Source organism: Ranitomeya variabilis, chromosome 4 (genome assembly GCF_051348905.1).
Source record: "Ranitomeya variabilis isolate aRanVar5 chromosome 4, aRanVar5.hap1, whole genome shotgun sequence".
Taxonomy (NCBI): Eukaryota; Metazoa; Chordata; class Amphibia; order Anura; family Dendrobatidae; genus Ranitomeya; species Ranitomeya variabilis.
This window is the reverse complement of record NC_135235.1, coordinates 262,868,292-263,012,470: the sequence shown is the minus strand read 5'-3', so window position 1 is coordinate 263,012,470 and position 144,179 is coordinate 262,868,292. Positions and strand designations below refer to the sequence as shown.

The following is a 144,179-nucleotide window of genomic DNA, read 5'->3' as shown; positions in this document are numbered from 1 at the left end:
ACTTTAAGACTCCTGTGTCAACTCATGACACAGGAGTGGCAATTTCAGCCCGCAAGAGCTTCCAGCTACAGAGAATTACAAAAACTGCAAACTGGACAAAAGGTACAAAACAAAGGGACAAAGTCCACTTAGCTGATCAGCAGACTAGTAGCAGGAACATGCAACCGAAGGCTCTGGTTACAATGATGACCGGCAAGGAAATGACTGGAGAGCAAGGCTAAATAGGAAACTCCCAAACACTGATGGAAGCAGGTGAACAGAAGAAGCAAAGTGCAAACAAGTCACCAGTACCACCAGCAACCACCAGGGGAGCCCAAAAAGCGGATACACAACACTGCCCCTTGTGTTGGATTGTCAATGCAACCCACTTCTCCCACTCTTGACACACTGGTAGGAACACTGCAGAAGAAATGCCAGCACAGACTTCCAGTATCCGTTGTTTCAGATGCTGCACATCTCGTATCTTCACAGCTTAGCCAATTGCTGACAGATGACCCCAAATAAAAAAGTCTAAAGGTGGTCAGTAGAGTTGAGCGACTTTTAATTTTTTAGGATCGAGTCGGGTTTTAGGATCGAGTCGGGTGAAATCGGCCGATTATTGCGAAAAGTCGGGGGCCGACCGAAACCCAATGCAAGTCAATGGGGAATCAAAGTCGGCAGTGAGTGGAGGACAGGAAAACACCTACAGTGCCCAATTTAATGCCAAAAACATCAATTCTTGTTACTTAAGCTTGTCAATCTTAATTTACCTTATAATAATAGTTAGGCATTGAAAATTGGGGGTAATTTGACTAAAGTTGTGGGGGGGTAGGACTGGCTCAAGTTTTTCGTGGGCCCAGGAAACACGGACTACGTCACAGTGTTGGAGCAGGGAGAGGTAACTATTTAAACTTTGCAAGTGCTGTGATCCTGAGCAAGCAGGGGGGGCCCACTCGTTCGCATTGGCACTGGCACAGGGCCCCTCAAAGTTCGGCGGTGTGTTTGACGGCGGGGGCACCTCCCACCGGCAGAGACACTTTTGCGTACTATGAGGCGCCCTGTGCCAGTGACGTCGCCAATGAGTATGCCCCCCCACCTGATGAACGAACCTGCACTTTCATTTGCACCTTCCTCTTTGTCCCCGTGTAAGGTGGTATAGTATGCGGGAAGGGGAACCTGACTTTCAGCAGGGTCAGATTCTGGTTGTGTAGTGCAAAGGGAATGTAGTGGTCTGGGTCAATGTACCAGCAGACTCATCTAGCAGTGGCTGGGCAATGGGCAGGATGACGAGGAAACACATATATATGCCCAAATAATAAAGTAGGCTAAATGCAGTTCAAAACTGGTAACAGGACTAAACAGGCGGCATAGCTTTGTTCAGCGGAGGACAACTGTAAGGAGTGGCGCAGACAGACACAGGTAGTAGGCCTAAAATAAAAAAGTAGGCTCAAAGCAGTTCACAATTGGTTACAGGAGTACACAGGCGGCATAGCTTTGTTCGGCGGAGGACAATTGTAAGGAGTGGCACAGACAGACACAGGTAGTAGGCCTAAAATAAAAAAGGCTCAATGCAGTTCACAATTGGTTACAGGAGTACACAGGCGGCATAGCTTTGTTCAGCGGAGGACAATTGTAAGGAGAGGCGCAGACAGACACAGGTAGTAGGCCTAAAATAAAAAAGTAGGCTCAATGCAGTTCACAATTGGTTACAGGAGTACACAGGCGGCATAGCTTTGTTCAGCGGAGGACAATTGTAAGGAGTGGCGCAGACAGACACAGGTAATAGGCCTAAAATAAAAAAGTAGGCTCAATGCAGTTCACAATTGGTTACAGGAGTAGACAGGCGGCATAGCTTTGTTCAGCGGAGGAAAATTGTAAGGAGTTGTGCAGACAGACACAGGTAGTAGGCCTAAAATAAAAAAGTAGGCTCAATGCAGTTCACAATTGGTTACAGAAGTACACAGGCGGCATAGCTTTGTTCAGCAGAGGACAATTGTAAGGAGTGGCGCAGACAGACACAGGTAGTAGGCCTAAAATAAAAAAGTAGGTTCAATGCAGTTCACAATTGGTTACAGGAGTACACAGGCGGCATAGCTTTGTTCAGTGGAGGACAATTGTAAGGAGTGGCGCAGACAAACACAGGTAGTAGGCCTAAAATAAAAAAAGTAGGTTCAATGCAGTTCAAAATTGGTTACAGGAGTACACAGGCGGCATTGCTTTGTTCAGTGGAGGTCAAGTGTAAGGAGTGGCGCAAACAAAATTAGTAGGCCTAAAATAAAAAAAAGTAGGCTAAATGCACTTCAAAACTGGTAACAGGAGTAAACTGGCGGCATTGGAGGAAAACTGTAATGAGTGGCAGACACAGTTAGTAGGCCCAACCAAACAAGTAGGCCAAATGCAGTTTAATATTCGAAGCAGGAGTAAAGTGGCGGCTCAGCTTTGTTCAGTGGAGAACAGCAAGGAGCGGCAGACACCGTTAGTAGGCCCAACCTAACAAGTAAGACAAATGCAGTTTAATATTCAAAACAGGAGTTAAGTGGCAGCTCAGCTTTGTTCAGTGGAGAACAGCAAGCAGCGGCAGACACCGTTAGTAGGCCCAACCAAACAAGTAGGCCAAATGCAGTTAAATGTTTGAAACAGGAGTAAAGTGGCAGCTCAGCTTTGTTCAGTGGAGGAGAAAAGCAAGGAGTGGCAGACACCGTTAGTAGGCCCAACCTAACAAGTAGGCCAAATGTAGTTTAATATTTGAAACACGAGTAAAGTGGCGGCTCAGCTTTGTTCAGTGGAGGAGAACAACAAGCAGCAGCAGACACCGTTAGTAGGCCCAAATAATAAACACAATGGTAGTAGGCGCAAAGTATTAAATGGAGGACAGGGCCCCTGTGTATTTTAACTTTCATCTATCATTTCAACAAGTTTGTATTGGCAGTGCCATTGAAGGATTTAACAGCACAAACTAGACAGTTGTGGAGCAGTGAGAGGTAAGTATTGCAAGTGGTAGATCACTGTTCGAGCTGGGGGAAAACTCTCGTGGGCTGCGGTACTGGCACAGGGCCACTCATATTACGACGGTGTGTCTGACGTTGGTTGTGCACCACCACCGTCAGAGACACTTCTTTGTACAATGAGGGACCCTGTGCCAGTGCCGTCGCCCAAGAGTGGGCACACCCACCTGTCCAGGCAAACGGCACTCACACGGCTGCTTGCGCCAAGTGGTGACCTTGGCCCTGTGGGGGGAGTCAGCCCATTTAGGGAGGTATAAAAATGGCCTATGGTGGACATTCAGCAGCTGCAAATGGAGGAATTGGAGCAGTCAGTAAGAGGAGGCTAAAAGCAAGACATTTTTCAGGCAAGCTATGTGCCAGCAGGGGAAGGTGGGGCAAAAGAATTTGAAATCCATGATTGGTTCATTTTAATGAAGGTTAGATCATCAACATTTTGGGTAGCCCGACGAGTCCTTTTTTGGGTCAGTATTGAACCAGCAGCACTGAAGACTCTTTCTGATAGCACACTAGCAGCAGGGCAAGCAAGCTCCTGTAATGCATGTTCAGCCAATTCAGGCCAGGTGTCTATTTTAGATACCCAGTAATCAAAGGGGAATGACCTATGAGGGAGAACATCGATAAGGGAGGAAAAATAGTTTGCAACCATACTGGACAAATGCAGTCTCCTGTCACTTTGAATTGATGCAGCAGTACCTCTCGTGTCTGCGGTCATTGCGAAATCACTCCACAACCTGGTCATAAAATCCATCTGTCCAATGCCACTTCTGATTTGTGCACCTCTAACACCTCTGCCATGTTGCCCCCTACAACTCGTGTGAGAACCATCACCGCCGCTGTGTGCTGGGAATGCCTGAACCAAACGGTCTACAAGAATTGCTTGTTTGGTTGCCAATATTTGCTCAAGGTTCTCATGTGGCATGATATTTTGTAATTTTCCTTTATATCGTGGATCCAGGAGGCAGGCCAACCAGTAATCGTCATCGGTCATCATTTTGATAATGTGGAGGTCCCTTTTCAGGATACGCAAGGCATACTCAGCCATGTGGGCCAATGTTCCAGGTGTCAATTCACTGCTTGTGCTGGGTTAAGGAGCACTGTCTTGCAAATCAACATCACTTGTCTCGCGCAAAAACCCTGTACCTGACCTTGAAACGCCACCAATTTCTATTGCCTCCTGAGAACCATCCTCCTCCCATAAATATTCATCCCCATCATCATCCTCCTCCTCCTCCTCTTCATCCACCACCTCGTCCAGGAGAGTTCCCTGAGCAGACAATGGCTGACTGTCATCAAGGCTTCCCTCGTCCTCGGCTGCAGACGCCTGCTCCTTAATGTGCGTCAAACTTTGCATCAGCAGACGCATTAGTGGGATGCTCAGGCTTATGATGGTGTCGTCTGCACTTACCAGCCGTGTGCATTCCTCAAAACACTGAAGGACTTGACAGAGGTCTTGTAGCTTTGACTTCTGCACATCTGACAACTCCATGTCTGCCATCCAACTGCCTGCCCGTGTATGTGTATCCTCCCACAAATACATTACAGCACACCTCTGTTCGCAAAGCCTCTGAAGCATGTGCAGTGTGGAGTTCCACCTTGTTGCAACGTCGATTATTAGGCGGTGCTGAGAAGATTCAGGGATCGCTGATGGTTCAGCATACGGCTGGATTGTACGGGTGACCGGCGGATGTGCGAGCAAAGTCTTCGCACCTTCAGGAGCAGGGCAGGTAACCCAGGATAATTTTTCAGGAAGCACGGCACCACCAGGTTCAAGGTGTGAGCCAGGCAAGGTATGTGTTTCAGTTGTGAAAGGGCTATGGCAGCCATAAAATTCCTTCCGTTATCACTGACTACCTTGCCTGCCTCAAGATGTACACTGACCAGCCATGACTGAGTTTCTTTCTGCAAGAACTCGGACAGCACTTCCGCGTTGTGTCTGTTGTCGCCCAAACACTTCATTTCCAACACAGCCTGCTGACGCTTACCAGTAGCTGTTCCATAATGGGACACCTCGTGTGCAGCACTGGCAGCTGCGGATGGAGTGGTCATGCGACTGCGCTCTGTGGATGAGTTTTTGCTTCTGGTGGAGGAGGAGGAGGAGGGGTGGCGAACGCCTACAGCCAACTGTTTCCTAGACCGTGGACTAGTCAGAACTGTCCCACTATGGCTGTCCCCTGTGGACCCTGCATCCACCACATTAACCCAGTGTGCCGTGATGGACACGTAACGTCCCTGGCCATGCCTACTGGTCCATGCATCTGTTGTGAGGTGCACCTTTCTACTGACTGATTTCCTCAGTGCATGGACAGTGCGGTCTTTGACATGCTGGTGGAGGGCTGGGATGGCTTTTCTCGCAAAGAAGTGTCGACTGGGTAGGTCATAGCGTGGTACTGCATAGGCCATCAGGGCTTTGAAAGCTTCGCTTTCAACCAACCGGTAGGGCACCATCTCTAACGGGATTAGTCTAGCAATGTGGGCGTTCAAACCATATGTACGCGGATGAGAGGATGAGTAGTTTCTTTTCCTAATAAGAGTCTCTTGTAGGGTTTGCTGGACTGGAGAGTTGCATATGGTGGAACTAGCGGTGGTGTTGGTGGTAGTGGACATGGCGTATTGAGAGAGGGTCGGTGATGCTATTCTTGATGTTGACCTACATACAGTGTTTCCTACCAAAAACCTTGTGATTCCCTGACTGCTTTGGCCTTGCGATGATACCTCCACATTTGCTGCTGGTGGTGTCCTAACTGGTGGGCTTACAGTGAGGAAAGCAATGTAGCGTTGCTGACTACCTTCATTCTGAGCAGGTGCACTAATGGTACGGGACATTTGGTAGTTATTCCAGGCTTGCAAGTGCATGCTGGTTAAATGTCTACGCATGCACGTTGTATTTAAATTTAGGGGATTCTTCCCTCTGCTAAAGGTCTTTGAGCATTTCTTACAGATAACTTTGCACTGATCATTCGGATCTTGGTTAAAAAATTGCCACACTCCACTCTTCCTACTATGCAATACCTTTTCAGGCATGGCACGCTGTGCTACTTTCACCGGATGGCCACGCTGTCCTAAAACATTTTTTTTGGTTGACAAACGTTTTTGGCCTGAGACGGGCCTGCCAGATGAAAGCTGTTGCGATGTAGATGGCTGCTGCAGATCATCCTCTTCCGCTTCTGAGCTACTGTCAGCGACACCCTCTTCCCCCAATGGCTGCCAATCTGGGTCAACAACTGGGTCATCTATCACCTAATCTTCAATGTCATGTGCACCTTTCTCTGTTTCACCGTGTAAGGTGCTATAGCGTTTGGGACGGGGCACCATAGTCTCATCAGGGTCAGTTTCTGGCTCAGTACACTGCGAGGGCAATGTAGTGATCTGAGTCAATGGAACAGCATAATAATCTAGCTGTGGCTGTGCATCAGTGCACTCCATGTCCGATTCATCTTGTAATGGGCTGTTAACAATTTCCCTTTCTAACCCAGACACAGTATTTGTAAAAAGCACCATGGAATAACCTCTTCTGTCGCCTGACGCATCCTTCACTGTTGGTTTGGGTGAAGGACACAAGGAAGCGACTTGTTCCTGACCGGGAGCATCCGCTGACTACTCACTGCTTTTAAATTTGGAACTTTCTGAAGAGGAGGCGAAAGAGCTAGAGACTGAGTCAGCAAGGAAAGCCAAAACTTTTTTCTGCTGCTCCAGCTTTAAAAGCTGTTTTCCTACTCCCAGATAAGGGAGCCTTCGAGGCCTTGTGTAGCCAGATGATGACGCTGGCTCAATACCTCCAACCTAAAGGTACCTTCACACTGAACAACTTAACAACGATAACGATAGTGATCCGTGACGTTGCAGCGTCCTGGATAGCGATATCGTTGTGTTTGACACGCAGCAGCGATCAGGATCCTGCTGTGACATCGTTGGTCAGAGCTAGAAGGCCAGCACCTTATTTCGTCGCTGGATCACCCGCTGACATTGCTGGATCGGTGTGTGTGATGTCTTCACTGGTAACCGCGCTTAGTAACCCGATGTTTACCCTGGTTACTATTGTTAAGTAAAAAAAAAACACTACATACTTACATTCCTGTCGCGTCCCTCAGCGTCAGCTTCCCTGCATCCCCCAGTGTCAGCGCCGGCCGGCCGTAAAGCAGAGCACAGCGGTGACGTCACCGCTCTGCTTTCTGGCCAGCGCTTACACAGTGCAGGGAAGCTGAAGGCGAGGGACGCGACAGGAATGTAAGTATGTAGTGGTTTTATTTTTACTTTTACAATGGTAACCAGGGTAAACATCGAGTTACTAAGCGTGGCCCTGCGCTTAGTAACCCGATGTTTACCCTGGTTACCCGGGGACTTCGGGATCGTTGGTCGCTGGAGAGCTGCCTGTGTGACAGCTCTCCAGCGACCAAACAGCGACGCTGCAGCGATCGGCATCGTTGTCTAGATCGCTGCAGCGTCGCTTAATGTGACGGTACCTTTAGCTGCTATTTTGCTTTTCCCACTACCACCAGATGCTCCACCACCACCACCACCATCAGTACCAGCTGGCAACGACCGCCCACGGCCTCTTCCACCAGACTTCCTCATTTTTGGGAAAATCTAACCAAAATAACAACCCTTATATGGTACTGTAAAACAAGGTAGAAGGTGTATATAAACTTGTTGAGAATTTATTTCTCCCTTTTTTTGGGGGGAGACTGCTCCACAACTCAGGCCCAGTGTATAACACAACACAATGTAAGTGGCAGCAAGTGGCTGGCTGATACACACAAACTAAGAGGACTGAGGTATATCCACTTTGTGAGAATTTCAATCTCACTTTTTTTTTTGGTACACAGAACCCAAACTCAGGCCCAGTGTATTTTACAACACAATGTGAGTGGCAGCAAGTGGCTGGCTGATACACCACAAACGAAGAAGACTGAGGTATATCCACTTTGTGAGAATTTCAATCTCACTTTTTTTTGGGACACAGAACCCAAACTCAGGCCCAGTGTATTTTACAACGTAATGTGAGTGGCAGCAAGTGGCTGGCTGATACACCACAAACTAAGAGGACTGAAGTATATCCACTTTGTGAGAATTTCAATCTCACTTTTTTTTTGGACACAGAACCCAAACTCAGGCCCAGTGTATTTTACAACGCAATGTGAGTGGCAGCAAGTGGCTGGCTGATACACCACAAACTAAGAGGACTGAGGTATATCCACTTTGTGAGAATTTCAATCTCACTTTTTTTTTGGACACAGAACCCAAACTCAGGCCCAGTGTATTTTACAACGCAATGTGAGTGGCAGCAAGTGGCTGGCTGATAAACCACAAACTAAGAGGACTGAGGTATATCCACTTTGTGAGAATTTCATTCTCACTTTTTTGGGGGGACACAAAACCCAAACTCAGGCCTGTTGTATCTTACAACGCAATGTGAGTGGCAGCAAGTGGCTGGCTGATACACCACAAACTAAGAGGACTGAGGTATATCCACTTTGTGAGAATTTAAATCTCACTTTTTTTTGGACACAGAACCCAAACTCAGGCGCAGTGTATTTTACAACGCAATGTGAGTGGCAGCAAGTGGCTGGCTGATACACCACAAACTAAGAGGACTGAGGTATATCCACTATGTGAGAATTTCAATCTCACTTTTTTGGGGGGGAGACAGCACCACAACTCAGGCCCAGTGTGTAACACAACGCAATGTAAGTGGCAGCAAGTGGCTGGAAGATATCTGAAAAATCCAAGGACTGTAGTACAATTTTAATCTCCCTACAATGATCTCAGGACAAGTATGGCAGCAATAAAAAGGACTGCTGCACACAATTTGTGGACAAATAAACAAGAAACAAGTGCAGAAATGAGCAACAGGATTTTTGCTTTTAAAAAAGCAGTTGGTTTGCACAGCAGCGGTGCAAACAGCAATGCAGCTATCAGGGAGCCTTATTAGGCAGCCTAATAAGCTACAGAGCTGATGCACAAAGATATAGCCTCCACTGTCCCTGCAAAACAAAGGTGGTGTTAGACAGAGGAAATGGCTACAGCACAAGCAGTTTGGGGGTTAATCTTCCCTCCCTAACTATAGCCCTTCTTCTGACGAAGCTGCAGCAATCTCTCCCTATGCTACGATCTGCAGAAGTAAGATGTAGGTCGGCGTGCACGCCCCTTTATAGCCCCTGTGACGCCACAGAAAGCAAGCCAATCACTGTCATGCCCTTCTCTAAGATGGTGGGAACTGAGACCTATGTCATCACGCTGCTCACACTCTGCGTCCTCCTTCATTGGCTGAGAAATGGCGCTGAACGCGTCATACGAAATGCGACTTTGGCGCGAAGATCGACGACCGCATGGCTGATCCCACACTGGGATCAGGTCGGGTTTCATGAAACCAGACTTTGCCGAAAGTCGGCGATTTTTGAATTTGTCCGATCCGTTTTTCTCAACCCCAGTGGTCAGATCAGGAGATCTTGGTGGCCATTCAACTGGCCCATGATCACCAATCCACTTTCCAGAAACTGTTCATGTAGGAATGCTCAGACCTGACACCCATAATGTGGTGGTGCTCCATCTTGCTGGAAAAACTTAGGGGACGTGCCATCTTCAGTGAATAAAGAGGGCAACACATCATCATGTAGCAATATCAGATATCCAGTGGCATTGAGGTTTCCATTGATGAAGAATGGCCCCACTATCTTTATACCCCATATACCACAACATACCATGTGCAACATCTGAAACACTGGATACTGGAAGCCTGTTCTAGCATTTCTTCTAATAAAGAACATTACTTCACATAATTAACTATTGGTAACAACTGAGGGGAATGAGGGGAAACACATAGAGGCAGGAGTGTATACTCTACCAACACTTGAGATAAGTGACATCATTGAGGTAGGTGTTACGGAGTTACCACAACAGAGCAGTGCCAGAAGACCGCAATGTCTGATGGCTCCTGCTTCACCGCTGAGAAGAAGCACTTCTCAGGTACATTAAATGTGTTTGTTTTCTTTCAGCAGGACAAGGGTTAATCCACCATGTGGAAATCCCTGCATTCAGCTGTGCTCGGTTAGCCACTCCTCTCTCCTATAAAAGCTGGACCTTCTGGCCAGATCCTTGTCTGAGTTAGCACTTGCTAGATAGACCTGGAGAGTGAAGTGCTGATGTCTGGAGAGCTGGAGGAGTTTATTGTGCAACTGTTGCTTGGTTTGTACGCTTGGAAATTCCTCATCCTTGCATGCCTTATTTTCTTCACCCATCTTTCACACCCTGGTGAATACCTCTGTTATTTGTGAGAGTATATTTTTGTGAGTGGAATTTTCTTTTACCCTTGTCTTTGATCCCTTGTCTGTCGGGTTGGTGCACTGCGGTACATGGTCCTCTCTTCCCCGGGTGGAGGAAGGGGACTGATGCCGGGCTGCAGCTAGGAGACAGGGCAAGGGTGGAGGCCCCGGCATTCTCACCATCTGAAGTATCCCAGGGAACAGGGTGAGGTAGGGCGCCCCCTAGTCCTAGGGCCAGGAAAGGTTCCCCTGGTCCCTGTTTACTCGCCAGTCCTATCGTGACAGTAGGAGTGTATACATTTCAAATAAGTGATATCATTACAATATGGTAGTACTCAGCAAAACCTTTTTCATATAAAATTATCTAAAATAGAAACTATATTGTTGATTATCTGTGACAAAAATGTACATAATTACCTTGGCAATCTGTTGGTTTCCATATATGAACTAATAACTATTGGTCATCACACATAAACTTTTAGGTTGGGATATATACATCTTTCCTTTCACAAACATACCCCTTCCCTACCCATCGCTTCTACTTCTATGAAGGCGAATTAGAGAAAATTAGGGGAAGCTGCTATGGAGCGAGGGGGCCATAACGTGTCCCTCTAGGGTGCCAACCTCTGCTGGCAGGTATGGAAATAATTTGTTAGATGTTTGTAGGGAAACTATCCCCTTAAATCTACATATTCTGGATGACTAGGAGGGATGAGATTAAATATTAAATATAATTTTTGCTGACATGACTGTCTCACCGGTCTTTCTATGTTCCTCTTGGCAGAGATTGGTCTGGCAGGGTGGACAACCTTGTGACCTAAAACTTGGCACTATCTTACTCTTCCCCAAAAAGGACAAAGATAGTATTTCAGTATTGATAAGTAGCCCCTGTTATAGAGCAAACTGAGGGCAGAGAGGGTAAGCTGCCATGGAGCAGGGGTGCCAATTCCTAAATCCCTAGGGTGCCAACATCCGTTGTTAGGTAGGGACGGATTTACAGTCTAGAGCAGGGAGAACATCCCTCTATCTGTTTGTATATTTATAGGTATATATATATATATATTCGTATATGGAAAATTTAGTTAGCTCCCGTGTGAACTTGAACTGTCTTGAAAATTAGATTTTAATTGATTTCAATAAAAATGTACAGTTTTTAAAGGGTATTTTTGTTTGTAAGTTTAGTGTAATATATCCCTAATGAAACAATTTCATAAGTTATAAGTAACAACTAGAGAAGGAGGAATTTTTTCGAGTGGAAATGAATTGTCAAATTCAGCAAAAAAAACGCATTCTGGCGAATTCAGATTTATTGTACTCTTCTGCACACGAATTCAGCAAAATGGCATCTAGTTGCGATGATTATCCTGCTAAAAAGTAGAGGGTTGGAAAAGTAAAAAAAAAAGGAACATCAGGATCTCTGGAGATGAACTTGTGACTTTGAGATTGTTGATATTGTTTAACAATTTTGGTTCTCAACGTCTCCCCTTTTTATCTGATTTTAGGTGTGATTTTCATATTGCCTATACCTGTTCCTTGCCACAGGTGAGTTTGAGCATAAATGACTACATTGCCCTTTGAAAAGTAAGATTTTAAATAATATCTTACTGAATAAAATAACATTTTCTAAAATTTTGATGAGACTGAATTTCATAGAACTTTTTTTAGCCCATAACATGACAGAAAAAGGTTATTAATATATCTTTCATTACACAATCTTCCGTTTTACTCAACTTAGTTAATGCAAAAATCAAAACATCAAAATCTACTACATCTAGTATTTATATGACCTCCATTATTTGTAAGGAAAGCATCAAGTCTTTAAGGCCAGGAATGAGCAAGTTAGCGACATATTGCAACATCGATCTTATTCCATTCTTCGACAACGAGATCTTTTAGAGCCCGGGTGCTGAATGGAGAGTGATGACAACTTGCCCCTTCAGAATTCCCCATGGGTGTTTGATTGGGGTCAGATCAGGACACACTTGACCACTGAATCACTGTCACCTGCTCTCCTTCTGAAATACATCAGATGTAAGTTTTGGATCAATGCCATATTGGAAAAGTGCTCGTCTACAAAGGGCACCGAGCAAAGGCAGCATCTTCTCTTTCAATATAGAGCAGTCGTCCATATATGAATTTTCAATACCATCAACGAACTGTAGCTCCCCAACTCCAGCAGAGCCACATAAAGACACCACCACCATATTGCACTGTAGGCCTCATAAGTAAATAGTGAACATTCTTTATCAGATAATAAACAGCACACTCTAGTCAGCTATTGTGGTGAGGAATCCGGTCTCATGTTTCGCCACAGGATATATGTAAGGGGCAACATATTACTTTTTCCATGGCGAAAAGCAAATTAAAAAATTTAGTGTATTCCTGAAATTAGGGTCATTAAAGGGTAATACATTATTATTTTTTTTTGCTTTTGTTATATTTTAATTGAATGACTGTATAAATAAAGAGAAAAACTTGTGATATAAGTTAACATATTCCTTTCTAGCATGCTTTGTAAATAGATTTCTGGTGATGATGTAAAGGCCTTGAGCAGCGGAGTAGAAGAAGTCACCCTACCTGTGATAGTAGATTAGACGATGGATTCCAGCACCCATAAGCGCTACCATGAAGATAACTTTGATTCCAGACAACATTTGGAGAGTTATTTGTCAGATAAAGCTGATATGATCCCTGCAGAGGATTCTTTGATATTTCCCATTGAAAATCTTACAAAAAAGTTTTACAGAGGGTAAGCATTTTAATTGTTCTGTTTAGATGGTTTTAACTAAATACAAATAAGGTAAATTTGATTTTTAGTGGTTTGGGGGATCAAAGGTGGAAAGTACAGTGCCCGACTCATCTCAAGCAAGGGAAGTAGAGCAAAGCTGTGTTTGATTATTCCGTATGATGAATACTATACAATTTCAAGGGTTAGTGTCACTGGTTTCCTCTGTAATTTTCAGAACACTGGAAATAAGTTGAGGATAATAAATGGTTTAACAAACATTTCAGTTGTTGGTACAATTACTTTGAAATCTGCTGTAATAATACGTTCACATTTACAAATGCAGATTTTGTGGCCGATCAATAGTAAATCCGCATTCAATTTGGATTTTGATACTAATTTGCCGTGCGTTGCACAAGATAAAATCCAATGTCAAAGTCTCTAAACTTCAGGTCAATTTCTGAAGATTTTTTTGCATTGTGCAAATGAGTTTCCTTAAGAGCTCAGATTATAACTTATTATATGAATGTAAAGAAGCACACCAGCATCATACTGTGGCAGCCCCTAATCACATCCTTATTCAGATCCATTTACCATTTCTTTCTACCCTTATAGGAAAAAATACCAGGGGGGTATGGTGGCTGCAAAAGAAATTCAACAGACCACCTTGGATAGCAAGAAGTAGACCAAAATCTGGGACTGTTACTCTGCATCTGGCGTATTTTGGAGCTATTGATTCATTCTTTGTGAATTTGTTCTTAAAGCAGCATGTAAAAATATGGACACCCCTGGCCAAAATTACTGTTATTGTGAACAGCTACGCAAGATGAAGATGAAATGATCTCTAAACAGATATATATACATATATATATATATACTAGATGTTTCCAGCCAGCTAACGCTCGGCACGCTCATTGCTATCTAATTAAAGCTGCTTGTGATTAAACTAAAGTAAATAATGACAACATTCAATAGCGCTTACGCAGGTGGTAAATTAACTTAAAATGTAGTTAATAACAATAGGGTGGTGATGTGGTGGGGGGGCAGGATTATGTGTGGTAATGTGGTGGGTGGTGGGATTATATGTAGAAATGTGGTGGGGGGCGGGGTTATGTGTGGTAATGTGGTGGGGGCAGGATTATGTGTGGTAATGTGGTGGGGGGTGGGATTATATGTAGAAATGTGGTGGGGGGCGGGATTATGTGTGGTAATGTGGTGGGGGCAGGATTATGTGTGGTGATGTGGTGGGGGGCGGGATTATGTGTGGTAATGTAGTGGGGGGCAGGATTATGTGTGGTGATGTGGTGGGGCGGGATTATGTGTGGTGATGTGGTGGGGGGCGGGATTATGTGTGGTAATGTGGTGGGGGGCGGGATTATGTGTGGTAATGTGATGGGGGGCAAGATTATCTGTAGTAATGTGGTGGGGGTGGGATTATGTGTGGTGATGTGGTGGGGGGTGGGATTATGTGTGGTAATGTGATGGGGGGCGGGATTATGTGTGGTAATGTGGTGGGGGGGGCGGGATTATCTGTAGTAATGTGGTGGGGGCAGGATTATGTGTGGTGGTTGGGGCGGGATTATGTGTGGTAATGTGTTGGGGGGCGGGATTATATGTGGTAAAGTGGTGGGGGGTGGGATTATATGTAGAAATGTGGTGGGAGGTAGGATTATGTGTGGTAACGTGGTGGGGGGCAGGATTATGTGTGGTGATGTGGTGGGGGGTGGGATTATGTGTGGTAATGTGGTGGGGGGCAGGATTATGTGTGGTGATGTGGTGGGGCGGGATTATGTGTGGTGATTAGTGTTGAGCGATACTGTCCTGTCATGTTCTCAATGGCAAGAGAACATAGCATCAGCATATATAGGAACTAGCTCTTGGAAGATGGAAACTGAGCTGACCATGAACTAAACCTAACGCACAACTAGCAGTGGCCGGGTAGCATGCCTACGTTGATTCTAGATGCCCAGCACCAGCCGGAGGACTAAATAATGCTAGCAGAGGAAAATATTAGTCCTAGCTCACCTCTAGAGAAATACCCCGAAAGGAGACAGAGGCCCCCCACATGTATTGGCGGTGAATTAAGATGAAATTACAAACGTAGTATGAAAATAGGTTTAGCAAATTTGAGGTCCACTTACTACATAGCAGAAGACAGAAAGGACACTTTCATGGTCAGCTGAAAACCCTATCAAAACACCATCCAGGAATTACTTTAAAACTCTGGCATTAACTCATAACACCAGAGTGGCAATTCCTGTTCACAAGAGCTTTCCAGACACAGTAACGAAACTTCAGCTGTGAACTGGAACAAAAATGCAAAAACAAACATGGACAAGAGTCCAACTTATCTAGTAGTTGTCTAGGAGCAGGAACAAGCACAGAGAGGCTTCTGATAACATTGTTGACTGGCAAGCAACTAACAGAGCAGCAAGGTTATATAGCGACTCCCACATCTTGATGGGAACAGGTGAACAGAGAAGATGACAACACCAGTTCAATTCCACCAGTAGCCACCGGGGGAGCCCAGAATCCAAATTCACAACAGTACCCCCCCCTCAAGGAGGGGGCACCGAACCCTCACCAGAACCACCAGGGCGATCAGGATGGGCCCTATGAAAGGCACGAACCAGATCAGAGGCATGAACATCAGATGCATTCACCCAAGAATTATCCTCCTGGCCGTATCCCTTCCACTTGACCAGATACTGGAGTCTCCGTCTGGAAACACGAGAGTCTAAAATTTTCTCCACAACGTACTCCAACTCACCCTCAACCAACACCGGAGCAGGAGGCTCAACGGAAGGCACAACCGGTACCTCATACCTGCGCAATAATGACCGATGAAAAACGTTATGAATAGAAAAGGATGCAGGGAGGTCCAAACGGAAGGAAACAGGGTTAAGAATCTCCAATATCTTATACGGGCCGATGAACCGAGGCTTAAACTTAGGAGAAGAGACCCTCATAGGGACAAAACGAGAAGACAACCACACCAAATCCCCAACGCAAAGCCGAGGACCAACACGACGGTGGCGGTTGGCAAAAAGCTGAGTCTTCTCCTGGGACAACCTCAAATTGTCCACCACCTGTCCCCAGATCTGATGCAATCTCTCCACCACAGCATCCACTCCAGGACAATGCGAAGTTTCCACCTGACCAGAGGAAAATCGAGGATGAAACCCCGAATTACAGAAAAACGGGGACACCAAAGTGGCAGAGCTGGCCCGATTATTGAGAGCGAACTACGCCAATGGCAAAAAAGCAACCCAATCATCCTGGTCAGCAGACACAAAACACCTCAGATATGTCTCCAGGGTTTGATTAGTCCGCTCGGTCTGGCCATTCGTCTGAGGATGGAAAGCGGACGAAAAAGACAAATCTATGCCCATCCTAGCACAGAATGCCCGCCAAAATCTAGACACGAATTGGGTCCCTCTGTCAGAAATGATATTCTCAGGAATACCATGTAAACGAACAACATTTTGAAAAAACAGAGGAACCAACTCGGAAGAAGAAGGCAACTTGGGCAGAGGAACCAAATGGACCATCTTAGAGAAACGGTCACACACCACCCAGATGACAGACATCTTCTGAGAAACAGGCAGATCTGAAATAAAATCCATCGAGATGTGCGTCCAAGGCCTCTTAGGAATAGGCAAGGGCAACAATAATCCACTAGCCCGAGAGCAACAAGGCTTGGCCCGAGCACAAACGTCACAAGACTGCACAAAGCCTCGCACATCTCGTGACAGGGAAGGCCACCAGAAGGACCTTGCCACCAAATCCCTGGTTCCAAAAATGCCAGGATGACCTGCCAACGCAGAAGAATGAACCTCAGAGATGACTCTACTGGTCCAATCATCAGGAACAAACAGTTTATCAGGTGGACAACGATCCGGTCTATCCGCCTGAAACTCCTGCAAGGCCCGCCGCAGGTCTGGAGAAACGGCTGACAATGCCACTCCATCCTTAAGGATACCTGTGGGCTCAGAGTTACCAGGCGAGTCAGGCTCAAAACTCCTAGAAAGGGCATCCGCCTTAACATTCTTAGAACCCGGTAGGTATGACACCACAAAATTAAACCGAGAGAAAAATAATGACCAGCGCGCCTGTCTAGGATTCAGGCGCCTGGCGGTCTCAAGATAAATCAAGTTTTTGTGGTCAGTCAATACCACCACCTGATGTCTGGCCCCCTCAAGCCAATGACGCCACTCCTCAAAAGCCCACTTCATGGCCAAAAGCTCCCGATTCCCAACATCATAATTCCGCTCAGCGGGCGAAAATTTACGGGAAAAGAAGGCACAAGGCCTCATCACGGAGCAGTCAGAACTTTTCTGCGACAACACTGCCCCAGCTCCGATCTCAGAAGCGTCGACCTCAACCTGAAAAGGTAGAGCAACATCAGGCTGACGCAACACAGGGGCAGAGGAAAAACGGCGCTTAAGCTCCCGAAAGGCCTCCACAGCGTCAGGGGACCAATCAGCAACATCAGCACCCTTCTTAGTCAAATCGGTCAATGGTTTAGCAATATCCGAAAAACCAGCAATAAATCGACGATAAAAGTTAGCAAAGCCCAAAAATTTCTGAAGACTCTTAAGAGAAGAGGGCTGCGTCCAATCACAAATAGCTTGAACCTTGACAGGATCCATTTCAATGGAAGAGGGAGAAAAAATATATCCCAAGAAGGAAATCCTCTGTACCCCAAAAACACACTTAGAACCCTTCACACACAAAGAATTAGACCGCAAAACCTGGAAAACCCTCCTGACTTGCTGGACATGAGAGTCCCAGTCATCCGAAAAAATCAGAATATCATCCAGATACACAATCATAAATTTATCCAAATAATCGCGAAAAATATCATGCATAAAGGACTGGAAAACTGACGGAGCATTTGAAAGACCAAAAGGCATCACTAAATACTCAAAGTGGCCCTCGGGCGTATTAAATGCGGTTTTCCACTCATCCCCCTGCCTGATACGCACCAAATTATACGCCCCACGAAGGTCAATCTTAGAGAACCACTTGGCCCCCTTTATGCGAGCAAACAAATCAGTCAGCAACGGCAATGGGTATTGATATTTTACAGTGATTTTATTCAAAAGCCGATAATCGATACATGGTCTCAAAGAGCCGTCTTTTTTTGACACAAAGAAAAAACCGGCTCCTAAGGGAGATGACGATGGACGAATATGTCCCTTTTCCAAGGACTCCTTTATATATTCTCGCATAGCAGCATGTTCAGGCACAGACAGATTAAATAAACGACCCTTTGGGTATTTACTACCCGGGATTAAATCTATGGCACAATCGCACTCTCGGTGCGGAGGTAATGAACCAAGCTTGGATTCTTCAAAGACGTCACGATAGTCAGACAGGAACTCAGGAATTTCAGAGGGAATAGATGATGAAATGGAAACCACAGGTACATCCCCATGAGCCCCCTTACATCCCCAGCTCAACACAGACATAGCTTTCCAGTCGAGGACTGGGTTGTGAGATTGCAGCCAAGGCAATCCTAGCACCAAATCATCATGTAGATTATGCAGCACCAGAAAGCGAATAATCTCCTGGTGATTCGGATTAATACGCATAGTTACTTGGGTCCAGTATTGTGGTTTATTATTAGCCAATGGGGTGGAGTCAATCCCCTTCAGAGGAATAAGAGTCTCCAAAGGCTCTAAATCATACCCACAGCGTTTAGCAAAGGACCAATCCATAAGACTCAAAGCGGCGCCAGAGTCGACATAGGCGTCCGTAGTAATAGATGACAAAGAGCAAATCAGGGTCACAGATAGAATAAACTTAGACGGTAAGGTGCAAATGGAAACAGATTTATCAAGCTTTTTAGTGCGCTTAGAGCATGCTGATATAACATGAGCAGAATCACCACAATAGAAACACAACCCATTTTTCCGTCTAAAATTCTGCCGCTCGCTTCGGGACAGAATTCTATCACACTGCATACTCTCTGGCGACTTCTCAGTGGACACCGCCAGATGGTGCACTGGTTTGCGCTCCCGCAAACGCCTATCGATCTGAATAGCCATTGTCATGGACTCATTCAGACCCGCAGGCACAGGGAACCCCACCATAACATCCTTAATGGCATCAGAGAGACCCTCTCTGAAAGTCGCCGCCAGGGCGCACTCATTCCACTGAGTAAGCACAGACCATTTACGGAATCTTTGACAGTAAATTTCCGCTTCATCTTGCCCCTGAGATAGGGACATCAAAGTTTTTTCTGCCTGAAGCTCCAAATGAGGTTCGTCATAAAGCAACCCCAAGGCCAGAAAAAACGCATCCACATTGAGCAACGCAGGATCCCCTGGTGTCAATGAAAAAGCCCAGTCTTGAGGGTCGCCCCGGAGCAAGGAAATCACAATCCTGACCTGCTGTGCAGGGTCTCCGGCAGAGCGAAATTTCAGGGACAAAAATAATTTGCAATTATTTCGAAAATTCTGAAACCCAGATCTATTCCCCGAGAAAAATTCCGGCAAAGGAATTCTCGGCTCAGATACAGGTGCATGACAAACAAAGTCTTGCAAATTTTGTACCTTCGTGGCGAGTTTATTCAAACCTGCAGTCACACTCTGAAGATCCATTACAAACAGGTGGACACAGAGCCATTCAAAGATTAGAAGGAGAAAAAAAAAAAAAAAAAAAAAAATTCTCAGCAGACTTCTTATTTCTCTCCTTTCTCAGCCAAGGATTTTAACCCTTTAGTGGGCCGGTCAAACTGTCATGTTCTCAATGGCAAGAGAACATAGCATCAGCATATATAGGAACTAGCTCTTGGAAGATGGAAACTGAGCTGACCATGAACTAAACCTAACGCACAACTAGCAGTGGCCGGGTAGCATGCCTACGTTGATTCTAGATGCCCAGCACCAGCCGGAGGACTAAATAATGCTAGCAGAGGAAAATATTAGTCCTAGCTCACCTCTAGAGAAATACCCCGAAAGGAGACAGAGGCCCCCCACATGTATTGGCGGTGAATTAAGATGAAATTACAAACGTAGTATGAAAATAGGTTTAGCAAATTTGAGATCCACTTACTACATAGCAGAAGACAGAAAGGACACTTTCATGGTCAGCTGAAAACCCTATCAAAACACCATCCAGGAATTACTTTAAAACTCTGGCATTAACTCATAACACCAGAGTGGCAATTCCTGTTCACAAGAGCTTTCCAGACACAGTAACGAAACTTCAGCTGTGAACTGGAACAAAAATGCAAAAACAAACATGGACAAGAGTCCAACTTATCTAGTAGTTGTCTAGGAGCAGGAACAAGCACAGAGAGGCTTCTGATAACATTGTTGACCGGCAAGCAACTAACAGAGCAGCAAGGTTATATAGCGACTCCCACATCTTGATGGGAACAGGTGAACAGAGAAGATGACAACACCAGTTCAATTCCACCAGTAGCCACCGGGGGAGCCCAGAATCCAAATTCACAACACCGTCCGATACTTGAAAGTATCGGTATCGGAAAGTATCGGCCGATACCGGCAAAGTATCGGATCCAATCCGATACCGATACCCGATACCAATACAAGTCAATGGGACTCAGGTATCGGACGGTATTCCTGATGGTTCCCAGGGTCTGAAGGAGAGGAAACTCTCCTTCAGGCCCTGGGAACCATATTAATGTGTAAAAGAAAGAATTAAAATAAAAAATATTGCTATACTCACCTGTCCGACGCAGCCGGGACCTCAGCGAGGGAACCGGCAGCGTTGTTTGTTTAAAATTCGCGCTTTTACTTGGTTACGTGAGGTCCCGGCTTGTGATTGGTCAGGGCGGCCATGTTGCCGGGACGCGGACCAATCACAGCAAGCCGTGATGAAATTACGTCACGGCTTGCTGTGATTGGTCCGCGTCCCGGCAACATGGCCGCCATTAACCAATCACAAGCCGTGACGTCACGGGAGGCTGGACATGCGCGTATTTTGAAAAGCGCGCGTGTCCAGCCTCCAGTGACGTCCCGGCTTATGATTGGTCACGGCACCATGTTGCCGGGACGCGGACCAATCACAGCAAGCCGTGACGAAATTTCGTCACGGCTTGCTGTGATTGGTCCGCGTCCCGGCAACATGGCCGCCCTGACCAATCACAAGCCGGGACCTCACGTAACCAAGTAAAAGCGCGAATTTTAAACAAACAACGCTGCCGGTTCCCTCGCTGAGGTCCCGGCTGCGTCGGACAGGTGAGTATAGCAATATTTTTTATTTTAATTCTCTTTTTTACACATTATTACATTAATGTTGTTGCGATACCCGATACCCGATATCACAAAAATATCGGATCTCGGTATCGGAAATTCCGATACAGCAAGTATCGGCCGATACCCGATACTTGCAGTATCGGAATGCTCAACACTAGTGGTGATGTGGTGGGGGGGTGGGATTATGTGTGGTAATGTGGTGGGGGGCGGGATTATGTGTGGTAATGTGATGGGGGGCAAGATTATCTGTAGTAATGTGGTGGGGGCAGGATTATGTGTGGTGATGTGGTGGGGGGTGGGATTATGTGTGGTAATGTGATGGGGGTGGGATTATGTGTGGTAATGTGGTGGGGGCGGGATTATCTGTGGTAATGTGGTGGGGGCAGGATTATGTGTGGTGGTTGGGGCGGGATTATGTGTGGTAATGTGTTGGGGGGCGGGATTATGTGTGGTAATATGGTGGGGGGCGAGATTATGTGTGGTAATGTGGTGGGGGGCGGGATTATGTGTGGTAATGTGGTGGGGGGCGGGATTTTGTGTGGTAATGTGGGGGGCGGGATTTTGTGTGGTAATGTGGTGGGGGTGAGATTATGTGTGGTAATGTGGTGGGGGGCAGTATTATGTGTGGTAATGTGGTGGGGGAGGCGGAATTATGTGTAGTAATGTGGTGGGGGGCGGGATTATGTGTGATGATGTGGTGGGGGCGGGATTATGTGTGTTGATGTGGTGGGGTCGGGATTATGTGTGGTGATGGGGTGGGGGGCGGGATTATCTGTGGTGATGGGGTGGGGGCGGGATTATGTGTGATAATGTGGTGGGGCGGGATTATGTGTGGTAATGTGGTGGGTGTGCGGGATTATGTGTGGTAATGTGGTGGGTGGGCGGGATTATGTGTGGTAATGTGGTGGGTGGGCGGGATTATGTGTGGTAATGTGGTTGGGGCGGGATCATGTGTGGTAATGTGTTGGGGGCAGTATTATGTGTGGTAATGTGGTGGGGGCAGGATTATGTGTGGTAATGTGGTGGGGGCGGGATTATGTGTAGTAATGTGGTGGGGGGCAGGATTATGTGTGTTGATGTGGTGGAGGGTGGGATTATGTGTGGTGATGGGGTGGGGGGTGGGATTATCTGTGGTGATGGGATGGGGGGCGGGATTACATGTGGTAATGTGGTGGGGGGTGGGATTATGTGTGGTAATGTGATGGGGTGGGATTATGTGTGGTAATGTGGGGGGGCGGGATTATGTGTGGTAATGTGGTGGGGGACGGGATTATGTGTGGTAATGGTGGGCGGGTGGAATTTTGTGTGGTAATGTGGTGGGGGCAGGATTATGTGTGGTAATGTGGTGGGGGGCGGGATTATCTGTAATAGTGTGGTGGGGGGCGGGATTATGTGTGGAAATGTGGTGGGGGCGGGATTATCTGTAGTAATGTGGTGGTGGCGGGATTATGTGTGGTAATGTGGTGGGGGGTGGGATTATGTGTGTTAATGTAGTGGGAGGCAGGATTATGTGTGATAATGTGGTGGGGGGGCAGGATTATGTGTGGTAATGTGGTGGGGGCAGGATTATGTGTGGTAATGTGGTGGGGGCGGGATTATGTGTAGTAATGTGGTGGGGGGCAGGATTATGTGTGTTGATGTGGTGGAGGGTGGGATTATGTGTGGTGATGGGGTGGGGTGTGGGATTATCTGTGGTGATGGGATGGGGGGCGGGATTACATGTGGTAATGTGGTGGGGGGTGGGATTATGTGTGGTAATGTGATGGGGTGGGATTATGTGTGGTAATGTGGGGGGGCGGGATTATGTGTGGTAATGTGGTGGGGGACGGGATTATGTGTGGTAATGGTGGGCGGGTGGAATTTTGTGTGGTAATGTGGTGGGGGCAGGATTATGTGTGGTAATGTGGTGGGGGGCGGGATTATCTGTAATAGTGTGGTGGGGGGCGGGATTATGTGTGGAAATGTGGTGGGGGCGGGATTATCTGTAGTAATGTGGTGGTGGCGGGATTATGTGTGGTAATGTGGTGGGGGGTGGGATTATGTGTGTTAATGTAGTGGGAGGCAGGATTATGTGTGATAATGTGGTGGGGGGGCAGGATTATGTGTGGTAATGTGGTGGGGGGTGGGATTATGTCTAGTAATGTGGAGGGGTGGTGGGATTATGTGTGGTGATGTGTTGGGGGGCAGGATTATATGTGGTAATGTGGTGGGGGGTGGGATTATGTGTAGTGATGTGTTGGGGGGGCGGGATTGTGTGGTGATGTGTTGGGGCAGGATTATGTGTGGTGATGTGTTGAAGGGGCGGGATTATGTGTGGTGATGTGGTGGGGGGCGGGATTATGTGTGGTAATGTGGTGGGGGCAGGATTATGCGTGAATATGTGGTGGGGAGCCGGATTTGTGGGGGGCGGGATTGTGTGTGGTGATGTGGTGCAGATTGTGTGTGGTAATGTGGTGGGGGCAGGATTATGTGTGGTAATGGGGTGGAAGGCATGATTATGTGTGGTGATGTGGCGGGGCAGAGCTGCTGTACAGGGGGCGGGATTAGCGAGTAATCACGATGCCTCTTATATATATATATATATATATATATATATATATATATATATATATATATATATATATATATATATAGAAAAAAGAAAAAGGAACAGCACAGAGATACTTATCTTCGGGTGCAGGGCCCCCAGATAACCAGTCCACAGATCATCCAAGTTTCATATATTTCAAAAAAAGAGGCAGCACTCCATTGTTTCAGTGAAAAAATGTGTAGGGTTTAATCTACCCACATATTTAGGCAACGTTTCAGCTCACAATGAGCTTTTCTCAAGCCTTGAGAAAAGCTCATTGTGAGCTGAAACGTTGCCTGAATATGTGGGTAGATTAAACCCTACACATTTTTTCACTGAGACAATGGAGTGCTGCCTCTTTTTTTGAAATATATATATATATATATATATATATATATATATATATATATACAGTACAGACCAAAAGTTTGGACGCACCTTCTCATTTAAACAATGTTTCTGTATTGTCTTGACTATGAAAATTGTAAATTCACACTGAAGGTATCAAAACTATGAATTAACACATGTGGAATTATATACTTAACAAAAAAGTGTGAAACATGTCAGTTAAAAATTTCACCGTTTTTGTAGCTGTGGAATAATGAGTACTGTTGGAAGGGAACAGTAAGGCTCAGTTTCTGTCACATGTTGGTTAGAGGAATAAAATGGCAGTATACAAAGATCAGCTCTGATGTATGAATCCAATATATTCCTCTGATTAGCTACAAAGTGGGAATTGATCATCATTGACCAAAGAGAAAAAAAAGAGCATTTAATGATATAAGTTTTAGCAGTGGCTCTCTGTATAGGAAAGCGCAATTTGCTGCATTTTTCTATTTTGTAAAAAATGTTGCCAGTGTATACTACATTAACAGAGAACGATAAGATATTATATATGGCCTCATATAGGTGAATGGAGTCCTACAGATTTATGCATTTAAAGGGAACAAAACAATTATATCCAAACAATATTTTGTAAGCTTGCGAGCAGGGCCCTCATTCCTCCTGGTATCTGTTTTGAACTGTGATTTCTGTTATGCTGTAATGTCTATTGTCTGTACAAGTCCCCTCTATAAGTTGTAAAGCGCTGCGGAATATGTTGGCGCTATATAAATAAAAATTATTATTATATTATTATTATAATAGTCTTGGGGGATTCAACTATTTCCGCAACTGGAAGTCAATGAACCACTGATAACCACTGAGCTCTAAAGCCGTCCTATTTAGTATTGACTAGGGGAAAATCGCTTTCATAATTTTTCTCATTTCTTTCAGTGACCAGTTACAGGACAAAGAAGGAAAAGTGCGATCAGCCCTACAACATATTGTGAAGTGTAACCTCGAGAAAGAATATATCATAGATCCAATTGTCTTACCACCAGCAGATTGTATCATCAGTGCTTGGCTTCAGGAAATTATCAGCAAAGATAAAGATGATTACATCAGATATCTGAGGAAGTTCTTAAAGTTACTGAAACCTGGAGGACACATCATAATAATTAGTAGCTTAGAGATGACATATTACACAATTGGGAATCATAAGTTCCATGGTTTTAATCATGATGAGGATTTTGTCAGGAAAGCTCTAGTTGGAGAAGGTTTGATCGTTGACCGCTGTAAAGTTAAAAAGAGAACAGATGCGAATGACTACATTGATTATAAGGCCCAGATATTCATTGCAGCTCACAAAGAGATATAGGCTTATGACACAACATGAGTTGCCAAGTCAAATGTTATATTTAAAGCTTAAATCCTATACATATCCTTAATTTGTGTCTAGTGCATGATTCAAGTGTATAAAAATATAATTGTTCTTTCTTTATTATTAAAAGCATTGTGCACAATGTATCCCTGGGTAAAATACTGAAGAGCATCCATTCACACTCATGTCTTCCACAAAGGAGTTGGATCTTTAATATTATAAATGCACACAATAAAGTCATTATAAGAAGACAGATGTCTGATTTTCCTACTTGTGTCCTTTAGTAAGACACAACATTTCACACTTCCTCTAAAGATAACGATTTATGAGCAAGCAGTAACAAAAATCAAATGAGATAAAATAGATTTTTGACAGATATCTGCTTTTAATCAGCATCTTGCGCCAATGAACTCTTACTTAAATATTTCCTCATTACCCGGAACACCTACTGGATCATGAATTTGGAAATTAGAGACCCCCAAGGTATAAATTCTAACAGAGATATGATGATCATCAATAATAACCATTTCTAACCAGCTTAATCTCGAGCCATGGAGACTTGAAGAATGAACACTCTATGGGAATATGGATTTTGTACAAGCCTAGATAGGTCCACCAGGGTCTTCTCCACGGTTATCTTGAAAGTATTAAGCCATCAGGATGCTGGTCTTTCTCTTTGCCTTGTTCCTTCTATTCTTCCACCCATACTGTTCTTCTCCAGTGATCGCTCTCTTCGTATGATGTGTTCACAGGAGGCAAATCGTAGTTTGGTGATCCTTGCTTCCAGTGATATGTTTGGCTTGATTTTTTTTCCAAAATTGATTAGTTTGTTCTTCTTGCAATCCATGGTATTGATAACATCCGTCTCAAGCACCACATTTCGTAGTTGTCAATTCTTCTTCTGTCTTGATTCTTTATCGTCCATATTTCGCATGCGTATGTTTAACCATTCTACATAAACTCAATAGCTTCTTCTTTTATCTATTTTCTATGGTGCTTAGAGATGAGCGAATCAAGCAAATGTAAAATTTAGCTGTTTGCGTTGTGGAAATTCTATTCATAGAAAATTATTTCTTTGCAAATTGAATATCCCTTATTATGGTCTAAGGGCTCTTAAGACCTTAGAGCAGAGGTGGGGAACCTTTTCTCTGCAAAGGGCCATTTGGATATTTAAACCATCCTTCGGGGGTCGTACATATTGTTCACAAACTCCACCCACAAAATAAGTGTTGATGCTGGCATTGGTGTCAGGATGTAATCTTTCATTGCACGTGCCTCAGCGTTCAGTAGTGAATGCTGTGTGCGTGTGCCCACAGAGAAAGAAGTTATTAAAATACCGTTGACCATCAAAACACAGCTGCCAACACAAGTACTGTGGTCCCCAGGAATTTGCCCGATGACTGGAGAAAAGGTAAATTACAACCTATGAGCCTGATATTTCCCACCCCTGCCCTACAGCATAATAAAAGTAATATGAGGAGGTAACCCAAAACATGAGAATTACTTTTAAAAATGTTTTATTCAAGATAGCATCTTGAAAACATTAATCCCATTCAAAATACTGTTCAGTTGATGATATGCACTTGTCCCAATGTTTTTTCCACTGTTCAAAACATTTATATTCTTCTAAACTAATGCTGTTAAGTGACTCCAGATTTGTTTTTCTTAACCTCTTCTACGTTCTGAAAACACTTCCCTATAGGTTATTCTATATTCTTGGGAATAAGAAGAAGTTTCAGGGGGCTAGTTTGGGCAAGTAAGGGGTGGGTAAGATTCCATTATGATGACATTTACCAAAAACTGGTTGACTTTCAATGCTGTGTGGGCAGGCACGCTGTCATGATGAAGCAGCCCGTCTGACAGTCGCCACAATTCATGTTGTTTTTACCCACTGCCTCATGCAATGACTTCAGCACTTGCAGTTAGTAACGTTGGTTGGCTGAGGTGCCCTGAGGAATAAATTCAACATGAACGACTTCTTTGATGTTGAAGAAAAAAAAAATCTTGGACTTCAAATTTGATTTTACTTGCCGTGATTTTTTTTGGCCTGAGCGATGAATCTGTTTTCCACTGGCTGGACTGTTGTTTAGTTTCAGGATCATAGGCGTAACACCAAGATTCATCCCCCCCCCTTATTCTTATAAATTAGCCCTCTGTGACTTCTTCTTATTCCCAAGAATGAAGAAAATCCTAAAGGGAAAGTATTTTCAGGATATAGAAAAGGTAAAGAAAACATTGCTGGGGACAATTAACATCATTAGTTAGAAGAATATAAATGGAATGCAAAAACTGTTAGGACAAGTGCGTGTCATCTAATGGAGAGTATTTTGAAGGAGAGTATTTTGCTTCTGTGCCATTATAAAAGGTTCTACTGTGGGTCAATTGATCAGTTAACTACCTATGTTACTTCCCTTTCTTTTTTCTACCACTATTACTGAATGAAACTGATGCTTGTGCCAATTGAGTGTGGCTGGAATAAAAAAAACTTGGAGATGTTGCATGAGGTATCAGGTTTCCCAGCTAACATGGCTTTCACATCTCCATTAACCACCAGGTCCTCATTGCAACTTCAATTCCAAGCTGTAAATGCTGGGCCAGACCCTGATACCTCATGCATTGCCCATGGCTGGCTGTTCCTGTGCCATTTGCAAATTTCTGCTTTGGGTCAATTGATGCCACTTTTCATAATGTTTGCCCCTAAGGCTGGTTTCACACTTGCGTTTTGATCTGCAGCGTTTTAAAAAAAACGCATGTGGTGAAAAAATGCATGTAAACGCATGCAAACGCTGCATTTTTTAGACGCATGCGTTTTTGCAAAAAAAAAAACGTGGTGTTTTACCGCGTTTACATGCGTTTTTTCCTGCGTTTGTGTTTTTGAAACGCATGCTGAGAAGTGTGTAACAGCTGCCAATCATCAAAATCAACTAGAAAACCCACTATTAATAGAAATAGCTAGGGTTAGGGTTAGGGTTAGGGTTAGGATCCCTAGGGTTAGGGTTAGGGGTAGCTTTTTATTAGAAGAATGTCCTGGTCACCAGGTCACTGATAAGCCAACCCCACCATCAAGGTGATATAGGGATCCAAACCCTAACCCTAACCCTAACCCTAGGGATCCAAACCCTACCCCTAACCCTACCCCTAACCCTACCCCTAACCCTAACCCTAACTCTACCCCTAACCCTAACCATAACCATAACCCTTGGGATCCTAACCCTAACCCTAACCATAACCCTACTCCTAACCCTAACCCTAACCCTAGGGATCCAAACCCTAACCCTAACCCTACCCCTAACCCTAACCCTAACCATAACCCTAGGGATCCTAACCCTAACCCTAAGGGTTAGGATCCTAACCCTAACCCTAAGGGTTAGGGATAGGATCCCTAGGGTTAGGGTTAGGGTTAGGATTCCTAGGGTTACTAGGGATCCTAACCCTAACCCTAACCGTTACCCTAGGGATCCTAACCCTAACCCTAACCCTAACCCTAAGGGTTAGGATCGTAACCCTAACTCTAAGGGTTAGGGTTAGGGTTAGGATCCCAAGGGTTAGGGTTAGGGTTAGGAGCCCTAGGGTTACTAGGGATCCTAACGTTAGGGTTAGGGTTAGGATCCCTAGTAACACAAGGGTTAGGGTTACGGTTAGGGTTTTCTTGTTTTTTTTTGTGTTTTCTTGTGTTTTTCTATAGAAACGCATGCGTTTAAAAACGCATGCAAACGCATGTGCTTAAAAATGCATGCGTTTACATAGACAGCAATAAAAAATTTTGCCGCGAATAACTGCATGTGTTTTTTTGCGGCAAAAAAACGCCGCTAGAAATTACTACATGTTGCATTTCTGCAACTAAATGCACGCGTCAAAAAACGCATGCGTTGCCGAAAACGCGTCAAAACGCATGCTAAAAAACGCATGCGTTTTTAATGTTAAGTATAGAAAACAAAAAGCATGCGTTTTTTAGCGCTAATACGCTGCAGATAAAAACGCAAGTGTGAAACCAGCCTCATTTTAGCTGTTTGGGAAGATTTTTGTCACCTCTGAAGTTGTTGTCTATGCATTTGGTTTTGCCTCCCATTGAATCTAATGGGGTTCGGATACATTCAACTAACCATTCGGCAATCTGAACCTTGAAAGATTCACTCATCTTTACATCTTCACCTTTACGGTCATCGGTACATCTTCAGATCGTCGCCACTCATGCTGAAATACCCGGGCTTCTCATTCTGCTCTGGTACTTCTAACTCTAATCATGACCCTCTAGGACTCTGTGCAAGCACATGAAGGTTCATAGCATCATGGCATGGGCTGTGATATTGTGCGTGCATGCACTGAACCCATCAGGGCCCCATCAAAGCTGAAAGTATCGGTCCAATGATTTAACCACTTAGTGACCACCCATATGTCTTTTTAGTGACCTGCGATAAAAGAGACTAGTATCTCCCAATGGGTCACAATTCTATAGCCGTCAGCTGTGCAATATAGCTGACAACTTGCTGCATCAGCCATGATTACTGTTGGTGCTGACTATAGTAGTTTAACCCCTTAAATGCTGTTGTCAATAAAGACTACAGCATCTAGATGGATAACACAGTGTGGGGGGCTTCCTCTTTAAGCCCATCGGCACCCTGAGATCATGATTGTGTGTTCCTGATGTTTTACATGGCAATTCATGGCCAAATAATGGCCTCTGCCAGCTACAGTAGCCTGCTGAGAAGTTATCAACATTTTGATGGTAAAAATACATTTCTTCATTCCTGTTATGCCACTTTGCATTAATTCCAGAAAAGCACCTGAAGAGTAATAAACTACCTGAATGCAATTTTGAATACGTTGAGGAGTGCTGTTTTTAAAATGGTATCACTTTTGAGGGTTTCCCAATATATAGGACCGCCAAAGTCACTTCAAACATGGACAACGGCAATAATTTGTTTGATGTTTGTAGGGAAACTATCCCCTGAAATCTACATATTCTGGATGACTAGGAGGGATGACATTAAATGTTAAATATAATTTTTGCTGACAAGACTGTCCCACTGATCTTTCTATGTTCCTCTTGGCAGAGATTGGTCTGACAAGGGTGGACAACCTTGTGCCCTAAAACTGGACACTATCTTACTCTGCCCCAAATAGAACAAAGATAGTATTTCAGTATTGATAAGTAGCCCCTGTTATAGGGCAAACCGAGGGCAGCGAGGGTAAGCCGCTGTTGAGCAGGGGTGCCAATTCATAAATCCCTAGGGTTCCAACCTTTGCTGTTAGGTAGGGATGGCTTAACAGTCTAGAGCAGAGAGAACATCCCTCTATCTGTTTTTATATCTATTTATAGGTATATATCAATGTATTGTAAATTTATTTAGTTCCTGTGTGAACACGAATGGTGTTGAAAATGAGATTTTAATTGATATCAGTAAAAATTTACAGTCTTTAAAGAGTATTTTTGTTTGCACGTTTAGTGTAATATACCCCTAATTAAGTAATTTTGTAAGCAATAAGTAATAATGAATTCTTCTCAAATTCTGCAAAAAGCTGCATAATGGCGAATTCAGATTTTTTGTAATCTGCTGCACACGAATTCAGCAAAAAGGCGTCTAGCTGCGACAGGACTTGTGACTTTGAGATTGTTGATATTCTTTAACAATTTTGGTTCTCAAGTCCTCAAACTATTTTTTTCTCCTCTTTCTGTTCTCCATGCAAAGTGTGACACACACAGATGCACAATGCAAAGACTGAGTCAACGTCTCCCCTTTTTATCTGGTTTTAGGTGTGATTTTCATATTGCCCATACCTGTTGCTTGCCACAGGTGAGTTTGAACATAAATGACTACATTGCCTTTTGAAAACTAAGATTTTAGTCAATATCTCACTGAATAAAATAACATTTTCCAAAATTTTGATTAGACTGGATTTCATAGAACTTTTTTTAACCCATAGCATGACACCAAAAGGTTAACAATATATCTTTCATTACACAATGTTCCGTTTTACTCAGCTTAGTTGATGCAAAAATGAGTACACCCCACATCAAAATCTGCTACATCTAGTATTTATATGACCTTCTTTATTTATAAGGAAATCACCAAGTCTTCTAGGCCAGGAATGAGCACGTTGGCAACATATTGCAACATTGAATGTATTCAATTTTTCGAGAATGAGCTCTTTTGGAGCCCGGATGCTGAATGGAGAGTGATGACAACTTTCTCTTCAGAATTCCCAATAAGTGTCTTGTTGGAGTCAGATCAGGAGACTGTCACTGTCTCCTGTTCTCCATCTGAAATACAACAGGCATGAGTTTTGATTAAGGCCATATTGGAGAAGTATTCGCACACCAAGGGCACTGAGCAATGACAGCATCTTCTCTTTCAATGTAAAGCAGTCGTCCTTCTATGAATTTATAATACCATCAATGAACTGTAGCTCCCCAACTCCAGTAGACCCACATAAGGACACCGCCACCATATTTCACTGTAGGCCCCATAAGTAAGTAGTGAGCATGCTTTATCAGATACAGTTGTGCTCAAAGTTTACATACCCCAGCAGAATTTTTGCTTTCTTGGCCTTTTTTCAGAGAGTATGAATGATAACAGCAAAACTTTTTTTCCACTCATGGTTAGTGGTTGGGTGAAGCCACTTATTGTCAAACTACTGTGTTTTCTCTTTTTAAATTATAATGACAACCCAAAATTTCCAAATAACCCTGATCAAAAGTTTACATACCCTGGTGATTTTGACCTGATAACATGCACAGAAGTTGGCACAAATGGGTTTGAATGGCTACTAAAAGTAACAACCTCACCTGTGACCTGTTTGCTTGTAATCAGTGTGTGCATAAAAGCTGAGCGAGTTTCTGGGATCCAGACAGACTTTTGCCCACAAAAATATTGCCCACAACTGCCATGAAAATTGTTCGCGATGCAAAGAAAAACCCACAAATAACACCAGCTGAAATACAGAACTCTCTGAAAACTAGAGGTGTGGCTGTTTCAAGATGCACAATAAGGAGGCACTTGAAGAAAATGGGCTGCATGGTCGAGTCGCCAGAAGAAAGCCATTATTGCGCAAATGCCACAAAGTATTTTGCCTACAATATGCAAAACAGCACAGAGACAAGCCTCAAAATTTCTGGGACATGGCAATATAGAATGGTGAGACCAAAATTTACATTTTTGGCCACAACCATAAACATTACATTTGGAGAGAGGCCAACAAGGCCTATGATCAAAGGAATACCATTCCTACTGTAAAGCACAGAGGTGATTTGCTGATGTTTTGGGGATGTGTGAGCTACAAAAGACACAGGAACCTTGGTCAAAGTTGAAGGAAAGATGAATGTGGCACATTATCAGCAAATTCTGGAGGCAAATTTTCACTCATCAGCCCGGAAGCTGCGCATGGGACATACTTGGACGTTTCAACATGACAGCGATCCAAAACATAAGGCCAAGTTGACCTGTCATTGGCTACTGCAGAACAAAGTGAAGGTTCTGGAGTGGCCATCTCAGTCTTCTGACCTCAATATAATTGAGCCACTCTGGGGAGATCTCAAGAGCGCAGCTCATGCTAGACATCCCATGATTTTACAAGAGATGGAGGATTTTTGTCAAGAAGAGTGAGAAGCTTTGCCATCTGACAAAATAAAGAACCTCATCCACAACTACCACAAAAGACTTCAAGCTGTCATTGATGTTAGAGGGGGCAATACACAGTATTAAGCAATGGGGTATGTGAACTTTTGATCAGGGTCATTTTGATGTTTTGGGTTGTCATTATGATTTAGAAAGAGAAAACACTGTAATTTGACAATAAATGGCTTCACTCAACCACTAGACATGAGTGGAGAAAACGTTTTGGTGTTATCATTCATATTCTCCGAAAAAAGGCCAAGAAAGCAAAAATTCTGCCTTAGTATGTAAACTTTTGAGAACAACTGTAATAAACAGCATACCCAAGTCAACTATTGTGGTGAGACATCCCATCTCATGTTTCATCATTCTTTGTCACTGGATGCGTACAATCATGGACAAAATATTAGTATTTCAATGGCAAAAAGCAAACTTAAACATTTTGTGTACTCCTGAAAGTTAGGTCATTAATGGGTTAAACATTATTTGTTTTGCTTATTTTATATTTTAATTAAATGAATGTGTAAATGAAGAGAATAACTTGTGATATGATAAGTAAACATATTCTTTGCTAACATGCTTCGTAAATACATTTCTGGTGATGATATAAAGGCCTTGAGCAGCGGAGTAGTAAGAGTCACCCTGCCTGTGATAGAAGATTAGACGATGGATTCCAGCACCCATAAGCGCTACCATGAAGATGGCTTTGATTCCAGACAACATTTGGACAGTTATTTGTCAGATAACCCTGATATGATCTCTATAGAGGATTCCTTGATATTTCCCATTGAAAATCTTATGAAAAGCTTTACAGAGGGTAAGTATCCTAATTGTTCTGTTTAGATGGTTTTAACTAAATGCAAATAAGGCAAATTTGATTTTTAATGGTTCGTGGGAGCTAAGGTGGAAAGTACAGTGCCCGGCTCATCTCAAGCAAGGGAAGAAGAGCAACGCTGTGTTTGATTATTCCATATGATGAATACTATAAGATTTTTGGGGTTAGTATTGTAACTGTTTCCCTCTGTAATTTTCAGAACCCTGGAATAGAAATTGAGCATAATAAACAGTTAAACAAAGATTTCATTTGTTGGTGCAATTACTTTTAAATCTGCTGTAAGGATACTCTCACATTTACAAATTTTCTAATGCATATTTTACTACAGATCAATAGAAAATCCACATTCAATGTGGATTTTGATACTAATTTACCATGCATTGCAAAAGGTAAAATACAATGTTAAAGTCTCCAAACTTCAGGTCAATTTCTGAAGATTTTTTTGCATTGTGCTCATTTATAACTTATTGGTATGAATGAGCACACCAGCATCATACCTCCCAACTTTCACGGAAGAGAAAGAGGGACAAAATATGTACGCTGTCTGTTGTGAAATTGGATTTTGGGCTCCCCCGGTGGCTACTGGTGGAATTGAACTGGTGTGCATCATCCCCTCTGTTCACCTGTTTCCATCAGGATGTGGGAGTCGCTATTTAGCCTTGCTCCTCTGTCACTTCCATGCCGGTCAACATTGTAATCAGAAGCCTTTCTGTGCATGTTCCTGCTGCTAGACAACTTCCAGCTAAGTTGGACTTTAGTCCTCGTTTGTTTTTGCATTTTGTTCCAGTTCACAGCTGTAGTTTCGTTTCTGTGTCTGGAAAGCTCTTGTGATCTGAAATTGCCACTCTGATGTTATGAGTTAATACTAGAGTCTTAAAGTAATTTCAGGATGGTGTTTTGATAGGGTTTTCAGCTGACCATGAAAGTGCCCTTTCTGTCTTCCTGCTATCTAGTAAGCGGACCTCAATTTTGCTAAACCTATTTTCATACTACGTTTGTCAATTCATCTAAAATCACCGCCAATATATGTGGGGGCCTCTGTCTGCCTTTCGGGGAAATTTCTCTAGAGGTGAGCCAGGACTATATTTTCCTCTGCCAGGATTAGTTAGTCCTCCGGCCGGCGCTGGGCGTCTAGGGATAAAACGCAGGCAACGCTACCCGGCTACTGTTAGTTGTGCGGCAGGTTTAGTTCATGGTCAGTTTAGTTTCCATCCTTCCAAGAGCTAGTTCTTATGTTTGCTGGGCTATGTTCTCTTGCCATTGAGAACCATAACAGTTTGACCGGCCACAAAGGGTTAAAATTAATTGACAGAGAAAGGAGAGAAAAGAGAAGTCTGCTGAAGATTTTTTTTTTTTTTTTTCCCTTCAGTTCTGAGTGTGCTTGTAATTGAAGCTCTTGCAAGTCTGCCTATATTGCAGCCTTTCTCTCTCTCTCTCCTTCTAATCCTGGAATGGCTCTGTGTTCACCTGTTTAAAATGGATTTTCAGAGTTTAGCTGCAGGTTTGAATAATCTCACCACGAAAGTTCAAAATTTACAAGATTTTGTTGTTCAGGTTCCTATATCTGAACCTAGAATTCCTTTGCCTGAATTTTTCGCGGGGAATAGATCTTGCTTTCAAAATTTCAAAAATAATTGCAAGTTGTTTTTGTCCCTGAAATCTCGCTCTGCTGGAGATCCTGCTCAGCAGGTCAGGATTGTGATTTCCCTGCTCCGGGGCGACCCTCAGGATTGGGCTTTTGCATTGGCTCCAGGGGATCCTGCGTTGCTTAATGTGGATGCGTTTTTTCTGGCCTTGGGGTTGCTTTATGAGGAACCTCAGTTAGAACTTCAGGCGGAAAAGGCCTTGATGTCCCTATCTCAGGGGCAAGACGAAGCTGAAATATACTGCCAGAAATTCCGTAAATGGGCTGTGCTTACTCAGTGGAATGAGTGCGCCCTGGCGGCGAATTTCAGAGAGGGTCTCTCTGATGCCATTAAGGATGTTATGGTGGGGTTCCCTGTGCCTGCGGGTCTGAATGAGTCCATGACAATGGCTATCCAGATCGATAGGCGTCTGCGGGAGCGCAAACCTGTGCACCATTTGGCGGTGTCTACTGAGAAGACGCCAGAGAATATGCAATGTGATAGAATTCTGTCCAGAAGTGAACGGCAGAATTTTAGACGAAAAAATGGGTTGTGCTTCTATTGCGGTGATTCAACTCATGTTATATCAGCATGCTCTAAGCGTACTAAGAAGCTTGATAAGTCTGTTTCAATTGGCACTTTACAGTCTAAGTTTATTCTATCTGTGACCCTGATTTGTTCTTTATCATCTATTACCGCGGATGCCTATGTCGACTCTGGCGCCGCTTTGAGTCTTATGGATTGGTCCTTTGCCAAACGCTGTGGGTATGATTTGGAGCCTCTTGAAACTCCTATACCCCTGAAGGGGATTGACTCCACCCCATTGGCTAGCAATAAACCACAATACTGGACACAAGTAACTATGCGGATTAATCCGGATCACCAGGAGATTATTCGCTTTCTTGTGCTGTATAACCTACATGATGTGTTGGTGCTTGGATTGCCATGGCTGCAATCTCATAACCCAGTCCTTGACTGGAAAGCTATGTCTGTGTTAAGCTGGGGATGTAAGGGGACGCATGGGGACGTACCTGTGGTTTCCATTTCATCATCTATTCCCTCTGAGATTCCTGAATTCTTGACTGAATATCGTGACGTTTTTGAAGAACCTAAGCTTGGTTCATTACCTCCGCACCGGGAGTGCGATTGTGCCATAGATTTGATTCCGGGTAGTAAATACCCTAAGGGTCGTTTATTTAATCTGTCTGTGCCTGAACATGCTGCTATGCGAGAATATATAAAGGAGTCCTTGGAAAAGGGACATATTCGTCCTTCGTCATCTCCCTTAGGAGCCGGTTTTTTCTTTGTGGCTAAGAAAGATGGCTCTTTGAGGCCGTGTATTGATTATCGGCTTTTGAATAAAATCACGGTTAAATATCAATATCCGTTGCCACTGCTGACTGATTTGTTTGCTCGCATAAAGGGGGCCAAGTGGTTCTCTAAGATAGATCTCCGTGGGGCGTATAATTTGGTGCGAATTAAGCAGGGGGATGAGTGGAAAACCGCATTTAATACGCCCGAGGGCCACTTTGAGTATTTGGTGATGCCTTTTGGTCTTTCAAATGCCCCTTCAGTCTTTCAGTCCTTTATGCATGACATTTTCCGTGATTATTTGGATAAATTTATGATTGTGTATCTGGATGATATTTTGATTTTTTCGGATGACTGGGACTCTCATGTCCAGCAGGTCAGGAGGGTTTTTCAGGTTTTGCGGTCTAATTCCTTGTGTGTGAAGGGTTTTAAGTGCGTTTTTGGGGTTCAAAAGATTTCCTTTTTGGGATATATTTTTTCCCCCTCTTCCATCGAGATGGATCCTGTCAAGGTTCAGGCTATTTGTGATTGGACGCAACCCTCTTCTCTTAAGAGTCTTCAGAAATTTTTGGGCTTTGCTAACTTTTATCGTCGATTTATTGCTGGTCTTTCTGATGTTGTTAAACCATTGACTGATTTGACTAAGAAGGGTGCTGATGTTGCTGATTGGTCCCCTGCTGCTGTGGAGGCCTTTCGGGAGCTTAAGCGCCGCTTTTCTTCCGCCCCTGTGTTGCGTCAGCCTGATGTTGCTCTTCCTTTTCAGGTTGAGGTCGACGCTTCTGAAATCGGAGCTGGGGCGGTTTTGTCGCAGAGAAGTTCCGATTGCTCCGTGATGAGACCTTGTGCTTTTTTCTCGCGTAAATTTTCGCCCGCCGAGCGGAATTATGATGTTGGGAATCGGGAGCTTTTGGCCATGAAGTGGGCTTTTGAGGAGTGGCGTCATTGGCTTGAGGGGGCTAGACATCAGGTGGTGGTATTGACTGACCACAAAAATCTAATTTATCTTGAGTCCGCCAGACGCCTGAATCCTAGACAGGCGCGCTGGTCGTTGTTTTTCTCTCGGTTTAATTTTGTGGTGTCCTACCTGCCGGGTTCTAAGAATGTTAAGGCGGATGCCCTTTCTAGGAGTTTTGAGCCTGACTCCCCTGGTAATTCTGAACCTACTGGTATCCTTAAGGATGGAGTGATATTGTCTGCCGTTTCTCCAGACCTGCGGCGGGCCTTGCAGGAGTTTCAGGCGGATAGACCTGATCGTTGCCCACCTGGTAGACTGTTTGTTCCTGATGATTGGACCAGTAAAGTCATTTCTGAGGTTCATTCTTCTGCGTTGGCAGGTCATCCTGGAATCTTTGGTACCAGGGATTTGGTGGCAAGGTCCTTCTGGTGGCCTTCCCTGTCTCGAGATGTGCGAGGCTTTGTGCAGTCTTGTGACATTTGTGCTCGGGCCAAGCCTTGTTGTTCTCGGGCTAGTGGATTGTTGTTGCCCTTGCCTATCCCGAAGAGGCCCTGGACGCACATCTCGATGGATTTTATTTCGGATCTTCCTGTTTCTCAGAAGATGTCTGTCATCTGGGTGGTGTGTGATCATTTCTCTAAGATGGTCCATTTGGTTCCCCTGCCTAAGTTGCCTTCTTCTTCCGAGTTGGTTCCGCTGTTTTTTCAGAATGTGGTCCGTTTGCATGGTATTCCGGAGAATATCGTTTCTGACAGAGGTACCCAATTCGTGTCTAGATTTTGGCGAGCATTCTGTGCTAGGATGGGCATAGATTTGTCTTTCTCGTCTGCTTTCCATCCTCAGACTAATGGCCAGACCGAGCGGACGAATCAGACCTTGGAGACATATTTGAGGTGCTTTGTGTCTGCAGATCAGGATGATTGGGTTGCTTTTTTGCCTTTAGCGGAGTTTGCCCTCAATAATCGGGCCAGCTCTGCCACCTTGGTGTCTCCCTTTTTCTGTAATTCGGGGTTTCAACCTCGATTTTCTTCTGGTCAGGTGGAATCTTCGGATTGTCCTGGAGTGGATGCTGTGGTGGAGAGGTTGCATCAGATTTGGGGGCAGGTAGTGGACAATTTGAAGTTGTCCCAGGAGAAGACTCAGCTTTTTGCCAACCGCCGGCGTCGGGTTGGTCCTCGGCTTTGTGTTGGGGACTTGGTGTGGTTGTCTTCTCGTTTTGTCCCTATGAGGGTTTCTTCTCCCAAGTTTAAGCCTCGGTTCATCGGCCCATACAAGATATTGGAGATTCTTAACCCTGTGTCCTTCCGTTTGGACCTCCCTGCATCTTTTTCTATTCATAATGTTTTTCATCGGTCATTATTGCGCAGGTATGAGGTACCGGTTGTGCCTTCCGTTGAGCCTCCTGCTCCGGTGTTGGTTGAGGGCGAGTTGGAGTACGTTGTGGAAAAAATCTTGGACTCCCGTGTTTCCAGACGGAAACTCCAGTATCTGGTCAAATGGAAGGGATACGGTCAGGAGGATAATTCTTGGGTGACTGCCTCTGATGTTCATGCCTCCGATCTGGTCCGTGCCTTTCATAGGGCTCATCCTGATCGCCCTGGTGGTTCTGGTGAGGGTTCGGTGCCCCCTCCTTGAGGGGGGGGTACTGTTGTGAAATTGGATTTTGGGCTCCCCCGGTGGCTACTGGTGGAATTGAACTGGTGTGCATCATCCCCTCTGTTCACCTGTTTCCATCAGGATGTGGGAGTCGCTATTTAGCCTTGCTCCTCTGTCACTTCCATGCCGGTCAACATTGTAATCAGAAGCCTTTCTGTGCATGTTCCTGCTGCTAGACAACTTCCAGCTAAGTTGGACTTTAGTCCTCGTTTGTTTTTGCATTTTGTTCCAGTTCACAGCTGTAGTTTCGTTTCTGTGTCTGGAAAGCTCTTGTGATCTGAAATTGCCACTCTGATGTTATGAGTTAATACTAGAGTCTTAAAGTAATTTCAGGATGGTGTTTTGATAGGGTTTTCAGCTGACCATGAAAGTGCCCTTTCTGTCTTCCTGCTATCTAGTAAGCGGACCTCAATTTTGCTAAACCTATTTTCATACTACGTTTGTCAATTCATCTAAAATCACCGCCAATATATGTGGGGGCCTCTGTCTGCCTTTCGGGGAAATTTCTCTAGAGGTGAGCCAGGACTATATTTTCCTCTGCCAGGATTAGTTAGTCCTCCGGCCGGCGCTGGGCGTCTAGGGATAAAACGCAGGCAACGCTACCCGGCTACTGTTAGTTGTGCGGCAGGTTTAGTTCATGGTCAGTTTAGTTTCCATCCTTCCAAGAGCTAGTTCTTATGTTTGCTGGGCTATGTTCTCTTGCCATTGAGAACCATAACAGCTGTCGCAAATTTTTGGCGCACCCCTAACCAAACCCCTATACAGACCCATATACCATTTCTTTCTACCATTATAGGAAAATATATCAGGGGGGTATGGTGGCTGCAAAAGACATTCAACAGACCACCTGGGAGAGCAAGAAGTAGACCAAAATTTGGGACTGGACTGTTACTCTGCATCTGGGGCATTTGGGAGCTTTTGATTTATTCTTTGACAATTTGTTCATACAGCGGCATGTAAAAGTCTGGGCACCCCTGGTTAAAATTACTGCTATTGTGAGCAGTTAAGCAAGTTGAAGATGAAATGATTTCTTAAAAGCCTAAAGTTAAAAATTGACACATTTCTTTTGTATTTTACGCAATCTATCTATATAATTGTATAAGGGGTACTTCCGTCTGTTTGTCTGTCATGGAAATCCCACATCGATGATTGGTTGCGGCCGGCCGGCCATGACCAATCAGCGACAGGCACTGTCTGGCTGCGAATTTGCCCTTCCCTACTCCCCTCCAGTCAGTGCCAGTGTGTCGCCCCATCCCGGACCAACTTTTTACTTCCGATAACAGTGATGCATTGTGAAATTACCCAGATGCTTTTGTGGTCTCACAAGACCGCTAAGCCATCTGGGTAATTTCGCAATGCATCACTGGGAACGGAAGCTGCCGGCCGCATTGCGAAGAGCAGGACAGCTTCGGTGGATGCTGGAAGGTGAGTATATAACTATTTTTTATTTTCTTTTTTTTAACAGGGATATGGTGCCCACACTGCTATATACTATGTGGGCTGTGTTATATACTTCGTGGGCTGTGCTATATACTATGAGGGCTGTGTTATATACTACATGGGCTGTGTTATTTACTGCGTGGCTGTTACATACTATGTGGCTGTGCTATATACTACGTGGATGTCTGTGTTATATACTACGTGGCTGTGCTACATACTACATGAGCTGTGTTATATAATGCGTGGCTGCTATATAATATATGGCTGTGATATACTACGTGGCTGTGCTACATGCTATGTGGCTGTCTGTGTTATATACTATGTGGCTGTGCTATATACTATGTGACTGTGCTATATATTACGTGGCTGTGCTATATACTACATAGCTGTCTGTATTATATACTACGTGGCTGTGCTATTTACTGTGTGGGCTGTGTTATATACTATGTGGCTGCTATATACAGGTCCTTCTCAAAAAATTAGCATATAGTGTTAAATTTCATTATTTACCATAATGTAATGATTACAATTAAACTTTCATATATTATAGATTCATTATCCACCAACTGAAATTTGTCAGGTCTTTTATTGTTTTAATACTGATGATTTTGGCATACAACTCCTGATAACCCAAAAAACCTGTCTCAATAAATTAGCATATCAAGAAAAGGTTCTCTAAACGACCTATTACCCTAATCTTATGAATCAACTAATTAACTCTAAACACATGCAAAAGATACCTGAGGCTTTTAAAAACTCCCTGCCTGGTTCATTACTCAAAACCCCCATCATGGGTAAGACTAGCGACCTGACAGATGTCAAGAAGGCCATCATTGACACCCTCAAGCAAGAGGGTAAGACCCAGAAAGAAATTTCTCAACAAATAGGCTGTTCCCAGAGTGCTGTATCAACGCACCTCAATGGTAAGTCTGTTGGAAGGAAACAATGTGGCAGAAAACGCTGTACAACGAGAAGAGGTGACCGGACCCTGAGGAAGATTGTGGAGACGGACCGATTCCAGACCTTGGGGAACCTGAGGAAGCAGTGGACTGAGTCTGGTGTGGAAACATCCAGAGCCACCGTGCACAGGCGTGTGCAGGAAATGGGCTACAGGTGCCGCATTCCCCAGGTAAAGCCACTTTTGAACCATAAACAGCGGCAGAAGCGCCTGACCTGGGCTACAGAGAAGCAGCACTGGACTGTTGCTAAGAGGTCCCAAGTACTTTTTTCTGATGAAAGCAAATTTTGCATGTCATTCGGAAATCAAGGTGCCAGAGTCTGGAGGAAGACTGGGGAGAAGGAAATGCCAAAATGCCTGAAGTCCAGTGTCAAGTACCCACAGTCAGTGATGGTGTGGGGTGCCATGTCAGCTGCTGGTGTTGGTCCACTGTGTTTCATCAAGGGCAGGGTCAATGCAGCTAGCTATCAGGAGATTTTGGAGCACTTCATGCTTCCATCGGCTGAAATGCTTTATGGAGATGAAGATTTCATTTTTCAGCACGACTTGGCACCTGCTCACAGTGCCAAAACCACTGGTAAATGGTTTACTGACCATGGTATTACTGTGCTCAATTGGCCTGCCAACTCTCCTGACCTGAACCCCATAGAGAATCTGTGGGATATTGTGAAGAGAAAGTTGAGAGACGCAAGACCCAACACTCTGGATGAGCTTAAGGCCGCTATTGAAACATCCTGGGCCTCCATAACATCTCAGCAGTGTCACAGGCTGATTGCCTCCATGCCATGCCGCATTGAAGCAGTCATTTCTGCCAAAGGATTTCCGACCAAGTATTGAGTGCATAACTGAACATTATTATTTTATGTTTTTTTTGTTTGTTATTAAAAAACACTTTTATTTGATTGGACGGGTGAAATATGCTAATTTATTGAGACAGGTTTTTTGGGTTATCAGGAGTTGTATGCCAAAATCATCAGTATTAAAACAATAAAAGACCTGACAAATTTCAGTTGGTGGATAATGAATCTATAATATATGAAAGTTTAATTGTAATCATTACATTATGGTAAATAATGAAATTTAACACTATATGCTAATTTTTTGAGAAGGACCTGTATTATGTGGCTGTGCTATATACTCTGTGGGCTGTGTTATATACTATGTAGCTGTGCTATATACTACGTGGGCTGTATAATATACTATGTGGACTGTGCTATATACTATGTGGCTGGGTTATATACTACGTGGGCTGTGCTATATACTACGTGAGCTATGTTATATACTACATGGCTGCTATATACTATATGGCTGTGCTATATTCTACGTGGCTGCTATATACTATGTGGCTGCTATATACTATGTGGGCTGTGTTATATATTATGTAGCTGTGCTATATACTACATAGGCTGTGTTATATACTATGTTGGCTGTGTTATACACTACGTGGCTGCTATACACTACATGGCTGTGATATACTATGTGGTTGTGCTATATACTATGTGGCGGTCTGTGTTATATACTATGTGGCTGTGCTTTATACTATGTGGCTGTGCTATATACTATGTGGCTGAGCTATATACTACATGGCTGTGCTATACACTACATAGCTGTCTGTGTTATATACTACATGGCTGTGCTATATACTATGTGGGCTGTGTTATATACTACGTGGGCTGTACTATATACTATGTGGGCTGTGTTATATACTACATGGGCTGTGCTATGTACTACGTGGCTGTGTTATATACTACGTGGCTGTGCTATATACTACGTGGCTGTGCTATATACTACTTTGCTGTGTTATATACTACGTGGATGTGCTATATACTACGTGGCTGCTATATACTACGTGGCTGTGCTATATACTACATGGCTGTTATATACTATGTGGCTGTGTTATCAATCAGCGATATTGGCGTGGGATTTAAACACCGCTTCGTTGATTGGTCGTGCCCTGCCGGCCGTGACCAATCAGCGACTGGCGCAGTCCGGCCGTGAATTGGTGCGGGTTTGAACCATGCTTTGCTGATCGGCCAGCCGGGCGCGACCAATCAGCGATATTGGCATGGAATTTAATCCCCACTCGCAGCGCGACGTACTGTACATTCATGCATACATATTCTAGAATACCCGATGCGTTAGAATCGGGCCACCATCTAGTATATATATATATATATATATATATATATATATATATATATATATATATGTATTTTTGTTTTTTTCATTTTAAAAATTACAAAAAAGGAAAATTGGCTGATGCAACAGTTTGGGCACCCTGTGACATTTGTGTGCTCATATAACTCTGACCAAAGTTTCAGACCATTATTCCATTAGGGTTATAGCAGTGGGTTCTTCTAAGTAGTTGCCTAGCACTCTGAAAATGAAAATGGTGGAGACCCACAAAGCAGGAGAAGGCTATAAGAAGATAGCAAAGCGTTTTCAAGTTGCCCTTTCCTCAATTCGAAATGTAATTAAGAAATGGCAGTTAACAGAAACAATGGAGGTCAAGATAAGGACTGGAAGACCAACCAAAATTTTAGGTGCAGCTGCTCCTTGGATTGCAAGAGAGGCAAATCAGAATCCCTGTTTGACTGAAAAAGACCTTCAGAAAGATTTAGCAGTTTCTGGAGTTGTGGTACATTGTTCTATGGTTCAGAGACATCTGCATGAATATGGTCTTTATGGAAGAGTTATCAGAAGAAAACCTCTCCTGCACACTCATCATAAAATTCATCATCAGAAGTGTGCAAAAGAACAGCTAAACAAGCCTGATGAATTTTAGAAACAAGTTCTGTGGGCCAAAGAGGTTAAAATAGAACTTTTTGGCCACAATAATCAAAAGTATGTGTGGAGAAAAAAGGGCACAAAATTTCAGGAAAGAGCATCTCATCAACCATTAAGCATGGGTGTTGGATCTCATGCTTTGGGGTTGTGTTGCAGACAATGGCATGGGTAAAGGGAAGAATGGATTCAATGAAATCTCTGCAAATTCTTAATGCAAACATAATGTTTGTGGGTTTACTGCGACAGGGAGGTAGACCCTGTGTTTGATTTCTCCTGCGCTGATTATAATTACTTCACATCATATGAAATGGTCTTAGCTGTTAAGTGTTGGCCACTGCCCTCTCCTATACACATATAATATATATAGAGATATATATCTATATATATGTTTATGCGCAGCACGGTGGCGCAGTGGTTAGCACAGCAGCGCTGGAGTCCTGGGTTCAAATCCCACCAAGGACAATCTGCAAAGAGTTTGTATGTTCTCTCCGTGTTTGCGTGGGTTTCCTCCGAATTCTCCGGTTTCCTCCCACATTCCGAAGACATACTGATAGGGAATTTAGATTGTGAGCATCAACGGGGACAGCGATGATAATGTGTGCAACCTGTAAAGCGCTGCAGAATATGTTAGCACTCTATAAAAATAAAGATTATTATTATATATATTTTTTTATGCTGCCTGGTTCTGGAGTTGGGGGAGTTGGTTGTTTGTAAAGCCATTTGGAGAGTTTTTCTAAAGACTGTTGTTTGGTGATTATTCTGTGTGCATATCCTCATCTTCTCCTATTTGTTTTTTCCTTGCTATTCTTCCTGTAGTTCCACTCTGTTGTTTTATGATTGGTATTTAAGTTTATCCCTGAAAGTCTTCCCTTGGTAGTCTGGTTTGTATATTCTTATACACTATAACTTCCCACTTCCATGGGTGGGAGAGGGGATGGATAAGAGCTGATTTAGGAGCTCTGCAAGGTATGTCACGCTGGCATCTTCACTATTAGAAGTAATCTGTGGAACAGGGATTGCTAGGGCGACCCTAGCTTTTGGGATAAAAAGGGAACTCCTAGCCACGAGATATCTGACAACATAGCTATGAAACATAATACATACAGCACGCTCAGGTAATCTCCGAGTATTTATGACTGCTCGGAGATTTAGTTTTCCTTGCCTCAGCTGGATGATTTGTGGCTTCTAGACAGCTCGATTACATATGGGGTGTTGAGAATTCCGCTTTTGGGCTCTGTTGTGAATTCTGCTCTTGGGCTCCCTCCGGTGGTTGTTAGTGGTAGCGCAGTTGTCTCTGGATTGTAATCCAGGGCAGGTGTTTCTGCTGATTGCAGCTCTATTAGGTATTTAGGTGTGTAGGATCCAGCATTCCATGCCAGTTGCCCATTGTTCATGGAGGGATTGCATCTCTGTCTGGCTCCTCATGCCCTGCTGTCAATTCAGCTAAGATAAGTCTCTGTTTTTTTGTCTCTGTAGCACGCATGCAGTGTGCTTTTCTGTTCAGTGCAATTTATTGTGTTTTTGTCCAGCTTAGACTTTGGATTTTTCTGTCTTGCTGGATACTCTGGAGATGCAGATATACATTCTATGTCTTTAGTTAGGTATAGAATATTAGTATTACCTGCTGTGGATACTTTTAGGGTTTTAATACTGACCGCTTAGAATTCTGTCCTATCCTTTTCTATTTAGCTAGAAGTGCCTCTTTTGCTAAATACTGTTTCTCCGCCTGTACGTATTTTCCTCTTAAACTCACAGTCAATATTTGTGAGGGGCTGCCTATCCTTTGGGGTTCTGCTCTGAGGCAAGATAGAATTCCCATTTCCAACTTTAGGGGTATTTAGTCCTCCAGCTGTGTTGAGGTGTCTAGGCCGTGTTAGGAACACACCACGGCTACTTCTAGTTGCGGTGTCAGTTTAGGGTTGCGGTCAGTACAGGTACCACCTACTCCAGAGATAGTCTCATGCGGCTCCAGGGTCACCAGATCATAACAGGGCTCCCTCCGGTGGTTGTAGGTGGTAATGCAGTTGTCCCTGAGTTGCAGTCCTGGTCAGGTGTTTCTGCTAATTGCAGTTTTGACTGGGGTATTTAGGCTTGCAGGATTCATTAGTCCTTGCCAGTTGTCCATTGTTTTTGGAGGTTTTGTCCTTGCCTGGTTCCTTCTGCCTTCCTGCCAAATCTGCAAAGATAAGTGTCTGGTTTTTGTGGCACACATGCTGTGTGCTTAACAATTTAGTGCTATTCAGTGTTTTTTTGTCCAGCTTAGATTGTATCAGTATTTTCTCAGTCTTGTTGGATTCTCAGGAGTTGCAATATACATTCTATGTCTTTAGTTAGATTGTGGAACTTTTTGTATTTTCTGCTGTGGATATTTTTAGAGTTTTAATACTGACCGCTTAGTATTCTGTCCTATCTTTCCCTGTTTAGCTAGAGTGGCCTCTTTTGATGAAATCTGGTGTGTGTGTTTTTCCTCTCCTATTCACAGTCAATATTTGTGGGGGGCTGCCTATCCTTTGGGGTTCTGCTCTGAGGCAAGTTAGTATTCCTATTTCTATCTATAGGGGTATTTAGTCCTCCGGCTGTGTCGAGGTGTCTAGGGTTTTGTTAGGCACACCCCACGGCTACTTCTAGTTGCGGTGTTAGTTCAGGGCTTGCGGTCAGTATAGATTCCACTTCTCCTGAGAAAGTCTCATGCGGCTCCTAAGTCACCAGATCATAACAATGGGGATTCCCTAGCAACCAGGCAACCCTCACATGTACTAAGCCTGGCTAGCAGCCGTAAATCATCCAGCTGGGGCAAGGAAAATACTCAGAGACCACTCGAGCGTGCTCAGGAAAACCCGAGCAACGAGTATATTCGCTCATCACTAATAATGATCCTAAACACACATCAAAATTCACAATAGAATACCTCAAAAGGCGCAAGCTTAAGGTTTTAAAATGGCCCCCATCTGTCCCCTGATCTGAACATCATTGAAAATATGTGTCTAGACCGCAAAATAGCAGAGGATGCAAAATTACCTGGGAATCTCACAGAACCAAAAGAATTTTCCAAGGAAGAATGGATGAAAATCCCTCAATCAAGAATTAAAAGAATCTTATCTGTCTACCAAAAAATTTACAAGCTCTGATACTTTCAAAACGGGGCACTACTAGGTACTTTTGCATTGGCTCAGTTTCCTTTTTGTAATTTTTAAAATATGAAAGTTGAAAATATGTATTATTTTTGCGTAAAATACAGTTCCTTGCGAAAGTATTTGGCTCCCTGGAACTTTTCAACCTATTCCCACATATCATGCTTCAAACATACAGATACCAAATTGTGAAGTTGAACGTAAATTTATTGGTTATTTAAAATTTTTGTGGAAATTCAAAAACTGAAAAGTGGGGCGTGCAATATTATTCGGCCCCGATAACTTAATACTTTGTTGCACCACTTTTTGCTGTGATTACAACTCCAAGTCGCTTGGGGTATGTCTCTGTCAGTTTTGTACATCGAGAGACTGAAATTCTTGCCCATTCTTCCTTGGCAAACAGCTCGAGCACAGTGAGGTTTGATGGAAATCGTTTGTGAACAGCAGTTTTCAGCTCTTTCCACAGATTCTCAGTTGGATTGAGGTCTGGACTTTGACTTGGCCATTCTAACACCTGGATATGTTTATTTGTGAACAATTCCATTGTGGATTTTGCTTTATGTTTGGGATCATTGTCTTGTTGGAAGACAAATCTTCATCCCAGTCTTAGGTCTTTTGCAGACTCCAACAGGTTTTCTTCAAGAATGGTCCTGTATTTGGCTCCATCCATCTTCTCATCAATTTTAACCATCTTCCTAGTGCCTGCTGAAGAAAAGCAGGCCCAAACCATGATGCTGCCACCATAATGTTTGACAGTGGGGATGGTGTGTTCAGGGTGAAGAGCTGTGTTGCCTTTACACCAAACATATCGTTTGGCATTGTTGCCAAAAAGTTCGATTTTGGTTTTATCTGACCAGAGCACCTTCTTTCACATGTTTGGTGTGTCTCCCAGGTGGCTTATTGCAAGCAACACTTTAAACAACACTTTTTGTGGATATCTTTGAGAAATGGCTTTCTTCTTGCCACTCTTACATAAAGGCCAGATTTGCGCAGTGTACGACTGATTGTTGTCCTATGGACAGACTGTCCCACCTCAGCTGTAGATATCTGCAGTTATTATTATTATTATTGTAGCGTCATTTATTCCATGGCACTTTACATGTGAGGAGGGGTATATATAAGAAAAACAAGTACAATAATCTTACACAATACAAGTCACAACTGGTACAGGATTAGAAAGGACCCTGCCTGCGAGGGCTCACAATCTACAAAGTTCATCCAGAGTGATCATGGGCCTCTTGGCTGCATCTCTGATCAGTAGTGTTGAGCGATACCGTCCGATACTTGAAAGTATCGGTATCGGATAGTATCGGCCAATACCGGCAAAGTATCGGATCTCGCAGATTCCGATACCAGATACCCATGCAAGTCAATGGGAAACCAAGTATCGGACGGTATCCTGATGGTTCCCAGGGTCTGAAGGAGAGGAAACTCTCCTTCAGGCCCTGGGATCCATATTACTGTGTAAAATAAAGAATTAAAATAAAAAATATTGATATACTCACCTCTCCGGAGGCCCCTGGACATCACCGCTGGTAACCGGCAGCCTTCTTTGCTTAAAATGAGCGCGTTTATGGCCTTCCATGACATCATGGCTTCTGATTGGTCGCGTGCCGCTCATGTGACCGCCACGCGACCAATCACAAGCCGTGACGTCATTCTCAGGTCCTAAATTCCTAGAATTCGGAACTTACTTACACACATGTGGATTATATTTATCATCATTAGGCATTTAGGACAACATTGGATCATTTAGAGATCCACAATGAACTTCTGGAGTGAGTTTACTGCACTGAAAGTAAAGAGGCCGAATAATATTGCACGCCCCACTTTTCAGTTTTTGAATTTCCACAAAAATTTTAAATAACCAATAAATTTTGTTCAACTTCACAATTGTGTTCCACTTGTTGTTGATTCTTCACCAAACATTTACATTGCATGTATTTATGCTTGAAGCATGATATGTGGGAAAAGGATGAAAAGTTCCAGGGAGCCGGATACTTTCGCAAGGCACTGTACACATGCACATATCGTTGTAACATAACCTGAGCCACCCACACATGCAGTAATAATGTCAATTGTGGCCCTCGATGTATACTATTAATGAGACGTTGAGACTCTCACAAAAAAGTAATAGTGCCTAGAAAACTGCAAAATAAAACAATAAAAAATACATATAAATCTAAATATGAGTGAACTTGTTAGGAAAAGATTCGTCAATCTCAAATTTGGCATGAACTTAGCTCATTTGAATTCGTGTTCAGATTCCCAAGCATTTTATCTCAAAGTCAGCAAAATTCAGGCACAATTGGATAAATGCTTTTGTTGGGACTTTGGATAGGATAGTGGTGCTGTATGATGTGCAGGAGGGACATGTTTTATGAGGGAGGGTGTGTGTATAGGTTACAGAGGCGGAAGAGTGTTTTCTTTCTTTTTTTTAATTAACTTAATGTGTTTACATTCCTGCAGCCAATCAGGAAGCAGAAACCATCCACAATATCTGTCCAGAAGGGCTTCTGTCATTGGCTGCAGAAGTCACAAGTTCCTCTCCATATAAAAAGCAGGCATGTTACTTTGCTGGCTCCATTTTGTCAGTGTAACAGCACAGAGAGGATTCTTCTGCTCCTGCTGCTGCAAGTTGTCATATAGTTAGCAAGGATCATGTCCTGTGTAAAATAGAACTTCCAGTATCAGACTAGTTTGTGCTATTAGTATTGTGCAGGCAGGAGTCCACATTACTTAATCCAAATCATTTGGGCTAATACCGCGTTGCAGTCAGGACTCAAGAGGCCTCATTTTCTAATCCAAATCATTTTGGCTAATATTGTGTTGCAGTCAGGAGTCTGGAGGTTACATTTCCTAATCCAAATCATTTGGGCTAATATTGGGGTGCAGGCACTAGGCCCCATTTCCTAATCCAAATAGTTTGGGCTAATACTGTGTTGCAGTCAGGTATCAAGAGTAGAAATGGTTGAACCCGAACAGTAAAGTCCGGCATCCGTACCGAACACCTACTGTTCAGGCACGGACACCGAACACGGACTTTAACAGGGAGTCTGTGTTACTGTTCGGGCTTGGTCCCCTGAACACAAGGTGTTTGTCACGCTGTCATGTGCATGACAGCATGGCAAACACTGCTTCTGATCGGCAGTAAAATCATTATCACTGGTCAGACAGTCGCAGTTCCCATGCTGTCAAAAGACAGCGGGAGCCCGCAGCTGTGATTGGAGGTATAAAATTTACCTCTGGTCAATGGAGTCGGCTGATGAAACTACTGCTGTATGCCTGCTGCAAAAGCAGAAGCCGCTGATGGGAGTATCCATCAGCCTGGCGCCTGCGCTCTAAATAAATAATTTGGAAAAAAACGGCATGGGTTCCCCTATATTTATGACAACCAGCCAGCAAAACTGACAGCTGAGGGCTGCAACCCTCTGCTGTCAGCGTTAGCAAGATTGGTTATCAAGAATAGAAGGGTCGCCACGCTCTTTTTTTAATTATTTAAATAATTTTAAAAAACAATGTGAATCCCCTCATTTATGACAAACTAGCCCTGCTGCAGCAGAACACTGGGGGTTCGTATTCTCAGGCTGGTAAGGGACCATTGATATAGGCACCCCCCAGCCTAACAACAACAGCCCACTGTTAGAAGTCGAGTTCCCGCTGCTGCACAGTGGGAATCTTGAACCATGTCTACTGCAGTCTCTCATTCTGCATTAACCGCAGTGGAGCCTGCTCAGCGGAGACGTCGGTCCCAGCGTCTTGCTCAGTCTGATTCGGTGCAAAAGGTTACTGCTGCCTTTCCAGGCTCTGCCATTGTAGCCAGTACTGATCAGCGGTGAGCAGACGTCTCTGGGACTAAGTCCTGCTTTTTCCCTTCTGAGCATGCCCAAAGGAAGACCTCTCAGTGGAGGTCTGGGGTCACATGCTCAGGTACTGCAGCAGCTCCTATTGGTCCTCTAGGAAGGTCCTGAAGTTGCTCAGTTACTGTAGCAGTCCTCATTGGTCCTCTAGGAAGGTCCTGAATTTGCTGCAGCTATAAAAGGTTTGCATGGCCACATGGCCATGCGCTAGTATACTCTTGTTTACGTGTGTGTTGTGAGTGAAAGTCGCTCTTTAAACATCCCCTCCCTTGTGTTTGAATGCTCGCGTAAGGAGGATGATTGTAATCTAGCGCCCGACTTGTTACCAACACTAGTACACAAACAGCGTCTATTACTGTGACCACCAGTATGGTGCCGCGTGCTATCTCCGCGCTTTCCTAACCCAAGTCTGGGTGGTTAGTGGCATCCGCCAGAGCGGCACTGCATGCACTCTCATGCTACTTTATTATTATTTCTGTTACGTGCGGTACTGCGGCTCTGTGACACAACAGAGTTCACTTCCTTCACACAGGGTGAAGCTAACTGGTGTGTGTATTCTCATTGTACCACCAAATAGTTCATCATTGCTTAGCAGCAGGTTCCATCTCTGCACGGTGGACCCCGGGCTGCGAACGCACCATATTCACTTTCTCTAATTATTTGGTGTGTTCCGCTAGCCCTAACATTATACTAGTGCCAGTGTCTGGCTAAGTAATGACAGACGAACAGCGATTGCAGGGGTACATCCAGCTGCTGGAGGGCAGGTTGGCGGCTCTTGAGCGCACAACCTCAGCGGTGGATGTTACCGCAATCGCTTTTCAGGCTGCTAGCATGGCTGCAGTTGCTTTACCCACTGCCATCTCTGTTCCGACCTTATCTCACCTCCCGCTGCCAGAGAAATACTCTGGTGACAGTAAATCCTGTAGGGGTTTGGTGAGCCAGTGCAGTATACACCTCGAGCTCCTGGCTGCATGTTTTCCCACAGAGCGGGCAAAGGTGGGATTTATAATTTCTGTGCTGTCGGACAGGGCATTAGAGTGGGCTACGCCGCTGTGGGAGCGTGACGATCATGTGGTGCAAAGTGCTCCTCGGTTTTTGAGCACTCTGAAACAGGTCTTTTTAGGACCCCAAGTCACCCATGATACCGTGCTCCAACTGTTGGCATTGACTCAGTGTTCGTTCATGGTCAGCCATTTTGCCATTCACTTCCGGACATTAGCGTCTGAGCTGGAATGGTCGGATAAAGCCCTTATCCCGGTATTTTGGAGAGGGCTGGCTGACCATGTGAAGGACACTTTGGCCACTAGGGAGTTTCCGCCACACTGGAGGAGCTCATAGCTATGTCAACCTGCATCGACCTTCGTTTTCACGAGCGAAGGTTGAAGTGAGCCCAGTGTAGGCAGAGGTTTCGGCTGGCTCCCACCTTCGCCAAACCTCAGGAATCTCCGGTCCAGGTGTCCGAGTCACATGAGGCCGTAGAGGTGTTGCGATTGGGATCTAAGTCCCGGCCCGCTCATGCACTTAAGGTCTGTCATGTTTGCCGGCAATCAGGACATCTTGCCTCCAAGTGTTCTCAGCGGTCGGGGAAACATCGGCGTCTAGTGGTACTTAGAGGAGGTACACTAGACACAGAGACGTTTTCCTCTAAATTGTCCTTCAAGGGGACAATTACTATAGGCCCATCCACTCTTATGGTAGAGCTTTGCCTGGACATCGGGGTGGAAGGCAATTTCACGTCATCTGCTTTCGCCCAGCATCACGCAATTCCCCTGGTGATGCTCGCTAAACCTGTGACCGTTCGAGTGGTAAATGGGTCAACACTACCCTCACAGATTACACATCAAACCATTCCATTCACTCTTTCTATGTCTCCATCACATCAGGAGATTATCTCCCTATTAGTCTTTCCTGAGGGAATTGATGAGGTCCTGTTGAGAATACCATGGCTTCGCTATCATTCTCCTCATATAGAGTGGTCCTCAGTGAAAATTTTGGGATAGAGTAAATCCTGTGAGGGTAGATGTCAGAGGGAGTGCGTACAGGTTGCTATTACAGAAATACCGCAGATCTTTCCTCTCTCCCCAAGCACTATTGGTCCTATGCGGACGTGTTCTCCAAAAGGGCTGCGGAGACTCTTCCGCCTCATATGATTGTCCTATTGCCTGGTGCAGAGCCTCCCCAGGGTTGAGTCTATCCGTTATCTCTTCCGGAGATGGAGGCAATGTCCCAGTGCATTCAAGAGAATTTGGCAAGAGGATTCATTAGGAAGACAGTGTCACCTGCAGGGGCTGGGTTCTTCTTCGTGCAGAAGAAGAATGGAGAACAACGTCCATGCATAGACTACAGGGGTCTTAACGCCATCACCGTTAAGAATAAATACCCACTACCCCGATGTCTGAACTTTTTGATAGGCTACGGGGAGCAAGGGTATTTACTAAGTTAGATCTGCGGGGTGCTTACAACCTGATTTGCATCAGTGAGGGGGACGGATGGAAGATGGATTTTAACACCAGGGATGGGCACTATGAATATCTGGTGATGCCCTTAGGGCTCTGTAATGCCCCAGCCATTTTCCAAGACTTTGTGAACGATATCTTCCGGAAGATGCTCACCACCTCAGTCATAGTCTATCTGGATGATATTCTCATCTATTCTCCAGATATTGACTCCCATCGGAGAGATGTTCGCAAAGTCTTCGACCTCTTACGGGAAAACTCCCTCTACGCCAAGTTGGAGAAGTATGTGTTTGAGCAGGAGTCCTTGCCTTTCCTTAGCTATACCATCTCTGCCCAGTGATTGTCTATGGATCCTGACAAGCTACAGGCTGTGAAGGACTGGCAAGAACCCCATTCTCTTAAAGCGGTGCAGCACTTTATGGGTTTCATTAATTACTATCGCCATTTCATCCCACACTTCTCAACTTTGGTAGCTCCCTTGATTGCCCTCACCAAGAAGGGAGCAAATCCCAAGTTGTGGTCGGAGGAGGTCTCCAAGACCTTTCTCTCGATTAAGTCACACTTCACTAGTGCTCCCATCCTACATCGTACCCGATGTAGATAAGCCATTTATTATGGAGGTGGATGCCTCATCCTTTGGTGCTGGAGCAGTCCTCTTCCAAAAGGATGCTCAAGGTTGGAAGTATCCTTGCTTCTTCTTCTCCAAGACCGTTTCACCAGCGGAGAGGAATTATTCCTTCAGGGACAGGGAGTTGCTAGCCATTAAGTTGGCTTTCTCAGAGTGGAGATACCTCTTGGAGGGAGCTCGGTTTCCCTTCCAAGTGTTCACAGACCACAAGAACTTGGTGTACTTACAGACGGCCCAGCGGCTGAATTCTCGCCAGGCTAGATGGTCCCTGTTCTTCTCCCGGTTCCATTTAACTCTCCATTTTCTCTCTGGGGAGAAGAACATTCATGCCGATGCTCTCTCTCGCTCCGTAGTGTCATCTGAGGAGGAGGAGGAGCCTCGGCTTATTGTCCCTTCTGAGAGCCTGAGAACTGTGGCTCCGGTTTCGCTAGTCTGTGCCCTCATGCAAGACTTTTGTTCCTTCTAATTTGTGACCGGAGGTTCTCTCTTGGGCTCACTCGACCAGGGTGGATGGACATTTTGGGACCAAGAGGACACCTGAGCTCTTGGTGAGGACGTACTGGTGGCTGCATATGGCCTATGACGTCGGGGACTATATTCGGGCGTGTGTCTCCAGGGCCAAGAATCAGTCTCCTCGGCAATGACCTGCTGGGCAACTTTACCCCCTGCCGGTGGCAGACAGGCCCTGGTAGATGGTTGGGATGGACTTCGTGGTGGGCTTACCCAAGTCTCGTTACTGCACCGTTATCTGGGTTGTCACCGATCATTTCTCTAAGATGGGGCACTTGGTGCCGCTTCCACGGTTACCTTCTGCTCGGGCCTTGGCGGCAATGTTCATTAAACACATTTTCCGTCTACATGGCATGCCTGATAAAATTGTCAGTGACCGGGGTCCCCAGTTCGCATCTTGGTTTTGGAGAGAGCTCTGTCATCTACTCACCATAGAACTAAATCTCTCCTCTGCATATCATCCCGAGACAAATGGGTTGGTAGAGAGGGCGAACCAGACTCTGGTGACATATTTGCGACATTTTGTCTCTGCTAGGCAGGATGACTGGGCATCTTTGCTACCTTGGGCAGAATTTGCTCTGAACAACGCCGTAGCCTATTCCACTGGGCAGACTCCTTTTCTCCTTAATTACGGCCAGCATCCGCCTGTCCCTGTGCCCATTCCCGTGTCATCCACTGATTCCAGGGTGGCAGACTGGGCAGTGGAGGCATGTGACATTTGGGAATGCACACAGGATGTCATTTGGGCTTCCAAGGAGAGAATGAGGGTTTCTGCCAATGCTCACCGGCGCCCCTCTTCGACCTTCGCTCCTGGCGACTTATTGTGGCTCTCTGCCTTTAACATCAGGCTGCAAGTTGAGTCCACAAAGTTTGCGCCTCACTACATTGGTCCTTTCAAGGTTCTGGAACAGGTTAACCCTGTGGTCCAACGTTTGGCTATTCCTCAGTGGCTTGGTATCACCGACACCTTCCACGTTTCCCTCTTAAAGCTCGTCTGCTGTATATGTTCCGGTTTTCTGAGTCATCTGCTGGGACATTGGGTTCATCCACGGATGAGTACGAGGTGAATGCTATCGTGAGGTGCAAAGTGGTACGTGGCAAAAAATACTATCTGATGGACTGGAAGGGCCACAGTCCTGAGGACAGAACCTGGGAACCTGTAGAGCACATTCAGGCTCTGCTGCTCATTGCAGCCTTTGAGCGTAGCGAGACCCAACGAGGGGGGTAATGTTAGGAATTGAGTTCCCGCCACTGCACAAGGGGGAATCTCGAACCATGTCTGCTGCAGTCTCTCATTCTGCATCAGCCACAGTGGAGCCTGCTCAGCGGAGATGTCGGTCCCAGCGTCTCGCTCAGTCTGATTCTGTGCAAAGGGTTACTCCTGCCTTTCCAGGCTCTGCCATTGTAGCCTGTACTGATCAGCGGCGAGCAGACATCTCTGGGACTAAGTCCTGCTTTTTCCCTTCTGAGCATGCCCAAAGGAAGACCTCTCAGTGGAGGTCTGGGGTCACATGCTCAGGTACTGCAGCAGCTCCTATTGGTCCTCTAGGAAGGTCCTGAAGTTGCTCAGTTACTGTAGCAGTTCTCATTGGTCCTCTAGGAAGGTCTTGAACTTGCTGCAGCTATAAAAGATTCACATGGCCACGCGGCCATGCGCTAGTATACTCTTGTTTACGTGTGTGTGTTGTGAGTGAAAGTCGCTCGTTAAACATCCCCTCCCTTGTGTTTGAATGCTCGCGTAAGGAGGATGATTGTAATCTAGCACCCGACTTGTGACCAATACTAGTACACAAACAGCGTATATTACCGTGACCGCCAGTGCGGCGCCATGCGCTATCTCCACGCTTTCCTAACCCAAGTCTGTTTAGTCAGTGGCTTCTGCCAGAGCGGCACTGCATGCACTCTTCTGCTACTTTATTATTATTTCTGTTACGTGCGGTACTGCGGCTCTGTGACACAACAGGGTTTGCTTCTTTCACACAGGGTGAAGCTAACCCGTGTGGGTATCCTCATTGTACCGCCATATAGTTCATCATTGCTTAGCAGCAGGTTCCATCTCTGCACGGTGGACCCCTGGCTGCGAACGCACCTTATTCCTTTTCTCTAATTATTTGGTGCGTTCCGCTAGCCCTAACACCCGCAGCTGCCCAGAAAAGGTGCATCGATTAGATATGCCAATTCTGGCGCTTTGCCCTGTTGCAGTGGCAAGTGTGGTTCATATTTGTGAGGTTGATGTTTACGGTGAAATCAAGCCTACAGCTTCGTAATGGAGAGGCATCTATGAGACACTTATCCATTACTAATCCTATTGTTATATTGTAAATAAAAACACACAGCCAGAATAACATCCTTTAATTGAAAGGATGACACAGACTCCTTTAATGATTATAAATTAAATCATACTCATGCCATCGCCCATTCCATTGAAGCCCTTATCTCCTGTAATAAAACAAAAGTATAAAACAACCATGTCCCTCCCCTGTCTGTAGTTTTCTCCCATGCTGTAATCCATGTCTGGTGATAAACAGTTTTCAACCTGGTGCCAAGATGCGATCATCCAGGCTGAGAACAACCAATGAATGAGATGCTGTGAGATTCACGCTAGCACAGTGAGAAAAAGTCTCACAGTGGAGCGCTGAGTTCAGAGAGTTCACCACAGATCACTGGGAGAAATTTCTCACAGCCTCAGTGATCAGTGGTAACTTTGATGACATCACAACTAGTCACTGATGCTGCGCTCGCAGCAACTCATTCTCACAGTGGTTCTCATCCTGGACATGTTGGCACCATCCAGTTTGAAAACTGTTTATCCCCAGACATGGATTACAGAGTGGGACAGAACAACGAAGGGGTGAGGTATATGGTTGTTTTTTGTTTTTGTTTTTATTACAGGAGACTATGGCATCAATGGAATGGTCAATGATGTGAGTATGGTTTAATTTAGAACCATTAAAGGAGTCTGTGCCATTCTTTCAATTAAATGACTTTATTCTGGCTGTATATTAATTTACAATATAACTATCGGATTAGTAATGGATAGGTGTCTTATAGAAGTTCATCCATTTCTAAGCCGTAGACTTGATGTCACCAGACAATACAAAGGTGACATGAATTACATGAAACCTGCAAATATGAACTCCACTTACCACCGCTACAGCGGTGCTAACCCCAGATGTCTACTTTAACAAGGCTGGTTGTTAAATATGCTGGACCCCATGCCGTTGTTTTTAAATTATTTATTTAAATAATGTAAAAAACAGTGTGGGGACCCCTCTATTCTTGATAACCAACCTTGCTAAAGCTGACAGCTAATGGTTGCAGCCCCCAAATGTCAGTTTTGCCTGGCTGGTTATCAAAAATACAGGGGAACCCATGTTGTTTTTTTTAAATTATTTATATAGAGGCACATTATACTATTTCTACTCTGAGGAAATTAATGCCATTTTACTGGTGTGTGACAATAATTTTTGGAAATATGAAGTCTCAAAGTCGGTGATCATCTGATGGGTTGCCTGTAGTAGAAGGGGTGTCAGAGGCACATTATACTATGCATGGCACTTTAGTGGGGTGTGACAATAATTTTTGGAAATATCGAGACACAAAGTTGAGTCTCCATCTGGTGGGTTTCCTGTAGTGGAAGGGGTATCAGAGGCTCATTATACTGTTTCTACTCTGAGGAAATGTATGCCACTTTAGTGGTGTGTGACAATAATTATTGGAAAGGTGGAGACTCAAAGTTGGGTCTCCGACTGCTGGGTTAGGCTGGTTTCACATTTGCAGTTGTGTCCGCAGCGTTTGTGCCGCAATTTTCCGCATGCGTCTTGCATTCCTATCTTTAACATTAGGGACGCAGGTGTCTGTGATTGGTTGCATTTTGCCGCATTTGACGACGCATTCATCGTTTCGTCGTCTGCGGCTTGGCACGGTAAACGCTACATGTATTAATTTTAGAGGCGTCAATTTGCCGCCTAGAAATGTATGCGGTTGTTAGCAGAAGGAAAAAAAAACGCATTTCGGTCTATGTGAACGCATGCGTTTGCAAGCACGTGCGTTTGCTTGTGTTTGTGAACGCAAGCATTGCACTACAGGAAAACTTGTCTAGACACTGATTACCCACCCCCCACTTACAAACTGATAAGAGGAGGGAGTGAGCATTGGCAGGTCACTATGCAGCAGACTGGTAAGCAGACCAGACAGAGGAAAGCACCTTGGAGGAAGCAAGACTGAACAATGTGAGTATATCTTAGCCAATGCCTTTATTTTCTATTTTCTGTCTCTATATGTCCTAATTTCTGTCATTTTTTTCTTTCTGCATGCATCAGAATGTCATCTTCTTCTGAGGAGGAGCAACAGCCTGGGCCTGCACAATGGAAAAATGTCAGTGAAGTGAGTACTCACCTCTTCAGATTGGTAAGTATTCACTGTCATATCTACACGTGTCAAATTTTTTTTTCCTTTTTTTAGAGCAGTTCTTCCACTGCGGCAGAGGCTGAGCAGGAGCAGCATGCAGCGGCAGCGTGTAAGTATACCTGGCTGACTGTTTATTGTATCCTGACTTTACTATTCTTGAATGTTCATTTCTTTACTTTCCTCTTTCTTTACCTTTTTCTTCTTGACTCCTTTTTTTTTCTTGACTTTCAATATTCATGCCAGTTTTCTGTCTCTGTCTTCTTTCTTTTCCTAATGTTAATCTCTCCAACATTAATGTCTTTATTTGTTTTATAGGTTCCAGAACGGGTTGAGGACCTCATTGAAAATAACCTCCTAATCTACCTGGTCCATGAGCGAGTCCCGTTGTGGGACACCCGGGTTCTGCAGCACTCGGACAACGTGATGATCTGGCGGCTATGGAATGAGGTGGCCAAAGCGATGTGGGATGGCTGGGACAATGCCGCGACTCAGGTCCGAAATGCATTTTGTAAGTATTGTAATGCGGTGTGCTGCAGCAGTGACCTTGGCCGTGATCACACAACTGTGTGTGATTAGAGAAACTCCTGAGAGTTTCTCTCATTGCTGTCACGGGGAGGCTAGGTGGGCGAGAGCTAATAACCCGGGCCCCTGAAATTTCTAGGGAAACTAGGGAGACTAGGGAAATCCTGACTAACCCTCTACCTGAAGTTTACACTGAAAGTGTGCATGTACAGGCCTCGAACCTCATCCTGCCTCCTGTTTCAACCCTAGGCTGAAAACCTCCACCCACCACCCAGTGAATGCTATACACCAATACCCACAGTTTGCACAGACAAGGATAAAGGAAAATATACACCACGCCGCAGTCACTCAGGAATACACTATAAATGTGCAGGGCAAAATAAACACAAATATAGGAAGGAGTAAATAAGACAAAGGAAAATACACCACCAGCTACGATTCTCCAACAACCAGCTCTCCAGTCCAGGCCGAGATAACAATGCACAAGACAGAAGTTATAATCGGCGATGCCCAATGATCAGGAGAACTATTTAAAGGCAATGGGCATGGCCCAGCTTCCAATCCGAGGATAAGGTAAATTAACCCCAGAACAGCTAGATAAAATCTAGCCAACGTCAATGAGCAAATAGTGGTCAAAAGCGGAATTACCGCTGTCTGTCGGACGACCTGGTCTGAACAGCGTTCGACATGACAATTACACACAGTTGTCTGATCATGGTCAAAAGTACATTGTCTAACCATTATTTATATTTTTCAACAGTGCTCAAAGTCAAAACACGTTGGCGTTCGATGAAGGATTGCTTCAACAAGGACCTTCGTCAAGAGAGCCAGGTTCCTAGTAGTTCTGGAGCAAGGATCCGCAAATACAAGTATCACCGCATCCTTGCATTTTTGAGACCTGTCCTTGCCCAGAGAACGTAAGTATTTTTTGTGGTGTAATGGGTTGTGTTGGATTGCCTAATCTGTATTTTTCTATTCCACAGGAGTTGGCACTTTACTATTGTAAATGTTTTGTATTAATGTGTTTTTTTCTTCTTTTTTCACAGCACATGGAGCAGCACTCTTGACCCTGGTTCTGGAGCGGTCTTTCATCAAACAGCCACGGACCTGTCCCAGCCTACCAGCAGTGCTGCTGCAAGTGGGCCTGTCACACAGATGGGAGACCAGGAAACTGGTCCATCAGGTGTTCCCCTGTCCCAGTCCTCTGCCTCTTTTTTGGGGCTCTTCCTGGCAGCGGCAGAGGGCCTTGGACAGGTCACTCATGCTCGAGTTTTTGCACTTGAGCTCGGTCTTTCATGATGGACTCAAGGCGATGGGTGACCGACTGGATAGTGCCATAAACCATATGAATACACTTATCCAGGAGGTCACCAAAAGCCTTGACCAAGTGAAAGTGGACCTCCAGAGGCCAGCACATCATTTTTTCAATCAAATTGAACAGGGCATGTCAGAACACCTTACTCCTGATCTCCATCTTAGTGTCATGCAGGCCTGCAATGCTGCTTACGTGCAGGTTATGCAGCAGAGTTGGTATTTTCAGCAGACAGTGGCGGCATATCCACCTGTGCCAACACTGTCACGCTTGACCTCAATGCCGAGCTCTGCTGCATACCACTGCATGGCCACCTCCATTCCAAGCACTGCCGGACACCACTACAGCACCATCAACATGCTGAGTGCTGTTGGACAGCTCACCGCCACCACCATGACAACTGCTGCTCCTGCTTGGACCTCCTCCACTGCCTCCACCATGCAGCAGCAGGACCCAGGCATGGCCTTCCGCTCCACCGTCACCACGATGCAGCAGGACCCTGGCATGGCCTTTCGCTCCACCACCACCATGATGCAGCAGGACCCAGGCATGGCCTACCCACCACCATGATGCAGCAGGACCCTGGCATGGCCTTCTGCTCCACCACCACCATGATGCAGCAGGACCCAGGCATGGCCTTCTGCTCCACCACCACCACGATGCAGCAGGACGCTGGCATGGCTGTCCGCTCTACGAGCACAATGCAGCAGCCGTACCCTGACAGGTCGCCCACCATGACCAGGCCGCAACAGACTTACACATGGATCCCAAAAAGGGGAAAAAAAATAAACAGCAGTGGACTATCCGTATTCCTCCCCCTCACCTCCCAATGTGTCTGTAATTTCAGGTTGCCTCACCCTTCCAGTGTGTCTCAGCCCTCTCATGTGTCAAGCCCCATTCCTGAACTCCCAGACCCCACTACTTTAATTGCTCCTCCTGCCACCCCTGCGTCATCCACACTTAGCCAGGCTTCACAGCTACACCCCCCCCAGTTCCGTCACTCTATCCCAAGCAGGCGCAGTTAAATTTTTTTTGTGTTAAAAAATAAATAATAATGTTTTTTGCCCCCAATAATGTTTGGTTATTTGTGTATTTCGCCGTCGGCAACACACAACGTACGCCTGATAAAACACTGCGCCGCAAACTATATTTTTTTGCCAACTCATAGCTCCAGTAGTTATTAAGTACAAGACTGCAGCTTTGTGTGTTTGGTATAGAGCCACACTATGAGGTGGCAAAAAAATATATAACTTGTATTTTCTCCATAATCTCTTCAGTCTGGTTAATCTGTGTCGCAGACTGAAGAGAAAATGGCGGTAATACAAAGCATAAATAATGAGTTCATGAAGCATAAAACTGCGTATTGAACTCATTATTTATGACACCTGACCTGGTGAGTAGAGAACTGCCTTGTATAACCTCCATTTTTTCTTCAGTGTACATAATCTATTTCACACAAACTGAAAAGACGATGGAGGTCATACAAGGCATATCTATACTCACCTGAACATGTGTCAGAAATAGTGAATTCATGAGGCTGTTATTTGTGCATCATGAATTCATTATATATGACACCTGACTTGATAAGTGTAGATCTGCTTTGCATTATACCTCCATCGTCTCTTCAGTCTGCGTCCAATAGATACTGCACAACAGAATCAGGACGTAATGACGTCAACTACCTTACCACTAACAACACAAGTGGTTTTTTTAGGAAATACATAGGAGACTTGGTCAAGATATCAAAACACGAAGTTTATTAACAAAAAATATTAGTGACATTTAAAACATAACTGGTACAGACCCAAACCCAACAGGACATTTTACACAATATTGTCTTGCCATGCCACACGTCCAGTATCAGAATCAAGATAGGCAGCAAATTGGTCCTGCATGTGGCCAACTTCAACAGTTGACCGCAGCGGGTGATGCTGGTAATCTGGCAATGGGTTTGCAACTGGTTCATCCAGTTCAATGTTGGGTCGCTCCTTAGCCATTATGTAATTATGGAGAACCACACAGGCTTTGACCACCTCATTGACTGTCTCCATTTTTAAATTATTGGCTGTCGCAAGGATGCGCCATTTTGAGACTAGTATCCCAAAGGTACACTCTACTGTTCTTCGGGCCCTGGTCAGTCTGTAGTTATAAATCGTTTTAGTGTGGTTCATGTGCCGACAGGAATATGGCTTCAGTAGGTTTTCACACATTTGAAAGGCCTCATCCCCAACCATAAGAAATGGCATCGGTGGGCCTCGAGTGTTGGGGAGAGGTCGTGGCAGTGGAAAATTAAAATTTTTGCCATACACACGTCGGCCCATATCCGAGTTCTTGAAAGTCTGTGGGTCATTGCCACGGCCAAAAGCTCCAATGTCCATGGTGATGAAGCGACAGTCCGCATTTGCTATTGCCATGAGCACAAAAGAAAAATATTTTTTGTAGTTGAAGTACTCCAATCCAGTTCTGGCGGGTTTGATAATGCGTATGTGCTTTCCATTCCCAAACAGTTGGAGAAATCACACACACTGCAGAATTTTTCTGCAATTTCTATCCATATGTACTCCGTGGGTAGGGGAATAAATTCATCCCGGAGAACATTCCACAAAGCCCGGCAGGTGTCCGCAACTATTCCAGACAGGGTGGAAATTCCAAGCCGGTACTGAAAGTGGAGGGATGATAAGCTCTCTCTGGTTGCCAGAAATCTGAAATAAAATAAAAAAATATAATTAAAATCAATTCCATTCATGGTGGTATTTAGCTAAAGATATAAATGAAAATACAAATAATACATGACAGACCAACAATAATTATGACTGGCATTCGTTTAGAATTCTTATGTACCTTAATGTAACCAGGAGACGTTCCTCTGCTGGAATCGATCTACGGAGCTGGGTGTCCTGTCTCCGGATGGCTCCTTGGACACAACCAAGCAAATCCCGGAAAGAGTCTTGACTCTTGAGACATCCTGGTATATTCCGGGAATTTGTCCGGTTTGGCATTAAGCTCGCCATATAGCGTGTGATACGCTCCACGGCTCTCCCGTAGATCAATAATGGGTGTTTCCAAAAACGTCTACACCGTGTCCTTCTCTGTCGTTCTCTATTTCTTTGCTGCTCCCAAGCAAACGCACAGGCAAGAAACAGCTTGATGCTTAAATCCAGGTTGAAATAAAAGCTCTCCATGCAAAGATCCATCATGACACAGGATACAGTAGAAAACTGTTAAGATTTCAGCAGTCCAAGGGTCTACATATAGATATCCCATAATACACGTCCACTGTAGTCCTATTGGCGGTGTCTGTTTATTTCGATTTTTCTCCTGTTAAATATTCCACCATGCGCACAGAAAATGCAAACGCATGCAAAATGCATGAATAATCATGTAAACGCCGCGTTTTTTTAACCGCATGCGTTACCTTATGCGTCTAAAAAATGCTGCGTTTGTACGCGTTTGCATGTGGTTTTTCGTGCGTTTGAGGTTGCGGATTAAATGTTGCAGGTTGTGACGCAAATGTGAAACTAGCCTTACCTATAATGGAAGGATTGTCAGAGGCCTATTATACTTTATCTACTCTGAGGAAATGTATGCCACTTTAGTGGTGTGTGACAATAATTATTGGAAAGGTGGAGACTCAAAGTTGGGTCTCTGTCTGGTGGGTTGCCTGTAATGGAAGGAATGTCAGAGGTCTTTTATACTTTTTCTACTCTTGAAATGTTTGGACTCTAAGTTGGGTCTCCTTCATGTGCCTTGCCTGTAGCAGTAGGTCTCCAAGACCGGCAGGCCTACACTTACTTTCAGTCAACTACCTGTGCCACTATCCTTACATTTTTATAAGATTTGTGGTCTACCAAGATAATATTTGTGACGTCTGAGTGTGGTTGAGCAAAAACCCACCTCATCTTAATTGAAGCTTTAATCCCAAGCTCTAAATGCTGGCCCTGACTCTGCTACCTCATGCATGGCCCATGGCTAGCTGCTGCTGTGCCATTATCACATTTCTACTGTGGGTGAATTGATCAGTCAACTACTTGTGTACTTTCCTAACATTTTTAGAACATTTGTGGTCTACCAAGATGATATTTGTATCACCTGAGTGTGGCTGAGCAAAAATACAGTTTTAGCTGTTGCATGAGGTATCAGGACTCCCAGCACAGCAGGCTTACAATGGTCCCTCACCCACTGTTAGGGCTGGCGGAACGCACCAAATAATTATAAAGATGGAATAAGGTGCGTTCGCAGCCCAAGGTCCACCGTGCAGAGATGATACCCGCTGCTCGGTAATGGCGGACAGTAAATGGTGGTATAATGAGAACACAAACGGGTTAGCTTCACCCAGTATGAAGGAAGTGAACCTAGTTGCGTCACAGTGCCGCAATACCGCAGAGGGAATGCAAGTATAAAGTCACAGGACTCTGCCCCAAGACGCGGGGTTAGAGTCTCTTTAGACCACTTGCGCTCGGCACCAGGTCTGCTGTGCCAGGGAAAAACTAACTAATAATTTACCGCACTGAGTGGGTGCAGCGCTGCTCTGGTGGATGCCACTAACCACCCTAACTAAGGCTAGGAAAGCGCACTAATTGTGCAAGGCACCGCACTGGCGGTCGCTGCTGATTGACCCAGTAATATCGTGCTCCTAAGCTGGACAGCACTGTCTGGCGCTAGATTGCTCCATGATTTGCGACTAGTAGTGTTGAGCGATACCGTCCGATACTTGAAAGTATCGGTATCGGAAAGTATCGGCCGATACCGGCAAAGTATCGGATCTAATCCGATACCGATACCCGATACCCATACAAGTCAATGGGACACCAAGTATCGGAAGGTATCCTGATGGTTCCCAGGGTCTGAAGGAGAGGAAACTCTCCTTCAGGCCCTGGGATCCATATCAATGTGTAAAAGAAAGAATTAAAATAAAAAATAGGGATATACTCACCTCTCCGGCGACCCCTTGACTTTACCGCCGTAACCGGGAGCTGTTGTACCTAAGAATGCGCGCTTGAAGGGTCTTAGATGACGTCACGGCTCTACGCGACCAATCACAAAGCCGTGACGTCACCTAAGGTCTTTAAAGTGCTTGAAAGACCTTAGGTGACGTCACGGCGCCGTGACGTCATCTAAGGCCCTTCAAGCGCGCATTCTTAGGTACAACGGCTCCCGGTTATGGCGGTAAAGTCCAGGGGCCGCCGGAGAGGTGAGTATATCCCTATTTTTAATTTTAATTCTTTCTTTTACACAGTGATATTAATCCCGATACCGATTCCCGATACCACAAAAGTATCGGATCTCGGTATCGGAATTCCGATACCGCAAGTATCGGCCGATGCCCGATACTTGCGGTATCGGAATGCTCAACACTAGCGACTAGGGTTGAGCGAAACGGATCGGTCATTTTCATAAATCGGCGACTTTTAGGCAAAGTCGGGTTTCATGAAACCCGAACCGATCCTAGTGTGGGATCGGCCATGTGGTACACGATCAGAGCGCCAAAGTTGCGTTTCATATGACGCTGTCACCGCCGTTTTTCATCCAATGAAGGAGGACGCAGAGTGTGGACAGCGTGATGACATAGGTCTCGGTCCCCACCATCTTAGAGAAGGGCATGGCAGTGATTGGCTTGCTGTCTGCGGCGTCACAGGGGCTATAAAGGGGCGTGCACGCCTACCGCCATCTTACTTCTGCCGATCTGAGCATAGGGAGAGGTGTTGCTGCAGTTAGTCAGAAGCAGGGACAGAGTTAGGGAGGAAATATAAACCCCCAAACCGCTTGTGCTGGAGCGATTTTCACTGTCCCACACCACCTTTTTGTGCAGGGATAGTGGAGGTCGTATTTTAGTGCAGCAGCTGCATAGCTGTGTGCATGGTGCTGCGCAAACCAACTGCTTTTTTTAAAAAAAAATTCCTGTTGCTCGTTTCTGCACAGTTACCTATCTTGTTTATTTGTCCACGTTTTTGTGTTCAGCAGTCCTTTTTATTGCTGCCATACTTGTCCTGAGCTCATTGTAGGGAGCTTGTTATTTATTTATTTATTTTTAAATAATAATTCCAGCCACTTTCTGGCACGTTCATAGTGTTGTGTTATACCACTGGGCCAGAGTTGTGGTTCTGTGTCTCCTCCCCAAAAAAAGGGAGATTAAAATTCGCACACAGTCTATATTCTGCTGTACTGCTAGTGTGTCATATATATCAGGCAGCCACTTTCTGCCACGTTCATAGTCTACTGTTATACCCCCGGAGACACAGTTGTGGTTCTGTGTCCCCCCCCCCCCAAAAAAAAAGGGAGAATAAAATTTGCACACAGTGCATATTCTGCTGTACTGCTAGTGTGTCGTATATATCAGGCAGCCACTTTCTGCCACGTTCATAGTTTACTGTTATACCACTGGGCCAGAGTTGTGGTTCTGTGTCTCCCCCCCAAAAAAAGGGAGAATAAAATTTGCACACAGTGTATATTCTGCTGTACTGCTAGTGTGTCGTATATATCAGGCAGCCACTTTCTGCCACGTTCATAGTTTACTGTTATACCACTGGGCCAGAGTTGTGGTTCTGTGTCTCCCCCCAAAAAAAAGAGATTAACCCCTTCCCGACCCTATGCGGCGTCATGGAATGATCGCGTCCCTGCAGATCGGGTGAAGGGGTTAACTCCTATTTTACCCGATCTGCAGGGAGAGGGGGAGTGGTACTTCAGCCCAGGTGGGGTGGCTTCACCCCTCCATGGCTACGATCGCTCTGATTGGCTGTTGAAAGTGAAACTGCCAATCAGAGCGATTTGTAATATTTCACCTAAAAAACTGGTGAAATATTACAATCCAGCCATGGCCGATTCTGCAATACCATCGGCCATGGCTGGAAAACCTGAAGTGACCCCCCCCCACCCCACCAATCGCCCCCCCAGTGCTCCGTTATGGGGTCCGGTCCCCTCCGTCCTGTGCTCCGCTCCCCCGTCCTCCTGCCCGCTCCCCCCCTGCTCCTATGTCACCCCCCGGTGCTCTGAAGCCCCCCCCGTGCCCCGATCTCCCCCCCCTTATACTTACCGAGGCTCCCGGTGTCGGTCCGTCTCCTCGCTGGGCGCCGCCATCTTCCAAAATGGCGGGCGCATGCTCAGTGCGCCCGCCGAATCTGCCGGCCGGCAGATTCATTACTAGTACATTTTGATCGCTGTGGTAGGTTCTATCACAGCGATCAAAATAAAAAAATAATAAATAACCCCCCCCCTTTATCACCCCCATAGGTAGGGACAATAATAAAATAAAGAAAATATTTTTTTTCTTTTTCCACTAGGGTTAGGGTTAGAACTAGGGTTAGAACTAGGGGTAGGGTTAGGGGTAGGGTTAGGGTGACGGGTAGGGTTAGGGTTAGGGTTATGGCATGTGCACACAGAGCGGATCGGCCGCGGATCAACAGCGGATCGGCCGCGGATCCGCAGCGGATCGGCCGCGGATCCGCAGCGGATCGGCAGCGGATCCGCAGCGGATCGGCAGCGGATCCGCAGCGGATCGGCAGCGGATCGGCCGCGGATCCGCAGCGGATCGGCAGCGGATCCGCAGCGGATCGGCCGCGGATCCGCAGCGGATTGTCCGCGGATCCGCAGCGGATTGGCCGCGGATCCGCAGCGGATTGGCCGTGGATCCGCAGCGGATTGGCCGCGGATCCGCAGCGGATTGGTCGCGGATCCGCAGCGGATTGGCCGCTGCGAATTCGAAGCAGTTTTCCATCAGGTTTACAGTACCATGTACACCTAAGGAAAACCAAATCCGCTGTGCCCATGGTGCGGAAAATTCCGTGCAGAAACGCTGCATTGTATTTTCCGCAGCATGTCAATTCTTTGTGCGGATTCCGCAGCGTTTTACACCTGTTCCTCAATAGGAATCCGCAGGTGAAATCCGCACAAAAAAACACTGGAAATCTGCTGTAAATCCGCAGGTAAAACGCATTGCCTTTTACCTGCAGATTTTTCAAAAATCGTGCGGAAAAATCTCACACGAATCCGCAACATGGGCACATAGCCTTAGGGTTAGGGTTGGAATTAGAGTTAGGGTTGGAATTAGGGCTAGGGTTTGAAATAGGGTTAAGATTAGGCTTGTGGTTAGGGTTACGGATAGGGTTAGGGGTGTGTTGGGGTTACAGTTGTGGTTAGGGTTGGGATTAGGGTTACGGTTGGGATTAGGGTTAGGATTAGGGTTGGAATTAGGGTTACGGGTGTGTTGCGGTTAGGGTTGTGGTTAGGGGTGTGTTGGGGTTAGGGTTGTGATTAGGGTTATGGCTACAGTTGGGATTAGGATTAGGGGTGTGTTGGGGTTAGTGTTGAAGTTAGAATTGAGGGGTTTCCACTGTTTAGGCACATCAGGGGTCTCCAAACGCAACATGGCGCCACCATTGATTCCAGCCAATCTTGCGTTCAAAAAGTCAAATGGTGCTCCCGCCCTTCCAAGCCCCGACGTGCGCCCAAACAGTGGTTTACCCCCACATTTGGGGTACCAGCGTACTCAGGACAAACTGGGCAACAACTGTTGGGGTCCAATTTCTCCTGTTACCCTTGCAAAAATAAAAAATTACTTGCTAAAACATAATTTTTGAGGAAAGAACAATTATTTTTTATTTTCACGGCTCTGCATTATAAACTTCTGTGAAGCACTTGGGGGTTGAAAGTGCTCACCACACATCTAGATAAGTTCCGTCGGGGGTCTAGTTTCCAAAATGGGGTCACTTGTGGGGTGTTTCTACTGTTTAGGCACATCAGGGGCTCTGCAAATGCAATGTGACGCCCGCAGACCATTCCATCAAAGTCTGCATTTCAAATGTCACTACTTCCCTTCCGAGCCCTGACGTGTGCCCAAACAGTGGTTTACCCCCACATATGGGGTATCAGCGTACTCACAACAAACTGGGCAACAAATATTGGGGTCCAAATTCTCCTGTTACCCTTGTGAAAATAAAAAATTGCTTGCTAAATCATATTTTTTGAGGAAAGAAAAATTATTTTTTATTTTCACGGCTCTGCGTTGTAAACTTCTGTGAAGCACTTGGGGGTTGAACGTGCTCACCACACATCTAGATAAGTTCCTTGGGAGGTCTAGTTTCCAAAATGGGGTCACTTGTGGGGGGTTTCTACTGTTTAGGCATATCAGGGGCTCTGCAAACGTAACATGATGCCCGCAGACCATTCCATCAAAGTCTGCATTCCAAAACATCACTACTTCCCTTCCGAGCCCCGGCATGTGCCCAAACAGTGGTTTACCCCCACATATGGGGTATCAGCGTACTCAGGAGAAACTGGACAACAACTTTTGGGGTCCAATTTCTCCTGTTACCCTTGGGAAAATAAAAAATTGTGGGCTAAAAAATCATTTTTGAGAAAAGAAAAATTATTTTTTATTTTCATGGCTCTGCGTTATAAACTTCTGTGAAGCTCTTGGGGGTTCAAAGTGCTCACCACACATCTAGATTAGTTCCTTGGGAGGTCTAGTTTCCAAAATGGGGTCACTTGTGCGGGAGCACCAATGTTTAGGCACACAGGGGCTCTCCAAACGCGACATGGTGTCCGCTAATGATTGGAGCTAATTTTCCATTCAAAAAGCCAAATGGCGTGCCTTCCCTTCCGAGCCCTGCCGTGCACCCAAACAGTGGTTTACCCCAACATATGGGGTATCATCGTACTCAGGACAAACTGGACAACAACATTTGGGGTCCAATTTCTCCTATTACCCTTGGGAAAATAAAAAATTCTGGGCTAAAAATCATTTTTGAGGAAAGAAAAATTATTTTTTTATTTTCACGGCTCTGCGTTATAAACTTCTGTGAAGCACCTGGGGGTTATAAGTGCTCACTATGCATCTAGATAAGTTTCTTGGGGGGTCTAGTTTCCAAAATGGGGTCACTTGTAGGGGAGCTCCAATGTTTAGGCACACAGGGGCTCTCCAAACGCGACATGGTGTCCGCTAACGATTGGAGCTAATTTTCCATTCAAAAAGTCAAATGGCACGCCTCCCCTTTCCGAGCCTTGCCGTGCACCCAAACAGTGGTTTACCCCCACATATGAGGTATCGGCATACTCAGTAGAAATTTCCCAACAAATTTTAGGATCCATTTTATCCTGTTGCCCATGTGAAAATGAAAGAATTGAGGCTAAAAGAAATTTTGTGTGAAAAAAAAGTACTTTTTCATTTTTGCGGATCAATTTGTGAAGCACCTGGGGGTTTAAAGTGCTCACTATGCCTCTAGATGAGTTCCTTGGGGGGTCTAGTTTCCAAAATGGGGTCACTTGTGGAGGAGCTCCAATGTTTAGGCACACAGGGGCTTTCCAAACGCGACATGGTGTCCGCTAACGATGGAGATAATTTTTCATTCAAAAAGTCAAATGGCGCTCCTTCCCTTCCGAGCCTTACCATGTGCCCAAACAGTGGTTTACCCCCACATGTGAGGTATTGGTGTACTCAGGAGAAATTGCCCAACAAAATTTAGGATCCATTTTATCCTGTTGTCCATGTGAAAATGAAAAAATTGAGGCTAAAATAATTTTTTTGTGAAAAAAAAGTACTTTTTCATTTTTACGGATCAATTTGTGAAGCACCTGGGGGTTTAAAGTGCTCACTATGCCTCTAGATAAGTTCCTTGGGGGATCTAGTTTCCAAAATGTGGTCACTTGTGGGGGAGCTCCAATGTTTAGGCACACGGGGGCTCTCCAAACGCGACATGGTGTCCGCTAAAGATTGGAGCCAATTTTTCATTCAAAAAGTCAAATGGCGCTCCTTCCCTTCCGAGCCCTGCCGTGCGCCCAAACAGTGGTTTACCCCCACATATGAGGTATCAGCGTACTCAGAACAAATTGGAAAACAACGTCCGTGGTCCAGTTTCTCCTTTTACCCTTGGGAAAATAAAAAATTGTTGCTAAAAGATCATTTTTGTGACTAAAAAGTTAAATGTTCATTTTTTACTTCCATGTTGCTTCTGCTGCTGTGAAACACCTGAAGGGTTAATAAACTTCTTGAATGTGGTTTTGAGCACCTTGAGGGGTGCAGTTTTTAGAATGGTGTCACTTTTGGGTATTTTCAGCCATATAGAACCCTCAAACTGACTTCAAATGTGAGGTGGTCCCTAAAAAAAATGGTTTTGTAAATTTTGTTGTAAAAATGAGAAATCACTGGTCAAATTTTAACCCTTATAACTTCCTAGCAAAAAAAAAATTTGTTTCCAAAATTGTGCTGATGTAAAGTAGACATGTGGGAAATGTTATTTATTAACTATTTTGTGTCACATAACTCTCTGGTTTAACAGAATAAAAATTCAAAATGTGAAAATTGCGAAATTTTCAAAATTTTTGCCAAATTTCCATTTTTTTTACAAATAAACTCAGAAATTATCGACCTAAATTTACCACTATCATGAAGCCCAATATGTCACGAAAAAAGAATCTCAGAATCGCTAGGATCCGTTGAAGCGTTCCTGAGTTATTACCTCATAAAGGGACACTGGTCAGAATTGCAAAAAACGGCAAGGTCATGAAGGGGTTAAAATTCGCACACAGTGTATATTCTGCTGTACTGTTAGTGTGTCGTACGTATCAGGCAGCCACTTTCTGCCACGTTCATAGTTTACTGTTATACCACTGGGCCAGAGTTGTGGTTCTGTGTCTCCCCCCCCAAAAAAAGGGAGAATAAAATTTGCACACAGTGTATATTCTGCTGTACTGTTAGTGTGTCGTACGTATCAGGCAGCCACTTTCTGCCACGTTCATAGTTTACTGTTATACCACTGGGCCAGAGTTGTGGTTCTGTGTCTCCCCCCGAAAAAAACGGAGATTAAAATTCGCACACAGTGTATATTCTGCTGTACTGCTAGTGTGTCCTATATATCAGGCAGCCACTTTCTGCCACGTTCATAGTTTACTGTTATACCACTGGGCCAGAGTTGTGGTTCTGTGTCTCCCCCTCAAAAAAAAAAGGGAGAATAAAATTTGCACACAGTGCATATTCTGCTGTACTGCTAGTGTGTCGTATATATCAGGCAGCCACTTTCTGCCACGTTCATAGTTTACTGTTATACCACTGGGCCAGAGTTGTGGTTCTGTGTCTCCCCCCCAAAAAAAGGGAGATTAAAATTCGCACACAGTGTATATTCTGCTGTACTGTTAGTGTGTTGTACATATCAGGCAGCCACTTTCTGCCACGTTCATAGTTTACTGTTATACCACTGGGCCAGAGTTGTGGTTCTGTGTCTCCCCCCCAAAAAAAAGGGAGAATAAAATTTGCACACAGTGTATATTCTGCTGTACTGCTAGTGTGTCGTATATATCAGGCAGCCACTTTCTGCCACGTTCATAGTGTACTGTTATACCACTGGGCCAGAGTTGTGGTTCTGTGTCTCCCCCCCCAAAAAAAGGGAGAATAAAATTCGCACACAGTGTATATTCTGCTGTACTGCTAGTGTGTCGTACAGTATATATCAGGCAGCCACTTTCTGCCACGTTCATAGTTTACTGTTATACCACTGGGCCATAGTTGTGGTTCTGTGTCTCCCCCCCAAAAAAATTGAGATTAAAATTCGCACACAGTGTATATTTTGCTGTACTGCTAGTGTGTCGTATATATCAGGCAGCCACTTTCTGCCACATTCATAGTTTACTGTTATACCACTGGGCCAGAGTTGTGGTTCTGTGTCTCCCCCCCAAAATAAGGGAGAATAAAATTTGCACACAGTGTATATTCTGCTGTACTGTTAGTGTGTCGTATATATCAGGCAGCCACTTTCTGCCACGTTCATAGTTTACTGTTACAACACTGGGCCAGAGTTGTGGTTCAGTGTCCCCCCCCCAAAAAAAAAAGCGAATAAAATTTGCACACAGTGTATATTCTGCTGTACTGCTAGTGTGTCGTATATATCAGGCAGCCACTTTCTGCCACGTTCATTGTTTACTATTATACCACTGGGCCAGAGTTGTGGTTCTGTGTCTCCCCCCCAAAAAAAATTGAGATTGAAATTTGCACTCAGTGTATATTCTGGTGTACTGCTAGTGTGTCGTATATATATCAGGCATCCACTTTCTGCCACGTTCATAGTCTACTGTTATACCACTGGGCCAGAGTTGTGGTTCTATGTCTCCCCCCCAAAAAAAGGGAGAATAAAATTTGCACACAGTGTATATTCTGCTGTACTGCTAGTGTGTCGTATATATCAGGCAGCCACTTTCTGCCACGTTCATAGTTTATTGCTATACCACTGGGCCAGAGTTGTGGTTCTGTGTCTCCCCCCAAAAAAAATTGAGATTAAAATTCGCACACAGTGTATATTCTGGTGTACTGCTAGTGTGTCGTATATATATCAGGCAGCCACTTTCTGCCACGTTCATTGTCTACTGTTATACCACTGGGCCAGAGTTGTGGTTCTGTGTCTCCACTCCCAAAAAAAAGGGAGAATAAAATTTGCACACAGTGTATATTCTGCTGTACTGCTAGTGTGTCATATATATCAGGCAGCCACTTTCTGCCACGTTCATAGTCTACTGCTATACCACTGGGCCAGAGTTGTGGTTCTGTGTCTCCCCCCCAAAAAAAAGGGAGAATAAAATTCGCACACAGTGCATATTCTGCTGTACTGCTAGTGTGTCGTATATATCAGGCAGCCTCTTTCTGCCGCGTTCATAGTTTACTGTTATACCACTGGGCCAGAGTTGTGGTTCTGTGTCTCCCCCCCAAAAAAAGGGAGATTAAAATTCGCACACAATGCATATTCTGCTGTACTGCTAGTGTGTCGTATATATCAGGCAGCCACTTTCTGCCACGTTCATAGTTTACTGTTATACCACTGGGTCACAGTTGTGGTTCTGTGTCTCCCCCCCCCAAAAAAAAAAGGGAGAATAAAATTTGCACACAGTGTATGATTCTGCTGTACTGCTAGTGTGTCATATATATCAGGCAGCCACTTTCTGCCACGTTCATAGTTTACTGCTATACCACTGGGTCAGAGTTGTGTTTCTGTGTCTCCACCCCCCCAAAAAAAAAGGTAGAATAAAATTCGCACACAGTGTATATTCTGCTGTACTGCTAGTGTGTCGTATATATCAGGCAGCCACTTTCTGCCACGTTCATAGTTTACTGTTATACCACTGGGCCAGAGTTGTGGTTCTGTGACTCCCCTGTTATGAACTGGTGGTTTAGGAGCAACATGGGACGTGCTCTGGAGGAGGTGGTACCTTTACTGACCGCAGACTCTGAACTTAACACAACACTAGAAGTAGCCGTGGAATGTTAGATAGATAGATAGATAGGACAGGACAGAATACTGTGCGGTCAGTATTAAAATACTAGAAAAATCCACCACAGAGTTTACAAAAATCTCCACACCTGACTAAAGGTGTGGAGGGTAAATCTGCTTCCCAGAGCTTCCAGCTTAACTGAATAAATCCATACTGACAAGCTGGACTAAAAAAAACATAGAATGTGCTGAACGATTAAGTCCACAAAAAATGGACTGCAAAAGAAGAAAGCAAGGACTTATCTTTGCTGAACTGGTCAGAATATCAGGGAAATCCAAGAGAGATGTGAATCCAACCAGGAACCATTGACAACTTGCACTGGCTGAAGGATAGAGCCAGGATAAATAGCCGAGCCAGAATAGACGATCAGTGGAAGCAGCTGCTGACTGCTAAATCCAAGGAGCAGCAGTTCCACTTAAAACCACCGGAGGGAGCCCAAGAGCAGAACTCACAAAAGTACCACTTACAACCAACGGAGGGAGCCCAAGAGCGGAATTCACAACAGTACCCCCCCTTGAGGAGGGGTCACCGAACCCTCACCAGAACCCCCAGGCCGATCAGGATGAGCCAAGTGAAAGGCACGAACCAAATCGGCGGCATGGACATCGGAGGCAACAACCCAAGAATTATCCTCCTGGCTATAACCCTTCCACTTGACAAGATACTGAAGCCTCCGCCTCGAAAATTGAGAATCCAAAATTTTCTCCACCACGTATTCCAACTCCCCCTCAACCAACACCGGGGCAGGAGGATCAACCGAGGGAACCACGGGCACCACATATCTCCACAACAAAGATCTATGGAAAACATTATGGATGGCAAAAGAGGCTGGAAGGGCCAAACGAAAAGACACTGGATTGATAATCTCAGAAATCTTATAAGGACCAATAAACCGAGGCTTGAACTTAGGGGAAGAAACCTTCAAATGAACATGACGAGAAGATAACCAGACTAAATCCCCCATCCGAAGCCGGGGACCAACACACCGACGGCGGTTAGCAAAACGTTGAGCCTTTTCCTGAGACAACGTCAAATTGTCCACCACATGAGTCCAAATCTGCTGTAACCTGTCCACCACAGAATCCACACCAGGACAATCAGAAGGTTCAACCTGCCCCGAAGAAAAACGAGGATGAAAACCAAAATTACAAAAGAAAGGCGAAACCAAAGAAGCCGAACTAGCCCGATTATTAAGGGCAAACTCGGCCAACGGCAAGAAAGCCACCCATTCATCCTGATCAGCAGACACAAAGCATCTCAAATAGGTTTCCAAGGTCTGATTAGTTCGCTCAGTTTGGCCTTTTGTCTGAGGATGGAACGCCGAAGAAAAAGACAAATCAATGCCCATCCTAGCACAAAAGGCCCGCCAAAACCTAGAAACAAACTGGGAACCTCTGTCAGACACAATATTCTCCGGAATGCCATGCAAACGAACCACATGCTGAAAAAACAATGGAACCAAATCAGAGGAGGAAGGCAATTTAGGCAAAGGTACCAAATGGACCATTTTAGAGAACCGGTCACAAACCACCCAGATAACAGACATCTTCTGGGAAACAGGAAGATCCGAAATAAAATCCATGGAAATATGCATCCAGGTCCTCTCAGGGCCCGGCAAAGGCAAAAGCAACCCACTAGCGTGGGAACAGCAAGGCTTGGCCCGGGCACAAGTCCCACAGGACTGCACAAAAGAACGCACATCCCGCGACAAGGAAGGCCACCAAAAGTGCCTAGCAACCAAATCTCTGGTACCAAAAATCCCAGGATGACCAGCCAACACAGAACAATGAACCTCAGAAATTACCTTACTAGTCCATCTATCAGGAACAAACATCTTCCACACTGGACAGCGGTCAGGTTTATCAGCCTGAAATTCCTGAAGCACCCACCGCAAATCAGGGGAGATGGCAGAAAGAATCACCCCTTCTTTGAGAATGCCAACCGGCTCAAGGACTCCAGGAGAATCAGGCAAAAAACTCCTAGAGAGGGCATCAGCCTTAACATTCTTAGATCCAGGAAGATACAAGACCACAAAATCAAAACGGAAGAAAAACAGGGACCATCGAGCCTGTCTAGGGTTCAGCCGCTTGGCCGACTCGAGGTAAATCAGATTCTTATGATCGGTCAAGACCACAACGCGGTGCTTGGCTCCCTCAAGCCAATGTCGCCACTCCTCAAATGCCCACTTCATAGCCAACAACTCCCGATTGCCAATTGTCATAATTGCGCTCCGCAGGCGAAAACTTTCTGGAAAAAAAGGCGCATGGTTTCATCAAAGAACCATTAGAATTCCTCTGAGACAAAACGGCCCCTGCCCCAATCTCAGAAGCGTCAACCTCAACCTGAAAAGGAAGAGAAACATCCAGCTGACGAAACACAGAGGCAGAAGTAAATCGGCGTTTAAGCTCCTGAAAGGCCTCAACAGCCGCAGAGGACCAATTCGTCACATCAGCGCCTTTCTTCGTCAAATTGGTCAGGGGCTTAACCACACTGGAAAAGTTGGCAATGAAACGGCGATAAAAATTAGCAAAGCCCAAAAATTTCTGAAGGCTCTTCACGGATGTGGGCTGAATCCAATCAAGAATGGCTTGGACCTTAACAGGATCCATTTCTATAGACGAGGGAGAAAAAATAAAACCCAAAAAAGAGACCTTCTGAACACCAAATAGGCACTTAGACTCCTTCACAAATAAAGCATTATCACGAAGGATCTGAAAGACCATCCTGACCTGCTTCACATGAGACTCCCAATCATCGGAAAAAATCAAAATATCATCCAAATACACAATCATGAATTTATCAAGATAATTGCGGAAAATATCATGCATGAAGGACTGAAATACAGAAGGAGCATTAGAAAGCCCGAAAGGCATCACAAGGTATTCAAAATGGCCTTCGGGCGTATTAAATGCAGTTTTCCATTCGTCACCCTGTTTAATACGAACAAGATTATATGCCCCTCGAAGGTCAATCTTAGTAAACCAACTAGCCCCCTTAATCCAAGCAAACAAATCAGAAAGCAAAGGTAAAGGGTATTGGAATTTGACCGTGATCTTATTAAGAAGGCGATAATCAATACAGGGTCTCAAGGAGCCATTCTTCTTGGCAACAAAAAAGAATCCCACTCCCAATGGTGACGAAGACGGCCGAATATGCCCCTTCTCCAAAGACTCCTTGACATAAGTCCGCATAGCGGCATGCTCTGGCACAGACAGATTGAAAAGTCGGCCCTTAGGGAACTTACAGCCGGGAATCAAGTTAATAGCACAATCACAGTCCCTATGTGGAGGAAGGGAACTGGACTTGGGCTCATCAAATACATCCTGGAAATCCAACTGACACCCTCTGGTGGCTTTGAGTGGAACTGCTGGTCCTTGAGGTTTGCTTTCTCAGCTGTCCTCGTTTATTGCTCTGCTGGCTTCCCTATTTAACTCCACTCAGATCGTTACTTCATGCCAGCTGTCAATGTCTCACCGTGAGTCGGTGTGGAGGTCTTTTTGCACACTCTGCATGGTTTTTTTGTAGTTTTTGTACTGACCGCATAGCTCACTTTCCTTTCCTCTGACTATTTAGTGAATATTGGGCCTCCTTTGCTAAAACCTGTTTCATTCCTGTGTTTGTGACTTTCCTCTTAACTCACCGTCAATATTTGTGGGGGGGGGCTGCCTTTTCCTTTGGGGAATTTCTCTGAGGCAAGGTAAGGCTTTTATTTCTATCTTTAGGGGTAGTTAGCTCTTAGGCTGTGAAGAGGCGTCTAGGGAGAGTTAGGAACGCTCCACGGCTATTTCTAGTGTGTGTGATAGGATTAGGGTTTGCGGTCAGAAGAGTTCCCACTTCCCCAGAGCTTGTCCCAGATTTCTAGTTTAACCATCAGGTCATTCCGGGTGCTCCTAACCACCAGGTCCATAACAGTACAGATGGCCCACAAAGTGTTAATGCATCTCAAAAGAGGGATAAGAGAAGTTCTGAGCCAATTTTTTTTTCTTTGCAGTGTGTTTTGTCTTTCTTTTCCCCTTAACCTCTGGGTGGTTCAGGACTCAGGTGTAGATATGGATATTCAAGGTCTGTCCTCTTGTGTGGATCAGCTCACTGCAAGGGTGCAAAGTATTCAAGATTATGTAGTTCAGAATCTGATGTTAGAGCCTAGAATTCCAATTCCTGATTTGTTTTCTGGGGATAGATCTAAGTTTCTGAATTTCAAAAATAATTGCAGACTGTTTCTTGCTCTGAAACCCCGTTCTGTTATGATCCCAATGGCAGAGGATCTCTGATATTCCGGCAAGATAGCAAAAATATAAATACTGCTCTAGGGAGGTGGAAACTGGGCTAACCGCATACCTGATCCTGACACAAACAACTAAAAGTAGCCGGTGAACGTGCCTATGTTGGTTCTAGACGTCTCGAGTCAGCCGGAGAACTGACTACCCCTAGAGGGAAAAAATAAGACCTCGCTTGCCTCCAGAGAAATTGAACCCCAAAGATATAGAAAGCCCCCAACAAATAATAACGGTGAGGCAAGAGGAAAACACAAACGTAGAGATGAACTAGATTCAGCAAAGTGAGGCCCAATAGTCTAGATAGCAGAAAATAGATAGTGGACTATGCGGTTAGCAGAAAACCCTACAAAACATCCACGCTGAACATTCAAGAACCCCCACACCGACTGACGGTGTAGAGGGAGAATATCAGCCCCCTAGAGCTTCCAGCGAGTCAAAAATCAAATGTAAAGCAAGCTGGACAAAAACACTGAATAATGCAAACGATCCAAATTGTACAAAACAGACTTAGCTTTTCTTGCATGAGGCAGACTGAAAGGAATCCGGAGGAGACCAAATAGGTCTGGATACAACGATGCCAGGCAAGAGACTGAGTCCAGAGGAGACTCAAATAGGAAACACCCGCTGCTTAACGACACAGCTGGAGCTCAGGCCTGCAACAAGACATACCTAACACAATACCGTAAGTGTCCACCAGAGGGAGCCCAGAAACACAGTTCACAACAGTACCCCCCCCTTGAGGAGGGGTCACCGAACCCTCACCAAGACCCCCAGGGCGATCAGGATGAGCAGCGTGAAAGGCATGAACCAAATCAGCCGCATGAACATCAGAGGCGACAACCCAGGAATTATCCTCCTGACCATAGCCTTTCCACTTAACTAAATACTGGAGTTTCCGTCTAGAGATACGAGAATCCAGAATCTTCTCCACCACGTACTCCAACTCGCCCTCAACCAAAACCGGGGCAGGAGGCTCAACAGCAGGAACCATAGGCACCATGTACCCCCGCAACAAGGACCTATGGAACACATTATGAATAGCAAAAGACGCTGGAAGGTCCAAGCGAAAAGACAACGGGTTAAGGATTTCCAAAATCTTATAAGGACCGATAAAGCGAGGCTTGAACTTAGGAGAGGAGACTTTCAAAGGAACATGCCGAGAAGACAACCAAACCAAATCCCCAACACGAAGTCGGGGACCCACACCGCGGCGGCGGTTGGCAAACCGCTGGGCCTTGTCTTGTGACAATTTCAAATTGTCCACCACATGGTTCCAAATCCGCTGCAACCTATCCACCACAGAATCAACCCCAGGACAGTCAGAAGGTTCAACCTGACCCGAGGAGAAATGAGGATGAAAACCAGAGTTGCAGAAAAAGGGTGAAACCAAGGTGGCAGAACTAGCCCGATTATTAAGGGCAAACTCGGCCAGTGGCAAAAAGGTAACCCAGTCGTCCTGATCAGCAGAAACAAAACATCTCAAATAAGTCTCTAACGTCTGATTAGTTCGCTCGGTCTGGCCATTAGTCTGAGGATGAAAAGCCGACGAAAAAGACAAATCAATACCCATCTTAGCACAAAAGGATCGCCAGAATCTGGACACAAACTGGGATCCTCTGTCAGATACAATATTCTCAGGGATGCCATGCAAACGAACCACATTCTGAAAGAACAAAGGAACCAAATCAGAGGAGGAAGGCAACTTAGGCAAGGGCACCAAATAGACCATTTTAGAAAAACGATCGCACACCACCCAGATGACAGACATCTTCCGAGACACCGGAAGATCCGAAATGAAATCCATGGAAATGTGCGTCCAAGGCCTCTTTGGGATAGGCAAGGGCAAAAGCAACCCGCTGGCACGAGAACAGCAAGGCTTAGCCCGAGCACAAATCCCACAGGACTGCACAAAAGAACGCACATCCCGCGACAAGGAAGGCCACCAAAAGGACCTGGCCACCAAATCTCTGGTACCGAAAATCCCAGGATGTCCTGCCAACACCGAAGAATGAACCTCAGAAATAACTCTGTTGGTCCATCCATCAGGGACAAACAATCTCTCTGGTGGACAACGATCAGGCCTATCAGCCTGAAATTTTTGCAGCCCTCGTCGCAAATCTGGGGAAATGGCAGACAAAATTACTCCCTCTCTGAGAATACCAGCCGGCTCAGAGACTCCCAGAGAATCAGGCACAAAACTCCTAGAAAGTGCATCAGCCTTCACGTTCTTCGAACCAGGCAGGTACGAGACCACAAAGTCAAAACTGGAGAAAAACAACGACCAACGGGCCTGTCTAGGATTCAGGCGCTTGGCAGACTCGAGGTAAATCAGATTTTTATGATCAGTCAAGACCACCACACGATGTCTAGCTCCCTCGAGCCAATGTCGCCACTCCTCAAATTCCCACTTCATGTCCAACAACTCCCGATTACCAACATCGTAGTTCCGCTCAGCAGGCGAAAATTTCCTTGAAAAGAAGGCGCATGGCTTCATCACGGAGCCATCAGAACTTTTTTGCGACAAAACAGCCCCTGCACCAATTTCAGAAGCATCAACTTCAACCTGGAAGGGAAGAGAGACATCCGGCTGGCACAAGACTGGCGCTGAAGTAAACCGACGCTTCAGCTCCCAAAAGGCCTCCACGGCCGCAGGAGACCAATTCGCAACATCAGAACCCTTCTTGGTCATATCCGTCAAAGGTTTAACCACGCTGGAGAAAATAGCGATAAAACGACGGTAAAAATTAGCAAAGCCCAAGAACTTCTGCAGGCTCTTAACAGACGTGGGCTGAGTCCAGTCATGAATGGCACAGACCTTAACTGGGTCCATCTCCACAGTAGAAGGGGAAAAAATAAAACCCAAAAAAGAAACCTTCTGTACCCCAAAGATACATTTTGAGCCCTTCACAAATAGAGCATTCTCCTGCAAAACCTGAAACACCATCCTGACCTGGTTCACATGGGACTCCCAATCATCAGAAAAAACCAAAATATCATCCAGATAAATAATCATAAATTTATCCAGATATTTCCGGAAGATGTCATGCTTGAAGGACTGAAACACAGAAGGAGCATTAGATAATCCGAAAGGCATCACCAGGTACTCAAAATGACCCTCAGGCGTATTAAATGCCGTTTTCCATTCATCTCCCTGCTTTATGCGCACAAGGTTATACACACCACGAAGATCTATCTTGGTGAACCAACTGGATCCCTTAATCCGAGCAAACAAATCAGACAACAATGGCAAAGGATACTGAAATTTAACAGTGATCTTATTCAGAAGACGATAATCAATACAAGGTCTCAGAGACCCGTCTTTCTTGCCCACAAAAAAGAATCCTGCACCAAGAGGGGACGAGGATGGGCGAATATGTCCCTTCTCCAAAGACTCCTTTATATAACTCCACATCGCGGCATGCTCTGGCACAGATAAATTAAAGAGTCGTCCCTTAGGAAACTTACCACCAGGAATCAAATCTATAGCACAATCACAGTCCCTATGAGGAGGAAGGGCACTGGACCTGGCCACATTAAATACATCCTGAAAGTCTGACAAAAACTCAGGGATCTCAGAAGGAGTAGAAGAAGCAATAGACACCAATGGAGAATCGCCATGAATCCCCTGACACCCTCAAATAGACACAGTCATAGCTTTCCAATCTAAAACTGGATTATGGGCCTGTAACCATGGCAGACCCAAAACGACAACATCATGCATTTTATGCAGTACCAAAAAACGAATCACCTCCTGATGTACAGGAGTCATGCACATGGTCACCTGTGTCCAATACTGAGGTTTATTCTCTGCCAATGGCGTAGAATCAATTCCTCTAAGAGGAATAGGATTTTCCAAAGGCTCCAGGACAAAACCGCAGCGCTTGGCAAACGACAAATCCATCAGACTTAAAGCAGCACCAGAATCCACAAAAGCCATAACTGAGTAAGAAGATAATGAACAAATTAAAGTCACAGACAATATAAACTTAGGCTGAAAAGTACCAATGGCGACAGGATTAACTTTTTTCTTTAAACGTTTAGAGCATGCTGAGATAACATGTGTTGAATCACCACAGTAGAAACACAACCCATTTTGACGTCTATGATTTTGTCGCTCGGCTCTGGTCAGAATTCTGTCACATTGCATAGAATCAGGTGACCGTTCAGACAGCACCGCCGAAGGATTATCAGATTTGCGCTCCCGCAAACGTCGATCAATTTGAATGGCTAGAGCCATTGAATCATTTAGACCTGTAGAGATAGGAAACCCCACCATCACATCTTTAATGGCTTCAGAAAGAACATTTCTGAAATTTGCGGCCAGTGCACACTCATTCCATTGAGTAAGCACGGACCATTTCCGAAATTTTTGGCAATATACCTCAGCTTCGTCCTGACCCTGAGAGATAACCAGCAACATTTTTTCAGCCGGATTTTCAAGATTAGGCTCCTCATAAAGCAAACCAAGTGCCAGAAAAAACGCATCAACATTCACCAATGCAGGATCTCCTGGCGCCAGAGAGAAGGCCCAATCCTGAGGGTCGCCACGCAAGAAGGAAATAACAATCTTAACTTGCTGAGCGGAATCACCAGAGGAACGAGGTTTCAGAGACAGAAACAATTTACAATTATTCCTAAAATTCAGGAATTTAGATCTATCTCCAAAAAACGGCTCAGGAATAGGTATTTATGGTTCAGACATAGGGCTATGGATAACAAAATCCTGAATGCTTTGCACCCTAGCAGCAAGCTGATCCACACTAGAAGTCAAAGTCTGGACATTCATATCTGCAGCAGAGTTTCAGCCACTCAGAGAAAAAGGGGATGGAAGACGCTAGGCAAACTGCAGCAAAAAAAACAAAACAAAAAACTCAGAACTTCTTTTTAATCCCGCTTCTGCGATGCATTAAACATTTTCTTTTGGCCTGGCATTCTGTTATGATCCCAATGGCAGAGGATCTCTGATATTCCGGCAAGATAGCAAAAATATAAATACTGCTCTAGGGAGGTGGAAACTGGGCTAACCGCATACCTGATCCTGACACAAACAACTAAAAGTAGCCGGTGAACGTGCCTACGTTGGTTCTAGACGTCTCGAGCCAGCCGGAGAACTGACTACCCCTAGAGGGAAAAAATAAGACCTCGCTTGCCTCCAGAGAAATTGAACCCCAAAGATATAGAAAGCCCCCAACAAATAATAACGGTGAGGCAAGAGGAAAACACAAACGTAGAGATGAACTAGATTCAGCAAAGTGAGGCCCAATAGTCTAGATAGCAGAAAATAGATAGTGGAATATGCGGTTAGCAGAAAACCCTACAAAACATCCACGCTGAACATTCAAGAACCCCCACACCGACTGACGGTGTGGAGGGAGAATATCAGCCCCCTAGAGCTTCCAGCGAGTCAAAAATCAAATGTAAAGCAAGCTGGACAAAAACACTGAATAATGCAAACGATCCAAATTGTAGAAAACAGACTTAGCTTTTCTTGCATGAGGCAGACTGAATGGAATCCGGAGGAGACCAAATAGGTCTGGATACAACGATGCCAGGCAAGAGACTGAGTCCAGAGGAGACTCAAATAGGAAACACCCGCTGCTTAACGACACAGCTGGAGCTCAGGCCTGCAACAAGACATACCTAACACAATACCGTAAGTGTCCACCAGAGGGAGCCCAGAAACACAGTTCACAACAGTACCCCCCCCCTTGAGGAGGGGTCACCGAACCCTCACCAAGACCCCCAGGGCGATCAGGATGAGCAGCGTGAAAGGCATGAACCAAATCAGCCGCATGAACATCAGAGGCGACAACCCAGGAATTATCCTCCTGACCATAGCCTTTCCACTTAACTAAATACTGGAGTTTCCGTCTAGAGATACGAGAATCCAGAATCTTCTCCACCACGTACTCCAACTCGCCCTCAACCAAAACCGGGGCAGGAGGCTCAACAGCAGGAACCATAGGCACCATGTACCCCCGCAACAAGGACCTATGGAACACATTATGAATAGCAAAAGACGCTGGAAGGTCCAAGCGAAAAGACAACGGGTTAAGGATTTCCAAAATCTTATAAGGACCGATAAAGCGAGGCTTGAACTTAGGAGAGGAGACTTTCAAAGGAACATGCCGAGAAGACAACCAAACCAAATCCCCAACACGAAGTCGGGGACCCACACCGCGGCGGCGGTTGGCAAACCGCTGGGCCTTGTCTTGTGACAATTTCAAATTGTCCACCACATGGTTCCAAATCCGCTGCAACCTATCCACCACAGAATCAACCCCAGGACAGTCAGAAGGTTCAACCTGACCCGAGGAGAAACGAGGATGAAAACCAGAGTTGCAGAAAAAGGGTGAAACCAAGGTGGCAGAACTAGCCCGATTATTAAGGGCAAACTCGGCCAGTGGCAAAAAGGTAACCCAGTCGTCCTGATCAGCAGAAACAAAACATCTCAAATAAGTCTCTAACGTCTGATTAGTTCGCTCGGTCTGGCCATTAGTCTGAGGATGAAAAGCCGACGAAAAAGACAAATCGATACCCATCTTAGCACAAAAGGATCGCCAGAATCTGGACACAAACTGGGATCCTCTGTCAGATACAATATTCTCAGGGATGCCATGCAAACGAACCACATTCTGAAAGAACAAAGGAACCAAATCAGAGGAGGAAGGCAACTTAGGCAAGGGCACCAAAAGGACCATTTTAGAAAAACGATCGCACACCACCCAGATGACAGACATCTTCCGAGACACCGGAAGATCCGAAATGAAATCCATGGAAATGTGCGTCCAAGGCCTCTTTGGGATAGGCAAGGGCAAAAGCAACCCGCTGGCACGAGAACAGCAAGGCTTAGCCCGAGCACAAATCCCACAGGACTGCACAAAAGAACGCACATCCCGCGACAAGGAAGGCCACCAAAAGGACCTGGCCACCAAATCTCTGGTACCGAAAATCCCAGGATGTCCCGCCAACACCGAAGAATGAACCTCAGAAATAACTCTGTTGGTCCATCCATCAGGGACAAACAATCTCTCTGGTGGACAACGATCAGGCCTATCAGCCTGAAATTTTTGCAGCCCTCGTCGCAAATCTGGGGAAATGGCAGACAAAATTACTCCCTCTCTGAGAATACCAGCCGGCTCAGAGACTCCCAGAGAATCAGGCACAAAACTCCTAGAAAGTGCATCAGCCTTCACGTTCTTCGAACCAGGCAGGTACGAGACCACAAAGTCAAAACGGGAGAAAAACAACGACCAACGGGCCTGTCTAGGATTCAGGCGCTTGGCAGACTCGAGGTAAATCAGATTTTTATGATCAGTCAAGACCACCACACGATGTCTAGCTCCCTCGAGCCAATGTCGCCACTCCTCAAATGCCCACTTCATGTCCAACAACTCCCGATTACCAACATCGTAGTTCCGCTCAGCAGGCGAAAATTTCCTTGAAAAGAAGGCGCATGGCTTCATCACGGAGCCATCAGAACTTTTTTGCGACAAAACAGCCCCTGCATCAATTTCAGAAGCATCAACTTCAACCTGGAAGGGAAGAGAGACATCCGGCTGGCACAAGACTGGCGCTGAAGTAAACTGACGCTTCAGCTCCCGAAAGGCCTCCACGGCCGCAGGAGACCAATTCGCAACATCAGAACCCTTCTTGGTCATATCCGTCAAAGGTTTAACCACGCTGGAGAAATTAGCGATAAAACGACGGTAAAAATTAGCAAAGCCCAAGAACTTCTGCAGGCTCTTAACAGACGTGGGCTGAGTCCAGTCATGAATGGCACGGACCTTAACTGGGTCCATCTCCACAGTAGAAGGGGAAAAAATAAAACCCAAAAAAGAAACCTTCTGTACCCCAAAGATACATTTTGAGCCCTTCACAAATAGAGCATTCTCCCGCAAAACCTGAAACACCATCCTGACCTGGTTCACATGGGACTCCCAATCATCAGAAAAAACCAAAATATCATCCAGATAAATAATCATAAATTTATCCAGATATTTCCGGAAGATGTCATGCATGAAGGACTGAAACACAGAAGGAGCATTAGATAATCCGAAAGGCATCACCAGGTACTCAAAATGACCCTCAGGCGTATTAAATGCCGTTTTCCATTCATCTCCCTGCTTTATGCGCACAAGGTTATACGCACCACGAAGATCTATCTTGGTGAACCAACTGGATCCCTTAATCCGAGCAAACAATTCAGACAACAATGGCAAAGGATACTGAAATTTAACAGTGATCTTATTCAGAAGATGATAATCAATACAAGGTCTCAGAGACCCGTCTTTCTTGCCCACAAAAAAGAATCCTGCACCAAGAGGGGACGAGGATGGGCGAATATGTCCCTTCTCCAAAGACTCCTTTATATAACTCCGCATCGCGGCATGCTCTGGCACAGACAAATTAAAGAGTCGTCCCTTAGGAAACTTACTACCAGGAATCAAATCTATAGCACAATCACAGTCCCTATGAGGAGGAAGGGCACTGGACCTGGCCTCATTAAATACATCCTGAAAGTCTGACAAAAACTCAGGGATCTCAGAAGGAGTAGAAGAAGCAATAGACACCAATGGAGAATCGCCATGAATCCCCTGACACCCCCAACTAGACACAGTCATAGCTTTCCAATCTAAAACTGGATTATGGGCCTGTAACCATGGCAGACCCAAAACGACAACATCATGCATTTTATGCAGTACCAGAAAACGAATCACCTCCTGATGTACAGGAGTCATGCACATGGTCACCTGCGTCCAATACTGAGGTTTATTCTCTGCCAATGGCGTAGAATCAATTCCTCTAAGAGGAATAGGATTTTCCAAAGGCTCCAGGACAAAACCGCAGCGCTTGGCAAATGAAAAATTCATCAGACTTAAAGCAGCACCAGAATCCACAAAAGCCATAACTGAGTAAGAAGATAATGAACAAATTAAAGTCACAGACAAAATAAACTTAGGCTGAAGAGTACCAATGGCGACAGGATTAACTTTTTTCTTTAAACGTTTAGAGCATGCTGAGATAACATGTGTTGAATCACCACAGTAGAAACACAACCCATTTTGACGTCTATGATTTTCTCGCTCGGCTCTGGTCAGAATTCTGTCACATTGCATAGAATCAGGTGACCGTTCAGACAGCACCGCCAAAGGATTTTCAGATTTGCGCTCCCGCAAACGTCGATCAATTTGAATGGCTAGAGCCATTGAATCATTTAGACCTGTAGGGATAGGAAACCCCACCATCACATCTTTAATGGCTTCAGAAAGACCATTTCTGAAATTTGCGGCCAGTGCACACTCATTCCATTGAGTAAGCACGGACCATTTCCGAAATTTTTGGCAATATACCTCAGCTTCGTCCTGACCCTGAGAGATAACCAGCAACATTTTTTCAGCCTGATTTTCAAGATTAGGCTCCTCATAAAGCAAACCAAGTGCCAGAAAAAACGCATCAACATTCACCAATGCAGGATCTCCTGGCGCCAGAGAGAAGGCCCAATCCTGAGGGTCGCCGTGCAAGAAGGAAATAACAATCTTAACTTGCTGAGCGGAATCACCAGAGGAACGAGGTTTCAGAGACAGAAACAATTTACAATTATTCCTAAAATTCAGGAATTTAGATCTATCTCCAAAAAACGGCTCAGGAATAGGTATTTTTGGTTCAGACGTAGGGCTATGGATAACAAAATCCTGAATGCTTTGCACCCTAGCAGCAAGCTGATCCACACTAGAAGTCAGAGTCTGGACATTCATATCTGCAGCAGAGTTTCAGCCACTCAGAGAAAAAAAGGATGGAAGAAGCTAGGCAAACTGCAGCAAAAAAAAACAAAAAAACTCAGAACTTCTTTTTAATCCCGCTTCTGCGATGCATTAAACATTTTCTTTTGGCCTGGCATTCTGTTATGATCCCAATGGCAGAGGATCTCTGATATTCCGGCAAGATAGCAAAAATATAAATACTGCTCTAGGGAGGTGGAAACTGGGCTAACCGCATACCTGATCCTGACACAAACAACTAAAAGTAGCCGGTGAACGTGCCTACGTTGGTTCTAGACGTCTCGAGCCAGCCGGAGAACTGACTACCCCTAGAGGGAAAAAATAAGACCTCGCTTGCCTCCAGAGAAATTGAACCCCAAAGATATAGAAAGCCCCCAACAAATAATAACGGTGAGGCAAGAGGAAAACACAAACGTAGAGATGAACTAGATTCAGCAAAGTGAGGCCCAATAGTCTAGATAGCAGAAAATAGATAGTGGACTATGCGGTTAGCAGAAAACCCTACAAAACATCCACGCTGAACATTCAAGAACCCCCACACCGACTGACGGAGTGGAGGGAGAATATCAGCCCCCTAGAGCTTCCAGCGAGTCAAAAAACAAATGTAAAGCAAGCTGGACAAAAACACTGAATAATGCAAACGATCCAAATTGTACAAAACAGACTTAGCTTTTCTTGCATGAGGCAGACTGAAAGGAATCCGGAGGAGACCAAATAGGTCTGGATACAACGATGCCAGGCAAGAGACTGAGTCCAGAGGAGACTCAAATAGGAAACACCCGCTGCTTAACGACACAGCTGGAGCTCAGGCCTGCAACAAGACATACCTAACACAATACCGTTAGTGACCACCAGAGGGAGCCCAGAAACACAGTTCACAACAGCTCTCTATCCTTTGGGGATTTTCTCTGAGGCAAGATAGCTTTCCTGTTTCTACCTTTAGGGGTAGTTAGTTCTTAGACTGTGACGAGGTGTCTAGGGAGTGACAGGAACATCCCAAGGCTACTTCTAGTGTTGTGTTAAGATCAGGAACTGCGGTCAGTATAGTTCCCACCTGCTCAGAGCTCATCGCATGTCGCTCCTAAATCACCAGTCCATAACACCGATAGGGAAATGGGGAATGGTCACCACCTGAATTTAACCTGAACCTGTCCCTGCACTGCCCTAACGCCCTAAGTGGGTCCTTCCCCCCACCGCCGCCAGGAACCTCGTCCCTCACTGTTACCTAAGTCTAACCTGACTAGTGCACTGGCCGGCAAGGGACGCTAGCCTCACCACTGCAGATAATACACAAGGGGGCCAGTGACAAACACAAAAAAACAAATAGAAAACACAGTACATGGATTGTGACATCTGTTCTGTCCATTAGACGACATTGTTAAGCTTTTACCCCCCTTGATACAGTCTTTATTCATGTGCAAATCATATATATATATATATATATATATATATATATATATATTTATCCATGTTTAATAAATCGAATTGGTCTTCAGGGGTTTTATAGTGGAATCATGGCCATCACCATCTTCTTGGAAAATCAGCGTAGGGGTTGGCTGTCCACGCTCTTGGTAACCATCTGTTTAACACAAGGAAATATACAACAAGAAACCACAGACATGAAAATAAGGATTACCATAATAATTGTACCAATCTGTGTCAACGATTTCTGCCATCCCGCCATTCATTCAAACCAAGTATCCTAAAGATCAGCAATTCCTGAATTTTTCGTAAGTTCCTCAGATAGGGATTCAAGTTTTTTTTATAGCTAAGGTAACCTTTCCATTCAGACCTGTGTTATCGGGGATAAAGTTACAGCAAGTTTCTCCAATCATTTTACATACCCCTCCTTTCTCTGCTAGTAACATATCCAAAGCCATCCAATTTTGGAAAGCCATAGTGGATGTAGCTTCTAACTGTTCAGCTATCTCCTTTAATGCATCCTTAGAATAATTTAGGAATCTTTGTTGGTTATAATATATGTAGTTAATCCAATCTACGTTTTTATGGACACTTACAATAGGGATTATAGACACAAATCCTGCTTAAACCTGGTCCCCTGCTTTAAACTCATCAGAGACCTTCCTTGGTACCCCTATAGCATCAGTATACACTTGAGGGTCAAAACTTTCTTTGGGGGCAATTCCACTTTAATATGTTGGGGCTGTTTCTGATTAGTCAAAAGCACACCTTCAGGGATAAGATGAAAAGGCATGATGGCCCTCCACGTAAGTAAGGACTTCCCTTTATTACTCTTTTGTTTGAAGGCAGGGGTCGGTTTATATCCCCACCCTTTATCACTTGTATCCCATCCTACAGATGCCCAAGAACCACAGTTTTTATTTCTTCTTTCCCAATTACCACAAATAAAGAATACAAACTGTTCTGTCTTTCCCGAGAGTCGTGACGCTTCTGGCTCACCACACCCACTTCCCTGTATTATGTCACAAGCATCAAACCCATAAGTAGCCACCACTATACTCGAGGAATTGTACCAGAAAGTAATAATTCCCTTTTCTTTAGTTACAGCTCCCTGTTGCCCATTTCCTATACATAACAACATTAGGTAGATGATGGCAAGGATATGTATTACTCGGGTGGTTGGTCCACCTTTTTTTTGCAATGTGAAGCGTGGATCCATGTTGCTCTCCCTTCGAGTTTCACTGAGGTAGGCGTTGCCAGGAGAACTTGGTATGGACCCTCGTATCTGGTCTCAAGAGGTGATTTTCTAGTGAACCTTTTAACCAGGACGAAGTCCCCGGGTTGCAAACTGTGGGTAGACTCGTCGTGGTCAGGAACTATTCGCCATAATCCATCTTGACCTTTCAGTGCCTTCTTGCTGATCCATTGGTCTATTTCCTCAGGCTCCATTTGGTCCTGATGTATCTTTAGTTTGGTCACGGGAGGTAGCTGTGGTTGTTCATTTTTCCGCATTGCTTTGCTTTTACCTCTTGTAACCACATACACCCCTACTGCTTCTTTCCCTGGTTCCCACAGGGCTGCCTGTTTTGCCATCTGATCTGCAAAGTAGTTTCCTTTTGCTTCTGCAGAGCCTAACTTGCCCTGAGCCTTGGTCTTAACGACTGCTACTGTCTTCGGGAGCATCAGAGCCTCCATTAACTGGCGAATTGCTTCGACATTCTTCATAGGGGTCCCAACTGAGGTTTGGAACCCTCTAGTGGCCCACAGTCATCCAAAATCATAGGCAATTCAAAAAACATATCTGGAGTCTGTGTAGATGTTAATCACCTTCCCCTCTGCAATCCTGCAGGCTTCAGTTGCAGCTTTGAGTTCGGCTTCCTGTACTGACATTTAAGGTGGCAAGGATCCATCTGAAATAAGTTCTTCTTGGGTCACTACAGCCCATCCGGTGTGAAATCGTCCAATATCATCAGCATATCTGGATCCATCTGTATACACCACAAGGTCGGCTCCTGGTAGCGATGTTTCCGATACCCTAGGTAAATGTTGAGTCTCTAATAGCATGTGCTCAAGACAGTCATGATTGAAGGGACCTAGTTCATCTGGTAAAAGGTCATTTGGAGGGTTGGTGGTTTCTGGCCATGGATGGTCGAGGTCCACTGAATCCCCCCTGGAAAGAGGAAGTAGGGTGGATGGATGCAGCTGATGCACGTCTGCACTTTCATTAGGATCTGGAATGGATGAAATTACAGGTTTATGCACCACATTAAGTCTTTTTCTGCAAGGCCTGGACATAGGCTGTAGTACTTATGGGAAGTACAGACACGTCTTTGGGGAACTACCAAGCAGGACTTCAGAAGGAGATAAGCCTGTCTTTCTATTTGGATTGTGTCTGACTGAAGAGAGTGCAAGAGACAAACACTCTACCCAATTCTTTCATGTGTCTGTCATGGCCTTCTGAATTTTTAAGTTTAACCCCTTAGTGACGGAGCCAAATTTTTGAAATCTGACCAATGTCACTCTATGTGGTAATAAGTCTGGAACAATTCAACATATCCCAGTGATTTTGAGATTGTTTTTTTCGTGACACATTATACTTTATGATAATGGTAAATTTAGGTTGATATGTTTTGTGTTTATTTGTAAAAAATATCAGAAATTTGAGAAAAATGTTAAAAAAAATTAGCAATTTTCTAACTTTGAATGATTATCCCTTTAATCCAGATAGTCAAACCATAGCAAAACATTAATGAATATAATTTCCCACATGTTTGCTTTACATCAGCACTGTTTTTAAAGTGTTCTTTTATTTTGGTAGCATTTTAGGAGGTTTAAAAATGTAGCAGTAACCTCTCATCTTCCTCAAGGAAATGTACAAAATTTATTTTATTTAGGGACCTATCCATGTTTGAAGTGACTTTAGGGGTCCCATATATTAAGAAACCCCCAAAGTTATACCATATTAAAAACAGCACCCCTGACATATTAAAAACTGCTGACAGGTAGTTTATTAACCATTCAGGTGCTTTTCAGGAATTAATGCAAAGTGGCATGACAGAAATGAAAATGTGTATTTTTACCACCTAAATGCCTCTAACTTCTGAACAGGTTGCAACAGCCGGCAGACTCTAAGGCCGCTATTTGGTCATGAATTGCCATGACAAACATCAGGACCACACAATCATGATCTGAGGGCACCAATTGGGATAAAGAGGAAGCCCCCACACTCTGTTAAGCATTTATAATGATGTAGTCACTATTGACAGCAGCATCTAAGGGGTTAAACAGATTTGTACGGTGCAAACACTGATCATGGCTGATGCAGCAATTTGTCAGCTATAGAATACAGCCGACAGCTGCAGGATTGTCACCTGTATGGGTGTGTTATTCTCTTATATCCCAGGTCAGTTAAAAAACATATTGGCTGTCATTAAGGGGATAAGTGTCATTTTAGCATTAATTAGCACATTTTTACTAGATGGGCTTCCAGCCAACCAGAGAACAGATCTACACATACTAGGACATATTCACACACTCCTACCTGGGTAGCTGTATGTAGTCAGTCTGCAGTCTCTGAAACGGGTAGAGAGGCCTGAGTGTCGCTTTCTTAGGGACCTTTTATTTATTTATTTATTTTTTTTACCTAGATTGTGCTGTGCACAGATGAGGCATGACTGTACGAGTTTCGCCGCTACGTAACTGAAACCAGGAGCGATCCAGAAGGCATTTACCATGGTACACATGTGACTAGTGTTGAGCGATACCGTCGGATACTTGAAAGTATCGGTATCGGATAGTATCGGCCGATACCCGAAAAGTATCGGATATCGCCGATACCCAATACCAATACAAGTCAATGGGACACCAAGTATCGGAAGGTATCCTGATGGTTCCCAGGGTCTGAAGGAGAGGAAACTCCCCTTCAGGCCCTGTGATCCATATTAATGTGTAAAATAAAGAATAAAAATAAAAAATATTGATATACTTACCCTCTGACGCGCCCTGGTTGTAACCGGCAGTCTCCGTTCCTAAGAATGAGCGCTTGAAAGACCTTAGATGACGTCGCGGCTTGTGATTGGTCGCGTGGCGGTCACGTGACCGCTCACGCGACCAATCACAAGCCGCGACGTCTTCTAAGGTCTTTCAAGCGCTCATTCTTAGGAACGGAGGCTGCCGGTTACAAACAGGGCACGTCAGAGGGTGAGTATATCAATATTTTTTATTTTTATTCTTTATTTTACACATTAATATTGATCCCGATACCGATTCCCGATATCACAAAAGTATCGGATCTCGGTATCGGAATTCCGATACCGCAAATATCGGCCGATACCCGATACTTGCGGTACCGGAATGCTCAACACTACATGTAACTATTGCAAAACAATGGGGAGACAAAAAGCGCAATAGGGTCTTATCCACGTTACATAGAGGAGAATATACACCAAATTTGCTCACCTGGTTAGGATGAGATTAGAGCATGTAGATAGCGGCTGCTGCAGATCCACAGGTCTTCACCGACCAGAGAAATTAATGTCTTCAAAAGGAGATTTGTAGTTAAATTTCCGCGCTGCCGCTAAGATGAATTTCAGGAGAGTATAGTTGATTCACAGTGGTTTTATTCAACGCGTTTCAGGGGTCTCATGCCCCCTTCATCAGGAAATACCACCTGATGAATTTCCTGATGAAGGGGGCATGAGACCCCTGAAACGCGTTGAATAAAACCACTGTGAATCAACTATACTCTCCTGAAATTCATCTTAGTGGCAGCGCGGAAATTTAACTACAAATCTCCTTTTGAAGACAACACTACATGTGACATTTTGAGGCGTGACTGGGGACATGTGTTACTTGCGCCATGATTAGGAACAGGGACCTTGGTATATACAATTTATTCTTATTCTCCCATACTCATTTCGAGTTCAGCTCCCATTCTCCCCGTGTTCCTTCTCTGTTTGGGCAGCTGGAGGGATTTCAGGACATCTAGGCTCAGTGTGGCTGGAATACGCTGACTCCTCGCCACCGTCCACTGCTCCCTAGGCCGCCTTGCTGCTACTTTAGCAGCCTCGTCCGCTCTTCTGTTGCCCTCTACCTCCAGGGAGTCACCATTTGTGTGTGCTTTCACCTTGACGATGCCAACCTGGACTGGTAACATCAATGCCTCCACTAATTGTTCCACCAGCTCTGCATTGTTAATGGGCTTACCGGCTGATGTAAGAAACACTCTGCTTCTCCAGATAGGGCAATAATCATTGGATATTTCCCATCCATAACTCGAAATCTGTGTAAATATTAGCAACTTTACCTGCAGCGGCTCTACACGTCTCAGTGAGTGCCTTCAACTCTGCCTCCTGCACCGACATGTGAGGAGCGAGTGGTTCAGCTCAGATTACCTCATGTGAGGATACTACTGCATATCCAATGTAGAATTGCCCATCCTGGTGGTATCTGGAGCCATCTACAAGAAAAAACTCAAAATCTGCATTAGGATCAGGTTTATCATGGACATGTGCAAAACCCACTGTTTCCTGACTCATCTATGCAGTCATGTTAGTGCGTCACGTCACGACAACTCCATGTCTGCCATCCAACTGCCTGCCCGTGTATGCATATCCTCCCACAAATAAATGACAGCACGCCTCTGTTCACACAGCCTCTGAACCATGTGCAGTGTGGAGTTCCACCTTGTTGCAACATCTATAATTAGGCGTTGCTGTGGAAGATTTAGCGATCGCTGATGGTTCAGCATACGGCTGGAGTGTACGGGCGACCGGCGGATGTGCGAACAAAGTTTTTGCACCTTCAGGAGCAGGGCTGGTAACTCCGGATAATTTTTCAGGAAGCACTGCACCACCAGGTTCAAAGTGTGAGCCAAGCAAGGTATGTGTTTAAGTTGTGAAAGGGCTATGGCAGCCATAAAATTCCTTCCGTTATCACTGACTACCTTGCCTGCCTCAAGATGTATACTGCCCAGCCATGACTCACTTTCTTGCTGCAAGAACTCGGCCAGTACTTCCGCAGTGTGTCTGTTGTCGCCCAAACACTTCATTTCCAACACAGCCTGCTGATGCTTACCACTAGCTGTTCCATAATGAGACACCTCGTATGCAACACTGGCAGCTGCAGATGGGAGAAGGACACAAGGTTTGGGAGAAGGACACAAGGAAACGTCTTTTTCCGGACCGGAAGCATCCACTGACGACTGGCTGCTCTTAGATTTTGAACTTTGGGAAGAGGAGGCCAAAGAGCTAAAGGCTGAGTCAGCAAGGAAAGACAAAACTTTTTCCTGCTGCTCTAGCTTTAAGGCCCCGTCTCACACAGCGACGCTGCAGCGATACAGACAACGATGCTGATCGCTGCAGCGTCGCTGTGTGGTCGCTGTGTGGTCGCTGGGGAGCTGTCACACAGACAGCTCTCTCCAGCGACCAACGATCAGGGGAACGACTTCGGCATCGTTGAAACTGTCTTCAACGATGCCGAAGTCCCCCTGCAGCACCCGGGTAACCAGGGTAAACATCGGGTTACTAAGCGCAGGGCCGCGCTTAGTAACCCGATGTTTACCCTGGTTACCAGCGTAAATGTAAAAAAAACAAACACTACATACTCACCATCTGTTGCCCGTCAGGTCCCTTGGCGTCTGCTTCCTGCTCTGACTGATCCGGCCGGAAAGTGAGAGCGCAGCAGTGACGTCACCGCTGCGCTCTGCTCTCACTGTACGGCGGCTCAGTCAGAGCAGGAAGCAGACGCCAAGGGACCTGACGGGCAACAGATGGTGAGTATGTAGTGTTTGGTTTTTTTTACATTTACGCTGGTAACCAGGGTAAACATCGGGTTACTAAGCGCGGCCCTGCGCTTAGTAACCCGATGTTTACCCTGGTTACCAGTGAAGACATCGCTGGATCGGTGTCACACACACCGATTCAGCGATGTCAGCGGGACCTCAACGACCAAAAAAAGGTCCAGGCCATTCTGACACGACCAGCGATCTCGCAGCAGGGGCCTGATCGCTGGTACGTGTCACACATAGCGAGATCGCTACTGAGGTCGCTGTTGCGTCACAAAACTTGTGACTCAGCAGCGATCTCGCTAGCGATCTCGCTATGTGAGACGGGGCCTTTAAAAGCTGTTTTCCTACTCCCAGGTAATGGAGCCTTCGAGGCCTTGTGTAGCCAGACGATGACGCAGGCTCAACACCTCCAGCCTTAGGTGCTACTGTGCTTTTGCCACTACCACCAGATGCAGCACCACCACCACCATCAGTATTAGCTGGCAACCCCCGCCCACGGCCTCTTCCACCAGACTTCCTCATTTTTTGGGGGGAGACACTGAACCACAACTCTGTCACAGTGGTATAACACAACACTATGAACGTGGCAGAAATTGGCATACGACACACTAGCAGTACAGCAGAATATAAATTGTGTGAGAATTACTATCTCACTTTTGGGGGGAGACACTAAACCACAACTCTGGCCCAGTGGTATAACACAACACTATGAACGTGGCAGAAAGTGGCTTGCTGATATATGACACACTAGCAGTACAGCAGAATATAAACGATGAGAGAATTACTATCTCACTTTTGGGGAGAGACACTGAACCACAACTCTGTCCCAGTGGTATAACACAACACTATGAATGTGGCAGAAATTGGCTTGCTGATATACGACACGCTAGCAGTACAGCAGAATATAAACTGTGTGAGAATTACTATCTCACTTTTGGGGGGAGACACTGAACCACAACTCTGGCCCAGAGGTATAACACAACACTATGAACGTGGCAGAAAGTGGCTGCCTGATATACGACACACTAGCAGTACAGCAGAATATAAACTGTGTGAGAATTACTATCTCACTTTTGGGGGGAGACACTGAACCACAACTCTGTCCCAGTGGTATAACACAACACTATGAACGTGGCAGAAAGTGGCTGCCTGATATACGACACACTAGCAGTACAGCAGAATATAAACTGTGTGAGAAATACTATCCCACTTTTGGGGGGAGACACTGAACCACAACTCTGTCCCAGTGGTATAACACAACACTATGAACGTGGCAGAAAGTGGCTGCCTGATATATGACACACTAGCAGTACTGCAGAATATAAACTGTGTGAGAATTACTATCTCACTTTTGGGGGGAGACACTGAGCCACAACTCTGGCCCAGTGGTATAACACAACACTATGAAAGTGGCTGTAATTATTATATATAAAAAAAAAAAATTACTGCAATAACAAGCTTCCTACAATGATCTCAGGACAAGTATGGCAGCAATAAAAAGGACTGCTGAACAAAAAAATTGGTAGACAAATAAACAAGACAGGTAACTGTGCAGAAAGGAGCAACAGGATTTTTCTTTGAAAAAAGCAGTTGGTTTGCACAGCACCGTGCACACAGCTATGCAGCTGCTGCACTAAAATACGACCTCCACTGTCCCTGCACAAAAAGGTGGTGTGGGACAGTTAAAATCGCTCCAGCACAAGCGGTTTGGGGGTTTATATTTCCTCCCTAACTCTGTCCCTGCTTCTGACTAACTGCAGCAACCTCCCCCTATGCTCAGATCGGCAGAAGTAAGATGGTGGTCGGCGTGCACGCCCCTTTATAGCCCCTGTGATGCCGCAGACTGTCATGAATCCCCAATGGCTAGGGATAGCACAGGACAAGCAAAGTACAAATAAATAACGGACGAGCTCTAGGGTGATGGAACCTGGGCTGACCGCTGCCCTACGCCTGACAAACGCAACTAGAGATAGCCAGGGAGCGTGCCTACGTTGGTTCTAGACGCCACGCACCAGCCTAAGAGCTAACTAGTACTGCAGAGAAAATAAAGACCTCACTTGCCTCCAGAGGAATGAACCCCAAAAGATATAGTTGCCCCCTCACATGTATTGACGGTGAAATGAGAGGAAGGCACACACATAGAGATGATATATATAGATTTAGCAAATTGAGGCCCGCTGTAAACTAGAAAGCAGAACGATACAAAAGGGGACTGAGCGGTCAGCAAAAAACCCTAATCAAAAAACCATCCTGAGATTACAAGAACCCATGTGCCAACTCATGGCACATGGGGAGAACCTCAGTCCACTAGAGCTACCAGCTAGCATAGAGACATAATAAGCAAGCTGGACAAAAAACCAAACAACTGAAAATCAGCACTTAGCTTATCCTGAAAGATCTGGGAGCAGGTAGGCAGGAACCAAACAGAGCACATCTGAATACATTGATAGCCGGCAAGGGAATGACAGAAAGGCCAGGTAAAATAGGAAACACCCAGCCTCTGATGGACAGGTGGAAACCAAAGGCCGCAACCCACCAAAGTCACCCAGTACCAGCAGTAACCACCAGAGGGAGCCCACAAACAGAATCCACAACAGTACCCCCCCCTTGAGGAGGGGTCACCGAACCCTCACGAGAACCCCCAGGGCGATCAGGGTGAGCTCTATGGAAGGCGCAGACCAAATCAGTCGCATGAACATCGGAGGCGACCACCCAGGAATTATCCTCCTGACCATAACCCTTCCACTTAACCAAATACTGGAGTTTGCGTCTGGAAACACGAGAATCCAAGATCTTCTCAACAACATACTCCAATTCTCCCTCCACCAGCACCGGAGCAGGAGGCTCAACCGAAGGAACAACGGGCACCTCATACCTCCGCAACAACGACCGATGGAACACATTATGAATAGCAAACGATGCTGGGAGATCCAAACGAAAAGATACAGGGTTAAGAATCTCCGAGATCCTATAAGGACCGATGAACCGAGGCTTGAACTTAGGAGAAGAGACCTTCATAGGGACAAAACGAGAAGACAACCACACCAAATCCCCAACAAGAAGTCGGGGACCCACGCGGCGACGGCGATTAGCAAACTGCTGAGTCTTCTCCTGAGATAACTTCAAATTGTCCACCACCTGATTCCAAATCTGATGTAGCCTGTCCACCACCATGTCCACTCCAGGACAATCCGAAGACTCCACCTGACCAGAGGAAAAACGAGGATGAAACCCCGAATTACAAAAAAAAGGAGAGACCAACGTGGCAGAACTAGCCCGATTATTAAGAGCAAATTCGGCCAGTGGCAAAAAAGCAACCCAGTCATCTTGGTCAGCAGAAACAAAACACCTCAAATAAGTTTCCAAGGTCTGATTAGTTCGCTCCGTCTGGCCATTCGTCTGAGGATGGAATGCAGACGAGAAAGACAAATCAATGCCCATCTTGGCACAAAACGTCCACCAAAATCTAGACACAAACTGGGATCCCCTGTCAGAAACGATATTCTCCGGAATCCCATGCAAACGAACCACGTTCTGAAAAAATAAAGGGACCAACTCAGAGGAGGAAGGCAACTTAGGCAAGGGCACCAAATGAACCATCTTAGAAAAGCGGTCACACACAACCCAGATAACGGACATTTTCTGTGAAACCGGGAGATCAGAAATAAAATCCATGGAAATGTGCGTCCAAGGCCTCTTCGGGATGGGCAAGGATAACAACAACCCACTGGCCCGAGAACAGCAAGGCTTAGCTCGAGCACACACTTCACAAGACTGCACAAAGGTACGCACATCCCTAGACAAGGAAGGCCACCAAAAAGACCTGGCCACCAAGTCTCTAGTACCAAATATTCCAGGATGACCAGCCAACACAGAAGAATGGACCTCGGAGATGACTCTACTGGTCCAATCATCCGGAACAAACAGTCTTTCTGGTGGACAACGATCCGGTTTATCCACCTGAAACTCCTGCAATGCACGTCGCAAGTCTGGGGATACGGCGGACAATATTACCCCATCCCTAAGGATACCAGTAGGCCCAGAGTCTCCAGGAGAGTCAGGCACAAAACTCCTGGAAAGAGCATCTGCCTTCACATTCTTTGAACCTGGCAGGTATGAAACCACGAAATTGAAATGAGAAAAAAACAACGACCAACGAGCCTGTCTAGGATTCAAACGCCTGGCAGACTCAAGGTAAATGAGATTCTTGTGATCAGTCAAGACCACCACACGATGTTTAGCACCCTCAAGCCAATGACGCCACTCCTCAAATGCCCACTTCATGGCCAAAAGCTCCCGATTACCCACATCATAATTGCGCTCGGCGGGCGAGAATTTTCTAGAGAAGAATGCACATGGCTTCATCACCGAGCCATCAGAACTTCTCTGTGACAAAACCGCCCCCGCTCCAATCTCGGAAGCATCAACCTCAACCTGAAAAGGAAGTGAAACATCTGGTTGACACAACACAGGAGCAGAAGAAAACCGGCGCTTAAGTTCCTGAAAGGCCCCCACAGCCGCAGGAGACCAATTAGCAACATCAGCACCCTTTTTAGTTAAATCAGTCAAAGGTTTAACAATACTGGAAAAATTTGCAATGAACCGACGATAAAAATTAGCAAACCCCAAGAACTTCTGTAGGCTCTTAACAGATGTAGCTTAAGAAGAAATGATGGCTGCACTCACCGATCTCTTGCAGGTAACTTTATTGATATAGCATCTTCACGGCACGGGGGTGTACATGAAAGACCTGTGGGAGCCGAACGACGGCCGTTTCGCACCGACCTGGTGCTTCTACGGGTTCAACGAGTGGACGGAAGTGACGCCTTAAGACAGGTGCAGTTTCCTGACACCTCCCCCTGCGTCACTCCGCCCGCTCCTGGTAACAGGTAAGCATAAAAGGATAAAAACATTTAAAAACAATGATACAAAATAACCCTGGTACAATTATGATAAATACTAATATGACAATTGCCCTTTTCTATATACGTGTGATGGGACCCTACCAAACTACTTCCGACCGCTATCTATTATGTCCTCTTATATTAATCCTACCGGAATCTAATGCTCGCGCTCCTGTAGTATCTGTATTAACGCACTAGTTCTGACTGGAAACTTAGACTATATATATCGCCGCAGTCACGGAGATAATGAGACTATACTAGGCGACACGATGGACCTCATCCTCCTACATTTACCGATGTACTAACCGCAAAGGTAGAGACATTAATTCCTCAGCATGCGGTCCTGTATCCTCAACTGGAAAAATCTCCTAAGGGGTCTTTTGTGAGTATATTAACGCGTCTTTGGTTCTCTAGCGGGGCCACATACACTTATAAAAATATAGATAGATCCACCTTATCATTGAGTCCTGCTGGACCCATAGCTCCCGTACGTATAATCCACGACGCCTCACGCCTCAGCAGTGCATTATTGCGATCCCCCCCTCTTTTTGGTTGCTCGACCACCTCTAATCCAGCGAATGTCAGGACCCCTGCGTCACTATTATGGCTTGCTCGGACATGGTCTATTAACCTTGGTGATCCTTTACCCGTGACTACGGATCTACAGTGTTCCCTAACCCTTACATACAGGCACCTGATCGTCTTGCCAATATAAAACCGCCGGCATGGACACCAAAGGACGTAGACCACATATTTAGTCCGACACGTGATCAAATTTGTACATACATGCTTTGTTGGACCAACTTGCAGCACTCTGTCCGTAATGTGCTGCCCACACAGTGTACAGTGCCCACACCGGTAGTTACCCCGGGGTGCACTGTTTTCCAGCCAATTATGAGGTTTATCCTCCCTCACCTGGTTGTGTACTATAACATCTCTGATTCTCTTACTTCTTCTATTGGAGATCAAGGGGCCCCTGGCTGCCACTTCTACAAGGTCCCTATCACTTTCTAAGAGGTGCCAATTACTCCGGATCGCCGTCCTTATCTGCCTGTCCATTGGTCCATACTGGAAACAAAAGGTAAACCTCTTACCCATAGTATGCAACTCACCTTTTCTATAGTTCGACTGACCCTCCATCTTTTCGCAAGCGTCTTGCCAGACTCGATCTGGGTACCCTCGATACTTAAGCTTCTCTCCTAATTCGCTAGATTGCCTACAGAAGCCCTCCTGGGTGTTATTGGTCCTCCTTGTTCTCACCAATTGCCCATATGGTAAGCCGCGTTTCGTATGATACGGATGATAACTATCAAAATGCATTAATGCATTTGTGGCTACCGCTTTCCGATACAGTGACGTGGTGATCGCTCCTTCTACTACGTCTATACTGACATCCAGAAAGTCAAGGTGGTGCCCCCCAAAAACTGAGGTAAATGCCATCCCCATATCGTTATTATTAAGTGACATGACAAATTGGGAAAAGGCCTCCTCTGACCCATCCCACACTACAAACATGTCATCAATATAACGCAGAAACATTTTTATATGTTTAAAAAACACGTTCTTGGTGGAGTAAACATACAATTCCTCAAAGTGTCCCAAATACAGATTTGCCAGAGTACAAGCTGCCGGAGTCCCCATGGCGGTACCGACCACCTGCAGGTACCAGAGGTCCAGGAACGTGAAAGCGTTGTGGGTTAGAATAAACTTGAGACTACTGCAAATAAACTCTATAACCCCCTCACTCGTACGCGTGGTCTTCAGAATCTGACGCACTGAGTTCACCCCCTGCTCCTGCGGGATACGTGTGTATAAACTGGTGACGTCAATTGATGCCAGGTAGAAGCCTGGCTGCCACGTGAACTGTTGAATCTGTTTCAAAAAGCCACCTGTGTCTTTAATATACGAGGGAATTTGTACTAATAGCGGTCTCAATAGCCAATCTACATATTTGGATAATGGCTCAGTGAGGGATCCCACACCGGAGACTATAGGTCGTCCGGGTGGGTCCACCTCTGATTTATGAATTTTCGGGACATAGTACCAATGCGGCTTTCTGGGGGACCCCGGCAGCAACCTCTCAGCAGTCCTGGATGACAGTACTCCCGTTTCAACTGCGTGCCTTAACAAAGTACGTAGCTCGTTCGTAAATTTACGAGTGGGGTCGTTAGACAACCTAACATATGTGGTCTCATCCCCTAACTGTCTAAGAGATTCCTTAATGTACCCCTCTTTGGGAATTAGAACTGTTTTGCCCCCCTTGTCGGCCGGGCGAATTACTGTGTCTCTCCACCCCTTGATCTCTTTTAACGCGTTACGTTCCTCGGATGTCAAATTTGATGGGGCTTTTGGATAAATTAGCGCCTCCACGTCCCTTAGCACCTGGGCCTCGAACAAATCTATGACATTCCCTGGTGACACTGGGGGCATATATTTAGAGGGCACTCCTCCCGTAAATGGTGTCGCCGACACTGCGGGATCTATTGAATATTCAGGGGAATCCTCTGTAATACTCAATAGTAATTCTGCGTCCTTACGGACGTCCGCTAACACTTCAAAGCTTGTACCCGCCATGAAGCCCAGCGGTCCTATTTCGCATGGATTCTCACCCTCAAATTTAGTCTGTGTTTCTGGGACTTTCAAAAAATGTTTAAACAGATGAATCTTGCGTATCGACTTGAATAAATCTACCCTGAACTCAGCAATATCGAAATCATTTGGAATACAAAAATTAAGGCCCTTTGCTAATAGAGATAGGTGCGCATGATTTAATACGTGGTCAGTCAGGTTTAATACATGTTGTTCGTGGGGTTGTTTTAATGTTTCTGCCTCCACGACACTTGCTTCCGCTTGCGGTCTTGGACAAAGCCTCCTCTTCTGGCCTCCTCGGCGCGTCCGCTTCCACCTAAAGGGAGGCTGGTCTCCTGTGCCTCCAACAAACCTTGGCTTTCCACTGAGCTGACTGAGGCCGCTGCCCCTTCGCTCTGGCTTGAGTCGGACTCAGTCGTGATGTAGTCCTTCTTTTGATATGGAGACCGTTTCCTATATCGCCTCCTATTCTGCCCATAACGTACTGTGTCAGTATACTTTCTACCTTCAGCTGCCTGCTGTTTTTGCCAGGTGAACACTGTTCCCTGATCGAAGTCCTTTTTGTCCCTCATAAACTTGTCTCGCTTGCGTTGTTTCACCTCGGCCTGAATTGGAATAAGTTTCATTTCCATCTTTTTGTTTAATTGCGTCCACTGTTGTTCCGTTAGTCTCTTCTGTAATTCGATTTTGGTTTTTTCAATGTCAGATTCTATACTCTCATAGTTCTGAATATTTGAGGTCAGAACTAGTTGCAACAGATCTTGCGAGCACTTAAGCATAATCTGTTCCCATTTGGTACGGAAGCTCGGGTCCTGTGAAAAGTGCGATATCTCCTTCCACACTCTTAAGCCTCGTGGTACCCGACCACTCTCTACATATGAGGCCAGTGAGTTATTAGTCCAAAAGACTTTCACCTCACGTTCAGATAAATTGAGCAATTTGAACTCCAGGGCTTTAGTGCTTAACGTCTGCACCTCATCGGCTGTCTCACAGTCTCTGAAATATTGATTAACACCCACCCGGCCGGCTTGTAAACCTGTGCTCGCTGATGCAGCTTGTGACTCCATAGTGTGTATTTCGATCAGGGGTCAACTATCCGCCTCCACTTGAGCTGTTTCTGTGATACGGCGTGCTGGGTAAGAGAGTCCTTATAATGGATATGCGAAGAAAAAGCACCCGCACTATCCGCTACTGTCAGTGAAGCTCCTACGTGTGCACTGCGGTGCTGCTCAGCTTCTGATCACGGGTGCAATAACCAGGAATAACCGTACTGTCCAATGCAACTTAAGAAGAAATGATGGCTGCACTCACCGATCTCTTGCAGGTAACTTTATTGATATAGCATCTTCACGGCACGGGGGTGTACATGAAAGACCTGTGGGAGCCGAACGACGGCCGTTTCGCACCGACCTGGTGCTTCTACGGGTTCAACGAGTGGACGGAAGTGACGCCTTAAGACAGGTGCAGTTTCCTGACACCTCCCCCTGCGTCACTCCGCCCGCTCCTGGTAACAGGTAAGCATAAAAGGATAAAAACATTTAAAAACAATGATACAAAATAACCCTGGTACAATTATGATAAATACTAATATGACAATTGCCCTTTTCTATATACGTGTGATGGGACCCTACCAAACTACTTCCGACCGCTATCTATTATGTCCTCTTATATTAATCCTACCGGAATCTAATGCTCGCGCTCCTGTAGTATCTGTATTAACGCACTAGTTCTGACTGGAAACTTAGACTATATATATCGCCGCAGTCACGGAGATAATGAGACTATACTAGGCGACACGATGGACCTCATCCTCCTACATTTACCGATGTACTAACCGCAAAGGTAGAGACATTAATTCCTCAGCATGCGGTCCTGTATCCTCAACTGGAAAAATCTCCTAAGGGGTCTTTTGTGAGTATATTAACGCGTCTTTGGTTCTCTAGCGGGGCCACATACACTTATAAAAATATAGATAGATCCACCTTATCATTGAGTCCTGCTGGACCCATAGCTCCCGTACGTATAATCCACGACGCCTCACGCCTCAGCAGTGCATTATTGCGATCCCCCCCTCTTTTTGGTTGCTCGACCACCTCTAATCCAGCGAATGTCAGGACCCCTGCGTCACTATTATGGCTTGCTCGGACATGGTCTATTAACCTTGGTGATCCTTTACCCGTGACTACGGATCTACAGTGTTCCCTAACCCTTACATACAGGCACCTGATCGTCTTGCCAATATAAAACCGCCGGCATGGACACCAAAGGACGTAGACCACATATTTAGTCCGACACGTGATCAAATTTGTACATACATGCTTTGTTGGACCAACTTGCAGCACTCTGTCCGTAATGTGCTGCCCACACAGTGTACAGTGCCCACACCGGTAGTTACCCCGGGGTGCACTGTTTTCCAGCCAATTATGAGGTTTATCCTCCCTCACCTGGTTGTGTACTATAACATCTCTGATTCTCTTACTTCTTCTATTGGAGATCAAGGGGCCCCTGGCTGCCACTTCTACAAGGTCCCTATCACTTTCTAAGAGGTGCCAATTACTCCGGATCGCCGTCCTTATCTGCCTGTCCATTGGTCCATACTGGAAACAAAAGGTAAACCTCTTACCCATAGTATGCAACTCACCTTTTCTATAGTTCGACTGACCCTCCATCTTTTCGCAAGCGTCTTGCCAGACTCGATCTGGGTACCCTCGATACTTAAGCTTCTCTCCTAATTCGCTAGATTGCCTACAGAAGCCCTCCTGGGTGTTATTGGTCCTCCTTGTTCTCACCAATTGCCCATATGGTAAGCCGCGTTTCGTATGATACGGATGATAACTATCAAAATGCATTAATGCATTTGTGGCTACCGCTTTCCGATACAGTGACGTGGTGATCGCTCCTTCTACTACGTCTATACTGACATCCAGAAAGTCAAGGTGGTGCCCCCCAAAAACTGAGGTAAATGCCATCCCCATATCGTTATTATTAAGTGACATGACAAATTGGGAAAAGGCCTCCTCTGACCCATCCCACACTACAAACATGTCATCAATATAACGCAGAAACATTTTTATATGTTTAAAAAACACGTTCTTGGTGGAGTAAACATACAATTCCTCAAAGTGTCCCAAATACAGATTTGCCAGAGTACAAGCTGCCGGAGTCCCCATGGCGGTACCGACCACCTGCAGGTACCAGAGGTCCAGGAACGTGAAAGCGTTGTGGGTTAGAATAAACTTGAGACTACTGCAAATAAACTCTATAACCCCCTCACTCGTACGCGTGGTCTTCAGAATCTGACGCACTGAGTTCACCCCCTGCTCCTGCGGGATACGTGTGTATAAACTGGTGACGTCAATTGATGCCAGGTAGAAGCCTGGCTGCCACGTGAACTGTTGAATCTGTTTCAAAAAGCCACCTGTGTCTTTAATATACGAGGGAATTTGTACTAATAGCGGTCTCAATAGCCAATCTACATATTTGGATAATGGCTCAGTGAGGGATCCCACACCGGAGACTATAGGTCGTCCGGGTGGGTCCACCTCTGATTTATGAATTTTCGGGACATAGTACCAATGCGGCTTTCTGGGGGACCCCGGCAGCAACCTCTCAGCAGTCCTGGATGACAGTACTCCCGTTTCAACTGCGTGCCTTAACAAAGTACGTAGCTCGTTCGTAAATTTACGAGTGGGGTCGTTAGACAACCTAACATATGTGGTCTCATCCCCTAACTGTCTAAGAGATTCCTTAATGTACCCCTCTTTGGGAATTAGAACTGTTTTGCCCCCCTTGTCGGCCGGGCGAATTACTGTGTCTCTCCACCCCTTGATCTCTTTTAACGCGTTACGTTCCTCGGATGTCAAATTTGATGGGGCTTTTGGATAAATTAGCGCCTCCACGTCCCTTAGCACCTGGGCCTCGAACAAATCTATGACATTCCCTGGTGACACTGGGGGCATATATTTAGAGGGCACTCCTCCCGTAAATGGTGTCGCCGACACTGCGGGATCTATTGAATATTCAGGGGAATCCTCTGTAATACTCAATAGTAATTCTGCGTCCTTACGGACGTCCGCTAACACTTCAAAGCTTGTACCCGCCATGAAGCCCAGCGGTCCTATTTCGCATGGATTCTCACCCTCAAATTTAGTCTGTGTTTCTGGGACTTTCAAAAAATGTTTAAACAGATGAATCTTGCGTATCGACTTGAATAAATCTACCCTGAACTCAGCAATATCGAAATCATTTGGAATACAAAAATTAAGGCCCTTTGCTAATAGTGATAGGTGCGCATGATTTAATACGTGGTCAGTCAGGTTTAATACATGTTGTTCGTGGGGTTGTTTTAATGTTTCTGCCTCCACGACACTTGCTTCCGCTTGCGGTCTTGCACAAAGCCTCCTCTTCTGGCCTCCTCGGCGCGTCCGCTTCCACCTAAAGGGAGGCTGGTCTCCTGTGCCTCCAACAAACCTTGGCTTTCCACTGAGCTGACTGAGGCCGCTGCCCCTTCGCTCTGGCTTGAGTCGGACTCAGTCGTGATGTAGTCCTTCTTTTGATATGGAGACCGTTTCCTATATCGCCTCCTATTCTGCCCATAACGTACTGTGTCAGTATACTTTCTACCTTCAGCTGCCTGCTGTTTTTGCCAGGTGAACACTGTTCCCTGATCGAAGTCCTTTTTGTCCCTCATAAACTTGTCTCGCTTGCGTTGTTTCACCTCGGCCTGAATTGGAATAAGTTTCATTTCCATCTTTTTGTTTAATTGCGTCCACTGTTGTTCCGTTAGTCTCTTCTGTAATTCGATTTTGGTTTTTTCAATGTCAGATTCTATACTCTCATAGTTCTGAATATTTGAGGTCAGAACTAGTTGCAACAGATCTTGCGAGCACTTAAGCATAATCTGTTCCCATTTGGTACGGAAGCTCGGGTCCTGTGAAAAGTGCGATATCTCCTTCCACACTCTTAAGCCTCGTGGTACCCGACCACTCTCTACATATGAGGCCAGTGAGTTATTAGTCCAAAAGACTTTCACCTCACGTTCAGATAAATTGAGCAATTTGAACTCCAGGGCTTTAGTGCTTAACGTCTGCACCTCATCGGCTGTCTCACAGTCTCTGAAATATTGATTAACACCCACCCGGCCGGCTTGTAAACCTGTGCTCGCTGATGCAGCTTGTGACTCCATAGTGTGTATTTCGATCAGGGGTCAACTATCCGCCTCCACTTGAGCTGTTTCTGTGATACGGCGTGCTGGGTAAGAGAGTCCTTATAATGGATATGCGAAGAAAAAGCACCCGCACTATCCGCTACTGTCAGTGAAGCTCCTACGTGTGCACTGCGGTGCTGCTCAGCTTCTGATCACGGGTGCAATAACCAGGAATAACCGTACTGTCCAATGCAACTTAAGAAGAAATGATGGCTGCACTCACCGATCTCTTGCAGGTAACTTTATTGATATAGCATCTTCACGGCACGGGGGTGTACATGAAAGACCTGTGGGAGCCGAACGACGGCCGTTTCGCACCGACCTGGTGCTTCTACGGGTTCAACGAGTGGACGGAAGTGACGCCTTAAGACAGGTGCAGTTTCCTGACACCTCCCCCTGCGTCACTCCGCCCGCTCCTGGTAACAGGTAAGCATAAAAGGATAAAAACATTTAAAAACAATGATACAAAATAACCCTGGTACAATTATGATAAATACTAATATGACAATTGCCCTTTTCTATATACGTGTGATGGGACCCTACCAAACTACTTCCGACCGCTATCTATTATGTCCTCTTATATTAATCCTACCGGAATCTAATGCTCGCGCTCCTGTAGTATCTGTATTAACGCACTAGTTCTGACTGGAAACTTAGACTATATATATCGCCGCAGTCACGGAGATAATGAGACTATACTAGGCGACACGATGGACCTCATCCTCCTACATTTACCGATGTACTAACCGCAAAGGTAGAGACATTAATTCCTCAGCATGCGGTCCTGTATCCTCAACTGGAAAAATCTCCTAAGGGGTCTTTTGTGAGTATATTAACGCGTCTTTGGTTCTCTAGCGGGGCCACATACACTTATAAAAATATAGATAGATCCACCTTATCATTGAGTCCTGCTGGACCCATAGCTCCCGTACGTATAATCCACGACGCCTCACGCCTCAGCAGTGCATTATTGCGATCCCCCCCTCTTTTTGGTTGCTCGACCACCTCTAATCCAGCGAATGTCAGGACCCCTGCGTCACTATTATGGCTTGCTCGGACATGGTCTATTAACCTTGGTGATCCTTTACCCGTGACTACGGATCTACAGTGTTCCCTAACCCTTACATACAGGCACCTGATCGTCTTGCCAATATAAAACCGCCGGCATGGACACCAAAGGACGTAGACCACATATTTAGTCCGACACGTGATCAAATTTGTACATACATGCTTTGTTGGACCAACTTGCAGCACTCTGTCCGTAATGTGCTGCCCACACAGTGTACAGTGCCCACACCGGTAGTTACCCCGGGGTGCACTGTTTTCCAGCCAATTATGAGGTTTATCCTCCCTCACCTGGTTGTGTACTATAACATCTCTGATTCTCTTACTTCTTCTATTGGAGATCAAGGGGCCCCTGGCTGCCACTTCTACAAGGTCCCTATCACTTTCTAAGAGGTGCCAATTACTCCGGATCGCCGTCCTTATCTGCCTGTCCATTGGTCCATACTGGAAACAAAAGGTAAACCTCTTACCCATAGTATGCAACTCACCTTTTCTATAGTTCGACTGACCCTCCATCTTTTCGCAAGCGTCTTGCCAGACTCGATCTGGGTACCCTCGATACTTAAGCTTCTCTCCTAATTCGCTAGATTGCCTACAGAAGCCCTCCTGGGTGTTATTGGTCCTCCTTGTTCTCACCAATTGCCCATATGGTAAGCCGCGTTTCGTATGATACGGATGATAACTATCAAAATGCATTAATGCATTTGTGGCTACCGCTTTCCGATACAGTGACGTGGTGATCGCTCCTTCTACTACGTCTATACTGACATCCAGAAAGTCAAGGTGGTGCCCCCCAAAAACTGAGGTAAATGCCATCCCCATATCGTTATTATTAAGTGACATGACAAATTGGGAAAAGGCCTCCTCTGACCCATCCCACACTACAAACATGTCATCAATATAACGCAGAAACATTTTTATATGTTTAAAAAACACGTTCTTGGTGGAGTAAACATACAATTCCTCAAAGTGTCCCAAATACAGATTTGCCAGAGTACAAGCTGCCGGAGTCCCCATGGCGGTACCGACCACCTGCAGGTACCAGAGGTCCAGGAACGTGAAAGCGTTGTGGGTTAGAATAAACTTGAGACTACTGCAAATAAACTCTATAACCCCCTCACTCGTACGCGTGGTCTTCAGAATCTGACGCACTGAGTTCACCCCCTGCTCCTGCGGGATACGTGTGTATAAACTGGTGACGTCAATTGATGCCAGGTAGAAGCCTGGCTGCCACGTGAACTGTTGAATCTGTTTCAAAAAGCCACCTGTGTCTTTAATATACGAGGGAATTTGTACTAATAGCGGTCTCAATAGCCAATCTACATATTTGGATAATGGCTCAGTGAGGGATCCCACACCGGAGATCACCGGTATTACAGAGGATTCCCCTGAATATTCAATAGATCCCGCAGTGTCGGCGACACCATTTACGGGAGGAGTGCCCTCTAAATATATGCCCCCAGTGTCACCAGGGAATGTCATAGATTTGTTCGAGGCCCAGGTGCTAAGGGACGTGGAGGCGCTAATTTATCCAAAAGCCCCATCAAATTTGACATCCGAGGAACGTAACGCGTTAAAAGAGATCAAGGGGTGGAGAGACACAGTAATTCGCCCGGCCGACAAGGGGGGCAAAACAGTTCTAATTCCCAAAGAGGGGTACATTAAGGAATCTCTTAGACAGTTAGGGGATGAGACCACATATGTTAGGTTGTCTAACGACCCCACTCGTAAATTTACGAACGAGCTACGTACTTTGTTAAGGCACGCAGTTGAAACGGGAGTACTGTCATCCAGGACTGCTGAGAGGTTGCTGCCGGGGTCCCCCAGAAAGCCGCATTGGTACTATGTCCCGAAAATTCATAAATCAGAGGTGGACCCACCCGGACGACCTATAGTCTCCGGTGTGGGATCCCTCACTGAGCCATTATCCAAATATGTAGATTGGCTATTGAGACCGCTATTAGTACAAATTCCCTCGTATATTAAAGACACAGGTGGCTTTTTGAAACAGATTCAACAGTTCACGTGGCAGCCAGGCTTCTACCTGGCATCAATTGACGTCACCAGTTTATACACACGTATCCCGCAGGAGCAGGGGGTGAACTCAGTGCGTCAGATTCTGAAGACCACGCGTACGAGTGAGGGGGTTATAGAGTTTATTTGCAGTAGTCTCAAGTTTATTCTAACCCACAACGCTTTCACGTTCCTGGACCTCTGGTACCTGCAGGTGGTCGGTACCGCCATGGGGACTCCGGCAGCTTGTACTCTGGCAAATCTGTATTTGGGACACTTTGAGGAATTGTATGTTTACTCCACCAAGAACGTGTTTTTTAAACATATAAAAATGTTTCTGCGTTATATTGATGACATGTTTGTAGTGTGGGATGGGTCAGAGGAGGCCTTTTCCCAATTTGTCATGTCACTTAATAATAACGATATGGGGATGGCATTTACCTCAGTTTTTGGGGGGCACCACCTTGACTTTCTGGATGTCAGTATAGACGTAGTAGAAGGAGCGATCACCACGTCACTGTATCGGAAAGCGGTAGCCACAAATGCATTAATGCATTTTGATAGTTATCATCCGTATCATACGAAACGCGGCTTACCATATGGGCAATTGGTGAGAACAAGGAGGACCAATAACACCCAGGAGGGCTTCTGTAGGCAATCTAGCGAATTAGGAGAGAAGCTTAAGTATCGAGGGTACCCAGATCGAGTCTGGCAAGACGCTTGCGAAAAGATGGAGGGTCAGTCGAACTATAGAAAAGGTGAGTTGCATACTATGGGTAAGAGGTTTACCTTTTGTTTCCAGTATGGACCAATGGACAGGCAGATAAGGACGGCGATCCGGAGTAATTGGCACCTCTTAGAAAGTGATAGGGACCTTGTAGAAGTGGCAGCCAGGGGCCCCTTGATCTCCAATAGAAGAAGTAAGAGAATCAGATGTTATAGTACACAACCAGGTGAGGGAGGATAAACCTCATAATTGGCTGGAAAACAGTGCACCCCGGGGTAACTACCGGTGTGGGCACTGTACACTGTGTGGGCAGCACATTACGGACAGAGTGCTGCAAGTTGGTCCAACAAAGCATGTATGTACAAATTTGATCACGTGTCGGACTAAATATGTGGTCTACGTCCTTTGGTGTCCATGCCGGCGGTTTTATATTGGCAAGACGATCAGGTGCCTGTATGTAAGGGTTAGGGAACACTGTAGATCCGTAGTCACGGGTAAAGGATCACCAAGGTTAATAGACCATGTCCGAGCAAGCCATAATAGTGACGCAGGGGTCCTGACATTCGCTGGATTAGAGGTGGTCGAGCAACCAAAAAGAGGGGGGGATCGCAATAATGCACTGCTGAGGCGTGAGGCGTCGTGGATTATACGTACGGGAGCTATGGGTCCAGCAGGACTCAATGATAAGGTGGATCTATCTATATTTTTATAAGTGTATGTGGCCCCGCTAGAGAACCAAAAACGCGTTAATATACTCACAAAAGACCCCTTAGGAGATTTTTCCAGTTGAGGATACAGGACCGCATGCTGAGGAATTAATGTCTCTACCTTTGCGGTTAGTACATCGGTAAATGTAGGAGGATGAGGTCCATCGTGTCGCCTAGTATAGTCTCATTATCTCCGTGACTGCGGCGATATATATAGTCTAAGTTTCCAGTCAGAACTAGTGCGTTAATACAGATACTACAGGAGCGCGAGCATTAGATTCCGGTAGGATTAATATAAGAGGACATAATAGATAGCGGTCGGAAGTAGTTTGGTAGGGTCCCATCACACGTATATAGAAAAGGGCAATTGTCATATTAGTATTTATCATAATTGTACCAGGGTTATTTTGTATCATTGTTTTTAAATGTTTTTATCCTTTTATGCTTACCTGTTACCAGGAGCGGGCGGAGTGACGCAGGGGGAGGTGTCAGGAAACTGCACCTGTCTTAAGGCGTCACTTCCGTCCACTCGTTGAACCCGTAGAAGCACCAGGTCGGTGCGAAACGGCCGTCGTTCGGCTCCCACAGGTCTTTCATGTACACCCCCGTGCCGTGAAGATGCTATATCAATAAAGTTACCTGCAAGAGATCGGTGAGTGCAGCCATCATTTCTTCTTAAGTTGCATTGGACAGTACGGTTATTCCTGGTTATTGCACCCGTGATCAGAAGCTGAGCAGCACCGCAGTGCACACGTAGGAGCTTCACTGACAGTAGCGGATAGTGCGGGTGCTTTTTCTTCGCATTTCTTAACAGATGTAGGTTGTGTCCAGTCACAAATTGCCTGAACCTTAACGGGATCCATCTCAATAGTAGAAGGAGAAAAAATGTACCCCAAAAAAGAAATCTTCTGGACTCCGAAGAGACACTTTGAGCCCTTCACAAACAGAGAATTGGCCCGCAGAACCTGAAACACCTTCCTGACCTGTAGAACATGAGACTCCCAGTCATCAGAAAACACCAAAATATCATCCAAATACACAATCATAAACTTATCCAGATATTCACGGAAAATATTGTGCATAAAGGACTGAAAGACTGACGGAGCATTGGAGAGTCCAAAAGGCATTACCAAATACTCAAAATGGCCCTCAGGCTTATTAAATGCAGTTTTCCACTCATCACCTTGTTTTATCCGCACCAGATTATACGCACCGCGAAGATCTATCTTAGTGAACCACCTAGCCCCCTTAATGCGAGCAAACAAGTCAGTCAATAATGGCAATGGATACTGATATTTGACTGTAATCTTATTCAGAAGGCGATAATCTATACAAGGCCTCAGGGAACCATCTTTTTTTGCCACGAAAAAAAAACCTGCTCCCAGAGGGGACGAAGATGGACGAATATGTCCCTTTTCCAAGGACTCCTTAATATAATTCCGCATAGCAGTATGCTCTGGCAGTGACAGATTAAATAAACGACCCTTAGGGAACTTACTGCCAGGAATCAATTCTATAGCACAGTCACAATCTCTATGAGGAGGGAGCGAATTGAGCTTAGGCTCCTCAAAAACATCCCTATAGTCAGACAAAAACTCAGGGATCTCAGAAGGAGTAGATGAAGCGATAGAAATCGGAGGTGCATCATCATGAACCCCCTGACATCCCCAGCTTAACACAGACATTGTTTTCCAGTCCAGGACAGGATTATGAGTTTGTAACCATGGCAGACCCAGCACTAGTACATCATGTAAATTATACAGTACAAGGAAGCGAATCACCTCCTGATGAACGGGAGTCATGCGCATGGTCACTTGTGTCCAATACTGCGGTTTATTCATAGCCAATGGTGTAGAGTCAATTCCCTTCAGAGGAATAGGGACTTCCAGAGGCTCCAGACTAAAACCGCAGCGTTTAGCAAATGACCAATCCATAAGACTCAGGGCAGCGCCCGAATCCACATAGGCATCAACGGAAATGGAAGACAGTGAAAAAATCAGAGTCACAGACAAAATGAACTTAGGCTGCAGAGTACCAATGGCAAAAGATTTATCAAGCTTTTTTGTGCGTTTAGAGCATGCTGATATAACATGAGCTGAATCACCACAATAAAAACACAATCCATTTTTCCGCCTATAATTTTGCCATTCACTTCTGGACTGAATTCTATCACATTGCATAGTCTCAGGTGCCTGTTCAGAAGACACCGCCAACTGGTGCACGGGTTTGCGCTCCCGCAAACGCCGATCAATCTGAATGGCCATAGCCATAGACTCATTCAGACCTGTAGGCGTAGGGAACCCCACCATAATATCCTTAATGGCCTCAGAAAGACCATTTCTGAAGTTTGCAGCCAGGGCGCACTCATTCCACTGAGTAAGCACCGACCATTTCCGAAATTTTTGACAATATATTTCCGCTTCATCATGCCCCTGAGAGAGGGCTAATAAAGCCTTTTCAGCCTGAATCTCCAGGTTGGGTTCCTCATAGAGCAATCCCAATGCCAGAAAAAACGCATCCACACTGAGCAATGCAGGATCCCCTGGTGCCAATGCAAATGCCCAATTCTGAGGGTCGCCCCGCAGGAAAGATATTACAATCCTGACCTGTTGAGCAGGGTCTCCAGAGGAGCGAGATTTTAAAGAAAGAAACAATTTACAATTGTTCCTGAAATTCAGGAAGGTAGATCTATCTCCAGAGAAGAACTCTGGAATAGGAATTCTAGGTTCAGACATGGGAGTGTGAACAACAAAATCCTGTATGTTTTGAACTTTTGCCGCGAGATTACTCAGGCTGGAAGCCAAACTCTGGACATCCATGTTAAACAGCTAAGATCAGAGCCATTCAAGGGTTAAGAGGAGGTAAGAAGCAGCTAGACAGCAATTAAGGGCTAGGCAGCAAAACTCTGAAGGGAAAAAAAAAAAAAAAAAAAAATTTCCCTTAAACACTTCTTTTTCTCCTGCTTCAGCCCAAACAATTAACACTTTGTAGTCCGGCTATACTGTCATGAATCCCCAATGGCTAGGGATAGCACAGGACAAGCAAAGTACAAATAAATAACGGACGAGCTCTAGGGTGATGGAACCTGGGCTGACCGCTGCCCTACACCTGACAAACGCAACTAGAGATAGCCAGGGAGCGTGCCTACGTTGGTTCTAGACGCCACGCACCAGCCTAAGAGCTAACTAGTATTGCAGAGAAAATAAAGACCTCACTTGCCTCCAGAGGAATGAACCCCAAAAGATATAGTTGCCCCCTCACATGTATTGACGGTGAAATGAGAGGAAGGCACACACATAGAGATGATATATATAGATTTAGCAAATTGAGGCCCGCTGTAAACTAGAAAGCAGAACGATACAAAAGGGGACTGAGCGGTCAGCAAAAAACCCTAATCAAAAAACCATCCTGAGATTACAAGAACCCATGTGCCAACTCATGGCACATGGGGAGAACCTCAGTCCACTAGAGCTACCAGCTAGCATAGAGACATAATAAGCAAGCTGGACAAAAAACCAAACAACTGAAAATCAGCACTTAGCTTATCCTGAAAGATCTGGGAGCAGGTAGGCAGGAACCAAACAGAGCACATCTGAATACATTGATAGCCAGCAAGGGAATGAAAGAAAGGCCAGGTAAAATAGGAAACACCCAGCCTCTGATGGACAGGTGGAAACCAAAGGCCGCAACCCACCAAAGTCACCCAGTACCAGCAGTAACCACCAGAGGGAGCCCACAAACAGAATCCACAACAGCAGACAGCAAGCCAATCACTGCCATGCCCTTGTCTAAGATGGTGGGGACAGAGACCTATGTCATCATGCTGCCCACACTCTGCGTCCTCCTTCATTGGATGAAAAACGGCAGTAACAGCATCATACGAAACACGACTTTGGCGCTCTGATCGCCGACCGCATGGCCGATCCCACACTAGGATCGGTTCGGGTTTCATGAAACCCGACTTTGCCTAAAAGTAGGCGATTTATGAAAATGACCGATCCGTTTCGCTCAACGCTACTCTCAAGAGATGCTTTGTGTTTCTTAAAATGGGTACCTGCACGCGTCTCTGATTGAACTATTTTGCTATCAACATTTGATATGTTTGTGACAGTGAAAAAATTGATACTAAGACGCTGACAGTAAAAGATACTGAGGCTCATCACAGCAGACAGTTTCTCCAGACCTTAGTGGAAAAAGTTTTGCAAGATTATGAACTATAAAAAGAACAGGTTCTTGCTATTGTAACTGATAATGCTTCAAACATATTAAGTACAATGAAGCTGATGAATGAGAATAATGAAGGTGAGCAGCAGCTAGAAGAACATTTCACATTCAGTATGTTGGAGATGTAAGGCCACAGTCCTGTTCCCATAACAGAGGAGGAAACAGATAATACTACAGAAGAACAGCAAAATGATTCTTAACAATTAGATGATCTTGTTGAAGCTGCTTCACACCTCTTTCCTTTTCATCACAAGGGCTGTGTTGTGCACAGGCTGAAGCTGGCAATAAGAGATAGACTACAAGATGGACATGCTGGAACTCTGATTAGCAAAGTGAGGAAGTTGTTTATTGCTGCCAGAACCCCTAAAATTGATTCCATCTGGAAGAGACGTGTTGGAAAAGGGGCAATTGTGGATCAAGCCACTCGGTGGGGCAGCACCTATTTAATGATTGATCGACTGCTTGAGCTGAAACCCTTCCTTGTAGATATGGCCAACCCTCAGGTAACACTACATGAAGGTCAACAGACACAGGTGGCTGAATATAAAGGAATTGCTTCATCACCCATTTACAGTGACTAAAAAGTTACAAGCAGAGGATTTAACTCCTGGCATTTTTATAAAGGAGAGGAAGAACTTGTTATTTTGCCTGTCCCAAAGAGGAGGTTTAATTGCAGATGGCATTGCTGCTTCAATGAAATGGAGAGAGACACTGCTATTAAAAATGAAATTCTTCTGGAAGTTGTTTATGTGGACCCGAGTCATCATATATTGCTGGATGATCAACAGCTTACTAAAGGAAAAGAAGCTCTGATTGAGGTAGCAGTTAGGATGAGTAGGCTACAGGATGACAAAGAGCAAGAGGACTCGAGTCCTGCCAGTGCTGCTGCTGCCGTTTCTTCATCCTCATCAGATGAGGAGTTTGATTTTGAAAAGTATTTGGATGACATGGAGCAGGCAAAGTGTTGCCACAGGGAAAAAGATTCCACTCCCATAGAAAACCGATTGATCATATTTCAGCATAATTTTTCACTTGCTCTCAAAGAAGTAAAAGAGTATAATCGTTCATCAAAACTGACTGTGCACGAGGCAATTCCTTTATACCCTGAAATTGTTAGAGATGTTGCCCATGTTGTTACTGCTTTGCCACCAACCAAAGTTAGTGTAGAGAGGTTGTTCTCTAGCCTTAAAATAATTAGGTCAGATTTGAGGTCATCTATGAAGGAGGATCTGGTGGAGGCGATACTATTTCTCAGAACAAATTCGTGGACTGCACAAATGTTATTCAGAACGTTTTTGTTGAAAACTGTTTTTTCCACGTACTGCATAGTGTATAATAAATTGTAAACATGAAAAAGTTTTTTGTTCTAAAGTTGTATTCCAATAAATATATTTTATATTCTATCTACAAGGCTTGATTATTGTATCATAATAATGATTAAAAGCCTGATGTTACCATTTTACTACAGTAAATCTATCACTGAAACTTAAACATGAGCCACGTATGAGGGAGTCGGAGTAGGTGTCATGGAAATTGATGAGTCGGAGGTTTGACTTACTGACTCTACAGCCCTGTCTCCAACTTGAAGAGTTTGTTGCAAAAAGGTCAATGAATATCACAAGACATAAAAAAATAAATAAATGTTTAATCCACCTGTAGTTTACAGTAAAAGTTGTATATTTAGATATTCGTAACTGATATTGTGACCTTTTCATCTCAATGTATAAATATTTCAATATTTGAATTTTCTTTTCAGGTCATGTTCAAGGCGATATCTTGATTGACCTCAGTCCTGGTTCCATGGTTCATCATCTTTTTGCAGCTTGTGACTTTTTCAAGCACATCATAGTGCTGAAGATGAGAGACAGATGCATCATGGAGATGAAAAGATGGGTGGACTCACGTACAGGAGCGTTTGATTGGAACCATGCCACACAACTTCATGCTGACATAGAAGGAAGCAGGTTAAGCATTTGTCCAAAAATTGTGGGAATTCCACTGTCATTGTTTCTACAGTACAAATGATATGACTGTGTAATAATAATGAGCATACCATGGCACTAAATATCCTTAATTTCCCCAGCTGCTGATTGAATAGCCAATTCCACAGTTTGCAAAAAAGAAAATGTATTGCAATAGTAGTACACCAACTAGTGCTATGGGAATTTATGAAAAGGACCACTTGAGGTGATGTGTACACTCCCATTTATTTAGATTTATGTAAAATCTTTCATCCTTACATCATTATTGCACTTGCCCCAGATTTCCCTACAAATTTCGCCATGGTTCAATATGTTAAAAACTTTTGGTGTGGTGTGAAGTAAACGGCTTCTGTCATCAGGCATCATGAAGGAAGCCGTTTGCTTCTAAAATGAGTAGGAATTGATACATTCAGTTTTCCTTACAACAATCATGAAGTCGCGTGACACTGGGTTATTCAAGTTTACCTGCATACTGAATTCACTGGAGTCTTCAACTTACACAGGTGTGGATTTCAGCAAGCAGCTACAGCTTCTTAACCCCTTCATGACCTTGGGATTTTCCATTTTTCCGTGTTCGTTTTTCACTCCCCTCCTTCCCAGAGCCATAAGTTTTTTATTTTTCCGTCAATTTGGTCATGTAAGGGCTTATTTTTTGCGGGACGAATTGTACTTTTGAACGACATCATTGGTTTTAGCATGTTGTGTACTAGAAAATGGGAAAAAAATTCAATTTCCAAGTGCAGTGAAATTGCAAAAAAAGTGCAGTCCCACACTTGTTCTTTGGTTGGCTTTTTTGCTAGGTTCACTAAATGCTAAAACTGGCCAGCGATTATGATTCTCCAGGTCAGTACGAGTTCATAGACACCTAACATGACTAGGTTATTTTTTACCTAAGTGGTGAAAAAAAATTCCAAAATTTGCAAAAAAAAAAAAATTGCGCCATTTTCCAATACTCGTAGCGTCTCCATTTTTCATGATCTGGGGTCGGTTGGGGCTTATTTTTTGCGTGCCAAGCTGACATTTTTAATGATAGCATTTTGGTGCAGATACGTTCTTTTGATCGCCTGTTATTGCATTTTAATGCAATGTCGCGGCGACCAAAAAAACGTAATTCTGGCGTTACAAATTTTTTTCTCACTACGCCATTTAGCGATCAGGTTAATGCTTTTTTTATTGATAGATCGGGTGATTCTGAAAGCGGCGATACCAAATATGTGTAGGTTTGATTTTTTTTTATTGATTTATTTTGATTGGGGCGAAAGGGGGTGATTTAAACTTTTATTTATTTATTTTTTTTCACTTTTTTTTTACTTTTTTTTTACTTTTGCCATACTTCAATAGCCTCCATGGGAGGCTAGAAGCAGGCACAACGCGATCGCCTCTACTTCATAGCAGCGATCTGCTGTTCGCTGCTATGTAGCAGAAAATCAGGTGTGCCGTGAGCGCCGACCACAGGGTGGCGCTCACAGCTGCCGGGGATCAGTAACCATAGAGGTCTCAAGGACCTCTATGGTTACTCTATTCTGAAGCATCGCCGACCTCCGATCATGTGACGGGACGAGATCTGAATCTGAGCATGCGCCGCCCCCAGCGGCCATTTTCCTGGAGGCCACCGCATCGCAGCAATGGAGCTGCCAGTGCCTCCGGGCCTTGAGGAGATGCCGGAGGAGCCCCGACGCTGCAAGGAGATGCACCGCCCCACAGCACAGAGCCCCCACGGCATGAAGAGGAGCTGCCGCTACCAGCACAGAAACCCTATGCTACCGCAATGAGGAGCCGCCGCTCCCCAGCACAGAGACCCCCATGCTGCCGCAATGAGGTAACAGGGGGCTACTCCACTCACACTTTCCTGTGAGATGCCCCCTCTCTTCGTCATCGGGACCACTCCCCCCTACACACCATATGCACATTTGTCTGTACCCGGCGTATAAGACGACCCCCGACTTTTAAGAAGATTTTGAGGGGTTAAAAAGTTGTCTTATACGCCGGAAAATACGGTACCTATATTAGCAGACGTGGGAATAATAAGTCTTTGCTTAAAGACATTTCAGGGCGGCAATTGACATTGCCAAACAACAATTAAGCCCACATGTAATTAGCAATACTTAGTCCTTCATCGAATGGAGTTTATTTGGATGTTTCACCCTCAGTTCCATGTGTAGGAAACTTGTGCGAGCCACAGCTAAAGTTTTTTACATATTGAACCATAGCAAATTTTTAATGGGAAATCTGGAGCAAGTGCAATACATGTAAGGATAACATTTTTGCATAAGTCTAAATATACTGGAGTGTATACATCACCTTAAGTGGTCCTTTTCATCATTTTCCATAGTGCTAGTTGGCGCACTGCACTATTCTTATAACAAATGCTATGACTGCGGTCTTAGTGTAATTTTGTGTATCTTTTGTCTACCTTATTTTACAATCGCAACCAGGCTGCCCTGTCATGTACTGGTTATTGGGACTGCTGGGTGCCAGGATTCTTCTGCTGCCCTGGATAGATCCCAAGCATTGTCTGGTGCTGTGGTCTCCCATTCTGGTCTCGCCATTGGGATTGCTTCTCAGCACAGACATCGGTCCCAGCGCCTTGCTTAGGCTGGGTATATACCTCTGGTTATTGCTGGCAATTCAGCTAAGTCTATTGTAACTAGGGATAGTCAGGTGCAGCCTTCCGCTCTGGAGTCTAAGTCCAGAAATCACCTTACAGAGCATGTCCGTGGTGTGGCATCTTTTCATTGGTGCCCAGATATTATCTGCTCTGGTGATGTGGCAGCTCTGGATTGGCCTGAGTGCGATGACACGGCCGACTGGGCGTGAGTGTTTGGGGTGCAGCCTAGGGTTTAAAAGGCTCTCAGCGGCACACACGGATGCGCTAGTATTACTCTTGTTCATTGGGTGTGGTGTACCCTTGGCTTAGCGTCTGTCTTCTTCACGTGGTTGAGTTGCAGAGCAAGTTCAACCTTTTTGCTGTACGTTTCTTCCTCAGAGAGTGTTTACGCAAGCAGGTAGGGTTAGGACTGGTAACTCCCCTTGACTTAGCGTCTGTCTCCTTCACATGTGCAGTTAGCACGGTCGACTTGCAGAGCAAGTCCAACGCTCAGGCTATACTTCTCTGGGACAGCATCAGGGTCTTGCACCTAGCATCATATGAGTTATTTTCCTGAGCTAAGCATATTTTCCCTGTGACGTTTAACAGGGTTTAGTACCTGATTTACTTTTAGCAGTAAAACTCTGTAAAGTAACTGAGCTGAGTACTTTTGGTCCTGTTCAAACAGTGTGGTGTTTAACACTGTGTGTTCAAGGTGTTTTACTCTCCGTTTAGTTCCGACATTGCTCACTAGCAGCAGTTTTACATCTCTGCACGCTGGACCCTGGGTTGAGATTGCACTTTATTATTTATTTTATTTAGTACAATCCACCAACCCTAACACTGGCATTCTGCAGTGAGGGTGGTATATCACCAGTCCCAGACCGGGAATATATATATAAACCTCCGATCTGTCACTACCATGCTCGGATAACAGCTAGAAGAGTATGTCCCAATAATTTAAAACATAACCTTTACTTAGATATTAAAATAAAACAAACAATGTACAACAAACTAATAAAGTGCTCACGCCGAAAACTGTGCTCGAGATAAAAAACTGGTTTGGTCTCACCAATTGTGGACGAATGATCCCCACATGGATAAATAGGGTATTCCTAGGGAGGGTCCAAACTGTAGGGTGATAGAAGGGGACAGGGACCTGTCTCTAATCCCCTGTCGTGCCCCAGCAAAAACTCCTGTCCTTACAAGGACAGGCCCAAGTATGCCCTACTATGGACACCCCCACCAAATATGATGTAGTTAACGCCTCCCTACGCGTTTCTTCACCAATAATGGAGATTCATCAGGGGAGTCATTTTCGTGGCCAAACAGGCCTAGACGTCAATTCAGAGGTCCATGAATCAAGTCCACTTAAGCATCCAAACACATGAGGTATACGCAGTGGCTGTATATCATCCTAGCGGTAGGCAGTCTCATGTGGCAATCCACCCTGGTAAGTGAGTCAGCTGACTCACTTACCAGGGTGGATTGCCATATGAGACTGCCTACCGCTAGGATGATATACAGCCACTGCGTATACCTCATGTGTTTGGATGCTTAAGTGGACTTGATTCATGGACCTCTGAATTGACGTCTAGGCCTGTTTGGCCACGAAAAAGACTCCCCTGATGAATCTCCATTATTGGTGAAGAAACGCGTAGGGAGGCGTTAACTACATCATATTTGGTGGGGGGTGTCCATAGTAGGGCATACTTGGGCCTGTCCTTGTAAGGACAGGAGTTTTTGCTGGGGCACGACAGGGGATTAGAGACAGGTCCCTGTCCCCTTCTATCACCCTACAGTTTGGACCCTCCCTAGGATTACCCTATTTATCCATGTGTGGGATCCTTCGTCCACAATTGGTGAGACCAAACCAGTTTTTTATCTCGAGCACAGTTTTCGGCGTGAGCACTTTATTAGTTTGTTGTACATTGTTTGTTTTATTTTAATATCTAAGTAAAGGTTATGTTTTAAATTATTGGGACATACTCTTCTAGCTGTTATCCGTCATAATCCCCAAGAGTTAGCAACGGCTTGGTTTATCTAGGCCATAGCTTATCACATCACTACCATGCTCCCCCAATAACACCAGAATGGCATGCTGCCACCAATTCCTGGTTAGATATTAGCCCGGTCCGTTATCAAGCTTATATCGGGTCAGAAACCAACCCCAGGTAGCGTGAAAGTACTAGCCAGACTCCTGGACGTGGGAAATCAGGTTTTGAGATAAAAGAGCAGCCCAAAATATTTGATATTTTAATTGCCAAAAGGTGCACTAGATACTACAAATATATGCAGAATAATATACAGATATTACAGCCAGATCAAAAACAAAAAATCCACTAAATATCAAAAAGGCCCATAAATTTCGGGCAACACTTCTTTGAATACTCACTGACAAAACCTTATTTCTTGAGCACCATAATCATTAGATAGGGCTCAAGAAATCTTTAAGAAGCGATCACAATCCATTATTTATTTTAAAATTATATTAGTTTATATTAATTTATCAATATAAAGTATTACAAACAGATTTTTCAAAATAGGTCACTGGAAAAACAGAGGTCCACAGATGGCATAAAATTTAGCAGATTAATTTACTCAAACTTGTTAAAAATGGCAGATGGAAAATGTAGCAAAAATTTGGTTGGAGATAAAGTGCTCAGTGCTTATCAGTCCATTTCATGAAATATCAGAATTTACCACTGAATAGTGCTATAATATCTACAACATCAATTTAAAATTATGGAAAATCTAGATTGTCATTATTTATTTACTGCCAGAATAAAGTGCTTAGTGCATATCAGTGCTTTTCAAGGACAGGATCATTACCAAATAGCAACAAAGTACTATTTTAGATTGTTTCTTTGTTCAAAATATTAGACACGCCCCCCGAAGAAGCAGGGCGGCGAAACGCGTGCATCAGGGCGTGAGGTCCGGGACGTTGACAGTGGCACATGTATCGGACAAATAAGGCTGGAGTCACACTTGGCGTAAGACAATACGCCACGTATTATACGTCCGTACTACGGCCGTAATACGGAGAAATGTTCCCAAAATATTGATCCGTAGTCAGGGTGTTTCAGCGTATTTTGCGCATGGCATCCTCCGTATGTAATCCGTATGGCATCCGTACTGCGAGATTTTCGCGCAGGCTTGCAAAACCGACATCTAATGGATTTATGTGCTCAAATGTTAGGGAAAACATATATACAGTATATATATATATATATATATATATATATGTCATTGAGACACATATATATATATTCTGTATTTAGATTTCATTCAGCGCGATATCTGTGAAAAGTCGGTAATTCAATTGCCGGCTTTTCATTTCTCCTGCACAAACCCGACAGGATATGAGACATGGTTTACATACAGTAAACCATCTCATATCCCCTTTTTTTTGCATATTCCACACTACTAATGTTAGTAGTGTGTATGTGCAAAATTTCAGCGCTGTAGCTGCTAAAATAAAGGGTTAAATGGCGGAAAAAATTGGCGTGGGCTCCCGCGCAATTTTCTCCGCCAGAGTGGTAAAGCCAGTGACTGAGGGCAGATATTAATAGCCAGGAGAGGGTCCATGGTTATTGGCCCCCCCTGGCTACAAACATCTGCCCCCAGCCACCCCAGAAAAGGCACATCTGGAAGATGCGCCTGTTCTGGCACTTGGCCACTCTCTTCCCACTCCCGTGTAGCGGTGGGATATGGGGTAATGAAGGGTTAATGCCACTTTGCTATTGTAAGGTGACATTAAGCCAGATTAATAATGGAGAGGCGTCAATTATGTCACCTATCCATTATTAATCCAATTGTTTGTAAGGGTTAAAAAACACACACACATGATTTAAAAGTATTTTAATGAAATAAACACAGCGGTTGTTTTAATAATTTATTGCTCTCTCAATCCATTTCCAGGCCCTCACTTGGCAAAATAATAAACCCACAAGATACATACCTTCTGGTGAACCGTCACGTCCCACGAAGTAATCCATCTGAAGGGGTTAATTAATATTACAGGCACGAGCTGCGATAAACCACTCGCTCGTGTCTCCGTGTCCCCCGGGTGCTGAAAGGAAAGCTGGATCTGTACTTACATTGAGTCGCGGTGAGGCGCCCTCTGGTGGATGTTCTCATGAACTGCAACCTGGGAACTTTTTCCCATGCTCCAGGTCATATGAGGACATCCACCAGGGGGCGCATCACCGCGACTGAAGGAAATGTAGGTCAATGACCTACATTTCATTCATTCGCCGGGGGATTACAGACACGAGCGAGTGGTTTATCGCAGCTCGTGCCTGTAATATTAGTTAACCCCTTCAGATGGATTACATCGTGGGACGTGATCTGACATCAGAAGGTATGTATCTTGTGCGTTTATTATTTTGCCAAGCGAGGGCCTGGAAATGGATTGAGAGAGCAATAAATTATTACAACAACCGCTGTGTTTATTTCATTAAAATACTTTTAAATCATGTGTGTGTGTTTTTTAACCCTTTCAAACAATTGGATTAATAATGGATAGGTGTCATAATTGACGCCTCTCCATTATTAATCTGGCTTAATGTCACCTTACAATAGCAAGGTGGCATTAACCCTTCATTACCCCATATCCCACCGCTACAGGGAGTGGGAAGAGAGTGGCCAAGTGCCAGAATAGGCGCATCTTCCAGATGTGCCTTTTCTGGGGTGGCTGGGGGCAGATGTTTTTAGCCACGGGGGGGCCAATAACCATGGACCCTCTCCTGGCTATTAATATCTGCCCTCAGTCACTGGCTTTACCACTCTGGCGGAGAAAATTGCGCGGGAGCCCACGCCAATTTTGTCCGCCATTTAACCCTTTATTTTAGCAGCTACAGCGCTGAAATTTTGCACATACACACTACTAACATTAGTAGTGTGGAATATGCAAAAAAAAAGGGGATATGAGATGGTTTACTGTATGTAAACCATGTCTCATATCCTGTCGGGTTTGTGCAGGAGAAATGAAAAGCCGGCAATTGAATTACCGACTTTTCAATAACACCGCTGCGTATTTCTCGCAAGTCACACTGCTGGTCCATGTGGAATCCGTATTTTTCTCGCCCCCATAGTCTTTCATTGGCGATTTTTTTGCGCAATACGCTGACAAACGCAGCATGCTGCGATTTTGTACGGCCGTAGAAAGCCGTATAATACTGAACCGTAATATACGGCTAATAGGAGCAGCCCCATTGAGAATAATTGTGCCTTATGTTATGCGAGTTTTACGGACGTAGTTTCTGCGCTCTTACGTCCGTAAAACTCGCATGTGTGACCCCGGCCTAAGACATTCAGGTAACAAATTGATTATAAATTCAAAACATATTTTCTTTCCCTGCATGTCGGGACGCACAAGTTAGGACTGTTGTGTATGGAGACAGCTGTATACCCTTTAGGGAACTAGATACTATAAACCATATACAGTCTCTAATATTTTGAATATAGAAACAATCTAAAATAGTACTTTGTTGCTATTTGGTAATGATCTTGTCCTTTCCATGTGCCTCTTTATGGCAGCAAATAAATAATGAAAATATAGATTTTTTGTAAACTTTAGATTGACGTGGCAGATGTTATAGCACCATCTAGTGCAAATTTTGATATTTCATGAAAAGCACTGAAATGCACTAAGCACTTTATCCTGGCAGTAAATAAATAATGAAAATTTAGATTTTCCATAATTTTAAATTAATGTGGTAGATATTATAGCACTATTCAGTGGTAAATTCTGATATTTCATGAAATGGACTGATAAGTACTGAGCATTTTATCTCCAACCAAATTTTTGCTACATTTTCTATCTGCTATTTTTAACAAGTTTGAGTAAATTAATCTGCTAAATTTTATGCCATCTGTGGACCTCTGTTTTTCCAGTGACCTTTTTTTGAAAAATCTGTTTGTAATACTTTATGTGATAAATTAATAAAAACTAATATAGTTTTAAAATAAATAATGGGCTGTGATCACTTCTTAAAGAGTTCTTGAGCCCTATCTAATGATTATGGTGCTCAAGAAATAAAGTTTTGTCAGATATTACAGCCAGAAGTACAGATAAAGGTAGGGTACAGGTTGGGGATAGCGGTTAGCTGTGTGTCACATTACCGTTTCTTCTAACTTGTAAATGGAGGAAAGGTCTCGTATCCACAGGTACCTTCTTAGTTTCTGGTCCGTCTCCACGCATGACGTGATGTGGCTTCTATGGCATAATAATGACAAAGACAAAAGGTGCGCAGCTAGCTTTTAACCCCTAGCTCGCCCCCTCCCATATTTACCACCGCCCTTCTGAGTTGTACTGAATTGTCCTCGCTTGACCTCCTAGCTGAAATAATTCCCAATATCAAGGATGGGTCATAACTTCCAAGAGGGGTCCAAGCGGGACGACTGACATCTCAATGGGTTCATTGGTTCTGGACCGATACGGAGAGTCCAAACTTAGGTTGACAAAGAGGTTCTGGAGGGCCAGTCTCAATAGCTTGGTATCTGGGACAGCTAGAGAAATATGAGATGCAGGGGTGTGTGCGGAGGGCTCCCAGGGTTCTGGTGGCACATGGGACTTAACCCTGAGATGCACGGTACTCTAATAACTCATCTCTAAATGTCGGTGACGCTCGGTCTACAGTTTCCATTGATAGATAATTGATGCTGGCTGCCTTGCACAAAAGACCACAGGGGGTCTCAGCTCTGCTCCTCCTTGCCTTCATTAAAGGTACCGTTACACTAAACGACTTACCAATGATCACGACCAGCGATACGACCTGGCTGTGATTGTTGGTAAGTCGTTGTGTGGTCGCTGGGGAGCTGTCACACAGACAGCTCTCTCCAGTGACAAACGATCAGGGGAACGACTTCGGCATCATTGAAACTGTCTTCAACGATGCCGAAGTCCCCGGGTAACCAGGGTAAACATCGGGTTACTAAGTGCAGGGCCGTGCTTAGTAACCCGATATTTACCCTGGTTACCATTGTAAAAGTTAAAAAAAAAACACTACATACTCACATTCTGAGGTCTGTCACATCCCCCGCCGTCAGCTTCCTGCACTGACTTTGTCAGCGCCAGCCGTAAAGTAGAGCACAGCGGTGACGTCATCGCTGTGCTCTGCTTTACGGCCGGTGCTGACAGTCAGTGCGGGAAGCTGACGGCGGGGGATGTGACAGACCTCGGAATGTGAGTATGTACTGTTTTTTTTTTAAACTTTTACAATGGTAACCAGGGTAAATATCGGGTTACTAAGCGCGGCCCTGCGCTTAGTAATCCGATGTTTACCCTGGTTACAAGTGAACACATCGCTGGATCGGCGTCACACACGCCAATCCACCGATGACAGCGGGTGATCAGCGACCAAATAAAGGTCCTGATTAGGGTTGAGCGACCTTAGCTTTTTTAGGATCGAGGTGGGTTTTGTGAAACCCGACCTTCTCGGATGTCGGATCGTATGGAATCGGCCGATTCTACTGTAAAGTCGGGTTCCGGACCCGGAACACGAAACCCAATGTATGTCAATGAAATTATTTTTTTTATTCTCTCTCTCTCTCTCTCTCTCTCTCTCTCTCTCTCTCTCTCTCTCTCTCTCTCTCTCTCTCTCTCTCCTCCGTGCAAGGCATATGTTATTTTTTGACTCCGGAAATTACTACGTCCGAAAACGTAACATAGCACTATGATGCCGCAGGAGCCGGAACCTATGTCATCACGCTGCCCACAATTAATTGGCTCAAAAAAATGGCGGGGAAGGCGTCATTCGAAACGCGACTTTGGCGCCAAGTTCGCGTTCCACGTGGCCGACCCACACTGGGATCGGATCGGGTTTCATGAGACGCCGACTTTGCCAAAAGTCGGCGACTTATGAAAATGAACGACCCGTTTCGCTCAACCCTAGTCCTGATCATTCCCTACGACCAACGATCTCCCAGCAGGGGCCTGATCGTTGGTCGCTGTCACACATAACGAGATCGTTAGCGGGATCGTTGCTACGTCACCAAAAATCGTGACGTTGCAACGATATTGTTAACGAAATCGTTATGTGTGAAGGTACACTAACACATGGCCTCTAATTCTCTGGCCAAATCGCAAAGTTATGTCCTTCTGGAAATTGGGTACTTGTCCCAAGGGTGGGGGCCACACCCCTGCTGTGCAAGGGAGATCTCTGGATAATCTATGGGGCCAGAATTAATAAATCCAAAATATCCAAAATGGAATATCCCACATCCTTCACAGACCATTTAATGGTATACTTTTTTTGCAGTGGCTCTCTGTACAGGAAAACGCTATTTGCTGCACTTTTCTATTTTGTAAACATTTTTGCCAGCATATAATACATTAACAGAGAACGATAAGACACTATATATGGCCTCATATAGGTGAATGGAGTCCTGCAGATTTAAGCATTTGAAGGGAAGGAAACAATTATATTCAAGCAATATATAATAGTCATGGAGGATTCAAGTATTTCCTCAACTGGAAGTCAATGATCCAGTGCTAACCACTGAGCTATAAATCCGTCTTATTCAGTATTGACTGGGGGACCATAATTTTCACAATTTTTCTCATTTATTTCAGTGATCAGTTCCAGGACAAAGAAGGAAAAGTGCGATCAGCCCTTCAACATATTGTGAAATGTGACCTTGAGAAAGAAAATATTATGGATCCGATCGTCTTACCACCAGCAAATTGTATCATCAGTGCTTGGCTTCTGGATATGATCTGCAAAGATAAAGATGATTACATTAGATATCTCAGGAAGTTCTTAAAGTTGCTGAAACCTGGAGGACACATCATAATGTTCGGTAGCTTAGAGATGACATTTTACACAATTGGAAAACATAAGTTCCATTGTTTCAATTATGATGAGGATTTTGCCAGGAAAGCTCTAGTTGGAGAAGGTTTAATCATTGACCGCTGTGAGGTTAAAAAGAGAACAGTTATGAATGACCACAATGATTATAAGGGCATGTTATTCATTGCAGCTCACAAAGAGATGTAGGTCTATGACACGAGATGAGTTGCCATGTCAAATGTTTTATGTAGAGCTTAAATCCTATAAAAATCCTTAATTTGAGTCTAGTGCATGATTCAAATGTATAAAAATATAATTGTTCTTTATTTATTATAAAATGCATTGTGCACAATGTGTCCCTGGGGGAAATACTGAAGAATATCCATTCACACTCATGTCTTCCACCATGGAGTTGGATCTTGATTACTATAAATGCACACAATAAAGTCATTATAAGAAGACAGGTGTCCGATTTTCCTACTTGTGTCCTTTACTAAGACAAAACTTTACACACTTACTTCCTCTAAGTTTTGAGAAAAAATATTTATGAGCAAGCAGAAGCAAAAATCAAATCAGATCAAATTGATTTTTGACAGATATCTGCTTTTAATCAGCATCTTGTTCCAATTAACTTTTATATAAATATTTCCTTTTTACCCTGAAAACCTACTGGATCATGAATTTGAAAATTAGAGACCTCCAAGGTATAAGTTCTAAAAGGGATGTGATGTTCATCAATAATAACCATTCCTATTTTATTTAATGGCCTTCAGCTTAATCCCAGGCCATGGTGACTTGATGGATGAATGCTCTGTGGTGAGATGGATCTTGGATGGATCTTTTCTTACTTTCGACTCTGCAAAAACTCTTACTGTCTCACTTATTCATTCTCGTCTGGACTATTGTAACTCTCTACTAATTGGCCTACCTTTTACCAGACTCTCCCCGCTCCAATCTGTCCTGAATGCTGCTGCCAGGATCATATTCCTCGCCAACCGTTACACCGATGCCTCTACCTTGTGCCAGTCATTACACTGGCTACCCATCCAATCCAGAATCCAGTACAAAACTACTACCCTCATCCACAAAGCACTCCATGGCTCAGCACCACCCTACATCTCCTCTCTGGTCTCAGTCTACCACCCTACCCGTGCCCTCCGCTCCGCTAATGACCTCAGGTTAGCATCCTCAATAATCAGAACCTCCCACTCCCGTCTTCAAGACTTTACACGTGCGGCGCCGATTCTTTGGAATGCACTACCTAGGTTAATACAATTAATCCCCAATCCCCACAGTTTTAAGCGTGCACTAAAAACTCATTTGTTCAGATTGGCCTACCGCCTCAACGCATTAACCTAATTATCCCTGTGTGGCCTATTAATAAAAAACAACAACATAATCACGTTCCTCCATCATGTTCTCATACACTTTATGCAGTTAATAGCCTCTGTGTCTGTACTGTTACATACTTAGGCAGTTAACTGGTTCATGCAGCTTTACATGAACACCCGAGCCTTACACTATGGCTGGTCCAAATAACTAAAGCAATTGTTACCATCCACCTCTTGTGTCTCCCCTTTTCCTCATAGATTGTAAGCTTGCGAGCAGCAGGGCCCTCATTCCTCCTGGTATCTGTTTTGAACTGTGATTTCTGTTATGCTGTAATGTCTGTTGTCTGTATAAGTCCCCTCTATAAGTTGTAAAGCGCTGCGGAATATGTTGGCGCTATATAAATAAAATTATTATTATTATTATTATTATTATTATTATTATCTTGTGCAACGCTAAACAGGCCAACCAAGGTCTTCTCTGCTGTTATCTTGAACGTATCAAGCCATCGTGATGCTGATCTTTCTCTTTGCCTTGTTTCTTCTATTCTTCCATCCATATTGTTCTTCTTCAGTGATCGCTCTCTTCGTATGATGTGTTCACAGTAGGCAAATCGCAGTTTGGTGATCCTTGCTTCCATTGATATGTTTGGCTTGATTTTTTCCAAAATTGATTAGTTTGTTCTTCTTGCATTCCATGGTATTAATAACATCCTTCTCCAGCACCACATTTCGCAGTTGTCGATTCTTCTTCTGCCTTAATTCTTTATCGTCCATGTTTCCCATGCGTATGTATAACCATTTTACATAGAGACAATAGGTTCTTATTTTATCTATTTTCTATGGTACTTAGAGATGAGCGAATCAAGCAAATTTCAAATTTAGCTGTTTGCGTAGTGGAAATTCTATTTGTAGGAAATTATTTCTCTGCAAATTGAATAACCCTTATTATACAGGGTGGGCCATTTATATGGATACACCTAAATAAAATGGGAATGGTTGGGGATATCAACTTCCTGTTTGTGACACATTAGTATATGGATAAACCTGAGGCATAAGTGTTCAGAGAAAATACACTTTTAATAGTGACTAGTGTTGAGCGATACCGTCCGATACTTGAAAGTATTGGTATCGGAAAGTATCGGCCGATACCGGCAAAGTATCGGATCTAATCCGATACCGATACTCGATACCCATACAAGTCAATGGGACACCAAGTATCGGAAGGTATCCTGATGTGTTGTGTATCCGCTTTTTGGGCTCCCCTGGTGGTTGCTGGTGGTATTGGTGACTTGTTTGCACTTTGCTGCTTCTGTTCACCTGCTTCCATCAGCGTTTGGGAGTTTCCTATTTAGCCTTGCTCTCCAGTCATTTCCTTGCTGGTCATCATTGTAACCAGAGCCTTCGGTTGCATGTTCCTGCTACTAGTCTGCTGATCAGCTAAGTGGACTTTGTCCTTTTGTTTTGTATCTTTTGTCCAGTTTGCAGTTTTTGTAATTCTCTGTAGCTGGAAGCTCTTGCGGGCTGAAATTGCCACTCCTGTGTCATGAGTTGACACAGGAGTCTTAAAGTAATTTCAGGATGGTTTTTGAAAGGGTTTTCAGTTGACCGTGAAGTCCTCTTTTGTATCTTTCTGCTATCTAGTAAGTGGACCTCTCTTTGCTAAATCTACTTTCATACTGTGTATGTCTTTTCCTCTTAATTCACCGTTATTACATGTGGGGGGCTGCTATCATCTTTTGGGGTATTTCCCTAGAGGTAAGCCAGGTCTGTTTCTTCCTCTACCAGGCGTAGTTAGTCCTCCGGCTGGCGCGTGGCATATAGGAAGCCGTAGGTATGCTCCCTGGCTACTGTTAGTTGTGTGGTAGATTTAGCTCACGGTCAACTCGAGTTTCCATCACCCGAGAGCTCGTTCGTTATTTATATGTTTCTTACGTTCCCTTGCCATTGGGAACCATGACAGTATGACCGGCCCGAGTTAAAACTTATTGGCAGAAGAAAGGAGAGAAAAAAGAAGTCTGTAAAAATTTTTTTTTTTCTTCTTTTTCCCTATGCTTGCTCCATAGTTGGATCAGTTGTATTTCAGCTCTAATTACTGCCTTTGCCTTTCTCTCCTTATAATCCTTGAATGGCTCTGAGCTCACCTGTTTAAAGATGGATCCTCAGAGTTTGGCTGCAGGTTTAAATAATCTTGCTACGAAGGTTCAAAATTTACAAGATTTTGTTATGCATACTCCTATTTCTGAACCTAAAATCCCTACACCAGAGGTGTTTTCCGGAGATAGATCTCGGTTTTTGAATTTCAAATATAATTGTAAATTGTTCCTTTCTCTCAGACCTCACTCCTCAGGAGATCCTGTCCAGCAGGTTAAGATTGTAATTTCCTTGCTGCGAGGTGACCCTCAAAATTGGGCATTTTCATTGGCACCAGGGGATCCTGCGTTGCTCAATGTGGATGCTTTTTTCCTGGCTTTAGGGTTGCTTTATGAGGAACCTAATTTGGAGATTCAAGCTGAAAAAGCTTTGATAGCCCTATCTCAAGGGCAAGATGAAGCTGAGATATACTGCCAAAAATTTTGTAAATGGTCTGTGCTTACTCAGTGGAATGAGTGCGCCTTAGCGGCAAATTTCAGAGAGGGCCTTTCTGATGCCGTTAAAGATGTTATGGTCGGGTTCCCTGCGCCTACAGGTCTGAATGAGTCCATGACATTGGCAATTCAGATTGATCGGCGTTTGCGGGAGTGCAAACCCGTGCACCATTTGGCGGTATCTTCTGAAGAGACGCCAGAGAAAATGCAATGTGACAGAATTATGTCCAGAAGCGAGCGGCAGAATTATAGGCGTAAAAATGGGTTATGCTTCTATTGTGGTGATTCTGCTCATGTTATATCGGCATGCTCTAAACGTACTGGGAAGGTTGACAAGTCTGTTTCAATTGGCACTTTACAGTCCAAATTTATTTTGTCTGTAACCTTGATTTGTTCATTATCAGTTATTACCGTGGATGCCTATGTGGACTCTGGCGCCGCTGTGAGTCTTATGGACTGGTCCTTTGCCAGGCGCTGTGGGTTTGATTTAGAGCCTCTGGAAGTCCCTATACCTCTGAAGGGTATTGATTCTACACCTTTGGCTTGTAATAAACCACAGTTCTGGACGCAAGTGACTATGCGTATGACTCCAGACCATCAGGAGGTGATTCGCTTCCTTGTGTTGTACAATTTACATGATGTTTTGGTGCTTGGATTACCATGGTTACAGTCTCATAACCCAGTCCTTGACTGGAAAGCTATGTCTGTGTTAAGCTGGGGATGTCGGGGGGCTCATGGGGACACTCCTTTGGTGTCCATTTCGTCATCTATTCCATCTGAGATTCCGGCATTTTTGTCTGATTATCGTGATATTTTTGAAGAGCCTAAAATTGGTTCACTCCCTCCCCACAGAGATTGTGATTGCGCCATAGATCTGATTCCTGGCAGTAAATTTCCAAAGGGTCGTTTGTTTAACCTATCTGTACCTGAACATGCTGCTATGCGCGAGTATATTAAGGAGTCCCTGGAAAAGGGACATATTCGTCCTTCTTCATCACCTTTAGGAGCCGTTTTTTTCTTTGTCTCTAAAAAGGATGGCTCTCTGAGGCCTTGTATTGATTATCGACTCCTGAATAAAATTACAGTCAAATATCAGTATCCGTTGCCTTTGCTGACTGATTTGTTTGCTCGCATAAGGGGGGCTAAGTGGTTCTCTAAGATTGATCTTCGTGGGGCGTATAATTTGGTGCGAATTAAGCAGGGGGATGAGTGGAAAACCGCATTTAATACGCCTGACGGCCATTTTGAGTATTTGGTAATGCCTTTCGGCCTTTCTAATGCACCTTCTGTCTTTCAGTCCTTAATGCATGATATTTTCCGTGAATATTTGGATAAATTTATGATAGTGTACTTGGATGATATTTTGATTTTTTCTGATGACTGGGAGTCTCATGTTCAGCAGGTCAGGAGGGTTTTTCAGGTTTTGCGGGAGAATTCTTTGTGTGTAAAGGGTTCAAAGTGTGTTTTTGGGGTTCAAAAAATTTCCTTTTTGGGGTACATTTTTTCCCCTTCTTCTATTGAGATGGACCCTGTCAAGGTTCGGGCTATTTACGACTGGACGCAGCCTACTTCTCTGAAGAGTCTCCAGAAATTCTTGGGCTTTGCTAATTTTTATCGTCGATTTATAGCTGGTTTTTCTGGCGTTGCTAAACCTCTGACGGATTTGACTAAAAAGGGTGCTGATGTTGCCAATTGGTCCCCTGCTGCCGTGGAGGCCTTTCGGGAGCTTAAGCGCCGCTTTTTGTCTGCACCTGTGTTGCGCCAGCCTGATGTTTCTCTTCCCTTTCAGGTTGAGGTCGATGCTTCCGAGATCGGAGCGGGGGCGGTTTTGTCGCAGAAAAGTTCCGACTGCTCAGTGATGAGACCTTGTGCGTTCTTTTCGCGAAAATTTTCGGCCGCCGAGCGAAACTATGATGTTGGTAATCGGGAGCTTTTGGCCATGAAGTGGGCATTTGAGGAGTGGCGTCATTGGCTTGAGGGTGCCAAACATCAGGTGGTAGTTTTGACTGATCACAAGAATTTAATTTATTTGGGGTCTGCCAGGGTGCCTGAATCCTAGACAGGCACGTTGGTCGTTGTTCTTTTCCCGGTTTAATTTTGTGGTCTCGTACTTACCGGGTTCTAGGAATGTGAAGGCAGATGCTCTTTCTAGGAGTTTTGAGCCTGACTCTCCTGGGAATTCTGAACCTGCTGGTGTCCTTAAGGATGGAGTGGTTTTGTCTGCTGTCTCTCCAGATTTGCGACGTGCTTTGCAAGAATTTCAGGCGGATAGACCTGATCGTTGTCCGTCTGGTAGACTGTTTGTTCCTGACGAGTGGACCACTAGAGTCATCTCGGAAGTTCATTCTTCTACTCTGGCAGGTCATCCGGGAATTTTTGGCACCAGAGATTTGGTGGCTAGATCCTTCTGGTGGCCTTCCCTGTCTCGAGATGTGCGTGTTTTTGTGCAGTCTTGCGATGTGTGTGCTCGGGCCAAGCCTTGTTGTTCTAGGGCTAGTGGGTTGTTGTTGCCCTTGCCTATTCCAAAGAGGCCTTGGATGCACATCTCTATGGACTTTATCTCGGACCTCCCTGTTTCTCAGAAGATGTCTGTCATCTGGGTGGTGTGTGACCGTTTTTCTAAAATGGTTCATTTGGTGCCATTGCCTAAGTTGCCTTCCTCATCTGAGTTGGTCCCTCTGTTTTTTCAAAATGTGGTTCGCTTGCATGGTATTCCGGAAAACATCGTTTCTGACAGGGGTACCCAGTTCGTGTCTAGATTTTGGCGGGCAGTCTGTGCCAGGTTGGGCATTGATTTGTCTTTTTCGTCTGCATTCCATCCTCAAACCAATGGCCAGACGGAACGAACTAATCAAACTTTGGAGACTTATTTGAGGTGTTTTGTGTCTGCGGATCAGGATGATTGGGTTGCCTTTTTGCCGTTGGCGGAGTTTGCTCTTAATAATCGGGCTAGTTCTGCCACTTTGGTTTCTCCTTTCTTTTGCAATTCAGGGTTTCATCCGCGTTTTTCATCTGGTCAGGTTGAATCTTCGGATTGTCCTGGAGTGGATGCGGTAGTGGATCGGTTGCATCAGATTTGGGGACAAGTGGTGGATAATTTGGAATTGTCCCAGGAGAGGACTCAGCAGTTTGCTAACCGCCGTCGTCGTGTTGGCCCCCACCTTCGTGTTGGGGACTTGGTGTGGTTGTCTTCCCGTTTTGTCCCTATGAGGGTTTCTTCTCCTAAATTTAAGCCTCAGTTCATCGGTCCATATAGGATTTTGGAGATTCTTAACCCTGTCTCCTTTCGTTTGGACCTCCCGGCATCTTTCGCTATCCATAATGTGTTCCATCGGTCGCTGTTGCGGAGATATGAGGTACCGGTGGTTCCTTCTACTGAACCTCCTGCTCCTGTGCTGGTGGAGGGTGAATTGGAGTACGTGGTAGAAAAGATCTTGGACTCCCGTATTTCCAGACGGAGACTTCAATATCTGGTTAAATGGAAGGGCTATGGTTAGGAAGATAATTCTTGGGTAACTGCCTCTGATGTTCATGCCTCGGATTTGGTTCGTGCCTTTCATAGGGCTCATCCAGATCGCCCTGGCGGTTCTTGTGAGGGTTCGGTGCCCCCTCCTTAAGGGGAGGGTACTGTTGTGTATCCGCTTTTTGGGCTCCCCTGGTGGTTGCTGGTGGTATTGGTGACTTGTTTGCACTTTGCTGCTTCTGTTCACCTGCTTCCATCAGCGTTTGGGAGTTTCCTATTTAGCCTTGCTCTCCAGTCATTTCCTTGCCGGTCATCATTGTAACCAGAGCCTTCGGTTGCATGTTCCTGCTACTAGTCTGCTGATCAGCTAAGTGGACTTTGTCCTTTTGTTTTGTATCTTTTGTCCAGTTTGCAGTTTTTGTAATTCTCTGTAGCTGGAAGCTCTTGCGGGCTGAAATTGCCACTCCTGTGTCATGAGTTGACACAGGAGTCTTAAAGTAATTTCAGGATGGTTTTTGAAAGGGTTTTCAGTTGACCGTGAAGTCCTCTTTTGTATCTTTCTGCTATCTAGTAAGTGGACCTCTCTTTGCTAAATCTACTTTCATACTGTGTATGTATTTTCCTCTTAATTCACCGTTATTACATGTGGGGGGCTGCTATCATCTTTTGGGGTATTTCCCTAGAGGTAAGCCAGGTCTGTTTCTTCCTCTACCAGGCGTAGTTAGTCCTCCGGCTGGCGCGTGGCATATAGGAAGCCGTAGGTATGCTCCCTGGCTACTGTTAGTTGTGTGGTAGATTTAGCTCACGGTCAACTCGAGTTTCCATCACCCGAGAGCTCGTTCGTTATTTATATGTTTCTTACGTTCCCTTGCCATTGGGAACCATGACACTGATGGTTCCCAGGGTCTGAAGGAGAGGAAACTCTCCTTCAGGCCCTGGGATCCATATCAATGTGTAAAAGAAAGAATTAAAATAAAAAATAGGGATATACTCACCTCTCCGGAGGCCCCTTGACTTTACTGCCGTAACCGGGAGCCGTTGTACCTAAGAATGCGTGCTTGAAGGGCCTTAGATGACGTCACGGCGCTCTGATTGGTCGCGTAGCGGTCGCGTGACCGTTACGCGACCAATCACAAAGCCGTGACATCACCTAAGGTCTTTCAAGCGCTTGAAATACCTTAGAAGACGTCCGCAGCTTCTGATTGGTCATGTAGCGGTCGCGTGACGGTTACGCGACCAATCACAAAGCCGTGACGTCACCTAAGGTCTTTCAAGCGCTTGAAAGACCTTAGGTGACGTCATGGCTTTGTGATTGGTCACGTAGCGGTCACGCGACCGCTACGCGACCAATCAGAGCGCCGTGACGTCATCTAAGGCCCTTCAAGCACGCATTCTTAGGTACAACGGCTCCCGGTTACGGCGGTAAAGTCCAGGGGCCGCCGGAGAGGTGAGTATATGCCTATTTTTTATTTTAATTCTTTCTTTTACACATTGATATTAATCCCGATACCGATTCCCGATACCACAAAAGTATCGGATCTCGGTATCGGAATTCCGATACCGCAAGTATCGGCCGATACCCGATACTTGCGGTATCGGAATGCTCAACACTAATAGTGACCAATCATGCAGAAAAGAACCGTCGTTTCGGCCATTTGGTCTTTGTCGAGGTAATTATCTACAAGCAAAAATATATAGAGTCAATAAATATGCTCAGAAGAAATTCCACAACCATTGTATGGTGTAATTTCTCCAGTTAACCTTATGAAAATAAAAAAATTGGGTCTAATGGAAAATGTTTGTGAAAAAACTTATATGATTACTAGTGATGAGTGAGTGTACTCGTTGCTCGGGTGACCTCAAAGTATTTGTTGTTGCTCAGAGATATAGTTTTCATCGCCTCAGATGCATGATTTAAGGCTTCCAGTTACGCTGAATACATGTGAGGAATGCCTGTTTGTTAGGGAATTCCCACTTGTATTCAGCTTATCTGCAAGCCGTAAATTATGCAACTGAGGCGATGAAAACTATATCTCCGAGCAATAACAAATACTCGGAGGTCACCCGCGTTCTCGGGAAAACCCGAGCATCGAGTACACTCGCTCATCAATGATGATTACTTTTTCCTTCCACATTCTATGAATTCCTGTGAAGCACCTGAAAGGTTAATAAACTTCTTGAATGTGGTTTTGCGTACCTTGAGGGGTGTAGTTGTTAGAATTGTGTCACTTTTGGGTATTTTCTGCCATATAGGTCCCTCAATCTTACTTCAAATGTGATGTGGTTCCCAAAAAAATAGTTTTGTAAATTTTGTTGTAAAAATGAGAAACCGCTGGTCAAATTTTAACCCTTATAACTTCCTAATGAAAATGATGTTTCCAATATTATGCTGATGTAAATTAGACATGTGGGAAATGTTATAGATTAACTATTTTGTGTGACATGACTCTCTGATTTAAAGGCATAAAAATGAAAAGTTTCAACATTTTTGCCAAGTTTCCTTTTTTTTTGCACAAATAAACACAAGTCATATCCAAGAAATTTTGCCACTATCATGAAGTACAAAATGTCACACAAAAAAACAATCTCAGAATCAGTGGAATCCATTAAAGCGTTCTAGAGTTATGACCTCATAAAATGACAGTGGTCAGAATTGAATAAACTGGGCTGGTCAGAAAGGTGAAAACAGGCTTTGGGTGAAGGGATTAAAGGGAAATCTGGGGCAAGTGCATTACAAGTGAGGATAGCATTTTTACATAAGTCTAAATATATGGGGGTGTATACATCACCTAGGTCCTTTTCAAAATTTCCCATAGTGTTAGTTGATGTACTATTCATATAACAAAAGATATGACTGCAGTCTTAGTGTAATATTGTGTATCTTTTGTCTACCTTATTTTATAATCACAAACTATTTAAAATTAAATTTTAGATGTCACTAAGAAAATTCACCCTTTTCGCAGCTGTAGAATAATGAGTACTGTTGGAAGGGAACAATAAGGCTCAGTTATGTGTCACATTTTGCTTAGAGGAATAAAATGGCGGCATACAAAGATCAGCTTTGATGTATATATCTAACGTGTTCCTCTGATTAGCCACACAGTGGGAATTAGCTATCATTGACAAAAGAGCTACAAAAGAGCATTTAATGGTATAATTTTTTTGCAGTGGCTCTCTGTATAGGAAAGCGCTATTTGCTGCACTTTTCTATTTTGTAAAAAATGTTGTCAGCGTATAATACATTAACAGCGAGTGATAAGATATTATATATGGCCTCATATAGGTGAATGGAGTCCTACAGATTTATGCATTTAAAGGAAACAAAACAATTATATCCAAACAATATATAATAGTCTTGGGGGATTCAAGTATTTCCACAACTGGAAGTCAGTGATCCAGCGCCAACCACTGAGCTCCTAAGCCGTCCTATTCAGTATTGACTGGTGGACCACAACTTTCATAATTTTTCTCATTTATTTCAGTGACCAGTTCAGGACAAAGAAGGGAAAGTGTGATCAGCCCTTCAACATATTGTGAAATGTGACTTTGAGAAAGAAAATACACTGGCTGCCTATTCATAATAGAATCCAATTCAAAGCACTTGTTCTCACCCACAAAGCTCTCCACAGTGCGGCACCCCCTTACATCTCCTCCCTCATTTCTGTCTATCGGCCAAACCGACCGCTGTGCTCTGCAAATGACTTTCAACTAACCTCTGCACTAAACCGTACCTCCCACTCCCGACTCCAAGACTTCTCCCGTGCTGCGCCAATCCTCTGGAATTCTCTATCCCAAGATATTAGGCCCATTCACAATTTGCATAGTTTTAGGCGCTCCCTCAAAACACATTTGTTCAGAGCGGCCTACCACGTTCCATAATCAAAGTCATTTTATGTTTGTGTGTGTGTAGCCCATTCACTATCCCCATCTATCCCCCACTCCCTGAAGATGGCTGGACCATCATTGTAAATACATCATTGTAAATACACACCTGTACTTTGTATCTC

General features: G+C 44.8%; 3 protein-coding genes across 3 annotated transcripts; all 3 read left to right on the top strand.

Annotated features, from left to right (window-relative positions):
• Positions 1 to 12,783: 12,783 nt before the first annotated feature.
• On the top strand, positions 12,784 to 25,721 carry LOC143764293 (indolethylamine N-methyltransferase-like). Its single transcript, XM_077249724.1, has 2 exons — positions 12,784 to 12,992; positions 25,044 to 25,721. The coding sequence occupies exons 1-2, from the start codon at positions 12,841 to 12,843 to the stop codon at positions 25,465 to 25,467; spliced, it is 576 nt and encodes a 191-aa protein (XP_077105839.1). The 5' UTR covers positions 12,784 to 12,840; the 3' UTR covers positions 25,468 to 25,721.
• A 7,985-nt stretch (positions 25,722 to 33,706) lies between these two features.
• On the top strand, positions 33,707 to 133,254 carry LOC143764292 (indolethylamine N-methyltransferase-like). The gene is made up of 3 exons (XM_077249723.1): positions 33,707 to 33,900; positions 121,186 to 121,393; positions 132,577 to 133,254. The coding sequence occupies exons 1-3, from the start codon at positions 33,750 to 33,752 to the stop codon at positions 132,998 to 133,000; spliced, it is 783 nt and encodes a 260-aa protein (XP_077105838.1). The 5' UTR covers positions 33,707 to 33,749; the 3' UTR covers positions 133,001 to 133,254.
• On the top strand, positions 59,751 to 65,075 carry LOC143766987 (uncharacterized). Its single transcript, XM_077255008.1, has 4 exons — positions 59,751 to 60,153; positions 60,928 to 61,084; positions 61,214 to 61,305; positions 64,978 to 65,075. Exons 1-4 carry the CDS (start codon positions 60,069 to 60,071, stop codon positions 65,073 to 65,075), a joined length of 432 nt encoding a protein of 143 aa, XP_077111123.1. The 5' UTR covers positions 59,751 to 60,068.
• Positions 133,255 to 144,179: the final 10,925 nt, after the last annotated feature.

What these genes read in the sequence shown, in the direction of transcription:
- LOC143764292 (XM_077249723.1), top strand. Translation starts at nt 33,750, where the DNA reads ATGGATTCCAGCACCCATAAGCGCTACCATGAAGATGGCTTTGATTCC. An exon ending in TATGAAAAGCTTTACAGAGG is followed by an intron (nt 33,901 to 121,185) that starts GTAAGTATCCTA and finishes TTTTCTTTTCAG; the next exon opens with GTCATGTTCAAGGCGATATC. An exon ending in GCTGACATAGAAGGAAGCAG is followed by an intron (nt 121,394 to 132,576) that starts GTTAAGCATTTG and finishes CATTTATTTCAG; the next exon opens with TGATCAGTTCCAGGACAAAG.
- LOC143766987 (XM_077255008.1), top strand. Translation starts at nt 60,069, where the DNA reads ATGATCTGGCGGCTATGGAATGAGGTGGCCAAAGCGATGTGGGATGGC. An exon ending in TCAGGTCCGAAATGCATTTT is followed by an intron (nt 60,154 to 60,927) that starts GTAAGTATTGTA and finishes ATTTTTCAACAG; the next exon opens with TGCTCAAAGTCAAAACACGT. An exon ending in CCTGTCCTTGCCCAGAGAAC is followed by an intron (nt 61,085 to 61,213) that starts GTAAGTATTTTT and finishes CTTTTTTCACAG; the next exon opens with CACATGGAGCAGCACTCTTG.
- LOC143764293 (XM_077249724.1), top strand. Translation starts at nt 12,841, where the DNA reads ATGGATTCCAGCACCCATAAGCGCTACCATGAAGATAACTTTGATTCC. An exon ending in ACAAAAAAGTTTTACAGAGG is followed by an intron (nt 12,993 to 25,043) that starts GTAAGCATTTTA and finishes CATTTCTTTCAG; the next exon opens with TGACCAGTTACAGGACAAAG.